General features: G+C 40.3%; 1 protein-coding gene and 2 long non-coding RNA genes across 4 annotated transcripts; all 3 read right to left on the bottom strand.

Annotated features, from left to right (window-relative positions):
* Positions 1-40,042: 40,042 nt before the first annotated feature.
* On the bottom strand, positions 40,043-103,930 carry LOC130143596 (uncharacterized). The gene is made up of 7 exons (XR_008819780.1): positions 103,382-103,930; positions 87,964-88,116; positions 84,297-84,447; positions 80,891-80,944; positions 78,006-78,078; positions 77,373-77,479; positions 40,043-42,837 (listed from the first exon to the last, which is right to left on the bottom strand). It is a non-coding gene; the product is annotated as an uncharacterized LOC130143596 (long non-coding RNA).
* Positions 103,931-107,957: 4,027 nt separating this feature from the next.
* Positions 107,958-114,893, bottom strand: LOC130148707 (uncharacterized). Its single transcript, XR_008821628.1, has 3 exons — positions 114,265-114,893; positions 112,634-112,706; positions 107,958-110,565 (listed from the first exon to the last, which is right to left on the bottom strand). It is a non-coding gene; the product is annotated as an uncharacterized LOC130148707 (long non-coding RNA).
* Positions 114,894-123,324: 8,431 nt separating this feature from the next.
* TMEM192 (transmembrane protein 192) lies at positions 123,325-141,047 on the bottom strand. 2 transcript variants are annotated; one of them, XM_056337578.1, is made up of 6 exons: positions 140,897-141,047; positions 138,188-138,334; positions 133,840-134,104; positions 131,701-131,835; positions 127,276-127,378; positions 123,325-124,941 (listed from the first exon to the last, which is right to left on the bottom strand). In XM_056337578.1, exons 1-6 carry the CDS (start codon positions 140,936-140,938, stop codon positions 124,818-124,820), a joined length of 816 nt encoding a protein of 271 aa, XP_056193553.1. In that variant the 5' UTR covers positions 140,939-141,047; the 3' UTR covers positions 123,325-124,817. The 2 variants fall into 2 exon arrangements, with proteins under 2 accessions (XP_056193553.1, XP_056193546.1); XM_056337571.1 differs by lacking the exon at positions 140,897-141,047 and adding an exon at positions 140,666-140,813.
* Positions 141,048-144,179: the final 3,132 nt, after the last annotated feature.

Here is a 144,179-nt window from a genome sequence, read left to right as displayed (position 1 = left end):
AAAAAGGATACTGTGACAAGTATCTAATTTTTATCAAGTACTCATACCACAATTAAGACCGAGGAACTAAAGCCTGCAAAATCTTTATTCATCTACACTTTCGAACATTACGTCAAAACATTCACATTCTAGAATCTCTTTTGGCGTGGTTTTAGAGCAAGCTACTATAGATCTGCAGGCTACGCTGATCCACGAACTTCAGTGGAAACTTAGACTGTATATTTTGGAATAAAAGCATCCACATAAGTGCTCAGAGCTACAGTCCTTCAGATTCTATGCTTACACCAGTACTTTTAAAACTTTTTTAATAACCTATTTGCAATGTCCTTTGCAAGTTTCAATGTACAAACTGCATTGCTTTGGAAGCTGGTATTTGCTTCCTCAACAAGAGGTTGAGTCAGATGCTGGGAACAATCTCAAGGTCCTAGATACTTGCTTCAGGATATTGAGATTGAAATCAAACTTTGTTGAAGAAAATATCTTCTTCCCCAACATGAACATCAGTTTTTCCGTGCTTCATTTAAAGAACTTCTCTTTGATACTACAGGCGTAGTAACAAGTTGCTTTACTTCACAAATATTACAGTGTATTCAGGCACTTCCAAAGAACCTATGAAAACTGCAGGCAATTCTGCAGAAAAAGGAAGTACAGTAATCAGCATATCTGGGTTACAATAATTATGCTACTAATCTTATTTTAACATTTATTCAGAGTATATCCAGGCAAGATGCAGAAAGGGAATTTACCAGACATCCCAAACTCCACCAAATGGCATGGTAAACTTGGCACGAGTTGTTACAGTTTCTTCAGAAGTCATGAGCAAGAGACAAAGATTAAGAATCTGACAGAACTGCTTGAGTTTCATGTGAGGCTGGAAGCTTGCACAGTGTTCTAAGATGCCATTCAACTGCAGGGAATTATTTTTCTTCCTGCACCACAGGATGAAGATGTTGCCACACAAAGGCAATTAGCAACAAGTTACAGTTATTAAAATAAACTGCCAAGTGAAAGAATTTCAGATTTCTCTCTTATTCTCCTAAGAGTCTTCTCCTTTTATAAACAAACATTCATAATTATTTACACAAGTTTAAGATTTGTTTTGCAGGAATATTTAAGCCCTTCTGCCACCATATTCTTGAAAGGAAAGATTTCCAGAGTTTTTCACTCTTTAAAATCAAGCTCTAAAAGTTATCAAGTAATCCTAGCTCTGAAATAGTCTACATATTTCAAATGAGGATCCAAGTGGAAAAAAGCCTGTTTCGTCAGCGTTATGAAATCTTTAGAGAGGAAAGTGCATAGATTATTTCTCTGGAGAGCCTCTTCCCACGTTTTGATATGTGCACCTAGTATATATCACCAAATTCACAGCAAAATCTTACTGATGATTGAAAGAAATTTTTAGACAAATAAGAGACATGATTTCTACACTTTAGGAGATTAATAAAAATGGGATTATATAATTTCAGTATCAATATTGTGCAATAAATTTTACCAATTCAGAAAATGCAGTACTATCTGAATCTTATAAAATCACCTTCAGTATCATTATGTCTTAGTCTGTAATCTTTCTGTGAAATGTCTTTACCAAATCATAAACAGAAAATAGCAGCTGTGTTATGTCATGAAAACAGCGAGTCATTGCTCCATAGGAAGTAATGTTTGAAGTTAGACCTTAAAAAGACCCTGCTTCTGAACATCACATTAACACTGGTTCAGTAAGTTTATTTTTCAGCAGTAACTTTTATATGCTTCCCTCGCTTCATTTTAGTATACCCTTTAGATGACCCAGAACCACATCTTTGTAACTGGAATATACACCAGTGAATCATTTCTGAGAGCACAGCTTTTGCTCAACTAACAATGACAATTGCCAAAACTGCTCTAACAAATCAGGAAACTCAGAAAAATGCAATTACTTTTATCATCAGTTACTGATTAATTGTAGTACAGCCTTAAGTAGAATTTGGATTAATGAACAGTAACATTCTGCTACCATAGAAAGGGATGTAAATAGTGAAAATACAAGCTCTAAACAACATCTAAGAAAATGCAATTGTCATTTGAATCTTATGCCATCCTGTGCTTTGAGATAAAACTGGATCATGTGTTCCTTTAATGGAAAAATAGACCTGTATTTTGGTTTCTGGCTGAATTTGACCTTTTGAAATAATCATGGTCACTAGAGCTAGAAACAGGAGATAGGGTGTACTGCTGTTTGTCTTGGCATACAATTTTCAGAGATGACATTGGTATTCCTTCTTCACGTGGTTAAGATTTAAAAAATTATCAGGCTGGGCAGCAGGAGGGAGTTTTTCTCACTGGATATATTTGTAGGAATTGTACATGTGAAGGGGCAAAGGGAGGGTTTGCTCATGGCTTCAGTGGGAGATGTTCCACTTCCTATGATGCACCTGCCTCAGCCACTAACCAGGAGAGGCTTTTGATTCAGCCAGTAGTTATCAAAATAGACAGCTGAAAATGGACTTTGAATACACTTAGCGTACTCTCCCATGGGTAGTTTTGCATGACATATTTGCTAAACCCAAAATGATCAGCTGTACCTTTGTATACACAAGAAAGAGCAAGATATAGCACAGATAATTATGTTCAACAAACACAGCGAGTTGTTACTTACACCAGCTGCACAGAGGCTGTTCCGATCTAGCCCATCTCTGCTACCAAGCTCAGCCGTACACCCCGCGATCTCATCTCGTATGCCTGTCCCAAGCCTGTTTTGATCACAGCGTGTGATCCAATTAAGATGAATAATCACGTTACACTTTGTAACTGCAGAATCCTTTGGATTTGAATAAAAGGGTGTTATAGATGAAGATGATCACTGTGCTCTTAACCATTATTTTTTTCCTCATAGAAAACATTTTAAGACAAAGAGACCTGTAATATACATAACATGGAAAATTGCTTTACAATTAATAACTGAAGTTATCTGTGTACCTCTGCCTCACAAAGGCTAGAGAATTTGTCCTCGCAAATACCTATGAGGTGAGCCAGTATTCAACATCTTTGTTTTACAGATAAAAAGCTTAAGCACAAAGTCCAGACAATTTAACATGAACGCTTGCACTTATCTTGATGGTCTTAAAACAAACCCTAGATTCAAAAGCAGTGCTCAGGCACATGGATAATGTATGAAATAGAAAAAAAAAAGAAAAAGAAAAAAACCAAAAAACTTACCTACCTCTCCTGAATCCCAAGCCAAAAAAGGAACCATCAAGCTACCTTTTCCAGTTCCCGTGTTCCCATTGTATTCGGTACCACGCTACCATGACAGCTACTAACAATAATTGTTATTTGCATTGTGTGGCAAATGTGAAATATCTATTTTATACGTTGAGCATGCAAAGTACAGAGAAGTGGCAGCTTCATTGAAAGAATAAATTCAGAAACTCAGAATGTTTTGTAAGCCCTAAAATAATGCCAGGTGTGTTACAATAAGCAGGCAACAGTCCTGCACAGACAGGTCACTTTTCTGTTACAAACAGCACAACTCTGAACTGAATGTAACTTATTAACCCCAATTCAAAATACATTTACACCACAATACAGGCAAACTGAAACACCCAGCAGTTTTATACTTAAACAAACGGTACTATACCCAGTGGGCAAAGCTAAGAAAAAGCTTTGCCTTATGTATTTGTTTTTTGTACAGGAAATCACTGTCTTTGTTCCTAAGAAATATTTTTTCCCATGTCAATGATCTAGAAAACATGGATTATTATCATGTGATACTGGAAAATGTATTTTTATTTATAATGCATTAGATATGGTGATTGATTTCAGGGTCATTATTAATCTCAAGCAAAAAATAATTATGATTCATATTCCATGTAACCACTCCAAGCAGTGGAAAAGGCAGGCTCTGTCAAGTGTAGTTACATTTTCCTGTCAACCTCTTGGATGTACAGACACATACTGATTTACCGGGTATAGAGACAGAAGGTTTTCCCAGTGCTAACACCAGAACTGAAAGGATGGGAGGAACAGAGTGCGGGAATACTCACACCTACACGCAAAGCATATAGTGCTCCTTGATCCAAGGGTGGATACAATGCAGATGAATATATGTAAACTTCCAAAGCAGAATCTCTGACAGCACGAGGGTGTCAAGAACCAGGCAGAAGGGACATGCTACGCAGCCTTTCACTGCAGTGAAACATCACTAGAAACGGACAATTTCAGGATGTCCACATTATGCATATTTATTTAAAGGTCAGGTTGGAGAGGGCTCTGAGCAACCCAATCTAGCTGAAGATGTCCCTGCTCATTGCAGGGGCACTGGACTAGATGACCTTTGGAGGTCCCTTGCAACCCAAACCATTCCATGATTCTACTGCATGTAGAATGCAGTAATGTGTGTTTTTAAAATATTTATTCTACTTACTAGCATATCTCACAGGGAGTAATTCAATGTCCTTAGTTACTGCCACTGAAAGAAATTAGTGTAATTTTAACCCTCCATAGCCTAAAATGATGTCAGTTAAACTTATCCTACTTCTACATTTCTGTATTTTAGTGATAATAAGCTCTGAATCAGACCTTTCCCTCCCTTATTTTTGCCCCTCAATGTCTATCTCCAGTTTCCTGGGCTGCCTAGTCTATTCACAAGAGTTGCAAAATGCTGAAAAATGATCCTGTAAAATACCCAGACCTGACAAAGGTCAGGAATACACTCAGACACACAGCTGGCTGGCTAAGTTACAATTCTTTTTTCTTTTTTTTTTTTTTAATTTTGGATATTTTCCTGCTACCAGCAATGCTCAGAGAACTGAGCTAGATGGTAAAAGACACAGATGCTTTGTGTCTCTCATATTTCATAAGCAAGTAGAAGGTTGTGGATGGAGAGCATGTAAGTGATGTAATGTGAACTCGTTGCAGTGTTTGCAGTTCAGAAGACATTAGGCTAGTTTTCACTTCTCCCTTGATAACTTCAGTGTAAGGACTTAAAGGGCCAGTAGACACGGCTTACTGCACAATTTTTGCAGCTTGCATTGCAGGTGCCTTACTTATATAGCTATGAAGACTGGGAGAATCACTGAAGGAATTAATTGGCAGTAAATATTTTTTTTTTTCTCCTCCCAGAAGAGAGGCAAGGGAAGAATGGAAATCACAGCTCTCTCTCAATAAAAATGTTTTTTATTAAGTAGCTGAATACAGGTTATTATTGACATCTAATTGGTTAAAAATATTTTTATTATTAGTGTTTATGTCCTGGACCTGCCACGTATTTGCCTGCCCAGAGGCAGCCTTTATCACTAGCTAACAGACTAACCTCACCAATTTACCTGCCTGTGTCAGTGAGGGAGGGGTGCAGATAACAGCTCTGCACCATGTCTGCACCTGAGCCTGGAGGAAGTGTGAATAATAGATAATATTTGAGAATTCAGGTACTTATCCTCTTCCTGTGGAGTGACCAGAGAAAGCCCAGCAGCACCGATAGTGATGCTGATGGGAGAGAGCATCACAGCTTTGAAGTGGTGTGGCCTGCACTGCTCCACTGGCAGCTGTCAGAGCAGATTTGCTGCTTTTGTGCAAAGAATTTCTCTCCCCCTCTTGCCCCGCCATGGGAGGCATTCAAAGAGCAGACAGTTCTGTCAGGGGATTTTCCTCCCACTGCTGAAAACTACATACTGTAGCAGCACAAAAGCATGTTTAGTGTTTGCTAATGACTAACCTTGAATTCTTTCTAATAAATCAACAGTAATATATACAATATTAAGAAAAATATTCAGTGCATGCAGTCTGGAAACGCAGGGAAATATCAGATAATGACTATAAGAAGAACAAAATAAAAAAAGAAAACCTAAAACCAGTTCTGAAATTCATCCAATATCGGTTTGAGTTGTTAAGGTGAACTAAGGAAAAAAAAAAGTTTTTTTTTCCAGGAAGGCAGATATGAGCTCTTAATATTTGCTTTGAGCTGACACCAGCATGAAAAACTGAAAAGCATATGTGATCACATGTGCACATGCACATACAGACACCCAGAGAAATAAGGAAACATCTGAACATAACTGCATGGGCAGGCTCAGCTTGCAGACAACGCTACAGCTCTCTGTATCCTTCTGATGATGCAAGGCTGGTTTGTATTCTGGTATCAGCGTCAAGATACAGACCTTAATTTGATACTATTTTAAAGGTAGAGTAAGCTTTTTAAGACTGTATCAAGTAACACTGATGCCCTTTCTCTTTCCCATCCTTTCTCCATCAACAGAAAAATATTCAGTCTTCTGTTTTAGGGAAAGTCTGCAAAAAGGGAAGAAAATCACAGGTATTTGTTGTTATTATAATACATTCCTCAATAGGTTTAGGATTTGACAGGGATGTGTCTAAGCGAAAGGAACAAGTTTAGAAACAGACTTTACAACTTTTACTAGCCTCTATCTTCAAGTATTTGTCTTCCAGTCAATTTGACTTGACTTGAAACTGTAAGTTTCCGTACGTCATTATTTGGCAGGGGCAAAACACTCCTGCAGCTGGCTTCTGCACTTCATTCTTTTTGTTAATGCATTTTCACAACAAGGAGTATATCATAGTACATACGATTCATACACAGAACACTCTTCGACGTTACTAGTTCTGGATGTATATCAAAGTCATTATATACTTTTTAGAGTTACTCCAATAAATAAGGAAAAGTTGTACTACCATATAACTGTCGGTCCTCCTTTAAATTGATTTTGGCTTTATTCGTGTTTTGATCTAACTTTTTAAAATTCCAGGCCAAGAGTGATGTGACATCTGTTGAAATCAATTCATAACCGCGAAACCAAAACCAATAACCATGCAGTGTTATTTCAGATCTTTCATGAGACAGGCAAGCTACAGAAGAGATGCAATAATAAAAACCTAACTGTTTCCTTAAAGAACACTTCTTAACATCTCTTTCAGCCTCCCACAAATGCCTCCCCGTTAAGTTGTTTTCGAAGCACAGATTGAAGGTCGAGAGCTTGTAAGGCGCATACCTAAGCCACAACTCTGGGCATCAGCAGCAGCTAGTCAGTGGCACATTAGGCCTCCAGAGAAGCTAATTCACTTTGCAGTGCTTGTGCTTTGAAAAATACAGTAAATTAATTCATACAAACCACGGTGCCTTTGTGACTGAGAATACTTGTAGTAGCTAAGCTACCTTTTTTACAGATAAATGATATATTATCTACGGTACCCTGCCGGTTGCCAGAGCTTGAAGCTCTTTCAGAACAAGATCCACCCTGATTCAGGAACACACCCTTGTTTCAGAAGGAAATTTTCCAATAAAATCCATGAAAGTTCTAGTGCATAAATGAACGCTTTCTCAAAGATGTCAAGTTAAGAACCCTTAAACACCTGGTCTCCTCGGTTATGGCCACAGAACAGCCAGCCAGCCACCCGCTCATCACACCACTGGCAGCACCACCGTGGATAGGGTTCCAGACCAAGTGAGATTTTTTAGGATCAAAAATACTACTCTTAGCTTCACTGGAAACTCCATAATGAGGGACCCCCTGACTCCTGAGGAAAGAGACCAGTGAAAAGCCCCACGAAATATGTAGCCTATCTGATGGATTTAAGGCAACACGTGTATGAAGCACAGTGATTCCTTGGCTTTGTTGGGAACAAGTGGAGCACAAAGAAGAGCACAGAGGATATTGCATCAGCACAGCCGGAAGGAGACTCAGAGAACTGTAACTGAAAGGCAAACCAGGAGTGCAGAGCAAAGATTGTAAAGGCCTGAAAAATATATACCTCCCTCCTCTGGTTTTAAATTACCTTGAAATTTTCCTTTCATGTGACTTTTCCTTTCCTCTTGGAACTTGATATTCAAACCTTGCAAGTAAATAAGGAAAGCAGCAGTTTTAAAGATTCACACAGTTTCTTTGATAAAGAGCAAGTTGTCAGAATTATGCATAGAAGCCCTAAGGCAGAAAGGAAAGAGCTTTCAATCACAGTGGTAAATAAAGTCCTTGACACTGTCTGACTACAGGGTCCAGCTAGCAAATTCAAGATCTAAGTTCTTCACTGTGACAGAAAAATCAAGGAAGACGTACATAATTATTTTTTACAAAACCAAACAGACAAAAGCTTCAAACCTGCTGGGGTTTTACTCCATGTAAAATATTTTATTCAGCATAGCTTCACCAATGTATTAGCAGGCTTTATATCAATTCAAAATGTTTCATTCACAATCAATCAAAAATAAAAACATGTTAGGTTAGAAAAGAATCCGTAAACAATTTTGATGTTAAGAAGATGTGACTTGCATTACCACCATACAGGCTGAAGTACATTGCATCTTCCTGCAACAAAGCTTCAAAGTGAAGGCAGGGTAATTGTAGCTACCATGGTCACAGCAGTTATTACTGTCCCAGGTTTGAAGCAGATGGTCAAAGGGCCACCTCCATGCCCGCGTGCTCTGCTGCCAGCCCTGGGGGACATCCCTGCTGCCACGCCAGTACCCAGGTGTGACACGGGGAGGGTGGATCTGTGCTGTTACCACACGCAGAGCCATGGGCCCTGCATGGCTGTGCTTTTTTAATGGCACAAAGCTTTCTATGCTGGTTATAATTTAGGTGGTATGGAACTGATCCCACAGTCTGGTATTTGGTCTGTAAAGTACTGGGGGCAGGAATTCCATACATCTGTCAGTAACTCCTATGTGGGAGTCTTCTATGCTATTACAATATAAATATTCACTAAAGTAGTTGTTTGTCCACTTCTGCCACATGCCAATACCCAATATCATTCAGATATTTTTTTTTAATTTAAGGTATTTCTACATGTTCCATGGTAAATTCAAGGAGAGTCCTGAGGAATCCCTATTTAGTATGCACATGAGTATTTACAAACAGATTAGTTTGTTTATAACTTAAATCCAATTTCAAGTTTGCTTTTTGTTGGTGTGGACTATTTCTAACAGATTTTGGTTAGTGAATGAACACAAGCAGCAGAAGCTTTCTGCATGCCTCCCTGCCCATTTTCCTCTCCTATATGTCATGACTGGATTTTACAAACAATGTCACTGTCACACAGAACACATAAGGAAAAGTCAAAGTAAGTGATTTAACATTACCTACCCACCACAGCCATCTTTAGCCTTAGAAATCCTGCTTTCCAAAATGAAGGGTGACCTTTTATTTCTGCTGACAACCGAGATCTTACATTTCCAAACCACTCCATGCAGCTACCACCTGAATACGTGAGTGGGGAATCCACCCTTCTGAAGGCAAAACTTCTACTGAAGTGAAATAAAAACGCAACTGAGATATACTTATATCTCAGAGATATAAGTACAGAAAAGAGATCTGAAGCTAAATATCTTTGTTGCATATTTACCTCAGATGCAAGATAATGAACTCCTGAAAGTTCCAGTCTTTTAGCTATAACTTAGAGGGGTTTCAACCATTAAATTGTTTTCTATTGCTTTCCATTTCCTGATTGCAGTAGAAATGCTTTAAAAAGTATTAGGAAAATAAAAATAAAACAGAAGCTAGGGATTTCAAACAGTGGTTGTTCTTTGACTCATAACAGGGAATAACTGCAAGCAAGATTTTCAGGCAGCCTAAGCATAAGACACTGTATTTCATTTGTTTTTTCAAGCAATGAAGTGATTAAATATTCTTGTTAAATGTAAATTACTTTTGGATGATAAAGATAATTATGTGTTGAAGTTGTAATGATTCTTTGACCCTAAGAGAATAAAAGATATGAAAAATGTCTCATAAAAATACAATCCTCCCTCAAGGATTTGACTTATTGTCTTTGCAGTGAAATGTGGATGCTGTTCAGTAGACTGCAATTTTTGTTTCTATCAATGGGAAATGTCAGCGTTAAATAAAATATAGAAGGGTTTTTTTCTGATTATTTCCTGCACAAAACAGAAAATACTAGAAAGATAATGCCAAAGAATCAGATTATCAGAAGTAATAAATTCAGACAATTTCTGTCCCCTCCTTCGCACTACATAAATTTACAATACTAGGGGGAAAAAAAAAACCAACCTTCCTTTCCGTGCATCCACCTCAGAGCTCCTTGTTTAATGACAGCTCCTGTATCCAGGATCAAGGCAGTTTTTATTCAGGTTGGTTGCATGTGTCAAGACTAATGTCATTTTCTTTTCCTATGGAAGGGCATCATAAGGACGAGTAAGGACTTCACATTACATGAGGCTCACATCATGGAAGTTCTGGGCCATGCTGAATGGTGACTGCCAATAAGGGACATCTTGACACAGTGTCACAGCTCACAGAGAAGTGGGCTGAGTAACTTGCAAGTTGAATACCTTTTTTGATTGCTTGACAGGTCTGAATGCAACTTCAATTAGTAACAGGGTCTGGCTGAACAAATACCCGAATGTGCATCGGCGGGAAAATTATCAAATAAGGTTAAATCTAGGTTTACCAGTTTAAGAATGTATTTTAACATAAAAAAATAAGAATGTCTTTATATTTATTTGTTGACTTTAAAATACTAGAAGCTTAATTTTAAACAACAACATTAAATCTTCATCTCTTTAACAAATGCATACAAATGTCTTGCATATATTCATTCAGCACTCAGTGCTTTTAGAGCTACCGGTCCAGTGCAAAGGTGTTGCCATGACTACTGCTCCAGAGAAGGTCCACTGGATCACCCATTACAGGAAACTTTATTGCTTTTCCAATGCTACAAGCCTACAGGTTGGGAAATTCCCACCCCCACCCCCCACCCCCCCACCCCCACCCCCACCGCTATTTCTTCTTTCCTCCCACTGCCCCCTCCACCGCAGCAGCCTTCCCGTGTAAGTGAATGTCAGTGCACACATGTGTCTGGGGAACTACACCTGTGCTTTCATCAGCTCTTCAGCTGCAACCATATCACGTTCATTGTTAACAAAACAGAGAAGGTAGGATTAAGACGACAGTTCTCCAGCACTGTTTTCGTGTTGCCATCGCCTGGGGACGTGCCTCAGAAAAGACCTGCTGCCTAGGGCAGGGCAAAAAGGTAAGCCAAGGTGTCTTACCTGATCCTGGGTCATTAAAGAACCATTTTGCACAGAAATCCACACAGCTGCCAAATCCACCGACCAATTTACATCAAAATTCACCAGGACTAGAGGGCTCACTGACTGGGATTTCCCATAAACTTCATAAAACTTGGTAGCTAAATCGAATGCTCTCAGTGCTTCACCTACCTCCAGTAGCTGAAATCCTCCAGTTAAACACCCACAGATTTTTTCAGGTTTGAGCACTTGTTATTTTCTACAAAAAAAAAAAAAAAAAAAAAAAAAGCATAGATATTCCTAACAGGTTCTCACAGTATCTCTTCCAAATACTTTGGAATTTTTGCTTTTAAATTAAGGCTACAGACTTGTTTCTTTCTATCATACAGTCATCAAGAAGCAATGTGACTTTTCAATACAGCAAATCTTATAAGTCATAATGACTTGAAAGGGATCATAAATAAACAGGAAAGAAAAACATTTAATTAACTTGAAGTCAACGTGGTGCTTTGGTGAACTATGGGGATTAGGAGTAGAAGAGTTGAAAAATGCCGTGTTTTTAGTGTTACAGTGTTACGAAAATATTTCAAAGAACGACCTCCCACAAATGTCCCACAGTATACTTGTCCTCCTGAATGACCATCTTCTTCACAGTTTTCAACTATATTGTCCAGGAATCTTAGTGATTAGTATCCCACACTGTCTTTTATAACAAATATAACAACTTTTACTGAACGAACCCCATACCGAGGCTCAAGAATATGCAAAAGCATTCTCCTCTAACAGTTTCCAAACCCCAGCTTTTAGCAATGACTTTAAGTCTTCTTTGAGTTGTTAATTATCATGCAGCTCTGGATGAAGCTTTGCATGCATTCAGAAAGTTTTATGAGTAAAAATGTAGGGATTTTGGAAGCCTTGCATTTTCCTTTCCATTGTCATAACAACAGCATCTCTGAAATATTTTCATTTATTAGTCATCTTATCTGAGACTCCCTGAAAATATTTCTCCAGTGCTGTTCTAAACTGGCTTTAATCAGAAGAATATAGTATTTTTGGTGAAGTTCTTTTGCCTCAGATGGGAACATGTGTGGTCTGCAGTTTCTTAAACAATAGACTGAATTCCCACCAGCCTTGTTGACACTTTAAGATCACTAATGCAAAAACACTGTTCTGGAAAAACCTTTACTAATTATATATTCTCAAAAAAACTAGTATTGATGAAGTTGCAAGCGTCAAACCCTTTCCCAGTCAATGTTAACATCATTGTTAACATACCAACTACAGTATTTGCCAGGACTGACAGTGATTTAAAAGTATTCTGTTCTGTTAAATCCTGAAAGAGACGACAGGGATGGGAGAAAATTTTGGTTGTGCAACCTGGGGGAGTTTCATTACTTCATATCCCTGAAGCCTTGCACACTTTTCAAATTCATATTTCTGTTCATCAAAATGGAGGACACAACTGTAGGATAATCATTTCTGCCTCGGACTGCCTGAAAAGGTTGGCCACTGACTAACAGTGTTTAGGTTTTTAATAGTTTTTTAATAGCTTCCAGAGTATAATCGTGATCTGTTTACCAGCTGTCACAGGACAGAGCTGTTGTTCTAAATGGCTGGGGGACTTCAGCAGAAATTCCAGAAATGTGGCCTTTTGTTTTTGCCAGACTCACTCGTAAGCCCCAAACAGCATCACATTCTGATTTTCCGATTGCTCAGGAGCATCGGACCATCCATGAGAAATACCACAGGTGGAGCTGCTCAATAAATGAAACACTGGATGCCCTAACAGCATCTGTATTCCTGGTTTCATGTTAATCAAAGCATAACCAGGCACTGGCAAGGGTGTAGCTGTTTTCTTGGAATTCACATTTGAGAGAATTAAAAAAAAAAACCAAACAAACCAAAAACAACACCCCCACCCCCCAAAAAAAGAAACAAAAAAACCCCAAAAAGACCAAAAAAAAAAAGGAAAGAGAAAAAATTATGAGATAGACCAAAAAAAAAATATTGTGGAGACTAAATCCTTTGCTGTCCTGTTTCCTTGAGTACTCTACTGCCATGCCATAACACACAGTAAAAATCTCATAAAACATAAGTGCTAGACAGCAATCCATGGAGCACTGGCATCTACATACTGGATAACAAGTCTTTTGCCAGCAGATCTTTCTGATCATCACATGAAGCACTGGCAAAAGGAATCATATATGCCATAGCAATGTGTATATACATATGTCACCAGATACTCTAGCTCTGAAACTTTCTAGTGCAGGCACAGCATTAGGAAAATATTTTTAACCCAGCACTTAAAGTCCTGTGGGGGGTAACGAGAAAGGTTTAAGCAATTCTGTAACTTGTTCCATTGACTAAAATGCAAAACAAATGCCAAAGGATACATTTCTCTGAATAGCATAATGTAAACCTGTCATTATACACATATAAATATTAAAATGAAGTCTGCTAAATCAATAAGCATACATTGCTTCTTAACCACTCTCTGAAAAACAAATGCAGGTCCAAGTGAAAGAGAAACAGAAATGGAGCCTATAGTCACCTTATATTTTATTAACAATCCAGTCAACTTTATCATTCAAGACATGATAATAGCTGGTCTTCCTGGCATATTGCAGTCTTCTAGGAAAGAAGTAAACATCAACATTTCTGGCAATTACACTAAGCAGCTACTGACTAATCATGTTTTGCATCAAAGTGGTTTTGTTGAAGGGTAAGTGGGTGCTCTGAGATTGTCAAAAAATTGGTTGAAACTGGTGGAACTGTAACAAACAAGAAAAAAATACATATCCCACGCACCCATCATTCCTACACAATGTATGACGTGTTATCCTTTGCTTTTGGTAGGAGCCCAGTCAGAATATCTGAGTAAAGTGCTTCCTATAAATTCACACATCATGGAAAGTTAAATTGCTACAAATTCCCCCTTTATATGTGTAAAATATGTATGCTGGAATCAGTAAAGAATGAATAGGGGAATTCTGAATGCACGTAGCTTTGAATACTTCCAGGACTATTGTTCTATCTTCTGTCCATACCTGCAAGAAAATTCATGTACACATCGATTGTTTCAGCTAAGAACACCGTGGAAAAAATTTCTTTGTGATGTGCATGTGTTATAAAGTGCCTATACAGTGTCCATTCATTCTCTGAATCATCAAAACTGCTTCCTGATGCAACAGATAATTCTGAGTACTGTATGCATGATCCTATCTGGATAATTCCACTATTACATCTAAGTAACAATGTAGACATGATATACGGCCATACGTGGTCACACAAAGATGCAAAATTTACTGGGGGAAGTCCCATGTTATCGTAGCTCACGGGTACTTCAGCTAGTTTTTTCTACCATCTAGAAACACACAAGAGCACAGAACGGCATTTTGACTAGCCCTTTAGTCATTCCACCATGCACAAAAAATCAGTTTCCATTGCAGAGAAGGGACAGGCACGCCAAAGTCTTCCTCAGCCATTTAATGTAAAGGAGAGCGTGGGCACGCTGTGGGTAGTACAGTATGGCCAGAAGCCAGTATGTAACTGTTAGCTGGCCAGCTTATCATGCAGGCAGGTATGGGCACCCAAGTCTTTGCAGGCGAGCTGAAATGAGCCGTAAATCAAGTTTCCATGCCTCAGTCCTACAGCCTCTCCTCACAGATCAAAACAAAGACACACGGGCTTTACTAGGTTGCTCAGGATTTCAGTTGCCCAAAACAAAGCAAATTTAAAGGTTAATGTGAAACCTGAACTCTTGTCTTCTTGACATTTCTGTTAAGTGAAAAAAAAAAAAATATCCAATACTACACATTTATGGTCACTTTCAGGAAGTGTACCGGGTCTGCCCTTTGCAACTCCGGCAGCACAGCAGTGCTGATTCAACAGGAACATAAAATGCAAACTTTATTTCTGCGAAACCAATGAAATTGGTTGAATTTTTTTCCTTGACAGGAGCCCAAATGTTAACCTATTTAACACTTTGCTCACAGAGTTAAGAGAAATCTTTTACTTTGTGATAAGTGTCTCTTTTTTCCTGCCAGAACAAAATGTTCAAATGAAAACATTCTTAATAGCTTAGCAGAACTTTTGATGACAGAAGGTCCATGATAGCTAAACCTAGATTGAAAACCTGCTACATTGCAGGGGGTTTGCAACTTTAATTCTGAAGCAAATACAAAGGCTTGGGTGGTTTCACTTCGTTACAGTAAATCTATTTTAAAGGAATTTAGAATAGAAACTGTTTTAAAGATGCTTCTCACTTTTCAGAAGACCAGTCAGATTTCATACTTTCCATCAAATCTGTCACACTGTGAGGTGAATTGTAGGTACCGCGCTGGGTTGCTTTAGTCATATCACGTTATGGCTCGTTGTGATATGACAACACATGACAAATGAAGCTAACAGCACTTGACATGCCAGATCACCTCCATCCTGTTGCGTTTCAGAGATTTTATTTTAGTTCTTACTCCTGCACAGTACATAGGATCATGATTCAATCCTAGGCTCGCAGGATGGAAGGGACCTCAGAAGCTCCCTAGTCCAACCTCCTGTTCAAGAGATGGTGAACTATGGGGTCAGACAAGGTTGCTCAGGACTTTATGCAGTCAGGTCTTGAAAACTTCCCAGGACAGAGACTGCACAACCTCTGTGGGCAACCCGTTCCAGTGCTTGACTGTTCACCACATGGAAAAAGGGTTTCTGCATATCCAGCCTGAACCTTGCACTTCAGCTTCAGCTCTTGCCTCCCATATTCCCGCCATGCACCACTGTGAAGAGCCTGGCTCCATCTTCTTGATCACCTCCTTGTAGGTACTGAGCAGCTGCTATGAGGTGTTCCCCTCTTCCCAAAATCTCCTCCAGGCTGAACAAAACAGATTGCCTCAACCCCTCCTCACTGCAATCACCCTGGGTAAGCTCAGGCTCTCCCCTGCTAGCATCGGCGATTCCCACATGGACGCAGAGCAGCATTAAGTCTAAGGGCTCCACAAGCCCTGTGGTCTCTCAGCAGAGCCCTAGATGTGACCCCTGGCCAGCAAAAGACCTCTCAAGATGGTGTGGCTGGGCCTGCAGAGGCCCTTACACCCCCTGCCAGCCCAGATCTCCCCCCAGCAACCACCTGCAGCTTCCCTGCGGTGTCAGTGTGTGGTTCAGACCTGGGTGGCCCCAATGCCCCCCAGACCTGCCAATTTCCCCCAGTAGGTAGCCACTCTCAAGGGCCACCAAGCCTACCCTGCAGTCACAGATCAGTGGGTGGACAAGCAAGTGCCCCTTTGCCACCAGAAATCACACAACTCCAGCCTTCCCCATAACGGGACCCTCCACGCGCCCCCACAGCCTCTTACTGACCCTCCCCCTATGCGGCCAGCCTCTCCCCTCCACAGGGCCTCCATGAGCATCCCCAGCTCTTCTGATGGCTGCTCCTCCCCTGGGCAGCACCATGGGCAGGCTGTCCACCTCCTGCACCCACCGCTGCCCCATGATGGCAGCGGGAAGTCTCGATTGAACTGGTGCTGTGTTTCAGCCTGGAGGTTTTAAAACTGCTTTTCATTATCTAAAAGGTTGTAAAAATAAAGTGCAGAATGAAGCATCACCTGCAGAAGTGATAAACGGTGGTCAGCAAGGAAGACCATCAATCACCTGGAGGAGCAACAGAAATAATACACTGCATGCTAGACGTAAATAATTGAAAATGTTGTAAATCACTGAAACTTTTTGAGGTGTTTTTGTATGTGTTTTTTTTTAACTGTTACTAGTAAACCTTAACCTCAAAACGTATAAAACACATGAGAGAAGGAAAAGCATAACTCACAATGGAAAAAAAATACTCAGAAGAATTAAAACTTTGGTCAGTATAAAATTAAGTTGCTCTGAGCTTGCGGCACATTTCTCAGTAGTCTTATAGATGGTCAGTCAATAATGCTGGAGAAATACCTAGAAAACTCAGATTATTTTTCTGAAAATGAAAAGCACTTGTTCTATCCCCATAGGTCTCTGATACATTTGTAGCTTTGGGCACTTAACAAATTTAAGTCATACTAATTATATGACTCTCCAGAGACTTGGTTTTTTCCATCAATTACAAGGGAGCATAAAGAAACATGTGTTTGTATTTTAAGAAATGGTTTCACTGAGCAAGATAAAGACCTGGTTTAAATGGGACAAGGAAGGAAATGTAATGTCACTGTGGATGAGTATTACATCCTGAAGGACATCTTGAGAAAGTTAAAAATTGACAGTAAGTAAAATAAACATACTAAAATGACAGTTGTCAGTAATGCAAATAAGAATTCTTCCTTTGCTTAGGTGAAAGAGAGGCTAGCGGGCAAAATGGTGTCAGGAAGAAGAAACTCTGAAGCTAATGTTTTGGCTCGTCCATCACTTTTCCCACATGATCCTAGGCCTTCCGTGAATTTTAGAAAGTGAGGGAAAACTAATACTATCAGTACTGTCAGTAAGATACTTTAGGTGCAAGGAGGAAGGGTTTCAAAGCACAGACCCTTGGCAGGATAATGTTTTAACAACATAGATAGGTGACTCGTTTTGTCAGGAAGAACAAAGCCCTCAAAATGACTATTTTTACTATGTCCCTTCTAAAGCATACAGCAAGTTGTAAAGTAACTCGGCGGCCTGCAAAGTCCACATCGTTTTATGAAACTAAAATATTAGTTGTTGCAAGGCACTTAAAATCTTCTCACAGTTATAATAGTGTTATAATGTTAATAATTTAAATTCATGACTTCCCTTTCTTGCCATTGCATCTGCACCAGATTTCCCCCTAAATACATATTTTAGAGAAGTGAGGATTGTTTTAAACCTAACGTACCACTTACAGATTTTGTTTCCCCTCCTGAGCTTCCCTTCGACTCACACTTGTACTTTTATTGACATAAACAATTTGGAAAAACATTTTTCCTTTACAAATACAGAATTAAATACTGGTGCTATTAAAGCCAACGCTGACAATACTGCAGATAACAACAAAGTAATTAACTTATCATTATTTCTGTTCAATTCAATAGAAGTTCCAGCTTATATCAGTGACACTAGAATTGAAGTTGTGACTCAAAGTCCTATAGTGCTGCTTAGAAAACAGGTTAGGGTTCTGTGGACTTCATTTTCAGTTCTGGAAGAATGAAAGTACGGTCATGCGATTAACACTGAATATGTTAGTCTCCTATAAAATGTTTCCTTCCTGAATTTTTTTAAAATTAATATTGTACTTTTGTTTTACAAAGGAATCAGCGGCTGCCTCTACCTTAGCAAGTAATGTAGGCTGAGTGGAAGAGACCAATAAAGCTGAGCAGCTGAGGTCTATACCCTGCACACCAGAGCTCTTTTATTTTGGACATCATGCAGTGAATTGCACACCCAGTTGTAGCTGGGGTGCTTTGTATGGGCTCCGAGGTCACATCTTCCAGTTTAATTTTATCCCGGAGCAGTTCATTGCATGCGGTCCAAGACTGTGGCAAGATGCCAGCCCAGGCGCGGTACAGGGGAATGAGCCAGGGATGTTTCCTGAGCACACTCCTGAGCCAAGCCCGGGCATTAATACCAAACTTCCCAGGTGTGCCCTCATTATCTTTATTTCAGTGGCAAGTGATTAACTAATTTCATTACACTGCTTGTAAGTAATTTGGACCTAGGGGAGGTAAAAGACTCCTAGCATCAACATAGAGTAATAATAGTAAACAGTGTTATTGCTTTTCAGGGTACTTGTAGAACAGAATGGATTTTATAGATCTGAGGTATTTGAATTTTCTCTCCCATGATGGTATCAAGGGTTGTCGATATATTATTTATAGGAAAGAAAAAAACCCACACAACCAGTTACTAGAATAAAGAAAGCCTTCATCTTTTTTTAGTTGCTTATTTACCATCTTAATTTTCTTAGTTTTTTATTAATATTAACAGTGCATTTATGCACCTGGAAAATGCACATTCTTTAGATATTTAAGTTCCTACTACACCGGAAAAAACCACAAATATATGTATAGTTTCATTAGTCTTACACTGACATCCTGTTTTGCCATTTTTTATGTTAACAGACATACATGCAGGAGGAGACAGAGAAAATACATGCTATCAATAAAACAGATACTCAAAGGGAGTTTTGCATTGTATCCCAAAGTGATATACGATTGTGAATACTATTGAAGAGTGAAAGAAAAATAACTAGTTAAGCTTCTAGTTTGCAAAGTACATATTTGAAAAATTAAGAATTGGTTAAATGGAGATTAAAAAATCTCAATAAACAGATAGTGAAAGATATTGGAATAATTAAAAAAAAAGACAGATTAAAAAAAGAAGAGTATGTCATGGAAGTGGAAAGAAAAAAGAAAGTAACTATAAAACGAGCTAAACTGGACTATGTGAAAGAAGCTGAAAGAAAGTTTTTGGTTTAGTAAATCTAGTAAAAAAGGAATAAGAAAAAAAGAACTGGGGCATCTTTTTCAGTAAAGACAGCCTGGAGCCTGAAGCTAATTGAGATTTATGACTTGAATCTAAATGAACAATTTGCATCAGTTTTAGATAAGGATTATGGCATCCAATATGGTATCAAAGGTGCAAAGGCAAATAATTTAAGAATATTGAAAATTAAATTACACCAACAGTAAGATCAAAATACAGAGGATTTTAAGTCTCCTGACTACATCACATAATCTCCACCCCAGGACTCTAAAAGAACCTAGTATAATTTAAAATCACATATTAAGGTTATTAATAAATCTATCAAATCATGAACTAAGCACAGAGTTAATGAACAGCAAGCACAGTAATAATAGCTGAAAAAAGGGGATGTGATCCAGGCAGCTGTATGTCTCATTATGTGACCTTAGTAACAGGCAAGTCTCAGGTACCTTATGTGCAGAAATATTAATTATAGATGTGGAAGTAAATAGAAAAAAGGATTAAATATTACATCATTTTTTCATTGCCATATTATGACAGATTAATTAGGTGTCTGTCTTTGATAAACTTCTAAACCAAGGAAGTGCACACCTATTCTAACTTTCTTAGGTACTTGTTGTGATAGATATCACGTGGGAATTATTAGCTGCTTATAGGAAGGTGGAATTGCGAGAAGGGGCAGGTGGCACAGAGGTGACAGCTTGCTAACGGTGTTCACACAGCCTGTGCCTCGCTGCAGAGCCCTCTCAAAACCAGCACCGCTGGGGGCTGTCCCTTTTCCTTTGGTGACCCCAGGCACGTGGCCATCACTGGGCTGTACCTGGCTGCCCTGGCCAGACCTGCTGGTCCCAGCTGGGTACTGAGGCACTGTGGCACTGGGGGGAAGCCACCATCTCTGCTGGCTTCGTCACTGCGCGTGGTCCCCCCTCACCTGGCCTTGCAGCGCAGCAGAGCCCTGACCTCCCGCTTCGATCCCCAGCCTTCGTCTGGCTCGGGAGCTCTGTGACCTTCTGAGCGCTGCAGCCAAACCCAACAGCAGAAGTAAATTCACCAGCATTTTTTTCCCTGCCTGTGAGCACCCACTAGAGTAATCCATTACCCATGCTGCTCCCTCTAGCATTTGCAATAGAAAATCATCACAAACACAGCTGAAAGCAGTCATTTATGCAGGCTAGGCTGTTTGCCAACTAAGTATTTTAAAAGTATTTTTGCTTTGGTGTGTGTTACAACACTTAAAAAAAAAAAAAAAAGGAGGTGAAACCTTAAACAGATATATTATGAAAAATATTAAGTTGCAGGATTCAGTGACCCAAAGATTGAGCTTTGAATTTTAGAGATCTCCCTGGGAATTGAAATAAGGACTTAATATTAAAAAATGCACAAAATAAATAAAAGCATCAACAAATCACATGAATAGAGTTATGCTTTAATCTCAGCACTCTGGTAACTGTATGTTTTCTAAGTGCACTTACATATTTGATCTGTATCTGGATAAAATAAACAGGTTTGGTTTCCAGACCTATGTTGCTTCATGAATTATCAAAATCTGTTGGCTTTTAAATAATAGCAATATTCTATTAAACAGCATACCGTGACTGTAAGGATTAGATAAATTTCACGGGTGAATTTCAGTCACTATAGGTGCAGATAAAATTTGAATTTATTACTGTATCAGGAGAAGATCCCAAAGATAACCAATTAATGCAACCTGAATCATGCTGGTATCACACGCTTGATGAGATATTGGTCTAGAACTGAAGTGTACTTATAAAGCTGAAATATTTTCCACATTCATTAAATTAACAGGAAACTGACCACTGATGATATAAAACCTAATGTCTCTATAAAAGATAACAAATTTACATCTGCTAGTTTTATTCTTTTCCTCCATGCTGTAACTGCACTGATATAAAGCTGGGGTTAAAGAAATGCAAGAGTAACCACACTCTGAAATAGCAGGAGTTTTGTAGAGGTCATGGATGTAGTAGGCTGATGTGATCACTGACAATGAATTTGCAGAAAAGGCAATAGGGTGAAGAATGCATATGAAGGGAGGAAAGTATTAACGATCAAAAAGAGTTAATTGTAAGTAAAGACACAGGACCATTTCTTCTGGTTTCTGTTATAAAATTAAGACAAACATCACCGGTACTTCAGGTTGCTTTGAGAAAGACTATTCATTGCCTCAGCCACCTGGAGCCTCTTTCAGGACACAGTACAATACGCCATTTGAAATGCAATTTCAGTATGAAAAACCTACTTATGTTTTGAATATAAGATGTTTAAAAGGCCAGGTACGAATTTTTTTCCAGGGAAAATTTCACATCAAACAATTTTTCAAGCAACAGCTTACTTGTAAAGGTCTATCTTTGACTTTCTCTCACTATAACATATGTTGGAGAAGTGTATGTGGAGTGTAGCTTAGCAAATATGCAAAAAAATGTAAAAGCTTAATCATCTAAATTTGTATATGCTTTTTCTTGAAATATGTCTGAAATTCAAACGGTCGCCTTTCTTATCAACCATATTTATAAAAATGAATTCTGGAGAGTTCTGTAGCCTACCTACTATCATTCTAGTCCCCAGATCATTCAGCTGAAAAGAAGCAGAGATTATTTCCTAGGCTGCAGTATTTGGTGAGTAGCAACTACCTCAGAGAAATTGCATTTTGTTGATGTATTGTAGCAATACTTCATCAGGACAAAACTATTCAAGCATCATTCTGAAGACAGCTGTTCCATATGGCCTTTTTCGTACTGCTGTGTAACATTCTCATTTTTTCATAAGAGGTAGATGGAAAAATACAGAAAGCACATTTGTCTAGTTGCAAAAGTATCATTTCTTCAAGACCTTTTTGGCATTTTTTTTCTTTTAGTATTTTCAATAAAATTGTGCTTTCTATGAAAAAATATGTATTGTAATATTGAGGTCAAGCGGGCACTGGAAAAGGCATAAAAATTAACATGGTGCCAAACAACTGAGTGATGCCTGGGGACTATGTGCAGAGGGAAAACATAGAAAAGTTGTGGAATAAGTTGTACACAATTGTAGAGTCATTTAGCTTAGAACAGACCTTTAAGATCATTGAATCCAACTGTAAACCTGACACTGCCAAGGCTACTGCTAAACCATGTCCCTCGGCATCATGTCTACACGCCTTTTAAATACCTCCAGGGCTGATAGCAGTTCTATGTTAGTCATTAAAACGACTGGTAGGGCTAAGAATTTTCTGGTCAATGACTTTTCTCTGATTTTCTTTAGTTTATGCTAAGTAACTGCTACACAAGACCATCAGCTCCTAAGCAAGAGAAGTATATTATCTTTGAAAAGGCAAAAGGAGAAATTGTAAAAGATACAGAAATATTTTTTTCTTCTTGATGCCCCTCACCTTATCAAATAAGACAGTTTAATCAAAAAAATCACCGTTCTTATTCAAGTCACTTAAGTGTATTAACCACCTCATCTTAACACCAATACAAGCTATATGTTATACATTTTTATCAACAATTAGCCCCAGGTATCCTTCCCTTTCAAAATTCCTTATTTCAGTAGCCTTTATTGAGGCAGGAAAAGGGCAGGAATAGGTACAGCTATGAACAATAATTTTATTTGCTACATATTATAGAGCACAACAGGAATAATCAATTTTTTCCTAGAAACTAACCTTGTTGCTGCAAAATAGCATTATCAAAACTGTGACTACCAAAGGCACGACCCTGGCAATATCTTAAGGCATTGTGGTCCTGTCTGTTTTCAGACCCTCTGGCAAAAGGGCACAACCCTAAAAGGTTAAGAAAAAAAGTCCGCAAGATTTTTTTATCTCATCTTTTGGAGTAATCTATTCATCAAATATCTTGCTATTAGCAGTCAGTCTCCAAAAGTGCTTTATATCTGCTAAAAACATGTACTATTTATGGGATCCTGCAGCCACTGGCTAAACAAAATATTAGAGCCTTGTGAGGAAAATATATTTTCCAGATCACTGTTCCTGAGGATTTCCAAAAATTTATCGCTCAAGTCAGGAAAAAATACACTGTCTAAGCCTCCTGCACAAATATAAACTGCTATAGATAGGGCATATATATATAGTAAGTGTACTCTGCTATTCTTTCAGTAAAGATACAGCGCTTTTCACCTTAATAAATCTTCTTGGGTAGCAACAAGATATAACAGATAGAGTTATTCTGCCAGACATAAAAATGGTGTGAGGACTGAAAATCTATGCATTCCATAATTTATGATCTGCTGCCTAGCAGCAGCCTGGATGCTTCAAGAAGGTATTTCTGTCTCAAGGTGCTTTGTAACTTTAGAAAGATTCCTTGAACTTCATAAAAAGTTTGAGTGTCTGCCCCTCAGAGAGCTGTGTTTTCTTCAGGGTATTTGCATGTTCTCATCCTTAGGATTTTCCTTCTGTTGTTTAACAGTTATTTAGCATAAGATTTATAGAAAACTGCTCATACATGATTTTTTTGCTGGGATTTCATAGCAAACGGAGGAAGAAAATAAGCCCTGGGTATGTTATTTAAATTGGCTGCTTTTTCTTTTTTTTTTTTTTGTCTTGGTGATTTTTTCAAAGCTTGCGTGGGATCTTGTGAGATATGGGGAAAAACTGCAAAGCAACATAATGATTCATTATGGAAAGCAGAAGAGAGTTCACCCTGCATAGATGAAGAAAACAGTAGACCTGAGTTTTCAACAAGTACTTCACACACGTATTTTCTAGTAAGTGTTTCTTAAACCAGCTATCCTAATTCTTCACCACTCTATAAACTAAAATGGTGCTCCCAGGATATCTAGGTTTTAGTAATTGCTGTGTTCAAGGAGAATATAGCAATGACATTTTACATTTACTGAGGTGCCTGTAATAACTGCAACATTCCTGAAATGATCACCTGACAATAAGTCAGGAAAAAATGAAAACAGCTCTGTCTCCTATCTCAAGCAGAACAGAAGGGTAGGAGGAAGTCATTAAGTTCAAAATGATCGCCTTTAAAGCTGCGTGTTATCTAGTATATAGCAGAAGGCACTTGAAAATACCAGGACAGTATTTCAAAAGGAGATAAAAACGTGAAGTGATGAGTTTTTACTGACAAGGAGCTGGCCAAAGTCATGACCTTCTTCCATAGGAAGCATAGGAACTCTTACAGACACACACCCGTGTAAAATGAGAACTTGTGCGTAAGGCTGCCCTTCTGTGCAAAGCAAATATCAACCCACATAACCCCATATTGTATTTTTTCTTCAGGTTCATTCCTCCCAGGATGCACATCCATACATGCGTACATATATTCACACACATAAAAGGCATTTCTGAACTCACAAGAAACTGTCCTTATGGTTTTAAATCTTTACCCTGAACCTCAGGGTGTTTTGCATCTTTGCAACAGATGAAAGGAGAAAGAGATGTAGTTCTCCATTTCAAAGCACAAGATATCAGCAGAGAAAGCAGAGGAACATTTTGTGACAGTTTAATTTTGCTGCATGAGTGTGAAAATGGTGTGAGAAAGAACTGACTCATGTATTTTTTGCAAAACCCCATCTTGCAAAAATTAAAACAATGAGACAAACTTACAGAACTGATTACAAAAGTACTGTTATGGAGCTTAGATGGACTGGGGCCAAAAAGGGAACTTAAAGGAGGGTGGGGGGGTGGGGGGGTGGGAAGAACCTCTGCACTCTGCAACATGCTCTCTGTCTCAGGCCATGTGGGATTGCACACCTACACAAAATGGGTTGCACACCTACACAAGAGAAGGCAGTTTGTGATCAAGACTAGGCTTGGGAAATAAAATGCTAATTCCAGAAAATAAATATTTTCTGTACAATTTCATCTAAATTTAGTTGCACTTCTTTTGTTAGTTCATGACCTACCCTCACACTAAACAAACCAAAGGTGTTTTGGCACATCCTTATAAAAGATTTTATCTCTGCTCTCCCTGATCTTCCATAGGTAGCTGGACCCTGAGCTAGTGAGAAGCTGCATGCCCACTACTTTAATTCCTCTGAAATCACATTCTTATAGGTCTTGAGAAAAAGAGTACAAAGGCAAAACAAGTTTTCTAAAATCTCAAAAATGTTTTGTGTATCTGAAAATTCTCTCTTAGTACACCTCTGAAGAGAGCTGGGGCAAGTTCCTGTGCCATTCCCGCTATAATGGAAAGTTTAAATGTAAGAGAAAATTAATTCATGGTTGCATACATTTTGCACAGTGAATATCACACCTTTTTGTAAATAAAATGAACAAGCCCAAAAGTGTGTTTTAGAATAAGAAGTGTTGACCAAAATTGTCTTACTAAAACTGACAGTATCTGTCGCTGTTCAGGGGAGTTATAATTTCAAAATTTTGTCTCTTTATTTCATTCCAGGTTAGATCCTTTGGCTTGATTATACTTTTGGCATAGTAGGTGGGTTGACTCTTAAGAAATCTATATGGGATGCTTATAATACTGTACGGTTACTTTGTGCATTTCTGCCTCTGTAAATTGATGCTGAAGAGTATATAGAAAAAGACAAGGGATTCAGAGCAATTTGAACCAGATCCATCTGGACCTTGGTCCGCTGGGACACACGGCATTCCCAAGGTTCTGTATCTAAGTTATATATCCCCTGGGATGTACAACTTTCCTAAGATTCTGCATGTCTACTGTATGATGTTTGGAAATCCCTACAGCTGAAATGGGCACCGGGGAAAGAGACTGTCTCCATCAAAGGACAACATATTGGAAATCTGTCCTGCCATTTCACCCAGCGTTCGCTTTACTATGAAATTTAAGAGAAATCAGCAGCCCGGACATTGTTTCTGTACCTCTTCACATCCTGATCATCTTTTTCTTACGGGTGCAGTGCGGTAGAAGAGTAAGGGTCGCAGGCTGCATGGTGGGGAGGGAAGGAAAGGCAGCGCGGGGTGTGCAGCTCACGCCGGCGAGTGGGTGAGTGGGCAAGTGGGTGCGCAGCTCAGCTGGGCACGCCAGCCCGGACTGCTTGCCTGGGCACCTCGTCCTGCTGCACAGGTCTAACGAGCCAGGGTGTCCGGCACGCTTGGCACGGGCAGACACAAAGATCCCTTCCCATGTATGTGTTTAGCAGTAGTCACAGTTTGAAAGTGGATATTATAATTTTCCACAACCTGTTTAACAGCAGTTTCCTATCACTCCATGTGGATAAAGGACATAGGAAAGAAGAAAATTAGGACCACGTAATAAAACTTTGAGTATACGCTCCAAGAACGCAGCAACTTTTTAGTCTCTTCAAATACATAAAATGAGTCAGAATGCCTAGATTACCATGGGGTTTTTTTTAAATAGAGGGAAAGAAAATGTTGTTACAAAAATACTTAACAAACTACTGCAATGTACTTAAAATTCTATGAATGCTGAGTTTTAATGCACACAAAGAATGCCTGCAATCAGTTGGATACAGGTCTAATCAATTCCAAAACATTAATGATTTTTTTCCTCTTCATTCTCAGCTACAAATTCCTCTGCATATTCTTATAAACTGTGTGAAACAAGGCTGTGCAGGGTCTCTTGTGCACAACACACTTCAAACTTTGTGTTAATCAGAAGATTTGCATCGGTTGTGAGCCTTTGTTCTCAGCACTTTCAGCTGCATTAAAGTGAAAAATGATGTATGTATAGTTTCTGACACTGATAATGTTTTACAGTTATCATACATCAAAATACACGCCAGCCACAATTGTGTATAAGAACTACTGAATTATTTTCTAGATAAGGTAGAGCGACAGCTAGTATAAATAACTCATTATTTACATATCTGTCCAACATTGTGATTTTGATTTAGCAAGTTAAAATTCCATTACAGATAGGGCTTTTTCCCCCCACCATGCAGTACTCTAGTATTTTACCAGAACAATGGATTTCACACTTCAAAGGAATTAGTAGCAAAAGCTGCATACACTGAAATAGAAATGACGATTTAAATGGAGTGGATCAGGTCTGCAACAACACTGTGCTGCTAAAAAATGCCCTATATCTCAGTGACATTTTCTACTGAAGAATGGAGATACAGGGGAAAAAAGGAGAACAAGCACTGTAGTTAATGATAAAGAACTGCAGGGCACAGGGAATAAAAACATAAAGGGTTGGTAAAGAGATAAAGGAGGTACATGGAAGAGACAGAAGCTTGATGAAAAAGTTAGACAAGCAATAAGGACCCCATACAAAACAGAGAATGAAAAACCAGAGTGAGGAAGACAGCATAAAGATAGCTCAAAGAAAGGGAAATGAGAAAAGTGAGAGGAAGTGGAAAAGAGCAATTGGTAAATTAGCGGGGCAGCAGGAGGTTGTGGTGTCAGGAAGGCTTGGAAGATTGGGGTAAAAAAGAAACAAGGAGGAACGAGAGGAGTAAGCAGGGGAAACAGGCTGTGAGTGTGAAGGAGGAGCAAGAACCAAGATGGGTACAACAGGCAGGATAGATACACAGGGACTGCAGAGGGGTCATAGATGCCCAAGTGAGAAGTCAAGGGGAAACAAAGAGAGAAAGAAGAAAAGGAGTGTGGAGTGGACCACTAAAAAAAGACAGTGGTAACAGATAAGTCAGGACGGCCCTCAGCTTGATTTCAGATTTTGCTTTAGACTTCTGCACCTTCTCTTTTGCTTGCTTTTTTTCTTTTATGTTGTTTCCTTTTCCCAGTCTAGCAATCATAGATGCAGACTAAACCAATGTGTTTATATCTAGATGGATATAAGGTACTTCACATGACAGCTAACAGGAGGGCTACTTCTAGAAAACACAGAGAAAGAAATCGCCCACTGTGCAACAGTGTGCCAAGATCTAGATATTTCAAGTTTTGTAAGAACAGACTGATCTCCGCACTCAAGAGGAAAGAAAAAGAGTCAAGGCAGATTCTGCTCTGCTTTCGTTCATCACCCTGTTAATATCTCCTGAAGCTGTTCAGGTGATGCATTCAGCATTTAAACCAAACTCACCTTCTGTGAATTTTACATGACCAAAATTCACCACCTCAAATCCGCACATTCAGAGTCTGCGTGTGTCACATTGGAGGCTACTTGGGAAAATTACAGTCAAAAGGAATAACACACCTCCAAATGAATGACCACATCTTCATCTATTAAATGTGCTCAAAGAATGAAAATACTGCATTCCCTATGGTGGAATTCTGGGCTGTCAAAACAATTAGTTAGAATCATACAGGTTAAACCATAAGTTTATTAAATTCTCAATATAGCTAATGTGTTCTCTTTATTTTAATTAAGATTTTGTCCCTGAAATTTACTTAATTAATGTTGTACTGTTGTAATAACTCATCTCCTTTGATTTGTATTCTGAGATATGCCTGCTGCAGTTATAATTCCTAATTGCTCTGGCATTATAGTTTACATTTTAGGATGCTAACCTATGGTGTTTTCAGCATGATACAATCCATTTAACACATTGTAATAGTTTGTAAGTGGTCTTTTATTACTCATTAACTAAGGAGTTTAATGTGAAAATGAGCTACATGCTGACACAAGGGCAGCCCACTCCGGGCACCCTTTCGGACAGTCTTGTCTTCCCCACACCGCTTCACTCCACAACACCCCCTCCCTCTCTGCAGGCTCCATATTTGCCAGCCATGCTGAAGACCAACATGTTATAAATGACAACAATTAAAACAATTTTATTTTGGGTTCAATCAATTTAGGTTGAGAAACAATAAGCAAAAACAGCACTGGGTGCACGGAGAACTTAATTAGTTCCACCACACACACACCTGAGTCCTAAAAGCAGCGTCTTTTATCCCCGGATCTTGACCAATCTTCTCTCGCCGGATGTCCGTCCCGCTCTTTCCCCATTGGGCCGTTAGGGTACGCCTTCTCCTCCTATTGGCTCTCCTGTGGCGCGCTTTTTCAGATCTCAAGGACTTTGTCTCCTTCATGGGCCTTCCCTAGCATGGTTTCATGGTTTCGCTTTCCTTATCTCCTTTTCCAAGCAGCGATTGCCTCAGGGGAAGGGGAAGCCATCACATTGTCTTAAAGGAGAACCACTCGTGCCCACTCACCACAACTGCGATACAGGTCCCAGATTTACACAGGGTACAACGATTATTTTTGACATGAATCATGACTGCGTTTATCACAATCCCCCTTTTGTTTTTGTTTACCTTATTGATTCATGTCTTAGTTTCCAATGCTCAAATCAAACAGGGACAAGTAACAACCCCCCAAATTATTAATCAAGTAAAACATTGAATTAAACAGGGATAAGTAACAACTCCCCAAATATTCCCAAGAGTATAACACTCACTTCGGTAACTCAATTACATACAACAATTGGTAAGATTAAATACCCTCTGTTATATTTTTAACTAGTTTTACAATCACATTTTTAGCAACTGTGGGAACTTCATATTTGACTCCCATTTTCATCTCATGATAAAACAAGCTAGATAAAAAACATCATTTGTTATCTTCTCCTTTCTTTATCTATCCCTCTGTTTTCTTAATATAAAGTTGGAAGTATAAAGGGTGTCCACACCTTCCCACAGGGTTCCAATCAGGACCCTTATCAAGACAGGTCCTGTCAGGATCATAATGCTCAGCGGTCACTGCCCCAGGGGTTGCAGCCCTCGGCAGACCTTGTCAGCTGCAGCACCGATTCCCTCTGGTCTTGCCCTCTCCAGTTTTATCAAGGTGTGCGACTCCCAACATAACAAACACCAACAGAGGTCCTGGAAAATTAGGGAAAAGCAGGTTCAATCAGCTACTAAAGATAACATCGGTTCTCTTGTACTTTAAATTTTTGTAAATTCAATTACCCTTTTACGGAAGTCAATATAAATTTCCCCTGCCGTTACATCAAGTTCTTTTAAATTCAATCTTTACATTTTTAATAATACGAACCCTGAAACGTTCCCCTGTTGCTCCTACTACCAAAGCTGTATCTCTACTTGCTCGACATCCCAAAGGGATGTGCCAAACTGTAGACCGTTCAGCTCTGGTATCAACAAAAAAACCATTACTTTCTCCTCTTGGGGACCAATCTTTAAATTTATCAAGGGCTCAGATGTTGTTTTTGTCCCCAAAATGTAGAGCCCTGATACCCCTATTCATCTTCATTAAACATCTATTTGTCCTTCATTCGTCTCCTCCAGTCCTTTTTGAAATGTCGCCTCTGCTCATAATGATCACATTCGGGCATTTTCCCCGGGAAATCCTCCATTTGTTGAGTTTCCCGGACTGCTGCTACAAACATTCTTGCTTTCTCTTTTTGTTTTTCCTCATTCCTCCGTACATACACTTTCTGAACTTCCTTCAACAGTTCTTGTAATCCTCGTTCCTGCCAACTGTCCAACTTTTCCAGTTTCTTTCTTATATCCCTCCAACTTTTCCAGTTTCTTTCTTATATCCCTCCATGTTCCTGGATTTCTAGAAATGCTTCTCCAGCTGGAGAGGCTGGGTCTAGCCCCAAATACATTTGTAAATTTTTCCTCAGTTTCTCTAACCAATCCACAGGAGACTCGTCCTTTTCCTGTTGTTCACTAAAAACCTTATTAATATTCTGCCCCCTTGGGACTGCCTCCTTGATTCCTTGGATAATCGACTCTCTCAAATCTGACATATTTTGTCTATCACGGGCATTTTGGTTACTCCAGTTTGGGTTCTGGTTAGGCCATTTCTGTTCTCCAGGAGGGCCTTGTTGATACCTTCTTTCCCACATCTGTATCCCTGCCTGTCTAATCATAGGCCTTTCTTCAGTTGTAAATAATATTCCTAAAATAGATTGCATTTCTTCCCAGGTATAGGTATTAGGACCTAGGAACTGGTCTAATCGTTCAGACTCCCAAAGGATCATCTAATAGACAACCCATTTCTCTTTTAAAAGATCTCACATCTCCTGTATTCAAAGGTACCGATACAAATCCAATTCCTCCTGTATCTCCTCCCATTGGTACCTCTTGGAGGGGAGCCAGAGCCACTGCTCCTTCTTTTTTTATAAATTTCATCTCTCTCTTTCTGTACTGTTTTACTCCTTGTGTGACTAGAAGGAGAGAGTAGGGAAGTTGAAGGAACGGGGTCAGGAGGCAGTGGGGGAGCCAACGAAATGGGGTTGGGAGGCAATGGGGGATGTATCCTCCCCTGACAGCCTTCCGCATCTTGCCTTAAATAAGGCAGGGGTAAATTGTCTAATGGCTCCCATGATGACGTGGTTGTTTTAGTTTCAATCTCCCATGCCTCCCTTTCCCTCTTTTCTCTCAAAGGAAATAATGAAACCAATCTTCCTGTCTCCAACCCTCTCCACAGTGCAGCATATTCACTTCCTTCCTGACTAAAGGGCTCTTTATTATTCACATATAAATTTAATGTCTCACACATCCAATCATCAAAACATCCAAATATTGGCCAATATACATAATCGGATTGAATTTCCTCTCTCGTCCACACATTCATACAGTAATGGACCATTTTTGTTTTAGTTTTTCCCTCTCGAGTTGGCCAGTGGCCCCAATGCCTGAGCATTATTCCTAAAGCACTATTCAGGGGAATAGTTTGTGGGTATTCCTTTTCTTCCTTTGTTTCCTCTTCAAATCTTGACTCCTGTTGGCCCATTGTATTAGGAATTTTGCGGCAATTCCTATAGCCTTTAGCAACCAAAAAGTGTCTTGCAGGGGTTCTGTCTCAAATCTGACACCCCCCCCCCCCCCCCCGATATCCGGGAATATTACACCCTTGGTTACTGATACCAATGTCTACAGGGGGTTTTGGACCTATCACCCACCCGTGAATCCTAGGACTTTTACAGTGGTTTCCTATCACCCTTAGTTACCGGTAAGAGTGTCCTGCAGGGGGCTGAACACTTCACCCACCCACATACCCTATCGGAGTCGAGATCCCACCCACGAATCCTACAGGAACCGCTTTGGTCCTTCACCAGCCAAGTCCCTCGCAGGAGTTTGGAACCACGGTTAGAAGACCTCCATACTCGCTTCGGAATTCAAATCCTGGCTCCAAACCTAGATTCAGTTTCCAGAATTAGATTCCATCTCAATCACACTCTTACACACAAGTAACCGATACCCACCTAACCGAATGGCTTCCCTTATACTCATGACTCCGTCGTCTTCGTTCAGATCTTCATGCACCAGAATTACAGGTCCTTTATACTGCAGTTTTCCCCTAGGAGCTCCAGTCCCTTTTGGTTATTGTTTCTCTTTTGTTTGTCGATCTCCAGAGACTGACCTAGACTGCTACTCTCGAGCCACAGTCTGTGGGGCGCCCCTCGAAAAGTCACAGTTCAGGAAAGCACAGCGAGATCATGTCAGGAAGGCCCATGAAGGAGACAAAGTCCTTGAGATCTGAAAAAGCGCGCCACAGGAGAGCCAATAGGAGGAGAAGGCGTACCCTAACGGCCCAATGGGGAAAGAGCGGGACGGACATCCGGCGAGAGGAGATTGGTCAAGATCCGGGGGTAAAAGACGCTGCTTTTAGGACTCAGGTGTGTGTGTGGTGGAACTAATTGAGTTCTCTGCACACCCAGTGCTGTTTTTGCTTATTGTTTCTCAACCTAAATTGATTGAACCCAAAATAAATTTGTTTTAATTGTTATCGTTTATAAAAAACAGACACTTACTGTCGTTACCTCCCTAGCTGGGGTGCCAGGCTCCGCTCGGCCTTCCTTGGCCTGGCCTCTGGCTGTGTGTGTGCGGGCAAAGCGCTGCAGCGGGCCCCGCTGAACTTCATGGATGAGGCGCCAGCTGCTGCAGCCGCCACGCAGGTCGTAGGGAGGGAGCCGGCCTGACAGCCAGCGGTCTGTGCGTCTCCCAGGAAGGAGCTCCTCGGGGAATCAAAGCTTTGTTACTGTAAAAGGATTTTTACATATTTTGATGGCAATTTATTACAAAATATATTAAATATAGCAGGTAGGTGCAGCAAATGAAGAGACCAGACGTAGCTTGATGCAAACAAGATGTTGATTTATTAGTGATTCTTTTACATTTATATACGTTTCTACCTTCTACATGTTACACACTGATTGGTTAAATCTTAAGCATGAACTACACAGATTGGTTATCTTCTAAAACACATAATTTAAACAATTAGGTACTGATTAGTCTATTTTATTTTAGCAACAATCTCTATTCTGAGATTAGGGGGGTTTTTTCCTACTTGACTTTCGTGAATAACAAAGTTCCTTATCAGCACTATCCATTCCCTTATCTTGCTGTTTGCTCCTCTTTGTCCCTCTGGTTGTCATCTCAACCTCTATAGCTCAAGAGGCTGCTGTTAACTTGTTCCTTTGTTCCCAGGGCTTACACCCTACAAGTCCTAACAGGTCTCCATTCATCAGGCTAACAGTTCTGGAGTCTTGTCCTTGGGGCCTTGCCCTACAGGTAGGCGTGTGTTACATGTGACAAGAATCTTCTATCCTGGTTTATAGTTAACATGGTGAAAGCATAGAGCTGCTTTAAATTTAGGGCTGAAGTCTTTTATAGTTCAATACAGTAAAAAACGCTGGACAGGCACTCTTCAGCTTAGATGTGGTTTTGATTAATGTCTATACAAAGGAGAGCTAATAAACCCCCAACTATATGATAAAATAATATTATCAGAAGAAACTTAGCACTCAGAAGTGAGGACAATCCAGAAATAAATTTGCCAGCGTAACCCTGATTTGTACACTTCAAGTGTCAAAATTTCTATAAAGGCTTTAATTCAACCAACACATTGAGGTGTTCCCACATAGCTCCTGGTCCAGTAAGTACCATTCTTGACTTTTGTGGACCATGATGTGCCCAGAGACAAAACTACTCACATGAATTAAACATTCTCTCATTTCTAGGTGTTGGTAAAGAGCCTCTTATACAGCACGAGCCAATAGACCAAATGAAGACTAGGAATTAAATACTACGGATGTTCCAGATATTTGGTTTGCATCAGTAAACGTGAATCTGTCAGAAAACTCACTCTAAAAGTCTGCTTCACAGATTCTTAACTGGTTATTTATCAGAAAAATATTTTCTGAGTGACAGCTACACACATTGAACTTGGTCTCTCAGGAGATCTACATTGAGCTCTAGTCTAAATTCAGGTTTTAAATAGGCAAAAATATGTAAGTAAAATAATAATTTTAACCATGTACCATCTCCATCCAGATATTCTTTTTTACTTATAACCTTTCCCAAGTTACATGTCAATATAATACCAGACAAACTTTGTCTCAGAAATTACAATGTGTATCCAGTATATTTAACATTTATTGCAATGACAAAGGGCAATTAATTTTTCCAAGCAACCCACAGACTTCTCAAAAAAATTACTTTTTCTACCATGTGAATTTTTGGGAACATTTGTTTTCCTACTCTTCCATTTTAAAAACATGTATTTTGTTGCAAGTATTAAATATACACGCATAAACATTCACCTCAGACTGAGCAAAAATGAACCCAGTTCATTCAGAATGCTAGTTAAAGAGAAGTAATTACTCAGAATTCAGCTGCTTGTCATGGTGCAGAGACCTGCAAAATCCCACCTACATAAGTCTCTGTATAAATCATTTTTGGAATAATTTAAAAGCTCTGCTATTTTAGCAGACCTTCTGGGACAGTATCGCTCATGGCTCAAACTTTGCGTTTTGGGTAAGTTTCTGGCAGCTTTGTGTAAGGAAAATTTTAACTGATCCTTTACTGCCTTTGCTGGTTGTGGCTTTTGCATGGTAAGGATTATTTCACAAGAAACAATATATATAAAAATCACTTTATTATTTGCATTATCTAGGTGATTTCAAGGCAACCTATGGACCACACATATCACTATTCAGTCATTCATAAGCTTTTGATAATTAAAAATAGTAAAATACAAGGCTGAATTTGTCCAGAATAATTCTTACTTTACAGCTGATGCATCTCTCTCCTTTTCAGGCTCAGAAATATGCTGCTACAGTGATTATCCCCAGCTGCCTAAGGAAAGGAAGCAGGATGCAAAGCCAGGCAGCAGCACCATTAGCTAGCCCGTCTGCTGCCCTGCAGGTGACTTGTGTCAGAAAGATCCACCAAAGCATTAACACGAGCACATCTTCCCCAGATGTACCCACCAAAAGCCTTCCACTTTAAAGCACTAAAGTTTTCTAGATGAAAAAACCCAAAAGCATGACTCTTAAGCAAGATCTCTTTTAAAGTGGACTACGTGCTTGCTTAGAAAACAGTTTACAGTGAACACTTGCAGCTGTCTCTGCTCCTTCCCTCAGGTAGCCTAGCAGAGGGTAATGGCCAGCATTGTTCAGAATGTTCAAGAATAACATAAAGGTGTTCTTTGGTATTCTATTGTTCTGCGTCCATCAAAATGAAGTAAGATTTGTTCTGTCTTAGGGGCCATAGTCAGCCTGGAGCAGGGTTGGCACAAGTACATGCAAACGATTGCAAGGCTGGAGGATCAGGAGATGGAGCAGGGCACGTATTTCTAAAGGTTACACCTGGACCTTTGAATGAGAAAATGCGGTGGACTTTTTTTCAGGGCTGTGTCTCAGCCCAATGAGGAACATGATTAGGACTTTGAATGAATAATTGTCATGACTTTTTCTATAATATGGTTCAAATTCAAACTAGTGTTATCAGTGTCTCTGTTCAGCCAGCTCTGTGAATCCAGAGGTTAAACTCCAGAATTTTAATCTAAGGTTAGTCATTGCTGGGTTTCTGGATCATCTTTTTAAACTGTTTCCTATGCAAGCTGTCAAAAAGGAGATCCACAGTGATCCCCTCTGCATCAATTGTGTAAAACTGTCTGACCTGCTTCAAGATGCCTAATCAGGGTCTTAAAAGACCTTCTGGCGTAGACTTTGAGATGGATTAAAAAAAAAAAAAAAAAGATAGACTTACACAAAGTTCAAAACAGGAACTCAATCTTGAAAAGAATGTGCAGCAGCTGAGAAAAATAGCCGAGTCCCACTATTGATTAGTCAAATAAGTACATTTAAATTGTAACAGAATGGCTAATCCTGATTAAGACAATGTACATGTTAGCATTTTTATTTAACTCTCTTTCATGCTTATTATGTTCCTAAAGATCAATAAATAACCCTCTATTTTGAAAACACTATCCAGAATCCCTGCCATTTCAAAGTAATAACAACTCCCTGAAGAAAGCCCACAGTAGGGACCAATCCAGGTTTTATCTGCTGAATTAATGCCATACAAAAGTCACCGTATCCTGTAGCTTGATCCGTCCAGTATGGACAATCAACCATTTCTGTTTCAATAGACTGGATTTGGAAAGGATGCCACAGAACGGCAAGAGGAGGAGTTCTAATTTCACTACAGAAATTTTATCCCTGAATATTGTTTCATGGGCAATATAAAAAAACTGAAGCTACTAAATGAACATTTTGTCCAGTTACTTTATATTTTATCTCTTAATTGATGCATGCACACCATATCCAATAATTTAACTTAATACTTGGTCTGTAAAACATTCTTATGATCTATTGATGGGACTGGCTGTGGTATTAGTAATTAATAACCAACTTCCGTAAGCAAATTACCCTTATAAAGGAACTGGTTTTGCATGCTGTATTTCATCTCTGCATGTGATGGATATATGCAAAACAAAACAATGGAGTTTCAAAATCCTGGAAGGTTAAAGAAATTTACACTTCTCTTCTGCAATCCCCCAAAAGGTTCTAATTGTACTGCAAAACAATTAAACTTTGGAGACTTCATTCTCTAAGAGATGCTTCCTTTACTTTTCACCATCTTATTTTAGCAAGATATTAATCCTCTCTTTTGGTGAAAGCCACCACATTGATATTCCTTGCAGTTTTGCAATGCATTAGGAATTTTCATTTTCTCTGGATATTTTTCACCACAATATCAGGAGCCTTCAGATGTGCTGCAGTTCTTAAGGAGCTTGTGGAAGTCACAGACCAGCATAGTTACAGAACACTGGCTAAGAGACAATGCCACCATCCACAGCATCACTCCCAAGATGCCTGTGGCTGCTTGTTTAATTCAGTGGTGGTCTCCCCACCTCTCACAGGACTGTGCGACAGCCTCCTGCCCTGCTCTGGTATTCTGCACTCAGAAGACAAGACCACCATTTCTTTTTAGAGTAGCAGTAGCAGAATCTACTGCAAATTACAAGCTGCGAGCGCTATTACACTGACACGACCATGTAGAGTTTAATTCTTTCCAACTCTGCAGGTTATATATCATCGTGTTACTCTGTTCATACTTTTTGTAAGAACAGTTTTGTTCAGAAAAGCTCTATGGGATTTGGGGGAATCTTTATGCCCTATAAATGTAAGATGGTACTAATATGTTTTTTAAAGCCACATGCAGGGCTTACTCTTGATCCCATTGAAGTCAATGGGATTTTGCCATACTTTGATGGGACTAAAATGGGGCTCATAGTGAGCAGAGAAAAATGATTTTGAATGTCTAAGGGTTATTTTAAATTTAAACTCTGATATCCCATGGCAAAGAACCATTTTAACTACAATGAAGTCTGTGGACATCAATCACATCCTGAAACACTGAACTCTTGATAGATCTGCCTTTAGGAAGCCTGTCTTGCAAAGGGCAAGGTAAATACAGAAGGTCATTCATTTGGATAACGGGGGGGTAGGGTCAGGAATCTGAAGCTTCTGTGTCAGCCTCAGAGCTCAGAGCACACACCAGATCTTTGAATAATCATGTTGGTTGAAATTAAAAAAGATACCCAGAGACGTACTCTTCAGATACCTAACTGATACGGACTTCTCAAGGCATTGTGTGGATCTAGGTCTTCAATCCAATTCAAGTACTAAAGAACGAGGTATGCAGGACAGCATTTAATAGATCAGTAACATAAACTCTGCCCTAGTGCCATTGCCTGTCCTGGATAAGGAAGACATGGCTTGCTGAATCAGAAATATCTTCTTCCCACACACACGCTTTCTGTCTCCTCTTTGTTAGCAAAGTTGACAAGTGTTGAGGGAGTGGGCTCTCGCCTACTTTTTCTGCAACAAATGAAGTGATCCAGTGTACATTTTCTTTTTACAGAGGCAGTTATGAATTATAACCAGACCCAGCCTTTCTATCCAGTAAATAAGAGAAGGAGCCCTGAGGAAGAGGTACATAATTATAACTGAAAATGGAAAGGAAAGTAACATTAATACTGAGTTCTGCATCTCATAGTTTTCCAACGTTTCATTTTGCAGTCTTGATGTGTTCTTTAAATGAAGTTTGCCTACAATCATCTATCTTACAAAACACTATACTGAAAGTTCAGATTCCTTCGTGTACTATATTGGCACCTATATGTTTCACTACTAGATCTGCTACTTTTAAGACCACTGCAGAGATCTTTTCTACTTGATCGGATAGAACAACTAACAACAGTAGTAAAGTTCAACGTTCTTACAGTAGTATGCTGTTTATTGTAAACCAGTCATAAAAAGGAGATGGGAAACTACTTTTCCATACGGTAAAAATACTCTTTTGGAGCAGAGAAATGATGACTATGGAAATTCAGGTTACATTCAGGTTTTGGATGTGAACATCGAATGCAGTAATGAGCTTTTCTGCTCCTTCTAACCCAGAATCTGACCTTTCTGAACATCGTTCCCTTTGCTGGTTTATTATTTCAGTCTCACTACCTCTCTCATTTCCATCTCTGAATCACCACATTTAGTTTTCCTAGTCCTGCTTTCTAACCATCTCATGCAGTAGAACAGCTTTTCCCTTCCCAGCCCTGGCTGTTTACAGCTACCGTGCACTAAATCATTAAAATACTGTATTTTTTGTCAATTTGAGCCTTCTTTTCTGTGCTGGGTCTGGCTGGGGCAGAGTTGATTTTCTTCCCAGTAGCTGGTGTGGGGCTGCGCTCTGGATTTGTGCTGGAAGCAGTGCTGGTGACACTGGGATGTTCCCTTGCTGCTGAGCAGCGCTGGCACAGAGCCGAGGGCTCTTCTGCCTCTCACCCCCCAGCGAGCAGGCTGGGGGGCACAGGGAGCTGGGGGGGCACAGCCGGGACAGCTGGACACAGCTGGCACAAGGGGTGTTCCAGAACATGTGGTGTCACGCTCAGGATATAAAGCTGGGGAAGGAGGAGGAAGGGGGGCATATTTAGAGTGATGGCATTTCTCTTCCCAAGTAACCATCACACGTGAAAGCTCGGCTGTCCTGGGGGTGGCTGCGCACCTGCCCGTGGGACATGGTGAATGAATTCCCTGCTTTGCTTTGCTTGCATGCATGGCTTGTGCTTTACCTATTAATCAGTCTTTATCTCAGCCCATGAGTTTTCTAACTTCTATTCTTCTGATTGTCTCACCCATCCCCCTGGGGGGTGTGAGTGAGTGACTGGGATTAAACCAGACACTTTCTCACTTGCTTTTGTCTCTTGTTCGCTTCTGTCTTTTCTTCCTTGTGGCAGGATGCTAAGAGGACCTTTTCTTTAGCAAATCTTAAGGAGAGGAGTAAAAGCAGAGAAGATGCCTCCTTCGTCTCAGTTGGGGTGCTAAATAAGATGACATGCCACAGTAATTGTGCTAAACAACTCCGACAGGGCTCCTGCTCGACACCCATGCTCTGGAACAAGACCTTGTTCACTATGGACAAAGGTTCATGTAACATTAAATATATCTTTAAAGAATATGCTTAAAAGAAGATTAGTTTTAGACTAAAATTTTATTTTAAAAAAATAATTAAAAGGGAGACAGTAAGTTGCAGAATAACCTCTTAAATACCAGGCTTATGAAGTACACCAGAACAGTCGTTTTACAAATTCATGCGAAGAAATGACCTTTTACCAAAGACATGGACAGGGAGACGGAGTTAGATGGATTTAAATGCAAGCAAGTCCTCAAATCCATTCTCTACTTAAATCCTTTTGAAAGAAAGGAGCCATAACCAAACAGAAATTAAAAGACTGGCTAAACAATTTAATTTCCAATTCACTCCGACCTCTATGTTTCAGATATACATTTCACTATTTACTAGTAAAAGTATTACCTGCAGGGAGACTCTACCTATCATCACTCAAAAATAACGGAAACATTCCAGATCAAGTCTGAAATTAGAAATTGTATATTTAAGGAATGTTGTGCCTATTTTTAAGACAAGAAATACCTGTTTTGTCATTATTTCCACAGGGTGCACATGTTTGCCTCTATTGTAATTCAAGTTTATAAAATAACTTCAACAGCCCACATCTAAGGATCAGAGCAGAACCTGGATAATGCAAAAAACCAAACCATATGACACTGGTCTATTAAGTATCAAGATTTTGTTTGTTTCTTACCTGAAGAACTCCTACAGAAAACAACATGGTCTTCTCACACTCCAGGTGCTATGTACTGTGTTTGTATATGTCATGGCAAAGGTAACCCTAAATGTGATTTTGTAGTTTTTTTCCCACTTCCTGCTAATCCCATGACAGGTGTACTTAATGAGGCCAAATTTCACAGTCTAACTAATTGCATTCTCTCTAGAAAGAGAAGCAGGACTGCAGATCCAGCACCATGGCCCCTCAGAATGAACAGAAAGTTTCAGCCTGAAAACATATCTCCCAGTCACATTTTCTGGAATGCTGTGGTAACGCCAATAATTGATCTGGATTAAGCCTGGTTATACCAAGCGTTGAACAAAAATGGCTGTGCTACCACAGCTTTCACACTGCTGTGGCAAAGGACCGGGTCACCTGTGGCTGTGACCATCCACACATCAGAGAAACTGCTTGACAGCACTGATCAGGAGAAGAAAAGAAAGAGAAGGGGAAAAAAACCCAACCTCAAAAGAGCAAAAAAGAGTTGCAATGTGGTTTTCACTTGCTCTTGAAGCAATGTAGCCAGGTGCCCTTATTGGTAACAGCTGTAAAGGGATAGCTTGTCCTTACTTTGGAAAATGCAAGGAATTCAGTTGTGCTGTGTGAGTGAAGGTGTTGAATGTTTTCTGTGAAGGAATGACAAACATGTCACAAGGTCCAAAGGAACTCATGCTTGCAGAAATGAAATGTTTAAAAATGCTAAAAATAGATTTTGCAGGTTGTGTTCTGAACCTGAAAAAATGTGAGAGAATCTGAAAAGGAGATGCAGATTTTGGAAGTTGAATTCTTATATAGTGAGCAATTAAGTTGCATTTATAATGATTCAAAATTAAATTAATTTTTTTGATACATAGGTTGATTCAGCAGAGGGTGGGAAGAAAATGAGGCAAGAAACAGTGACAGTCTGAAAAGTTACAATGTCAGTCAACAAACATTTGTACTAAAGTCTATGGATCCATTGGGAGAGTCATTGTGACAGATGTGTTTTGAAGATTTTCCCCTCACATGCGAAAATGTAGTTCCTTGGTTTTGTAAAATACAGATGGATATAGATTTTAATAGATATTTTAATGAACTTCCAACTCCTTGAAAAAAAAGTTCTGTAAGAATGGATACCACCCTCTGCATCAAACTTGGAGTTTTGGGGGGAATTTTTTTCTTGTTTTCTATTTTTTCTTTTCTGTATATTCACATGACTTCACATTTATATCTATTTATCACACATTATTTCCTCACTCTTCCAAACAACCTGAGTAAAACAAAGAGCCTGTCAAAGGCAGCTACAACATGGAATTTTTCTTCTGACTGCATCTTCCTTCCCTATAAACAGGCAGAAATAGTCATTTGTCACAGAAAAATAGGAGAATCCATCTTTATCCACAAGAACAGAAGAAATTTGACCACAGATTCTCTTGAGAAATCAGAAAGTTGCTTAACTTTCATGGACTTATTTCCTTACTGCCGTTGGCTCAGATAAAAATTGAAATATGGTAAAACTATACTGTCCATTTTTGTAGTCACATTCTTTCATCTTTTCTTCCACACTGCAGCCTTTTGTATTAGCTTGAAGCTATCTAGCAAAGTAAAGCTCTTTCCTTTATTGGCCTTCTACATACTTTTGCAATATAAACAACAGAGTGAAAAAATATGTGGTGTTTCATTCTTACACAGAGACTTTCCTTTCAAGGCATTTTTTTCTTCTTTCTCTCTACTCTGATAGTTAAAAAGATACCAATTTGCATCTGATTAACCAATCTGATCTGTTTCCCTTTTACTGATACATCATCATTTCCAGCCCTGCTACACACAAGCACAGTAAGAAAAATATCAGCCAAGCAAGGTTCTGTTGACAACACAGCACCATTTATTCTAAGCATTTTATTAACCTATGAAATATTTTATGTCATATTTTAGAGTCAGGAGAAGAATCCGGCAATGTAGAGATGTTCTAGTTTCCCCAGCTTTCTGATCATTTCAATATTATCATTTTTTTCCCCAGCTGGGCCAGCAAGGGTTTTGAATTATTGAAATCCCCCTTGAAACAAAATTTTCAGTGCGTGGTGACTTGAGGCCATTTTCTGTCTCTGAGAGGGGATACAGCCACTAGGTACCAGACATCGATGTCCTGATCTTCCCTGGTGGGTTCATAGGCAGATTCTCCGCAGTTTTTTGTTGCTGAGCTGGTACAATGTTCTTGAAGAAAAAATTATGTTAGTTAAATAGTATTCTGTACTTTCACCTAACAGTCTCATTTTCATTAATCTAATGTTGATGTCAGAGGATATCTCCCTCTTCACAGGGATGTAAAAAAACTTATTGCATTGACCCAGAGAATAGTAGGCATTCTTTACTGAAAGAATGTAAAAAATAAGTTTTTTTATTAATCTGCAATACATCTGAATTTGCTGTGAAAAATATGTAGTTATAAAAGCTGAAATTAAAGTACTGGGGCATAGTACACTGAATGTGTTATATTTGCCTATTTGCAGAAAATAGACAAATTTAGGAGCCTTGCTAAGGATTCCAACCTAGTGAAAACAAGGTGTTGTAACTGCGCTTGGATTGCACAGTAGGGAATCAGCTCTTCCTCAAAGGCAGAGGAGCAGGTCTGTACCCCCGGGATACCCCATGTCCTCTTCTTGTGACTTTCTCACTGTAGAAGCCAATTTGAATGACTGATACCGAATGGGGGGATCTGTAGGAAAGGCGGTGAAAGCAGGTAGCACAATACAAGTTCTAACATTCTGCTTGCCAAGTCAGAATAAACTAGAAAGTTTTCCAAAACAAAGTTCAGAAGAAAGAAATTCTTAGAATGATTGCTTTTGTTTAATACCCAAAATACTAACGTTTATTTAAGAGAAATCAAACAGTTCTATTGAAATTAAAATATATTATCAAAAAAAGTTTCAAATTGTAAAAACTAGGAAATTGCAATTTCTTTAGTTTTGCTCCTTTGAAATCTTTTTCAAAATCCATGTTTTCTTGAAATATTTTGACCTAAAGTGGCATTTCCCATTAGAAAGCTAATAAAATTAAATATTTTTCATACAAAGTACCTTCTAGCATTAGAATGAGCTTGCATTGAGAAAGAACAGTATCAAAGAGAAAACCCTTCCAATAAAACATTAAAATGCATATTTTTTCATTAAACGTATTTTCGGTGTGCTACAAAAAAGGTCTTCTGCTACCTTCACTTAGTGCCTATTGGAACTGAGTGATTGTTTAAAACACTGGAGCTTAGAGCTTGAGTTCCTCCTATAGTTTTACTGTTCATTTCCTCTCAGCAAGAGATAACAAATTCAGAATAATCTTCAGTAAAGCTTTTGCTGGAATACAATGAAGAAAGTTTGGTAGAAATATAGCTGTATCGTGTTTACAAAAGCCTTCGTTGATTAAAATAATAGCACTTCATTGATTAAAATAATAGCACATTTTTAAATAGTGCACTACTACACTCCGCATTCACGTCTCGAAGGTCTGTGACCTTAGGAAAACAAACCAAATAAATTGTCCAGGGTTATTGCTAAATTGTGGCGCTAACGCAGGTCATCATTTCTTTTACACACTCCTGTAAAACTTGTTTCTCTTGTGCTTGGCAATTCTGGCAAGTTCTGCCCACATATTTTTAAATCCTATAGGATGACACAAGACGACTGTAGGTAAGATGACTTATACTGTGAGTTGGTAACGGATAATTGAGATTAATCTTCTTTATCCTTTACTATTTGTCAAATGACCCTGTAGTAACACGCTGTGCACCTACTGTTTAAGCCAGAAAACACGATGCAGCCAAAGTGCGCCCGACCCCCCAGCAGGGCCTGGAGCATCACCCCTCCCAGGCACAGCGCTGCCACTGGTGTCACTGGTGTCCCCTTACGTGTCACCCCTCCCAGGCACAGCGCATGGCGTGCTGGGACGGAGGTGTGCTGCCACTGGGTGTCACTGGTGTCCCACTTACACGGCGGACGTAACGAAAAGGGATCTCGGAACATGAGACCCTCTTCCACGTGCACCGAGACACCATCGATCAAATCCAGCCCCAGGAGACACGTAACGGGTAAAGAGGCATCACTTGGCCAGTTTAGCCCCGAAAGATCCAGCTCAGCTGGAGGATGACTTACAGGTTTATGCTGCAGCTGGGGGGGGATCTCCCTTTGGTGGATACCGCTGGCGTGTAGCAGCATGTCGCGATGGGGGCTGCCCCCCGGCTCGCTTTGCTGAGCACCGCTGGCGTTTAGCAGCATGTCGCGATGGGAGCTGCTGAGGTGCTGCAGCCCCCAGCTCCCAAAGCCCCGCTGATAGCTGGCAGCTGCCTGTGTGACCCTGAGTCTTGGATGCTATGGCAAGGATCATCCAAAAATAGCTGTAGTATTACATGTGGAGTAAACCCGGGGCTGGTAGAGCCAAAATAAATATTTTAAATAAATAATTCCCTCCGTAAATGCATCAGAGGAGACTGTAGCAGTCCTATTTTATGGTCTCTGACCAGTTTCTGATTTTTCTTGATATTTATATAACTTCTATGCAGAAAAAGAATGTGATGTCTTTAGGGGAAAGTTCTCACATCTTCATTATCTTACAAACGAGAAATGACAATCTGAGGCAGACAAAGCAGTATGAGATTCTGTCTTCATTTCAAATTCAAACTTCTGTTTTGTTCAATTTCCTCTTTCTATTACTGCTTTCCTCAGAGATGTTTTACAGTTTTTACCCCTATCTTGCAAATTAACCATTCAAGGCAAAAGAGTATTACTAACACATAAGTCATGGCACACCGTACTGACCCCTTAGCACCACTCTCACCCAGGACCTGGGCAGAAGTCCAGCTGTGCTCCAAGCCTGTGTGAGGTTGTGTCCCAGCTGAAGCACCACTATGCCAAGTTGAACCAACACAAAGCCCTGAAAACCATCGCTAACCCTAATAGAGTATTTTCACCTCTCAGGACCAGGTGCTTGGGTAGCTTAGGTCATGTGTGCCTGGACATATGTACAATGCAATCTAAAACTCTTCTGTTACAATATATGTATTTACCTATCCTCAGATATCTCAGACTCAGCACCCTACACAACTGTTTTGCCTAGCACTTCAACCTTGACAGGTGCCTAGGTTACGTATTTTTTTCCTGCATCCCAAGACATATAGTGGTGGTATCTATATGGAACAACAGCAACATATTCACTGCTCCTTTAATCTAACTTCAGATTTTATAAACTGGCCTACCACTAGCAATTTGGGAGTTACTGTGGACATATATGTCCTCACAAGCAAAGGACCTCTATTTATGAGCAGTGACTTTCCAAAAGGTATTTTCCACTGCCTGAAACCTGTTTCAGCAACCAAGACAGAGAGGGTAAATCAGATACTATTTATTGTAGAATCTCCTAGCATTGCTGCTTGGCTTTATTATAATCTATTGTTGGGCTGGTAAATGCACTGGTAGCTGCTGATATTCTCAACCAGTGGTTTTATCTGCTTCCATGGTAACAATGAGCATCCATATGCATTTAGAGTTAGAAATATGCCCAGAGTTGAGCTGTTACGTGCTAGGATCATTATTTCAACTCTTTAGAGGCAGACAGGAAAAGTAAATCAAGGAAAATAAATAGTACAAGGCAGGCTTTCAAGTATTTTTCCTTCTGAAAGGTTTTTCATGCTTTTTATTTTTTTGGTGTGTTTTAACAGAAACAGCAAAGCAGTCTGTCTTAGGAGGACAGTCGTACATACCCCCTCTCCCTTATGTTAGGTAGAAAGAGAATCTAGCAATGGAAGTTTCTCTCTTACCAGACCCTCTTTTTTTACTTTTATGAAAGGAATTTGGGCTATATTCTATATTTGCCTCTCAGAAGTTCTTTGTTGTCTTACTGAAAAGCATTTTTTCCTCTATGATTTGACTGTTAAGGAAGAGTTGTTCAACTCCCTTGCAATTGCCTAAAGAGCTATATTTGTCAGTGCTTCCTTGCACACCTAAGACAGTGACCAAGAGGTTTTCTCAATTAAGGAATATAATACTTTGATCATTCATTTGAAAATAGCTTGCCCAATCTGCTTACTTTCTTTCCAGGTAAGCACAGCAAATGGAATAACTGAAGTTGCAGTTTCCTAAATGTCTTATCCAAATCCCACATCAGTATCTCCAGAGGACATCTTGGTATACAATAATTCAGTTTATTTCTGTGCCATAGCCTATGTATTAACAGGGCTACTCAGCAAGACAATCCAACAAAGATTACACACAGTTTGGAGACACTTCTGGTATGTGCAGCAGAGAAGAAAGGGCATCTGTGACAAGAGCTGAGCCTGGGATACTCCTGAAGGGGAAAAGGCTTAACTGCAAGATGGAGAAGACTCACTAATGAGAATCAGGGTAAAGAAGCTTTTTGTAGGACCTAAAGAGCTGTGTAAGAGTTGTGCAGCTCACAAAGCCACTGAAACGCTGCTGGACTGTAGAACAAGGCCGAGTAGAAGTACTGACTTGCAAGGGCTCCATAGGCTGAGGGAGATTTATCCTCAGCCATTTTTATTTAATGTCTTACACAATAAAAGTGTGTAAGTTTTTCCCCTATTACTTATTATTAGAACAATGCTTTAAAAACTGGAAGTATTTGAGCATCTCACTGAAAGGAAAAGTGAGTGTTCCAAATTGCCACCAGTCATGATCTGGGGAGACACAAATGAAAGAAATTATGTTCAGTTCTTTCGTGTGCTTTTTTTCTAACAAGTAAGCCTCACTATACATGTATCTCTGGTCCACTAGTAGCTGGTGAGTAGTCAGATGTTTACACTTTTGGTTTGGGTTTTGGTGGGTTTTTTAAGAGCAAATAAACACATAATTTAAAGGCTCATATTTTAATGCCAGAGGAAACTATCAAGATCATCTCTTGAGGTTCTATCTACCCAGGCGTGTAAGAATAACCTGGCCGTGTGCACCCAGATACCTAAGATCCAATAGTGTAATACACGTTTATCATTGGAAATTAGTGTTGCAACTTAGGTACCATTTCTTAAGACTCTAATTTTTATAAGCATCTCTAAACATAAGTAAAAATTGTACAGTAAACCCCATTTTTAGTTCCCATTTTTCAAGAGACAACTTAAAAGGACTTTTCCATGGGATTATCACATACTGACCTGGAACGGCAGCCATACTCTTTATTGTGATGAAAATTGTCCTCTTTGCTACATTTGGAATATTCATTGAAAATATTCCTTTTTTTCATGAAAAATGGTGACGTGAAGAAATGCAAATTTAGTTTTCCATTCACGAAGTTCAGAGATTCAACCACAACTACTAAAATCCCATTTTTGTCTGTTTTAATCACTCAGGGCAGTGGAGGTACAGAAACATGGACGTGAATGGTATTGCAGTGGCACAGACCATAAAACCATATAGAACTAGCTGTTCACACAGTTTAAGAGATTGAAATATATCTCCTATGCCCAACACAGTTATACTACCTCAATTAAACTCATCATTGTGTCAGAGAAGTCTTGTGTAATGGAAAAAAGGTAGATAACTTGAAATACCTATATTAGTAAAAACAAGAACAAGTTTAAGAACAGTAAAAACTTGATTTAATCTCCAAGTTACTAGCTATCATAGGCAACAAAATGATAGGCTTTGGAAGCATAGCCTTCTGATTTACATAGGAATATTGAGACACTCTTCAGGTTTTTTTATTGGGGTTGGTGTGTTCACAAAACTGCAGACAGTTTTCCAAAAATAAAAGTGTATTTTACACGGTCCAACCACATGTATATATTTTTAAGAGTTTTAATCTGCAGCTTTTGGTGCACATCCAATTTACTTCCTCATTTAGGGTAGATACATATAATGGAATTCCCAGATGAAATCAAAAGGAAGATCTGGCCCACAGTCTATCTAATTTCTACCTTTGCCTGACCTCTTTAAGCCTGAGCAATCCATCGTATTTAAAATTTTAATTAAGTCTTTACCCAAACAAAAATTAAATTTTCCAAAGGGATGCTTTCCACAGTATGACTTTGAACTAGCTTACAAAAAGATAGCGGAATTGATCCTAGCCTACAAAAAGGATCTCCCACTTGATCTTCCCAGAAGTGATTCTTTTGGAAAATAATTTTGTCCACCATAGTACTTGTTTGAGAACACAAACAAGAAGCAAGTTTGCAAGAGACATATCTGCTGGATCTGAATTTGATAAAAAGAACATTTTATCCAGTATGACAGTGGCTAGCGAATGAATTACCCTCCCTGCCTTCAGAAAACAGAAACCTGAAAGAAAAATGGTTTGTTTAACTATAAATATGATAGTTAGATAGACCTTTCCATCCTTCGGCTACCATTAATCTTTGTGGTTTATTTCTGTGACGTTCCTTTTTTTGATCATGGCCCTTCAGCTGAACATCTGTATTATATTTCTGTGTTCTCCCACACATGCAAAACTCCTCCACAGAGGCACAGATATAATGGAAATATTTTATATTTCTTCTTTAGGAACCTCACCACTTTTCCTTCATTTTTTGTGCACATAGTATGGTTTCATTACTCCAGCAATTGCAGCAAATTACAAATTTGTATCCTTCATGGAAAATATTGATAATTTTTAAGAACATAATATAGTCCTCTTTTCCTTTAAATACTACCATGCTATGTGGATGTAAAGAGTTAACTCACATGATAAGCAGACAGCTTAGGCAGCCTAGAAGTTATCCACTCAACCTATTCATTACCAGGTTGCTCAACTGCCTGTTTTTCCAGTGGAGCCGCGTCAGTGGCGTAGATGGTGTGAGCTTTCCTAATCAATTTCTGTGCTAAATCAGTATAAAAGGCTTCTTCAACAGGAAGGCCAGGCAGGCCATAAAAAAAGTGTTAAACAGAGGTAAGGAAATCTATTTATAACACTTAGTTTAAGGCACTTTTTTATTTTTCCCCCTTTTGCTACAGATACTATTCCAATTGACCACCATAAGCATCTACTGGAAATACTGCAACAGCCACAGAGGCTTCAGGACTGACATGCACACCTGAAACGGCTTAAGCTCCCCACGCCTCCAAAGAGCAGGTCTGAGTGCCTGATTCTTGGGCAGTGAAAAACCTAAGGATCACTGGCATTCTAACCCCGTGGTCTGGGACAAAGCTGAAGGATGGGGCCAGAGGAGAGCCACAGCGTGCTTTGGAAAAGATCCCACTGCAGACCCCAGGGACTGAGGCAGAAGGCCTCTCCTGCGCAGTTCAGGCCAAGGCAAACAGCTCTCCACGCCCGCTGTATGGCTGGGATTGTGAGCTCATCTTGGGGATACAGGGTCAGTGTCTCTCATACTTATTCTTTCTGAATTCTTTAATCATAAACTTCCAGCAACGAGAGGAAAGCCCTATCCCAGTCCTGTTTCCAAGCAGGACTTTGAGTTAAACTTACTTAGGACAGCTGAGACCTACCTCTTGGACGAGCGCAGCACCCACCCCTGCTTTTTATTTACTTGGTTTCAGCATAACTCCTTCAACATGTCAGAGATAAAAAACATTTGGAGAAAAAATTGTTTTAAGTGAAGGTATTTGTAATTCTTTTTATTTTCAATTCAACTAATTGTAGTCTTTAGCCTTTCTGGACAAAAAATGGTCATTTCAGAAATACAAAAGTAAATCCATCATGGCATCTAAATAGGAGTTAACTGCATCAACTCCCATAAACAGTGAAAGAAATTGTATCACTAAATCTCCTTACCTCAGAATGAACATTTAACACTAGCCAAAGCTCTCAATTTGCTTGTGTGAAAGTGTGAAAAGAAAAATGAAATTGCTATGTTATTAATATTTTAAAACTAAATTCTCTACTGTATATACAAAGGAAGAGTCCCATGATTTATTTAAATGTATAGGTATAACATACAATATATTAACACCATAACAGGTTCCTCATACAGAGATTAAATATATCATAATGTCTCCTTGGGACTTGCTGTAATGCATCAGTGTTGGACCGTGTCAGTGTGCTCAATTACTGATGCCTTTTTGCACCAGCATTTTGGTCCATTCAAAAGCATCAAGGCAATTTTGAGGTGTGTATAGTGAGCAAATAATTTCCTCAGACACCATAAATGAGACATAAGAAAACAGAGAAAAAAAAACAGAGCTAGAGTAGAACATTTTCTTTTCTCTCTTTTTTCACTTTTACCCTGACAGTACTTAAAATATTAAAAAATAAAAAGCACCATTCTTACATCACATCTGTAGAAGGTAACTGAACTGTCATATTTCCCAGCACATGCTGTTTGTCACACTATGCTTTGAGACTTCTCTTATAAACCTAGCAGAATAATTTTGACTGACAAAAATACTATTTGCCATACAGCATCTATTGTTACTGGACCAGCTGAACTAGATCCCAGCTAATCTGTAAAACTAAATTATCAAACCAGAGCAGCTCTCCACAGTGACTTGAGCTAGATACAGTTTTATAGGCCATTACTAATCCCTGACTGAACCAAACCTCACACAATTTTTTTTTTCACATATATACATATAAAAGGCAAAATTAGCGTGTTCTAATAAAGATATGAAAATCTATTTAAGTCTGCCTCTGGTGGGGATTTTTCACAATAAATGTAAAACTTCACAAGAAATATTCTATAATATTAGCTACGTGGCTAAGACACATGAAGTAAATTGTCTTTTAGTTTTTGTGCCAATTTGAATATTTTAGCTTTGGTTAGAAACAGAATGAAATACTCTAATTCTGTCAAAAGCAAATATCCCTGAATTAGGAGGTCACATGGAAGTGCTAGATAACACCAGGGTCTCAGGAAGCTCTGCAGATAGCTGATTCTATGGAAAAGCAAAGCATGGCATAACTTGATTCAACCATTGATGAGAAAAGGTGCTGATTTACATCAGTAATGATCATAGAATTTGGCCTTGAAGCAGAGTGCACAGGGGACCACATCCCTACCCAAACTTCCAGCACCTGTGGCAACAGTTACTGATGAGTAAAATTCTGTCTGTTGATTCATGTGTGACTGTCACTGGACATCAGTGCAGGTATGTATCTGAGTGCAAAGTTATTTGTCTATTTTTTCCTACTCTGAAGTGGCTAATTTTCACTGGAAAAAATCATAGACAAGTTTTGGCATTACCATTGGTCTGAAGTGTGTACATTTTCTTTTTAAATATTAAAGCATCTCACAACTTGATTCTATCTTCTGTTTCAATTGAAAACTGGATGACGTACTGAAATGCTGGAGAAATAAAGGAGTGATTGCAGCAATATCTGATGTTCTTCTGTCTGTAAGTGATAAAATGCCCAGACTGAATGATTCCTTAGGCAGTGTGAACGAAGGAGTTAGTTCACCATGTTCTTTCATGCAATCCTGGTTTTGTCCCTCTTTTAAGAGTCAGCAAATTTAACTCTGTCTTTATGATGAATATGCATTATATATCCACTTCAATACATTCACAGAAGATCAACAAGAAAAAGCAGGGGAAGAGGTCTTTTTTAAAAAAAATAAATCACTCGGGTGTGAAAAATTATCTTTGCTAGATAACACCAGTAACTTTCTCCTCCTATTTTTTTTTTCTCTAAAAACACAGATGGAAATATTTTCCTTGCAGTTGTCACCCTTTCTTGTTTCAGATAGCAACAGTAATTTTCTTAGCTTGACTTAACTGGAGAGAAATCCAATGTTGCAGAACATTGCAGAACTAAAACCTCCCACAGCTCTATTTCGTTCCCCTCTATACATTTCAGACCATCCCTGTCTCCCGTGTGCCCAGCAGCACTGCCAGCTGGCCTCCAAGCAATAAAGACTTCGAGGGTGCTGCACTAATTGCTTTTCCCCCCACTTTACCCTTTCCTTGCTGCTTCCTCCGTCCTGCCACACGCTGGATGCCAAGCCCAGCCACCAGCGCAGCCACCCACATGCATCTGCAAAAGGAGCTCCCAAACATTCCCAAAGTCTCTGCTCTCAGCAAAATTGACGGGCATAGAGATGCTAGGCGAAGACTCAGAGGACTGGGGCTCAGGTTTTGGCTTGTCCTAAATCAATTCTATAATTTTGGTTATCACTTGAAGACCATTCTGCTCTGCTGCAAAACAGAGCCGATTCAACTGCAGCTGAGCTCAGGCTCTGCTAACATGGTAACCATAGCTCATAAACCTGCCTGGAGACCAGAGTTCATAACCAAATCTGAAAGCAGATGCTTTCCTTACGATTTTGAATTTCCACAAATATTTTGCACTTACTGGTAGGGATTCTTACATTTCTGTAGATTTATATGGATGGTGAAGCTCATCAGATCACTGACAATGTGAAGTTTCTCATTGTCAGCCTGCCTGTTCCCTAGATAACTCACAGGCAGACGAGACAGGTGCAGTTCACGAAATAAAGAGGTGAAGTTTGACAGTCTTCACAGATCACAACACACCAGAAAAAGGAAAGAATGGTTTCTTGAAGGGAATGAGACTATGATTTCCCAGAATGACAGCTTTACTTGCATTCCTCTCATTAATAGCAGGAACATCACAGTAACAAGTAGAAAAAAAAAAGATAATCTAAAAATCACAATTCAAACCTACTCAAATGCTCAACCTAGGCTTTTTCCTACACAACATTTTTTCCTAATTTCTAGGATTTTTCCTACACAAAAAGTCAGGCCATATATAACCTGTCTCAGAAGGTCCTTTTCAAGCATGAGACCACTTCTCAAGAGAAATGCAGGTTCTGTGCATATGCAGTGAAAGTGGTTGGCACAGCTCTGCAAAACCGGCCCCAGCTGCAGAATGTGGTGTTGGCAGGAGCTGCCTCTTCTGGTAACGGATTGAATTCAGATTCATTCGGCGGTATTAAACCGAATGGTTAGTTATGAGGACAAATGCTTCACTCAGGGGTTAGGCAATGCCCAGGGGATTGTGCCCTGGACGTTGGGGATGTGTATGTCGGTCCTAACTGTTAAAAAAACCCAACAGGGGACCTGGCATTTAGGAAGAAAAATACATGCGACAGCATATGACTGTTCACATAAACATGGATTTTTTACAGGTGTTGTAAGAACAGACCTGAACCTAAAAAGTCAGGACGTTATAAAGTAAAATATCCTGCTATCAAGGCTGTAGTAATTTTTATATCAAAATATATATGCATTTTTGTATTGGGTATATAGGATCTTCTCAGTGGGATACAAAAGCAAGCAGCCACCTCCAAATAAATTTGCCATCTGAGATTCAGCAGTAGCATAAAAGCTGGTCCCAGATCTGGAGTCCCAGCTATTTCAGTCAAACTTCTCAAGGCTGCAAAGTTTCAGCCCAGGAAGGTCTCAGACAAGCATTTTGGTCACAACAGACCACATGCAATATAAGGAGGCAAGGAAGGGAACCAGCAGAATACCCAAATAATTGGATGCTGCTTCTGTTTTGACTTCACTGATTTCAATGTGCACATCGATCTCAGTAGGTTTGTGGGGAGCAGGAAAGCCCAGGCTGACAGGCCGTCCCAAACTGCTTAAAGACAAATACAATATCCTTATGTTAAATCACCATAGACCAATTTTTGAGTATACAAGAGGGAACTTTTTAAACATTCAGTTGGGGGAAATGCAATTACTTCCTTTTGAGATACAAAAATACATATAAACACACAAGAATGAGTTACACCAGTAATTACAGTTTTCTTTAGCATTCTGAGAAAATTATGAAGTGTACATTTATGTCAACTATTACTTTACCACTGCTCCCAGGATAATGGCAATAAATGGAGTAGATAATCCTGCGTGTGAAATCGTAGATTTATTTTGTAATGTATTTTTAAGCACCCAGAGAAGCAGATAAATCATAATGCCCCCTTTATATTCATTTATCAGCAAGATACCACCATTAAAATAATCAAGAATGGCACCTAGAGAGTCCAGATGGTACTAGGTGTAAAATGAGTTTCCAAAATATCTCCTTCAAGCTTCCACAGAACCGGAGTAGTTGTAGATAAGATATCACAGTGCTGACAGGTATGACAATGTTTTATAAAAAGAGGGATTCAGCTGAAGAACTATATGTGGCACTGTAAGATCAAATCAGCAAGCATATCCTGCTATTAGTTATCAAGACCAAATCACCACCAGAAATTCTCATTAGATAAATAATTTTAATGTAAGTCACACAAATAGAGCTTTGTTCACACTTGACATACTTAACTGAATTGAAAACTAAATTTTAGTCCTTTTCACAGATTGTCAGTGGAAGTATACAAGGATATTCAAAAGGCCAGCTTAGCACTTTAGCCCGACACCCAGTTAGCTGTAACAGAGGAACTGAGATTGGGGGGCTGGCAGACCCCATGCCACCCAGACCCTGCATACAGCGTGGCTGGATCTGCAGATCTGCCGCAGGGATCGCGCTGGGGTTGCGGGCTGTGGCTGCAGGAAGCAGCCAGGTTCCCTCCACTGCCTTTTGCTGATGTGGGAGGATTCACTACTGGCCAATTCCAGCTACTTTACATCTTCTCCACACCACTGAGATAAACAGATCAGTCAAACTGAACACTAAAAATAGTAGTCAGCAGACGTCCTTTACCACTACTTCAAAAGAAAATTCACCTTTTTGGCTTTTTTTCTACCCAATCTCTTTAGTGATACAATAAGCATTAAAGGTGATATAAATCTACCTACTAACTCCCACATTGGTTCTGTGTACTAGGAACACATCATTTGCATTGCATATGGATATGCCTGTAAGTATGAAAATGTATCTGTAAATGTGCATTCCAAGCGGTTAAATACTTGCAGTTTTCCTTGCTGTGAAGTGTTCTCAGTTTCAAAGCTTTTGTGAGAAAAATCAGATTCTACACAACTGTGAGAAAACAGAGAAGGGAAAAAAGGAACCCAAGTGCAACTTGCTGTCAGCAAGCCCTAACTTCATTCTAGCTGTGGCTTTAAACAGGAAACCTCTGTCTAGGCGAGATGTGCCCCACCAATAAATAAATAGGCCATGGAAAAATAAACATAGCCTTCCTAGGCATGCTAGTAGGTAAGCAGTCACCTGATCTGGCAAAGCAAAGATAGCATCTATTGATAATACAGACTATACAAAGCCAGCCAAAACCACTACTGTTGAGGTTTTGGGAATGAGTCCCACTGCCTGACCCAGTTCTCTCTGGGGCACTGTGTCACCATGAGATTTTTCACAGCCCAGGACAGTGCTCTGGGCAGTGCCAATGTTGCCACCAGTGCACCGTTGTGGTAGTGATCAGCATCTGTTGTTCTTCAACCTTCAGCAACCCCACAGCAGAAGGGTCCCCTGCGAGACCAGGCAAGGCAGGCATTTCCTCCTGTACCTCCTTAATTTCCTCCACCTCCAAGGCAGCTGTACTGAAAGCCAGATTTCTGTAGGATCAGGAGTAAGATCAGCTCTTCTGCTTTGTCTGGGAAAATGCCCACCAGAGGCTAGAGCCATTTGTGATTGGTTTTCCTTCCAATTCACATACCAACGCCTCTAGGGTTGAGGCAGGCTCTCCATCACACTTCCTCATGTCCTCTCCATAGTCCCACAAATAAAGCCACAGTTAAAGAGGAATTAGCACTGACACGGAATGGAAGATGAGGTAGTTCCCTTCTACGTCTTCCAATATCTCACAGATAGGATCTGTATATTTTCTGATGTGTCCTCAGTTGTACATATACACATATTAAAACAAAGCAAAAACCAGTCAGGGCCTTGAAAGAAATTCAGAAAGATTTCTTTACGCAATTACAAAGTTTTGGTTTTAGTCTGTAGTTAATATAGTCCAAGAGATTCTATGTACTACCATAAAGCTTACCAATTTTTGCCCAAGGAGCAACCTAGAATCACTTATCCAATACAAATATTCTGAAGATAAATGTGTAACAACGCATCTACAGAGAAAATCAGCAAACAAACCCCCTGTCCAGACTCTGCTGTGCACAAAGTTCACCTCTGAACAGGGGAGAGAATGAACAACAGCTATTACTCATGGGACTTAACGGAAAGCACATGGCTAACGTAGGGTGAGAGGGGTGGTACGTAAACCCAAAGAAAAGTTGGACCAAAGAGATATACACTGTAGAGAGGATACTTCAGCAATGCTAAACATCACAGTTGGAAAATTACTGGGTTTCAGTTGTCATGTCCTAGATCCCACAGTTTACACATAGCTTGTTACAAATAATCTAGTTCCTGGTGGACAGGTTGACTGAATCACTAGGACTCTCTGCTGAAGTGCAGACATCCAGGAACTCAGACAAACGGTGTTGTGGTGGGTTAAACGCAGCTGGCAACCCAGCCCCATACAGCTACTCGCTCACTCCCCCCCCAGTGAGGTGGGGAGAGGATCAGGAGAGTAAAAGTTAGAAAACTCGTCAGCTGAGGTAAAGACAGTTTAGTAGGTAAAGCAAAAGCTGCGCATGCGAGCAAAGCAAGGCAAGGCATTCATTCACATGTCCCACGGGCAGGCAGGTGCTCAGCCACCCCCTGGACAACTGGGCTGCATCACTGGAGCAGTGGCTTGGGAAGACAAACACCGTCACTCAGTGTGTGTGTGTGTGTCCATCCTTCTTCTTCCCCCCAGTTTATATACACAGCACGATGTTGTATGGTATGGAATATCCCTTTGACTAGTTCGGGTCACCGGCCCTGGCTGTGTCCCCTCCCAGTGTCCTGTGCCCCCCCAGCCCCCTCGCTGGCAGGGCCTGAGGAACTGAGAAGTCCTTGGCTTAGTGCAAACATCACCCAGCAACAACTAAAACCGTGTGCTATCAACATCTCAGTCCACATCCAAAGCACAGCACTGCACCAGCTACTAATGAGAAAATTAACTCCATCCCAGCTGAAACCAGGACATATGGGTAGAAAGGTGTTATAACAGTTGCTAAAAGGGAAACAAGAAAGAGGGGTTTTAAATATTTTTAACTACTTTTTTTTTTTTAAGCTTAGATTCTGAATGAAAACAAAATATCATATACATTTTAATTAGTTGATATTTGATGATCTTTCTTTCCTGATATATCATTCACATTTTGTAAAGTTACCTTTTTGATTTAATGAAATATGTATATATCCTTATTGCTAGTGTCACTAAAAATGTTGGGAAAATTCTGACCGTTTAAGCTCTGTTAAGTTTGGAAAGTGGAGTCTCACTTTAAGAGATCTCTTCTGCCTGCTATTTAATTCATACTGCTTCAAAGGCAAGAACATTCGGTATACTTTTTTGCAAATATCACTCCATACAAATTCAATCTAACTCTAAAATGTGCTAGTGGAAACAGCACACAAAGTAACGATCAAGCTGGTCACTTAAAGGATATACTATTACAATATTGCAATTTGATTATAACAGAGGACAAATCAGCCCTTGTATTCCCCCTGCATCAGACACTTGTAGCGGAGAGCTCGGCAGGCCGTTTCTCCTGGCGCAGCCCCAGCCAGATCCCGCGAGCTGCGATGGCAGCCCCTTTAGCCACAGCTTTGCATGGAGGCCTTGGGATGATGGGCACGGGGCTGGGCTGGGCTCTCCTGCCCCTGGGAGCGGGGTGCCCCAAACTGGTCCAATCTCTGCCACTTTCCACATACTCTGGCAATTTCCAGGAGCAGAGTTTCCCTCCCGTTTAAAGGGCTGAGCTTGAAACGGGAGGAGAGTATACTCTTCAGAGTAACTTTGGGGTTTGTTTGCCAGCTCTGCTCTTGCCTTGCACTGAGCGCAGAATCTTGCCGCTATGATTTACTTGCGGATCTCAGCTGTATTTCCTGAGCATGGGGATATTTTATGGTTGTTCTGCCCACAAGTTCATTCAAATTTTAATGCAGTATGCGACTGTCATTAGGATACAAAGAATTCCATTTTGACAAGGCTTTTGTTTCAAACAGCTTAAGACCCAACAGTTTTGAGTTTATATTTGTTAAGGGGAAGCTTTGCTCCCACTCCAGAAGTTTTGCTAGTCCTTCACATTTCACAGTGGACATGCCTTTCCTTTGTCATTGACTATGTATCAATTATTTATCATTATAGTCTTGCACAAAAAATGCCTTTAAGCATTATGAAAGAAATTATGAAGATGTGCTCAGCATTCGATGGATAGCTGAATGTCACATAAGCCAGAACAAAAATCATCAAGTTTTACATTGGACTCATCCGCATTCTGACCTGTAAGGATGTCAATTTCATATTAAAAAATATTCAAAACTGTTTTTTTAGGTTAGCAGAGTTAGATTCAATGTTACAAACAATATTGTACTCCACCGCTGCTAAGGTACAAAGTCATTGATATGTCACAGAAATAAGTATGGCAGGATCTTTCCCCTTTTAATCCATGTTAGTTGCTTAGGCAGGTAAAAACATGGAACAATGCGTGGACGGCAAAGCTAAAGACATACAGGTGTATTTAATATTAAAGACATTAGATAAAACATCCAGAGAACAAACAAAAAACCAAGAACAACAGAAAACCCTAAACAAGGCTGGCTAAGAAAAGTGCAAGCCACTGGCGACACCTACGAGCAGAAAGCACCTCCGAGCTGGACCCAGCCTAGCTGCACACATAGCTAAGGAAATGTCAGACTTAGGGAAACTGGCATTTTTTTTTCTAACAACATTATAGCAATGAAAGAGCCTTTTTTATTTGTTTGTTTCACAAGAGCTATTTTATGTGCTTAACTCACTAACACTGTTTGCTCATTTCTTTACTGAGATAACGAAGAAGGATGTACACTCTAAGCTGAGTATTCCTCACACATTAAACATAGGAGCAGCAAAGCCCGGGGAGAAAGTTTGAGTTAGTCTCCATAATATCCATTTTTTTATATAATTGTTAATAAAGCTAAACCCTATGAAGGGAGAAAAAGTCTTACTTTATAATGAACTAGTTATTTTTCTGTATACCACAATAAAGTTTTACCTTCTTAAATTTTTCACAGCTAATATACCTGGTTTATGTCCTACCTTGATAAGCTTAGAACACAAGTTAAGGAAACAAAATGAACAGATTCAGCAAACAAGAGTCTAGAGCATACCCACCATGAACTTAGGATGTACTGACATAACTAGGAAATTACAGATATGTAGGTCCAAAGGCTGCTCTTATCCTCTCTGATATATACGTGTCATTTATTCTTCTGGCAACTTTTTTCTACTAGTACTTCTCTGACTGTTCCTTCCCCAACCCCTCTCTTACCTTTTCCTATGCATCTAGTTCAGTTTTTCCTGATTTAGTTCACTCTTGAACTAATGACTGAAGATCTATCTGTGCTGCATACATAGCCAAGCAGATTTAAAGAAATTAACTCCTTCATTAGGGATACCCAGCCCACTACAGCACGTCTCAGCAGGTTGTAATTCACTGCAGAAGCTGCTCATCAGATCCTCAGCATTTTGAAGTTAGCAAATGATGTTAATTTACAACAGCTGTTGTCACAGTATAGGAGTCAGCTTTTCAATATTTAGACAATTGAAAGAGCTGCCAAGAAACAAAACTGAATGACAATTAAAGCAGCAAAGGGTAGAAAAGCAGTAACAACTAACAGATCATTTAATGCTTTTAATGGTGGTGCTTCAAAAACCATTTTAGTGGAGTTTTCCTCAGATCCATTCCCTGCAGCATATGAGCCCTTTTTAAAATATGTAGTTTGACTCTTATTGCTGGTTTTTTTCAATTACAAAAACTGAAGGACTTGTTTATAGCAAACAAAATACAGTAGCTTTATGAATAGTATTACTCTTATGAATACAGTATTTGTTACTTTAAAGCAAATAAGGCCACATTTGCATGATAAATCTGCTTCAAGAAATGGCAATGTGGCATAATTTTATGTGACGGATGTAAAAAAAATGAAAACAACTAGAAATTTAATTGAGACCAGTTAAATATGTCCCACTGCATTAAGACAAATAACTGAAGTTGATATCATACACAGCTCATGCTTGCTTAGCTGGCCTCTGTAAAGTAGCTACTTCGTGTTATCAGTACCAGGAACAGTCACTGACTAAAGCTGTAGATGTTGCACTTCCATAAGTCACTCTTCGACTGTTGCACTTTATTTGGTTTAGTCCACCATTTTTTATCAGATCAAATAGTTTCTATCAATTACAAAGCTGGATTTTAATTAAAGTAGAAAATTATTAAAGTTTGGATATTGCCTCTCCTCATTTTCTGACACCTTTTGGGCCTGAGTGTACCATCTACATGGTCAAGTCAACAGTTCAGTTTCAGCAGTGACCACAGCAGCTATGGCAGCAGTGTCAGCATGTGGGGAGGTGCCTCTGCAAAACCAGTAAGAACATACCATTGCAAAATACAAGCACTATCATGAGGGATATTTCCACTTCACCAACAGCGGTATTTCCAGTGTCAGGAACAGGTGTGCAGGTATGTAGAATATATTTGCTTTATATTTTCTAGCTGTCCCATATTAATTTTTTTCCTACAATTTTACTTTATCATATAAGCAATATAGACCAGAAAAAAAGTGCATAGATTAAAAAAAATAATAATAATTAAAACTTCAAATTATGGATTTTATTCTGTCCCACTCCCACTGAGTTCTTATTCTAATCTATGTTCTGTCCTTGTCTAATCTCTTAAATTAAAAGCTCTGCTTGGAGAAATGCTGGATTTTCCTTTTCTTTTCAGTCTCACATGTTTCTTTCATCTTTTCTAAGGCCATAATAGATACATCAGTCCTGTCAGTTAATTCTTTATTTTCTCAGTCATCCCACACAAGTCAACCAACATTTGTGGAGGAGCTTGCTACAGTTAGTGAAATCCAAGCCACCAGTGTAATGGATCAGCTTTCTGAAGATCCCAGTGGGGCCGGAATTTCATATAGAAAATAAAAATCTGAAGAATCTGGCCATTGAACTACTTTTCATACACATTTCTTTGAAAAAGTTAGACAAAGAAACCTTACGCAACCATGGAACAGCAGCTCTGATGCTGACTCTATTTCCGCCACCTGGTAAATGGATAAATCATAAGACATCATTTGGTTTTGGCTACAACTGAACATTCTGTAAGTCTGATCTGGTTTTAGAGTGGTTCTATGGGTATACTTCAGTGCAAACCTTTTAACACCCTTTCCAAAATCATCTTGACCTTCCTTTCCTTTTTTCAAGTTAATCTGATTCCAAAGCTAACAGAACACATTATAAAGATCTGGGGTTTCATCAGTCTTCAGTAAAATGTCAGCAGCTGTATCTCAAGTGGGGTAATTTTACTATTTTATTATTATATTTTAATAGCATACCTGTGAACACATAGTGATGGTGAAACTAGTCCAATTTCTCTATAAGGATATCAAACTTCATTTTTATTTTGTCACCACCAGCATCTCTTCCCACATCTGCACATTCTTCTTTTCCTAACTTCTAGCCTGCTCAACACAATCTGCTTTCATCGATGGAGAACGATATCAGAAACATAGCAAGTAACCCATGTTTTGAAAGGTTATTCATATTCAACAGGCAAGTTTTGCTTTAAACACCTTCCCAACATTTTGGAGCCAGAAGGCTTAACTCTTTCCTGCACAGTAGCACCACCACTTTTGCTTTGAAGATTCCCTATGATATGATGATGCTGAATAAGGTGTTTACTTTTGAGCCTATTCTTAATCTTTCTGTTTAACTGCTACTCCTTCCCGAGGCTTTTAACAGCATTTCTGTTTGCCATGGCAAAACAAGGTAACAGGCATGGTTAGGAAACCCTAATGAACTTGTTCCCTGGCTCTTATAGATTGGCTTAGGCACTTATAGATTTATATAAAATAACTTCATGTTTTATTTGCCACAAAAATGAAGGCTTAGTAAGCAATTCTTTTAATACAGGAAATTTTGACGAGTCAAACAAGAATGTGTTAGCCTTGCATATTGGTACCTGGATCAAAAGAAACTTAAACATATGGAATTGATTCGCTCACGACATCCAGCACTCAATCCAAGTTTGTTTGGTGGCTTTGCTTTTGTTTTAGGTACTCAGTAGCGGAGGTGTCATTTTTTCAGCCACAGTACAGATACATTGGAGGGGCTAACACCTGTTTTCTTTAGCCTCGTAGATATATGAACAGAACTTGTGTCTGTTTGTAAATTATTCCTAAAGTATTAATAAGACCTCAATATGGGGCACGTTCTATCTTTAACAAATATTTATTGAATACTTTCTCTGTTGGTGACAGACATAGGACATAGGCAGAGGGTTCTGGTCTTCCACTGAACACGTCTCCATTGAACCAGTCATCAAGCAGAACGATGTGGTGTTTCCTTAGCGTATAACGGACAGTGTACAAATAGATGAACACTGAAATTTAATAATTTATTATAAAGTTATGTGATTTTTAATAGTAAGTCAAATGATAACTTTATTCTGATAGCTGCATATTTTTTCTAATAACAGTGTTGATCTAATTCAGACTTAAGTGTTTCTATATATATATTCAGAATTAACACTTTAAAAATGTTTTTTACTGTGTATCTCTCCTTTGCCTCTCTTTACCGGTAGTTATAGCTCAGCACCAGTACCTGGCTCTGCTCGCAGTACGGCAGCAGGTAACCGGCACTGCCGGCAGCGAGGGGAACTGGGATGCACCAGGCAGCTGAGCTGACCCCCTGGCTGCTTTCAGCAGAACTCTGCAAATTGAAACGCATCATCAACCCTCAGTTCTTTTACTTACAGCTGTTTAGATTAATTTTTTCTAGTGTTGGCTAATGTCTAAGGCTTTATGACTGATATTTAACTACTTAATGATGTATAGGTAAAGATATCGATTACATAAATGACTACACTACACATACATGCACAACAATATAAAATGTATCAGTTTTATTTAATTACTTTCCTTCAAGAAATTGCAGGCTACTATATCAAAAATTGTCATCAACTGTAGCATACTTTCAGAAATCAGGCCTCTTCTTCAATAGCACAATTTATCAGTTAAGAAGAGCATGAAAGATTCATCAGCTTTATTTACATACGGGATAATGGAAGAATCTGACTATATAGAAAAAAAACGTCAGTTTTGAATTTACGCCTAAATTCAGGCAGATATATAAATATTGTCTGTTGCAAAGAAAAAGCATGCATAAATACAGTCAATAATAGATTTTACAATAGATACACAGCTGTAAGTTTACCTCTGACTGGAATAGGTGATGCTTTCATTTATTGAATAAAATGGGGTAATTAATCCATCATATAAAAAGGGAAGTTGTGATACATGTAATTATGTTTTCACTCTTACAAATCATAAAGAGAGATTTATAATAGCTACTAATGAACTGTTTGTTGCAAAAATGATCCAGCAGAAGATTCACTGGATGTGACAGAGATCAAATTATATCCACATTCTCCTGTTTTATTCAGGTGTTATTGACATTGGGTTTCATAAGCATCACTCCTTTGCCTGGAAATACTCCTGCTTAGATCACTATACACAAGACCAGAAGTAGAAATGTCAAAATATTTAAACAATAGAATAGTCAGAATATTAAAAAATTATAGTTTAGAAATGCCCTTTAATTAACATGTGGCTAATACAATCAGAGGTCACTGATGCTTTAGTTTGTATAAATGGTATTTGTGTTTTTCAGACCAAGACTTTACAGCAAACAAAATCCTCACAAAGTGATCAGAAAGATCCTGCAAAAGGACCGTTTTGCATAGAAGTTGCAGCTATACAGGTTTGGCTCTTGCTGATATAGCCACATCATCCTAATAATTATTGCTCATATCAGTATGGATCTGAATTTCAAAATTCCTGCTGATACATTTACTGACCTGGGTTTCTCTTTCTTATAGGAGTTAGTCTTGTTTACAATCATGTTAATATTTTACTAGGGCTTAAAATTCAACATGATTTACAACGTGCAATCTTTATACTGTCCCAATGGCATTGCTACAGCTTCTGTTGCTTCAGTTTGCTTGCATCGCAGTGTCCTGTAGGCAGGTACAAGAGGGAAACCTCACCCAGCTGTGCCTTCTCGTTTCACTTTCACCACTCTCTAGTCTGATGTGGACTGTACCTGCCACGAGCAAGGCAGCAACTGAAAAGCATCAGGGAACCACATCACATTAGATCCTTCCAGCAGTGTGTGATTAACTCAGTCCAGATACCAAAATCATTTTATACAACTGGGATGATTTTGAAGAAACCCCAGTGGCGTATACACACAAATTCCTGGCAATCAGTAAGTGCCGGCTTCCCTTTATTAACTGCAAGCTCTTTACATTTCTTTATATGCTTTTGATTTTTTACAACTTCTCTGTAGGAATGTATTGGACTCCTTGCTTTTAAGATTTCATGGAGACTGCTTTCTAGAGCTAAATCCTGTGGGCAACCGAACACTACATTTCCATTGACTTCAGAATCCCTACAGTATTGATTGGGATTTGATTTGTAATTTGGTTGTAATGTTGGGGCTTTCTCTCGTACATTTTAAACTTTCCACTACATAGAAAATGCTTTTTATATACTAGGAGTTTTACTGTTAAGAAAATCTATGCTTTCCTACAGATTTTGCAGATACTTTTTAAGAAGGATGTATTTACTATTATTTCAGAGTCAAAAATGCTCCTGTTATTAAATGCATTGTACATAAATACATATAAAATAAATATAGGATACAGATGGATATAGATGTCCAGTTAAGCACAGCTTTACTTTAATAACTGCTGTAAATGTCCCCTAGAGCAACTGTACGTTAGTATGCCCTCAGGAAAAAGGGCTTGAACTTGCATTCTTGTATGAGCCAGCAGTATTGTTTCCTTACCTGCTGAAGTTACTTAACCAGTTTGACCAGGATCTAGTATCTCTGACTAAGACTTACCGCCTCCATTGACAGCAGTCCCTTTCCTCAGCCAGCAGAGTAAACCTTGACACTCTTTCCTAGGCGAAGCAGTGACAGTTCATGGAGCTGCCCTTCACAAACCTTGAAGTAGCTTTCATCTTGCTGGCTTTTGTCATTTTCTCCTTGTTTACCCTGGCTTCTATCTACAGTGACCCCCATGACAACAAAGAAGGTAATAATTTAAAATAAATACAGTACTTTACAGGTTTTACTAACTAATATTCTAATTGTAGGTTTTCTGATAGTGTTGCTGGTAGACTTACAGTACCCGATGCTAGCTTTACAATACCATACAAAGGGCGGAGGGCAATCAGTTAAGGCATCAACACAAGTAACAAGCATAGCTATTGCCTCAGGTGTGACAGCAAGATCTTTTATGGCTGGATCTGCGCCCTGGGACCCAGCCACACCACGCTGTAAGGAGCCTCCCAGTCAGTAAGTGGCTGTTCTCCGTACGGGAGGCTTTTCTCCTAGCAGCAGCTCTGCTTCATGGTCTGGGGACTTAAAAGATGCTTAGGCTGGCAAAACTGAGGATGTTCTTGTAATCAAGGTAAATGTTTTTTTTTATTAGGCTGAGGTCAAGTCTTTTAAAGGAGTTGGCTTTTGAGGTTCCCTTTTAAAAGAGTGAAAATGCCATTAAAAGCATGGGGGGTGTCTTTCTCCTGTTCAAAAGGGTTTGAAATCTGGAAAAAAAAAAACCCACAAAACAAAACCCATTCCCTGCTAGTTCTAAAAGGAGATTTAGCATAGCCTTACACCATCAGCAGAGAACTCCGGAGTTAGAGGCAGGCGTAGCGCTGAGAGTCACCCTCATGCCACCTGATCCCCTGCTGGCAGGAGCCTCATGGGGCCGCTGGAGTGGAGCAGGGAGCTCCGGCCATCCCCACCAACAAAGCAGTTCCTCTTTTCTTCCCGGCCTCCCACGGGATCACCCGAGCCCCAGCAAGCTTCCTTAAACTGGAGAAGGGGAAAGGAAAAGAGGGAAGGAGGAAGTGACTGCAATAACCTCCCGAGGCGCCCAGCACCAGAGCTGTTGCTTTCTGCCATATCCAACAGTAACTAACCCTGGGTTAACTTGACTTCTGTCTAAAAAAAAATCTACTGCATGGGCATGTTGCTGAGCAACCCTAATGGAGTGCTCTTAAAATATGTGTCGTCTTGTAAAACTTTGGGCTGCGCAATAATTTTTGAAATAACAACGATCCGCGTGAAAGGCAAATAAGTGCTACAGCATTTGCCGCTTGCATGCCAATTAGGTTTCTTTCTTGTTCCTCTGCTCCCTTGGATTTTACATCATTTCTTCAGAGAAGGGGAAAGTGTTAGAAAACAATACACATTTCTGTGGATAAAGTGTGGTTGCCATGAGAACTGACCTCATTCAGACAGCGTGGACACAAGCTGTTTTTCCTGGGAGAAGCCCATTGTACCGACACGGCAAGAATAGCAACTCCGTGCACTCCAAGGGGGGAAGCATGTGCCACCAGGCGCATGGTCCTCACGGCAACAAACATGTTTTGCGCAGGCATGGATATGAAGACAAGACACTATTTCACCTGTCTATAAGTGTGTCTTACAAGATTAAAAAGGGAAGTTAATGGAATTGTATTGATTTTAAACTTAAGCCTGCAAGTGTGCAAAGACAAGGTCAGCTCTCCTTCCTTGCCCTCGGCTTCCACAGTAACTTACAACAGAGATGTAGCATTAGTTCTGACGGCATCTCCTTAGCAGCAAAACTGCAATAGAACTTTTCCCTTGTCCTGTTTTTATCACCACAGCCATGCTTTCACATTGCAAAGGGAAAGCTAAATCTTCTGCCAAGCACTATATGAGAGCAGAACCCTGACAGAGCTCATAGGTGCCAAATGTCTCGTAGACCTTGGTGTACTCAGCAGGCCTAGTTCTCATGTTCCAGGTCACAACTATGTTTAAAGTATCTTGTATGCAACAACGTTAGACAGAACTGCCATGAAAGCAAAACACACTATGCTAGTAAAATAAAATAAAGCCTGCTGCCTAAGATACAGTGGCAACAGGAGAATGAAAACCACATATCCATAACATCCTCATTGTGCTAATGTTAATGAGTGTCATGTTAGAAACACATGTCTTGATTCAAAGCTAACTGAAACAGATGTTTGGGTAAGGAGATGTTCTTCATAGGACGTTTAGCACGCTCATCCTTTCATACAGCGGTACAGCGCTGGGCCAATATCTTCTGCTAACAGCTGAAAGCGGTGTCCTTTGATTTCCATATATCATGTTATCTGAACAGAAAAGGAGGGCTATGAGGTGATTCTTATTTATGCTTCAGTTTTTAGGTGGAGATCATTGTACTTTTGTGTTCTTGTTCTATTTGTCTCCTGTGGCCAGGAAGCTTGCACATTGTTTGCTTTTCCCACAATGTAGAACACAGTGTGTATTTTTCACTTATTTAGCTTAAGGAAAATGAGAAATAAAAATATTATGCTGTATTTCTCAAGCTTCTAAAGCAATTTTTGAGGGAAATTGTCCTAAAAAAACAATCTTACCTCATATTACAGTATTTTATAATGGTATTGTATAGCAGCGCCTATAGCGTGAAGCAGCAGTTCCTGTGCCAGTTCAAAAGCCAATGCTCAGATCTGCCACTGCAATGGAGGAAAGGGACTGGGAGGGAGGAGTGTGCACGGTAAATTGTGGCAAACTAGAAATACCAAATAATGTAGTTAGGAAGTGAGGGGAAGTATGCTTTACCTTCCATTCAAAGACAGATATTTCCTCCCTCAGAGAAACGAGGGCTTGTTCTTTAAGATTACCCTGCATTTGAGAAAATGCAATAATCCGTGCAAACGTGAACATCTTCTTTCAAAAGTCTGTTTCAAACTGAAGAAAAAAAGCAGATTGTTTGGAACTGTTCAGGGAAAAAAAAAATTAAAAAGGAAATCTGAGAGCATTAATTCATTAATTGAGGCCCCAGTAAAACAAATTCCCAATAACATGGCAACTGAGATACTTGAAGAAGGGCACTGAACAAGTACAGGATAGAATTATGTCTTTGCATTAAAGATGGACACTACTGAAAAATGCAGAAGTGCCTCACCAGATGTGTCATAAGAAAATTTCTATAGTCAAAGCCTGTTCTGCACTTGTTTTGTTGTCAAAAGATTTTAATTCCCAAATCGTAAACCTAAGGATCATGAAACTTAATTCAGAAAATTAAATTTAAAATAAAGCATGTATCATTATACTATGCATAATAGTAGCTTCTGGAAGTACTACAGGAGCCTACAGAAAACCTCGGTGTGAGATCAAGAATATACTCTTTGCATATGTTACATATGTTGCATATGAATCCTTTTTGCTGGCATTACATATTGTTCTTCACAGTCTGAGGTCTGCAGCCCAGCACCTGGCACAGCTCGGGGTACAGGACCCAGTCAGAGCAAAAGCTGAGGAACACAGATCGCCTGGGGACCTGTAGTGGGAGGTTAGTCTGAAGGAGGCTGCAGCATGTTTCCAGCTGCCTTTTTAGAAGGGGCTAAACCCACTGTCACAACTTACACGGAGCATAATTTCCATGCCCCAGTGCCACTGTTGCTCTTCTGGATAACGAATAAGAGCGAGGAAGCAGTCTTCTGGTTTCTATTCTTTCTTGCGTGTAGCAAGTAAGCCTTGACTTTAATTCCTTTAGTTACTTGACCTGTATCCCTCCCAACAACCAGACCACAGCCCCTTGAAGCAAAGTGCAATGCACTTTACAGAGTTTTGTTTTAAGAAATATAAAAGATACAGATTTATTGTGAAAAGGTAAAAGGGACCAAGACGTTAATAGCTTGTGATGCATTTGCTGCCAAAGACAGTCATTCGAGGCACAGTCTCAAGTAGAGTTCATGCAATAAATCTTCCACTGGAGGGAGATATCTAGTCACCGTGAGCCACTGTCTGTGCTACTTGCAGAATTATTATCTTGCAAAGACCAGAAACAGCACATGAACTCCTGGAAGCCTTGCTCTCAGCAGTGTCTGTTAGTATTGAAATCTCAAGTCTGAACATTAAAATGCCTGTCTTGCTATTCATATCTCCATAGCGTGACAAGCTATTCCAAACACAGGTGCATGCAAGGGAGTCCTTCTATTTACTTAGCAGATTTTTGCCTCAGGGAAATTTGATTTCATATGCACTAATTGAATTTCAGTTGAATAAATTTACTCTTTTGCTCCACTTACACAGCATAATCCAAAAGGCAAGACAGCAAGGAAGTTACTAGCAAGAAATACTCCTTGCCCCATAGATTTTGTTTCTCCTTACCTATAAATACACTTTTTTTCCCTCAGAAAGAAAAACAGCTATACAAAAAGAGGAAAAAAAGGAAGGATTGCCTATACTAAACCACTGTTTTTAAAAGTTACTTATACTAAAATAATGTAAATTCTTCAAGATGCCTTTTTTCATACCGGCACCCTGATTCCTTCTCCCTCCTCACTGGTACAAAGTCCATCACGCTGCCACTAACACCGAAATCTGGGGAAGGATTCTGTCTGTATTCGTTAAAAGTGAGTTGTGGGATTCATGTGATAAAAGCAGTATTTCAAAAAGCTCTAATTACTTTAAGATAAAAAACATCCTTCTGTGAAAGTGGAGGTGACACACCGACTGTGTTAAACACCATATTCGAGTTTTTCAATGGCTTGTTCCAGCCTGATGGCTCCGAACACCCTCAGCTCAACACCCAGCTCCCCTGTGCAGGGGAGGTGGTGGCTGGGGGTTACTCGGTGAGAAACAGGGGTTACAAGCACAGCTCTGAACTTCGGCTCCTCTCTGGTCTTAGCACTTACTCTCTGCTCGGGCACATGAAGGACTGAGCCGTTGTGAGCATGCAGATGGAAGAGGAGCAACTCTTTTTTTTCCTACCATAGCCAGTCAACCAGGATTCAGGAGGTATGGGTCAGCTTAAAACCATTCCCAAACCTGGGAGGGTTTGCATGAAAAGCTCCCCTTTCCAGGAGGGTCCGTAAGGCCAGATCACGGGACAGGCTCCAGTGGCTGCTGCCAGGGGTTTGCCACCATGCAGGAGAGGTGCAAGCTCCCCTCCTGAAAGGCAGGACAAGTAGGAGGTAGCCTGGCTATCTAATCACACAAGAAAAACACCTCGGGCTGGGGAATTTTAATCTGATCTCTGCTTTGGAGACTGCTTAGATACCTTGAAAAAAATTTACCTGGTCCTAAGATAATATGCATAAACATATACATAAAATGTAGAAAGTGTACAAACACTAAAACATACAAGTACTTCTGATGTCCTTCCTGAGGGAGGTGAGTTACCATCTAACTTTCCCTCCTGGGATGGGAAATCATAGGGCATAGCCCTTGCAGAGACCAGGCATCACCCACTGGCACGTCTTAGTGCCAGCTAGCAGCATACATTTCTGGAGCCTTCCTCTCCCAGAGGGGTGACTTCCCTTTCTAATATTTAACAAATGCAGCTTTGAGACAGGCAGAGGTTGCTCATGAACAAATACCTCAATCAAACACTTCTTACAACTCTTCATTAGGAGCATATTCTGGGAGGTAGCATGAGCTCTTGATCTACACTTCTCCGGAAAGGTAGAAGAGGCATGGGGAATGCTATGCCCCCTTAACAGATACTAAACAAAGCAGTGTGTCAGGCAGAGCTGTCCTGCAGGGCAGACTCTAAAATCAGAGCAGAGATGGTTCAGTCTACATCTTATGAGCACTCTGTACAGCCAGAGCTGAAATAAAATGCATTGGAAGCCAGGGTGGCCACGCTAGCTATTAGTACAAGTGACTAACTGAACTATGCAGTGTGCTGGAAGATACACAGATTCTGCCTAGCTCCTGTGGGCAGTGACAAGAAATGAGATGCATTTGAATTTGCTTTACCCCTTACATCATAAGCAACACCAGAGGGTACTGAATTATGCCAGCAGTACACCCAGTTTCATTATATATGCCTGGCTAATGGCATTTCAGTGTGCTCACATGGGGTGCGGAGACTTACAATGGGATTTGTGTTGACAAAAAAAAAAAAAACCTACAAAAAAACCACAACCCCCAAACCCAAAGAGGAACATGAGACTGAAACTGTGTATTTTTAATCTTTTTTGATCCCTAATGTTTAAAAATAGTGTCCATAAAGGTTGTGGTTGTCTGGGCTGATCACTTTGAAGACTCACTACAAACTTCTGTAATGATGTAAGTACTGATATATGGGGCAATGATAAGTGTAACTGGTAAGTGCACTTAAGAACTTGCTATTCTCTGAAATGTTTAAGATACTTTTAATATTATAATATATTGTATATTATGGAAGTTCAATATTTCCATGATTTCTCTAAATAAATTTTCTTTTGATTACAAACTGCTGGGAAGCCTTGTGAGGCCATGGAATGGAACACTTCAGGCACACAAGTCTGCAGGCAAAACCCCTTCTGTTTCTCTTACAAAAATAAAGGGTCAAACAAGCTCAATGGTCGGACATTTACAAAGAACAGATTAGTTCTAGAAAAATTACATCAGCTAGAACTTCCAAAATCCAGCCAAAGGGAACAACAAATGCTGTACATCAGTTGCTACTTTACAGAAGAGAAGGGTAAGGGCCAAGTCCTGAGCATTGCAAGAAAGAAAGAGTAACACTGTTTCATACTAGTCAATAAATCCGATTACATTGGAGAAGGACACACTGAGGAGAAGGAAAAATGTGATCATGTAATACAAATCTTCTTAAGCAATTACTAGGAATTCCTAAATAATTTTTAAATAAAAAGCTTTGCATTACATGATAAAGTTTTCCACACATTTCCATCCCAGCTCATCAATTCTCACCTGTATGTTACCTACAAAGTAAAAATTCAGGAAAAAAGAGATTTGACTATGCACTTGTTCTTATTAGGGAAAATCAAAGCATGTAACAGCTTTAGAGCTGCAGAAGGAAACCTGAGGAATTGTTTTACCTGTCCTTAGTCACAAAGGGACCCTTTTCACCATCTTGTAGTGACGATAGTTAAGTGACCTGCGTTCATCTGATAGTTTAGTATCAGTTTCTTTCCATGAGGAGGGGCAATAACATAATTCATATGCTTGATGCATTCTGCTCTAGAGGTCAATATTTTCAACCTCTAAACCAGCAAAATAGTCAGAATTAGGAGTTTTGGGTTGTTTTGGGGTGAATCAAAACAAGAACCCCATGGGGTGGCATAATTTAAAATGTCAAAGACTGTGAGATTATACAGTCACATAAAAATTCTTTTCTCTGCTGCTTAACTGTTCTCAGGTCTTATTAAAAACTGTGTCACTGCTTAGAATAACGTAATTAGTATTTTGTAGGCTTTGCTATGATCATCACCTTTCTTTAACACCTATGTTTCTTCTGTCTTTAGTGTCTTTAGTGTTTGATTTTGCCCTGTGTGAAAGCTCTCTAAAATACTTTAAGTATATCCCTAATAACAGGCCAAAACTTTATTTGTACTATAAAATATTCAGAAGTATCCTACTTACTTAAGTAGTGACATGGCAGTAAAATTTTGGTTGACTTGATAAAAAAGAACTTGGAATTTTGGAATTTATGTTCCTTGTTTTAAAATTAACCATAAATCTGATCTCCTTACCACTCTGATAATATAGCAATAAAATAAAGGTATTTTTCAATAACTGCTTTAAACCCTGCAATAATATCCTTATGAAACTTATAATAGAAGTTACACTACCTTATGGACACAGAATACAGGAATATTACTTGGGTTTCACAATAGAGATTTTAATAATGGTTTTTAAATGGAATAAAATTACCTAGACATGTAAGACTCCCCAGTATGTGGCATATGTCCCTTTTATGGCTGGGACTACTTAGAAATGAGGTTTACTGAGATCAATGGTAAAAATTCACTTGGGCTTCAGAATCAGGATCCATTCAGAACCATTTTTATGACTGACCATGGTCACAGCATGTCTCATCTAATAGTATCAGAGCACCAGATAAGTGGTCATGACATCTTAGATACTTGAGAGAATGGAGGCACATTCCACCTTTCCTTTATTTCTGGCTTTGTAAGTGAAAGTGTCCTTATTACTTTCCTTCTGTTGCAGTTTGAAGAATGCCAGGCATCCATTTTACAATACCGTAAGTCCAGAGACAGCTTTTGTTAACCTGAAAGTCCCTTTCACAAATCAGTAAGAAAACTATATATGATTCAGGCTCAAAAGAACAACTTTTAATCCTAAAGCCAAAATAGAAAATGAGTATTTAAGACTAGTATTACACCTAATGGAAAAGTAATGCAAAAAGAGGACATTTTCAAAAATTAAGCACCATAAGCATTCAATCGTTTGAAGCTACTGGAAGTGGGAGACCATAGTATAATTATATTCCTAATTTCATGATTTAAAATAAAGCATTTAAAAATCATAGGTAATTAGACCTGATAATGTGAGAGGATTTTTATATTTAATATTATTCTCTATACAATATATATTTGCACACATATGTATTTTTCTTAAGACTTATGGAGGTTTTGGGGTGAGTATTGTTTTTAGTAGCTTGGGTGAGTATAGCTTGTAATATACTACTAAAACCAGACTATGCCTGCATAATGAAAACATAAGGCTTTTCTACACTTTGTTTGAAAAAAAAAAAGCTGTATGAGACCACCCATGGTGCAGCTGTTTAGTAACAGTAGAGCCTACGCTGGACTGATATGCATGGAAATGCACAGCCATCTGTATGGCAACACAGACATGGCCCTAGAGGTGAAAATTTGCAGGTAATTGCTGAAAAATTAAACAAAAGAATGCATTTAATCTGAAATAATTATAGTGGTTCCTTTGGCTGAATGTAATCTATATGCAATTTTAGTTGCTAGGAGTGTGAAAGTCTTTAAAGGTATAAAGGCCAGAAGAGGAAGAGATGGATGATGGTGAAAAGAAAGAAGACTAGAATATTTTTAGGATCATATCCGAGGGAAGACGTGGTTCCCCTAACTTTTTGGCACCTGAATCCAGACTTGAACACACCAGTTGCTGTGAACAGGGCTGGGCAGACCAAAAGAAGTCGTTCCAAAATGGCTAATAAAACCCTGAATTCACGAGAACAGAATGCTTTGGGGGAAGACTGACTCTATACATGTCTGTTTCTTTGACTCTTTCACTAAGAGTTTATATGTATTTGCTAATGACTGCTGTCAGAGAGGATACAAGGCAAGATGTAGCTATTAAGCTGATCCAGTATGTCCCAGACCCCGTATGGTGAGCAGGAATCCACCTACATCAGGTCAAATACAACGCTCCCCATAGCATGGAGTCCCAAATCCCACTATGTGCTGGTCAGTAGGATCCATCAGGGCTGCACAGGAGACACAATCTGCCTTCTTAATGCAGGGCTCAATGCTTCCCCAGTGGTACAAAGTCGCCAGAGTAACATAAACGAGCTCTTCGTTTCAGCAGACTTGCTTGTCCACCACCTTCCTCTGGTCAAGTGCACAAACCACACCAGAAGCCTATTGAATGTTAATTCTTTTCTGCACACTTGCAACAGGACAGACCGTTCTTTCAGCTTAGGTTGTACCTTGCAGTTAGCACTTTCTGTGGTGTATTTAGGCTCCCTTGAGGAAGGCTCTGAAATGAAGTTTTCCACTTCCTACATGAATGGTCTTAGCTGCTACATGTTCGTAATGGAAGTACTAGCTGTGCTCCTGTTTCACTGGAGGACCTATGCCAAATTTCTGGAGGATTGCTTGAGGCTGCTACAGCAACCTGGTCTAGTGGAAGGTGTCCCTGCCCATGACGGGCAGGTTGGAACTAGATGGTCTTTAAGGTCCCTTCCAACCCAAACCATTCCATGATTCTATGACAGGGCAGAAAGTGAAAGAGGTATGTTGCAGCACTGTCAAAACTAGCCGGCTGCAACAAGGCTTTTACCATCCCACACCAGGTTAACCTCAATAAGTACTTGTCATGCCTTGCTCCGGCACAGCCACCAATCCCCCACATCTTTAGAACGCATTGTAATGTTAAAGTTGAATTATTATTGTATGGCAAATAATAAGATTGAGCACCTTATTTCAGGGCATTATAGACTCTGCAGTCAGTAAGTATACATTTTGAGGTATGTGATATGTCACCTCTCAACAAAGGCCTGTGTTGCAGCAGAGGTACACCACCAGGAAGGAAAAGACTCCCAGAACAACACCGGAGAGAATGAAAATAGGTGCTTGGGTGATTATATCATTTGGCTGGCAGGAGGAAAACCCCATAGTGACCAGCGCTTTTCCTCCTGCTCCCCATTCACTTAGTGTAAGGACCAGGGAGATGCTTCCACTCATAAGCATCCTCTGTCACTGCTCTGTCAAACGCAGACTGAATTCAGGCCTTCCAACTAAAAAAGGGTATGAGGAGACCATGTAATGCCTTGTGCTGATCAGAATGAAATGGAGGTATTCAAAGACAGTCATAACAAAATCAAACACAAGATTCAAGGGGTCTAGGTCATTAGGAGCAAGACAGTTTTCTTGTCTTACTTTTTTTCTGAGAAAACTTATGGAGAAACCTAATAGGCCTAGCCCTCCCACACATAAAAACATTACCAGAGTGCTTCCCTGTCACCCCTTTGCCTCCCAACATACAGGCTTTACAGTTTACTAACTCCCTTTTGTGGCAAAACTGAGGGGAAATAAGCCACCTTTGAAAAGCACTACAGAGGAGGATAAAAAACAAAGAAAAACCAGTCCTGTGCTTTCAGACTGATGTGGGAGTTAGATCTGAACATTAAGACTTTCACAGGGATCCCTAAAGAATTAGTATATATTATTTTAGGACTAAACTCAATCCATATTGGATTAATAGGATTGCTTTTGAATTGTTCAGTAACACTTGTGGATTGGATGACTTTCTTATTAAACACAGGGCACAACAGTTTTCCTCTCCCTGGGAGGTAAATGTTACTGAGCTACATAGATAGCAGAGTAAGTGCCAGAGAGGTTAAGGATTCCTTCCCAGATTAAAAACCTAACAGTTTGGGTTGGAAGAAGGCAATAAATAAATTACTCTACCAGCTCCTGTTCTCTGTCTACTAATTTTATTTTCCCCTTTGTAATACGATATTCTTGCACCCCGTCTGTGTGAGTGGTGTTTAGAAAGGGCTTTTTGAGGACTATGTTTTGTGAGTAGGATAGAGGCTTCCCAGTTCTCTCAGTGTGGGAGAATTCATATTTGAAAGACTAATAGGAAGAAAAGGGCTCTCTATTCTCTGGCATCTCTCTTGGCTTTGTCCCACAGAAAATTATTAAGACAATGCAAAGCTACATGCATGAGCAAATATTCAGACTTGTTTTGTAGCTAGAAACATTTGAAATGCGAGTGTCTGAATTAGTTCATACCTCTGCTTGGCTCTCTTGTTCCCTTCTGTTCCCTCGAACTCTCCCTCTACCCCTGCCTCCAGAGCCCAGGCAGCTCTCACCAGGCCGGTACTTAACAGCACCTGTGAAGCGCAGAGGCAGTTGCAGAAGCAGGAGAAGTGACCTTAGGTAGGCTTTTGCACGACCTGGTTGGAATCTTGGAAACATACCTCAAAATAATATTTGTTTTCTTTAGTTTCCGGTATTCTTCACTATATAGACTTGAATTCCATATACGTTTTGTTTGCGGCTGATGGAATGGGAAGAAAGGGTGGGGGTAGATTTCTGTGAAAACATCACAAACTGTGCTCAAACTGGTGTATAACAGAGAAGATAAGTTTTTGGTGCATTGATTCAAAAAAAAATCTCCCTTTCTCTAGATATTTTCACTACTAAATAAGACTGATACCTAGGGTTAAATAGAAAACTTGTTTATAAAACATGTTTTTAATATGTCAGGTCTTTTAAATCAATACATTTCCACATCGTGACTGGATTTCATGCAACTTCCACTTAAATACAATGTGGAATCTACTAACCTTTAAGTTGAAGACATCCATATTCCCTCTTCCACGGCAACAGATGCTCCTGACTTCCAGAAACCTTCTCAAGAAGCCTTTCCAACCCAAGGGAAGCTAACAGATTTCTAAAAAAGATCCCAAACCAAATAATAATAATAAAAAAAACCCAAAACCAGCATTTTTTTCCCAAAAAACTTTCAGAGATTGTTAATGGGATTTCCATAGAAGATAATCCAATGGGTCATGAGGCGCAGGAGAAAGTGAAATACTAGCACTCAGTGAGGCAGAAATAGAAGTACAAATGCAAAATAGGGCAAAGTTAAGGTAAAAAACATAGCTGCTTTTCAGTGTCCTCTTCATATCAAAAAAAGATTTATAAAAAATGGTGAAGTAATTAATAACAAAGACATTAGAAATTAATAGTGATTAGACAGTCCCAAGCACCCCCCTCCTATTTTACATTTCTATAACTCTGTGTCACCTCCTCCCCCTAGAAACACTCTACATTGCTTATTCCTCTATGCATGACTTTAGGCTCGTGTATCTGAAACGGGTTTTGAAAACTTCTTTCACTGAGACGCAAACCAGCAGCACTTTCCTTGCATGTGGGACAGGGTAAGAACACCCACACAAACAGGTGGGATGGCTCACCTGCAGCTTGTTACGCTCTCCTAAACTGGCCGTGTTTGATACAGGCCACAGCCCACATGAGTCAAACGAGAATCTGGAACCCAAACAGAAAGAACAAATCAAAAAAAGGTGTGTTACCAAGGTAAGAGCAACAACCTGAGCCCAGTAACAATTCAAATGTAGAAGATCATTAAAGGAGAGGTTAGGCAAATATTTAAAGTATTGGATAACTGTATTTTGGGAGGCTGTAAAAACAAAAGTGCATACGTTAAAGGCAAGAACACAGATGCCTAAGGACTTCAGGACCACTCAATTATGAAGAAAGTATGGAGGAGTAGATGGAGGTGAGGGAATAACAGAAAAGAAAAGAAAGAAAACCAAATTAGACTTCACAACAGCTAAAGGCACCAGCATTCTTCGCAGGGAATGTAATATTTTTTCTAGCTGCAAATTTATGCAACAGGTCAAATATATGTTGGCCTCATTTTCTTTGATGGCAGATTGTATAGATCAGATACCAGAGCCTAAGTATGTTCAGCTTATGCAAAGACTGCAGTTTGAAAAGCAGCTAGCGGTGGTCCAAGAGAAAGGAACTGGAAGTGGAGCAACTCCCTAATGATGAATTTCAGGGTTTGGATGCTATCAAAGCAGAAACTGTATTATATTTTATATAGCTAATAAAGGTCAAACATCTGAAAATATGGACTAGGATGCATATGAAACTGTGACATGAAGTAAATTAGTAGACATTCCCAGAGGAAAAGAAAAATGGAAGCCAAAGAAGTAAATTAACACTGGAGATTGAAGAAGTGAGAGCTCTGCATAAAAATGGTTTATGACTATATTTGAAAACGTCTCACTTCCTTCTGTTATTAAAGAAAAATGTAAAGAGTCCACAAGAGGCTGAAGTTAAAATATTGCAGTGTAAAAATAAGGCCAGTGAGCTCCTTACCTACAGATAAAATGCAGGTAAAAAAGTCAATTTTCAGACAGTAAAAATGCAAAAGTGTGATGAGACTAAAGACCAGAGATGCTGTCAAATAACCCATCAGTTTCCATCTCTGTTTTATGCTCTCAGACATATGGATACTATAGAGAAAACTGCAGAATTATAGATTTATGCATTTAGCATGCCATGGCTAAATCGGGATCAGGGAGATCCTGACTTAGAATAAATAATGGAAAGATGGAGGCTGTAAAAGAATGACATTAATGCTGATGTGCAAAGCCCAGAATGAAATCGTGAGTTTATACTATAGAGTGGCAGCAGATTTTTTTGAGAGAATAGGAAGACTCTCTTAATAACAGTGAAAAGGTGTATTGAAACGTGGTAAGATAGGCTGTTTTAATTTTGTTACGCATATTGTGGTTTTTTTAGATTACAACTAAAAGAATTAAACCACTGCTCAGATAATAAACCTTGAACAGAGTAATACTGTGCTAACATCCATAGGTCATATAGATAGCTATATTCAAGTGCACCTATCAATTAGTAAATTGACCTTTCTCAGTTCATCTATGACATTTCTTCCTATTTTACAAAACAGGATATATTTTAAAAGAAACATCAATGCTGACAAGATTTTGAGAAATGAGTATCAGACAATTCTGATAGGAATATCTCATGATGGTGGCATTCTGAAGGAAAACAAATTCATTAACAAAAATGGAATACATTTAAAAAACATTTGAAAACAATAAATACACTTACAGATATTTAATGTTTGTTATAATTCTAGGCAGCTATCTGTCTGTTGTTAAGGCAAAATGGATTTAGAAGGTTTTTTTTCAAAACTTTATGGTCTGCATGTATAAACAATTCAACAGATTTAAAACTAGTAACATGAGAGGTGTTGCAACTGTTCCACATGCTTGCAGTTTATTGATTATTTTATTTTGGCACAGTATATTAGGCATATAAAATTAAAGAATTTTTGAATACTTACGACAACATTAACAGCCAAGACAAGACAACCTTATGGAATCTTGGACTTTGATTTTATAAATTCAGAAACTGTGTTCAGATTTACAGCTCTTATTCCTCTTGATTTCAGAACATTCCTTACTACCAATTAAACACTAATTAATGTTTAACAACACAGCATTATTTATCTACTTATATAGAACAGTACCTAACGGTACTCAAACCACACTGAAAACCAATCAAGTTCTAATCTTTCATAGTAATTAAAGATTATTCCTGCTGTTACCATGACATGAGGTTTTAGTTAAGCTTTGGAATTAAAGTTGCCAAATAAATTTCAAGTTCTGAAATTTTTTTTAATATTTTAAATCTAGTAGGGAAAACAGCTAGTTCTATGCCCCTATAAATACATTTACTTTTAAAAAGAGAGGTGTTATTTGGCACTGGTCTGCAAGCATTAATATCTTTTCTTGGGACACCAAAGAACCACGACACAAATTTCAGTCACAAACAGCCTGAGATAAAGGATGGAACGTTCTTTACTTATTCCATATCCTTTCCACTGCCCACGGAGCTAGTGTTCTGCTTTTGGCTAACATTTAATTCTAATAAAGAAAAAGAACTTGGGAAACACACAGATGGCCACATACTATAAGTGATGTGGTTGTCTTACATGGGTGGTATGTAAAACAGTGCGTCCTCACTCCCTCATATCAAGCCTGAAATCAGAAGGTGCTTGGTGCTTGATGAGGCCTTTACATTTTCTATCTTTAGTGTATGTAAGGGTTGACCTCCAAAAATTAGTCTTGTCAAGTAGGAAAATTTTTTCTAACATAATTGCTCAACATCTAAAATGCCTTTCGTTAACGATGGCTCTATTCTCCCCAGAGGAAAGCTCCACACAGGAAGAGTACAAGAAAAGCAGAAAATACAGCAAGAAAAAGACACGTTCAAGTATGACTGAAGTGGTTTAAAATATTACCCAGGTCCACTCCTGGCAATACTTCTGAAGGAGGCGGCTCCGGAAAGTGGTCACCTGAAGACAGGGAGAAAACGGATGCAAGAAAGGAAGGACTTGATCATCCATCAGATGGAATCCAGACATGACAATTAGAGTTAATGAACCACGACCCATGAAGCAGCTTCAGAACCTTTTTACAGCCCCACTTCATGGCCTTAATAAAAGCACCAGGGCTTATTTCACAGAGCACATCTGCTCTAAATTCCAAAAGGAGAAACTCTAAATTCAGAAGTCACGTTTGGTTTCTGTTGCGACGGAGGGAAGACACAGTTGCTCAATATGAGTGATCAGCAGACTTCGTTTATTGTCCCTTACAGTCACCTTTTATGCCTTGTTATAATTAGCTCATACATATTACAAAAGTTAAGCTCATTATTGGTTAGTTGCCTAAATACCAAGCCCGCCCCTTGTTTCTCTTCTGTAGTTATCTGTTCCCACCTGCAACATTCTTTTCCCACCAAAATCTTCCTGTTACTGTGTAACAAGGACAGCCAAAGACAGTGTATTTTGCTTTACTTCAGATAAGCTGAGAGCGATGTGCATTTTTGTCCAGCCAGCTGGACTATGTCTATGTGACCCTTTTCAGCTAGCCAGTTATCCACAGGTTTCTTCCCCACTTTTCAGTGATATATAAGTATATTTAACAGTAGTGTATTTACTTTTCTGTCTCTTCAGTCAACAGAACATCAGCATTGGAAGATAATTTTTTAACAATGAGACTATATTCTTTTAGTAGTAATTTAATTTACATCAACGTTAATAAGCTGCTGAAGCTGACTGAAAAGTACCAGGCAAATATTTTTTTTAATTTCTCCAGTATAATGGCATCTATATTCAAGCACTGCTTTTGACTTCAGATATTTAGAAAGTTTATAGCATGCTTTACAAAACTTAGGTCGACTTTCCACTTTTGAAATGTGCCTCACTGAGCCGTGACACTGAAGTCCTCCATTTCTTCACAGAGCAGGTACAGCTAACGAAGCAGTGCCTGTCCCCCAAAGCCCACAATACCTGCTGAACTTCTTCGCCTGAGGCTGGAATCGATGCTTTGTGCCTCGTGGACACAAAGCATTTCTGCAGTTTTCCAGGTTTTGGATCCTACCCCTTTCCTTCGGTCTCAAGTACCAGTACTACACCTTTCTTTTGTCTTCAAGTAGAACGAAGCACGGGGAAGGACAAAGTGGCTCAGACTAATTGTCAGAAGACTCCTGTTGCGTATTAGGAGATGACTGCGAGAGCTCTGGGCTGGGCTACAAAGGTATAACATACAGGGAAGAAGTCCTTTTGTTCTTCACCGCAGTGGCAAGAGTGAAAATACCAGGAAATAGACATTGTTGTACCACAAAGCTTCAGATGGTACTTGTCAAGCAGCCTAATTACAATGCATTATTTTCGGATTGTCAGTGTTTTTCAGGAAAGTAAAGAGAATGTCTTATTAAAACGTTCTGCCAAGGATGCAAGCCCATCAGTTTGCAGTGCTCTCCCTACCTATGGCAGGGACCTTGCTGCATGCTAACTCCCCTGCCTTCTCCAGTGACAATGCCACTCTGGTTTCTCTTCACTCATAACAACATTTCCTGATGTTTCCTGACTCCACTACTTGTCCTCCCACAGCCACAGCACGGATCATGCATGAGAGACAAAAAGGCAGATCCCTGGCAATCCCAATCTATTTAATCTTTAAGAAATTTAATACACTCTCACTTTCTTAGACCGTATGTTTAGATGAAACTGTTACCTCTCCAAGTTTATATTAACCATTACTTTAAAAAATAATCAAGGTGCTTATTAATCCATGACCAAATCAATGCTAGAGCCATTTGTTGAAAGATAATATCATATTTTATCAAGACATTTTACGTCAGATCAAGGTCTGATATGTATACAGTACTAGCACAAAAATGGTCTTCCCAAAACAGACCAATTCACTGTGAAAACTGATACCTAAATTACAATTGGTTTTTGGTAATGGGGGCCAATTCCAGAAACATCTGTCCAGTTTAGGCTTTGTCAAAGCCTCCTCCAGTAAAATACATTATTCCGCTCTCTTTATAAATAAGCAGAATATATCAACACCTTCAGGTGACATTCTGCTTTGCTTGCAGGAGCTCAGCGGGAGCTGGTGCCTCCGGCAGGAGACATTCCCACAGTCTGGTTCAGAAACCCGCAGAGGCAAGTCAGTGCAGAGCAGGGCAAGAGCTCGGAGGCAGTCCCATGGCCAGCCGCACCCCAGCTCCCTCTTCTCACCCAGTTAAAAAGTGACTGGTCACATCCTGCTGCTGGGGAAGACAAAGGTGTCTCAGCAGTCGGTACGTCTTTAACTCTGTTAAGAAGAAATCCATCATCCAGAAGGACAAGTCCAGCTCGGTCTTGCACACAGAAGCTCTGTGGTACGTGCAGGACCTTAGCGGGAGTAATTGCCTCTCAAGGGAAGGGGCTCGTAGGACTTTGTAATGTAAAATCTTTCCATATCTTAATTAAGAGATTAAATAATGAAACACTTCATTTTATTCTAGTAAGTTTTTTTAATGTAAAAAAGTCTTACACTGTTTTAAATGGCTTTGTAATAAAAATCCCTGTAACCTGCCTCTGCCAGTGCACATGCTATTGTTAGGACAAGTTCAGGTTTATCCTTTTGTTTTGTTTTGGTTCTTGTATTAACTTTCCAAGAGCTCACTGAATGTTACTGGTATTGAAAACTTGATCAAACTAGTAAAAAAAAAAAAAAAAAAAGAAGCTTAAAAATGAGCAATATTTTAAAATCAGCAAAATATAGAGTGGTTGCTGAAAATACTTTCTGCCTTGCTTACACATCAAATTATTTTTTACAATATGTGTTCAGAGAACACATATAACGTAGTGAATAAACAAGCCACAGACCAGGTGAATGATGTTTTAAAGGTCCACTATTTTATTAATTTATTTCAACCCACTAGTACTTCAGGAAAGAAAGAACATATAACGGGTGAATAATTGTTTTCATCTTCAGGTGTCATATAAACATATTTAGCAGAAGATCTCTATGGAAACAGTTTCCTAAGAGAAAACACTACTAGGCATTTGTGGTTTCATGAGCTGTTTACAAGTTGTTGTGAGACGAATACAGCTAACAAGGAGTCATATTCTAGCACTTTTTATTTAAAAGCAACCATAAATTGAATTTCTTTCTAAACTGAGTTTCACTGGGTTTTAATTATTTTTTTAATTATTGTTTTGAAGACATTTAACCTACAAAGCAGTTATTTTTGCTAAAAAGAAACCACTGTTCCTCATCCAATGTTCTCATCCAAAACAGCCCATATTTATAGGGAGGTACACCCAGGAAAAAAAATATTCAGTGTTGACACAAAGATAAGAGAGCACTTACCAACTCAGGGTCCTTGCTTGGAAAATCCAGATCAAGCATACCCGTTCAATCCTTCTTGTGAGTTACAATCCAAGTTTTTGCATCCATTTAGTCTCATTTGCATCCTAATTAGTCTCAGCCTAATTAAGGCAGGTTGCTTTATTCCATGTATCTGGTTAAATATAAACAGAACTAAGGTGAACTTTCCAATCCTTTAACTAATGGAAGATATATGGAACCAAGCTTCCAGCACAGCGTGTTAAAATATGTCATGTGTACTAATTAAATTACAGAATTTAAAAAAAAAAATTAAAAAAAAATCTATGTGCACACCCTCAATTCGTGTTTTCTGTGGCCTATGTTCTACTTTGCAGGCTGAGGCATAGCTTTAAGAAGATTTATAATCCCAGTTTCACAGCAGAGATCTTACCAGGACTGGACACCAGGTAATGCTGGTGCAGGCAGCAAACCGCTGCCCTGCAGTGAATAGGGGTATATGTGTGGAAGTGCTGTGTTCTCTTCTCATGAAGTTGCAAACAGAGGCTGCCATCAGGTAGGGGTGAATTTCAACTTCATTTTGAAGGCTCTCAACACAAAACTAACATTAAATACTGCAAAGAAATTTCTCTCCACACGCAGAGATCCTCTGAACAGATCACTGTACACTCTGGATCTTAGTTATGAATCTGACTGCAAACACGTTTAAGCTGAACTGTGAAGAAACTACTCTGAAATAAGAATATCCACACAGGAACCGTATTACTTTAAAAATGTTTCATGGGAAATCAACTTAACTTGCTTGTACAGGCAAAGACTGTGTCCTTCACAGGCATGTTGGCAGATACCACTGCAAGGAGGTAAAATCACTTCTTACATTGTTGCCCAGTCACAACAAAAACTAATCCTAATGATTTGTAGTTATAAAAAGCAGTGGAATATTAAAGGTATCATACAAGCCTCACCTAAGTGCTGACCTAAGCATGAAGAGGCAGGAAGCAAGCATGCACACACAGCAACGAGAAAGACCTTTCACTAGGGATATACAGTTGTACTTCACCAAATTAAAATTCTGTGCTGTCTTCCATTATGATCCACAATTCAGAGCTATTGTTCTACTTATGCTTTGTTATTGCGTCTGAAACAGTGTGGCCAGCGGGGCAAGGGCAGTGACCGTCCCCCTGCGCTCGGCACTGGTGAGGCCGCACCTCAGGTACCGAGTTCAGGTTTGGGCCCCTCGCTGCAAGAGGGACAGGGAGGTGCTGGAGCGTGTCCAGGGACGGGCAGCGAGGCTGGTGGGGGGTCTGGAGCACAAGTCTTGTCAGGGGCGGCTGAGGGAACCGGGGTGTTCAGCCTGGAGAAAAGGAGGCTCGGGGGGGCCTCATTGCTGCCTACAGCTGCCTGAGAGGGGGTTGTAGGCACGTGGGGGTCGGTCTCTCCTCCCAGGTAACAAGTGACAGGACAGGAAGAAAAGGCCTTTGTTGCATCAGGGGAGGTTTACATTGGATATTAGGAAAAATGTCTTCACTGAAAGGGTGATAAGCATTGGAACAGGCTGCCAAGGGAACTGGTGGCATTTAAAAAACGTGTAGATGTGGTGCTTTGCAACATGGTTTAGTGGTGGGCTTGGCAGTGCTAGGTTAACAGCTAGGCTTGATCTTAAAGATCTTTTCCAACCTGAACAGTTCCATGATTATGTTCTGCAAGAGGACAATGTGTCATCTTCCACCCTGAACAGCTGGAAACCTTGCAGGTAATTTCTGCACTTCTTGGGCATCCTCCTTCTCCTGCCATACTAACACCATTACTTCTATCACATATGGTAAAGTTTTCCAGCTGTAGAGAACCCAAGTAAAGATGCTGGCATTAGATGGGTCTTTCCTGTAACATAAATCTGGTTCTGTTGAAGGCAGAAAGATTTTTACAGTTGATTTCAGTTAGGGGACAACTTAAACTTAAGAGCCCGTTCCTGCTTGTTGTGTAAGTTAGGGGAAAGGAGCTGTAATTTTTGGAGTGACTTGTTCAGCCCAATGGCCACATCCTCAGGGCTGAAGTTAATTCATTTTTCATTAAAAATTCTCATAAGAGTGACTCCATAGGGGAAGCAATCTTTCCCAGTACAGGCATCATACAGGTGAAATAATTATTTTTGTATTCTGAGACTTAATGGCTATTGCTCCTTAGTACCACTCACAAAATGTGCTATTTCTATACTGACTGATAGATGCAGTTCCTGCTGCTGTTCTCTTTATTAAGCTTCAGAAAGTTATTAACAGTAGGAAGCAGAAAAGAAAGAACACCATTAGATAAGAAAGTTCATGTTAAAAAGTGATGGAAAGTACTTCACCAAAAGTGTGGATCTAAGCCACAAACATTAATGTGGTAATAAAAAATAGTAAGAAAGAAAACAAATGTGTGTGAACAATTATTTTACATGAAATCGCATAAAGAATTAATCATACCAGATTACCATTGCAGCAGCATAGAATTTGTATACAGTAGGCTAACAGTTGAAATCTGTAATTATTACGTATACGTACACCTGAATATATGTTTTACTATAACAGACAGTACTTAATAAATCTTCCCAAAATTCTTGCAGCTATAATTTCTGTTTTATTTTTTACGGAAATATTTTTATATTTTCAGCCAACATTTTCAGGTTTTGATTCTCAGTACCGAGCCATTTAGTAATATCTCTGACTCTCAATAGCAGTATGAAAATTTATACTAGCTGGTGATCCAGTCATCAACTTCCAGACAAACACAATACCTTTAATTTATTCTTCTTCAGAATATTATATCATACACACATATATATTTCAAATTATTTTGCTGAAGGAGAGAAGCTCCTATCCATCATAATCAAAGCAGCTATAACATGAAAAATGACTGCTTCACAGCACAAATATTATTTCTGCTTTCTAATACTCATGCAGATTTTTAGTTTCATGATTTATTTGCACCACAGTGAAATATCCAACTTAGTTCAAAGCTAATGATATGTAAAGTACTAACCTTGACAGCTGAACAAGATGTTTATATTAAAAAAATGAGGAATGAGTAAAGGAAGAAAGGGCAGAGGTGCTGACAGACACATCCATGATTCCTAGGAAAACATACTTGAAGGCGGCACATCACAGCACTTCTACGCAACCAGGGTCTTACAGCCCAAGCCACACCTGACCAGCTGTTCTGCACTAACTCTCTACACGGGCACTCTTGTACTAGAAGAGGAGTGACTTTTACATCTGAAGCTTAACTCACTTTCAAAGAAGACTAAAAACAATAGCCTGGCTCAAGGTAAGTTGCTACCTTTCGCATACTATTTTCTTGCACTAGAAAATTCTTAGTCACCTAACTCCATCCCTTTCCAAAACAGACTACTGGTGACCGTCTCCTCTTTCACTTGAAAGCGGTTCAGCAGCCTAGTCCCCTGTGGGTACTGATGTACCCATGTCGTATGATTTGATATTTGACCAAGTCTTACATTCATCTTAGTATTTTCTGAACAATTAGCAAACAAGGAAAACAAACAGGAAGATCCTGTTTGGAAAACCCTCACTTTGAAGGCATGACAAAAGCTACCTCACTGCAGCCATTGCAACCAAATGACTCGTTCTATGACTGGAGAGCAGAGCAGCACACAGTATTCATAGGGGAGCCCTTTGATCCCGAGAGTATCATTTACCTGTGTTACGGGTCATTTAATTATTTGTCTTCTCAGCCAATATCCTTTGATGTAACAAATTCAGGATGCTAGTGCTCTGGCATATGGAGAAGTAATTAATTCCAGCAATAACATCTTCAAAGATGACATTGCAATAGAACACAGAAGAAAAAGCTGCAAAAAAAGGAAGAGGTTAGACATAAATAGTATACCTGTAATTCAGTTCAGAACCAAACTCTGTATGTTAGTCTGAGTTATTTGGAAGAGTTAGCTATGCAGTATAGCCTTTTTCTTTGTTTTCTATGACACATGTAAAGCTTGTTTTTATTAAAATATAATTGACAGGTGTAAATTCATGGGACTATATGTTTACAAATTCTAAAGAAAGTTCATATTAAAGTGCTAAAAGTAGCATTCACTTGTTTTTTTAAATGAAAGAATTTAGGACGTATTCTCATTCCTTTCCTATTAACCCTCAAAGTACAGTGACATTGAAGCTATGCAACACACATGTCATTATCTTGAACTTCATAAACTGTACAATTTTTTAAGGTTCATCAAGGCAGACCAATCATAAAATGGGTATTCTGTAAAAATAAAAAAGTATACACCCTTTCTGGGCTTTTCTTGTCCCTTTCTATAATGTATCTAGGCTCCTTCTTGTTTTCTATGTTTCTCTCAGGTTCACTCTTGAGGTGCCCAAGACTCTGAGGAAATATTCCCACTTTTATCCTTAAATCCCAAGAACCAGACTGAAAAAATTCAGACTCAGAAGACTGTGGTTACACCTGCGTAAGCAAGTAGCACAGCCCCACTAGAGAAGGCTCGTAGAGCAAACCAGCCAGTGCCGAGAACACAACATCCACCACGTGTGTTTCAGGTGCATTTACTCAGACTAGTTGACACCAGCTTCTGTGGACTGAATGCACAGTAATAGTTGGACTTCATCTGTTGTACTATCTTCGATTCATAATTAGTTCAAAAATAATCCAGTTTGCCATTTCTGATACTGCTTCATCACATGACATGAAGTAAAGCACGGTAAATGGGAATGATTGGGGTATTCGCTTTAAAAGACCACTCCTGATATAAACCCCAAGCTCAGCAGGCAGCTGGACAGTCTATGATTTCATGAATGTACATAGTGTAGCTGCACAAAAACTTGAAGTTTAATAAGCTTACCTGCTTTGTTAGAATTCAGGCAAAGTACTCGGCCCTAAAATTTGACATTTTACTCTGTTTCACATACTCTGACTCTAAAGAATTGAGTTCAAATTAGGCCTGGTATAAGTCATGCTGAAAGATTAAAAGGTCTGTTTGCATATTCCTTTTGGGCTGTTACTGTGAATTTAGTCTTTAAGATTACTCTTTGATGTATCTTTTCTATTTGTTTTTTAATCTATCCGTTACCTTCTTCATAGGAGCGCTCTACAAAGAAGTAATATATCAGATCCAAAGGTATGATCTCTTCAGCTGGGTGAAACAGATGAACTTGATAAGAAAAGCATGCAAAACCTGACATTTTTTTCTGGGTGGCAGGGTTTGTTGGCAAGAAATTGTCTTTATTTCTACCCATGTTTGCTCATTTCTATAATGAGATGATGACTGTAGTAAAGGCCATAATACCACAAAAAAGCATAGAAAGTTTTGAACTGTACATCAAATAAATGTCCTTATCATATTCGTAATTTTATCTGTTTTATTACATGTACCATTTAACTCTTCATTAATGTGAAAACTGCATAAAATGTTAGCAATTTACACTTGGATGCAAGCCCAAAGTAATAACTGAAATTATAATTGATGAAAACACAGTTCAACTGTTGGCTGTATGCCTCCGCGTATTTTTTTCTCAAGCAAAAGATTATTTGGAGTGAAATACTATGTCTTCAGAACACTATAATGCTCCAGAAGAGCTGCACATCCACTGGTGAGAGGGGAGTAAAGAAATGCTTAGAGAGATGGAAGATGTTCACCTGCTCTGCTTTCCTCAGATACCCTGGGGAAGCAGGGAAGCAATGGGTACATAGCGCACAGCTCCCATGGGACTCTGCCAGCCCGTCACAGCAGCACCTGCCTGAGCCCCATCCACAGGCTGATGTAATGAGCAGCCACTCAGGATGGCATAGCCATCATGAAACCTCCTCATCAACCTGCCCTGCTCTCGACAGATGGAGGAGGTCACAGCCTTGGGAGGAGTTATTTGCAGATTTTCCCTCTCTGTTCTTAATTTCATTTTTTATTTTGAAGGGAATCCGAGTGGTGTTATTTACAGCCCTGTTAAGTAAGAGTAGCAGAACTGAAGTACAATAACAGTTATAAATTTTATGACGTTATTGCTCCAGGCCTAAAGAGATGAAAATACAGTGTTAATGAAACAGTATTGTGGTGTCTGCTTTCAAGTTATGGCAAGGAACGTGAAGGTAAGAAAAACATATTTACAAAGGTATTAAAGGTCTATGATATGGATAGGTGCTTTTGGGTACCCAGTAATTCTCTTCCTGCCACCTCCTACTCTTCCTCTTTCTCTTCTTCCTCATTCTCATCCCCTTCCACCTCTTATTCCTCCTCCTCCTCCTCTCCTTAACACCCAGTTAATCAACAAGAATGGCACTAAAAGTGCACATACCACATATAATAAGCACAATAGCAGAAAAAACCCAGAAAGCCTTGTATTGCAACTGCAACAATTGCAGGCTTCGTTTGGAAATGCTGCAGGCATATTCATCATCAACTGACAGATTCATTGAGCTTTTAGAAAACAGGCTAAAAATTAGCACAAAGACATAGTTATACAGGGGACAGGACAGTGATCTTAGGTCTCCACTTGTTTTGCAGTAGCTGGAAGGAGAAGAAAAGATGAGACCAGCTATTATGAAGTAGGGCAAACCAGTCATTTTTGTCATCTTTTGTGCCTTGTTATTGAAGACTAGGAACAAGTGGAAAAGGCAATTTTCAGATGCAGCATTCCTTGGTTGATATTAAGACGATTACTGAAGAAAGATCACATATGAATGCACATTTTAATGTCAATAGTCAACACAAAAAACCGTTGAAACACCTTCTCAACCAAGCTTGATTAATGGCTAAAATCTGAGCAAACAAATGTTCTGAATAGACAACCATTTCATTTGATGTGCAATCACTGCCCCTTACTGGGGAATGACCCTGCAAATTTATTGCCTTTATAAGGCTTCAGTAAACATTTTATATTATTAACCATTACTCCTAGTCATAAGTTTTACAACTGTATAAACCAAGAAAATAAAAATACTATTGTTTTAAAGAAACAAAATCGTGACTTTCTTCTGCAAAGAGGAAGCAATCAACAAGGATGTATTATTTAAGATTTTCATTATTTCCAGAGCTGATATGAAAGACCAGTGTTTTTAAGTATGTTATGTATTTAATGCAAAATGTTTATTTTACTTTACCAAAATATTTATGAAATTGTACATAATTTTCTCATCCTTTAATTACCGCTCCATCCCTGCAAATGTATTTTTTAGAACCCTGTAGTAAGAAGTATGGATTACCTTGCCATTCTTTTAATTATTGTATGCAAGTTTTATCATTTTGAGACCATTTTTCTGCTTAAACATGGTATTTGAAACAAAGCTTTCTCTACAGCAAATATATGTTTTTTCGATGCTACATGTTTTTACCATGCTAGAAAGCATCAAGCACTTCTTAAAATTACTCATTACCACTTGTTTCAGAATATCGCTGTTAGCATCCTAAAGTGCTGAACCAATTACACCTGCATATGCAGAAATCCCTTTTAAGACCTGAAGCCTTCAGTCAGATACATTTGTAGCCGTAGTTTTCACAGCTAACTATCTCAAACCCGGTCATAGCACCTAGGAGCATCTATGAATCACCAACTTTCTGCAAGAATTAATTCCATAGGCATTGCAGCACAAGCAAGCTATCAGGCTGTAACAAGGCTTTTACTGTCAGTCAGATTCTGCTGTCCAGCTGTTTCTCCTTCCTCCAAAGGTCAGACCACCCCACACCCCCTCCATCCAACCCCCTCTCCCACCACCCTCAGGGCTATTTAACCACTTAGCAGGAACGAGCTACAGCTGCACATTGTCCATATCAACCAACCCACACCTCTGAGGCAAGGCCACAGCTGCACGTTATCAATGCTGATAGGATGCCTACACATCAGGAAAATGTTTTCCTATTTTTACATCATCTTTTTCTGTTTTCTGCCCCTGCCTCCGAAGAGCGTTCAGACTTTTTACATCCTTGAGTTTACATTAATTGTATAGCTTAAATGATAGTAACACTGCCTCTCTCGTTTAGAATCCAAACTGAAAGTGAAAGAGTGCAGATAATTTTTTTTTTGGTTGGTTGGTTTTTTTACACAAAAATACAACAACCAAACGTGAGCTGTAGAGTGGTTATAACTACTGTATTATTAAAATATTTCAAATTGTTACAAATTATATCTGTTTCATTTATGGGTTAGAAGAAAATGTCTTGACATTTAAGTAACTGGCTTTCATCCAGAATTTATTTGATTTTAAATCATCTTTGAGTTTAAACACTTTTTGGTTATAGATTTAAAAGCAAAAAGTCAAGGACTGACCTAACTTCAAAACAAAAACTTCAGAAGTTGGCTCTTCCTGAACATTCTTTAAACTCCCCTCCTACCTGACAGTTACAACACTGCTCACCTTTGAATGATAACACATGAGCTTAAAGAATGAACACCAAATGAAGTAAAAATATCTGCACAGCCACATGCCAAAACTGGCACAAACGTGGAGGTTTGATTTACTTCTTTCAGGACCCTGTAGCTGTCAGTGGAGGTGGCATAAGCTGCTGTCCCTGTAGCTGCTGTGGCCTTGGCATGTTCAAACTGAGTTTGGAAAATGGTAAGAAAAAAAGGGCATGGCTAGGAAAACAGAGTCTCGAAGGAGGATGAGAGTTGGAGACAAAATGAGGTAGAGAGGAATTACAGAACTAAAAGGCAAATATAAAAAGAATTATGGACAGAGGGATTAGGGAAGGAAAAAATACAGGATTAAGAGAAAGCAGAAAAGCAAGCAAGAAAGAGGGTTTGGACACAATGTTTTTTTACTCAACTGTTTATCCTTTTTATCAGTAGTTACTCATGATCTTGTAGTAAAGAAGGAGTCATTATATTGAAGCTCTTTTAATCATTTAGTACATGAACTACCTCTCTTCATTGCATCACTTAAATGACTCTGAGGTGTTTAAGACTTCCTTTTCTTTCCAACTTGGCTCTTTGCCTCTCTAGGTTCTTAGACTTTTTTTTTTTTTTTTTAAGTCTTCAATGAATGCTTTTGTACTACCATTCTTGGCTAAATAGTTTCTCATAAACACATGCAACAGGAAAATTTTATGCTTCTTTGGTTTGCTTTTCATAAGTTTTAACCAGGCATAACACTTCCTTGACAGTGGTGCCACTATTACTGCCACCATCAGCACTGAAGAAAGCACAACTGGCAAGCAAAATAGCCTTCTTTTTTGTCATATGAACAAAAACAAGCTCAGCAAGTCCAAGAACACAAACTCAGCAACACTAAAAAAGATAAAAGAAATTCTAACAGAGAAAAAAATCACTATCAAAAACTGAGAAAGAAGGAGATATGATATCCCACTTGGTTAAAAGGCAACTGATGTTCCTGCATGCTCAGGAAACCCCAATGTAGATGTTAGCATCCATCGCTGCTCTTTCATAGCACAGTAAGCTCAGTGCTTGAAGAACATACAACATGACCTCATTCTTTAGAGCTCATCAAATTCTCTACTTTTTTTCCCCCGCCCCCTGTTTTTAGCAAAAAAAAAAAACAAAAAAAAACCTGTCTACAGGTGATTTAGGTATCTCCTTTCATCAAAGTATCAATTTCTTTATCTTTTGCATTCATAACATGGATTCATACTACACTTCTCTTCTTCCTCTCAAATATCTTCCACAGACTTTGAGTGGTAGAAGACATAAAAAGTGCAGTGGGAATAAGAATGGCATTTCTCAACTAGTTTTCTTACAGTATGTGTCTTTATCGATGTCCTTTTATTGGGAAAGAAGTTGTCCATGCCTCCTGTTGTGAGCAATTCATATTCATGTGTTGTTTGCTTTTAAAGTATTTCTTTTGTTCAGGTGGATATCTAAAAAGCAGTATTATTTCAGGGCATTTTGGTGACAGGTGGCCCCACTGCTGAAAGTGTTGGTGTGTATTTGCTTAGCTGAACTGGCTGTAGATGACAGTTACACCGAATAGCCCCCTCTTCCCTCAGAAAGCGGTGAAGGCTCATGCAACCTGCCATACAACTTTTTGAATTTAGGCTCCTCTCTCACTGCTTCTCATACCATTACCAACTAGGAAGGTGACCACCAGAAAGGTGCATGGACCTTAATGGGTTTTCCCCAAGAACCTGTGTCACTTGTTTGACGAGATCATACAATGCCTCCTCAGCTTTTCCAGTTAATGGAATTAGGACTGGTCAAAACCATGCAAAGGAGGCCAGACCAGTACCTGCAGATTCACACTGGAAGTTCTCATACAGCAAAGCTGTTAAGCAAGTGTTTAAATGGATCCCTCTTCAGCAACCAGCCCTTGAATATATGCCTTAAAGCCTTACGGAGCAATGATGGCTCACTGAAATGAGCTGGACAGTTCCCTAGTGACAATGACAATATTGCACCTGTATTGAAATTGTGGTGGTTTCCAGCAGTCTTAGATTCTGAGTGGTTAACTTTTTTGGCTGAAATTTTCTTCCCACATTTAGACTCTTTTTGATATATCCTTATCTTTCATCTGCTACTGTTCTTTTGCCCGAATGGCTTGCCTGTATGGAACATTAAAAAAAAAAAAACCAACAACAAACCAATCCCCCAAAAAAGTTCAGTGGGTTGCAAAATAAAGAAAATGCAATTATATAAAAATTATATAAAAAATTGTAATACAATGGCTGTTACCAAAAACTGATGTAGGTTGCCTACAGTGACAAAACAAGTTCAGTGCTTGAGTGAGATACCTTTGAAAATGTATAAATTTTACTTTTAGCCAAGTTCTGACTTCCCTTTGCTAAGAACAGAAAGTTGTTTTAAACAATGTCCAGTTTCAACAATTCAGTTCAACTGGGCATTGATTTGTGAACCTAATGAGATTTTAAGGGTTGCTTTTAAGACATCAAACCAAATTTTTGAGTATGTTGAACTGTAACTTCTAATTTTAGCAGATCAAGAATTTCCAAATAAAGACATTGTCTTCATATATATTGACAAAGTATATATATAAGCCTTGCTCACGGGAATTATTAACAATATAATAAAGAGGTATCTAAGACAGAATTGCAGTGCTCCATAAAAAAAGGAAACAAAAAAATTAGCATGTTTTGCCTCAAGTGTCTTCAGTAACCTGGGTGATTAGAATGTAGTAACTCATGACCAAGCAGTAACAAAAAAATGGGTCAAACTAGAATTCTGCCCTTGATCCTCTAGCTTATTCTGGTGTGCATAGCCTTGGAATTGTAGTTTCACAGATTAGAATGACTATATTCTCTCTACAGTTGACTTTTTTTTATGGCTGGGGACCTCTAACCGGCTGCCTGTGATAAGCCAGCCTCTCCAACACCTTCCGTAGCCCGCTGGGGTGCTGCTCACCTTGCCACCACGGAGAGGGTCAGTGCTTATCAGTTGTCTCCAGCATAACTGGGTGCTACAAGATGACCCTACAGCTCAGTCCTGCCAAAGTCCTTCCCCTTCCCAAAGGATCCTAATACAGTTCATCTACTGTTTCTGTCCTTTGTTTTTCAGCATTCCCAACATCTTTTGTTTGCAAACCGCAAGCTGAAAAAATGAGCTTTCTGTGTTAAAGACCACCACTGCTGGACTGTAACTGGTTATGCCCAGCTATTCCAGAGCACATGGGCACAGCTTATTTTGAAATGCCAGTTCCACTTCTGTTCTGCCCTTCAGGGACGTTCCAAAGCTTAACAGCTTAGGAACGAAGATGTTAAGAGGTCTCTGAACCACCATTTCAAGATGCTAATACACTCAGGAAGACATTGCAGCATCATTCAACTCGCAGCACACTAAAGTTCAGAGATGGCCTAAAGCTGTGTGTTTAAACATTTTTCATCTCCTTAAAATATTCTAATCATTATACTCATGTATAATGTATTTCAGACTGACATTAGAAATGCTTTTCTTTCATGTGTCACTGATAAGTATTTCTTTGACTCCTCAAGCACATGGGAAAAAGTTCAGAACTACTTGATTCAAGAAATTCAGACTGTATATCCATTCCTGTGATGGCAAGCTTCTGTCCTGCTTTTGTACTGACCAGATTCAAGTACCTCTATATTAATCTGTGTTCTCCAATACATATCAGTTGTGCAGAGTAGCATCCAGAACATTTCAGGCACATCTCCAGTGACATAAAATATAGAAGAGACAGAATGCAGTAATATATATATATATTTTCTAGTTTGGGTAACCTGAAGTCCAGACAACTGTAAAGACAATTCGTTCTCACAAAAATTTTTTTTCTTATCTGCCAGCCACCATAAAAAAAAATATGTTTAGACTGAAAAAGAAAATCTAAAATTTAAAATATCCACTCAATCACACATAGAACAGCTCATGACACAGCTACAAATTCCTACCCTTCTTGAAAAATAGTTTTGGAGAAAGCATTTCACCTGTTGGTAATGGGCAATGATTACAGGGCTGTTTTACATAGGAGTTTTTCCCATAATTTTTAATATCTCAGGTACTTAGAAACCATCTTGCAAGAGCTGTTTGGAAAGCTGTTCAGCAGATGCTGCTAAAATTTACCAATGCCTAAATTTTACTGCTGTATTTTATTTTGATTGACAGTGTAGCTTTTTATCAGTATCGCTCCACTACAGACAAAGAAACAGTGACATCAATAGAAAATACCTTCCTAGTGATAAAGCGCAGCCACATTCGAAGGCTCGCAATGCTCTTCAGCATGATGTTCTGGAGGAGACAGGGCAAACTGGCAGCAGCTGGGAAAGGGTTGCAGGGTAGGATGTGATCTCTGCAGCTACAAGCACGTTTGCCCTGTGCTGTGGAACACCCCGCAGAAGCACCCAACCCCGATCTGATAAAGCAAGCTCCTGAACTACAAGTCGCGGGAGCATGTTGGCACGGGTGTGTGCAGGGTTTATTACCCTGAAAGCAGAGCCTGTATAACCCATGCTCTGCTGCGTTCAGGGTGCTGCCCTGTGTTGCGCGGAGGAAAAAAGGAGAGCCAGCACCAGCTGTTACAGCACCGTCAGGGAGCTGTTTAGAAAGGGGCCGGGGGGGGGGGGGGCGGGACTGAAAAAAGAGGGAAAAAATGAGACAGAAGAGAGTGCCTTGTGTAAAAAACCAGTAAAACAAGAGACACAAATTAGAGATACTATCTGTTCGAGAGAGGATGCAGTGATCTGGAAGCCAGGGAGATTTGACCACCCTTACCTCTTTTCCTGAGGACGCTTCAAGCCTGTTGTAAGTAGCCCCCAATGAACTGCATTGTCCAGGTTTTGGCTGGGATATCGTTCATTTTTTTTTCCTAGCGGCTGGTACGGTGCTGTCTTTTGGATTCAGGATGAGAATGACGTTGGTGACACACTGCTGATTTAGTTGTTGCTGAGCGGGGCTTACTCTAAATCAAGGGCTTCAGTTCCCCGTGCCCTGCCGGGGAGGGGGTGCACAAGAAGCAGGGAGGGAGCAGAGCCAGGGCAGACCCCAGCCAGCCAGAGGGCTATCTGTAGCCATCACCGGGGGTGGCTGGGGGCTGCCAGTCGCTGCTTGGGGAGTGGCTGGGCATGGGTCAGCAGGTGCTGAGCGTTTGCATTGTGCGTCACCTGTCTTCCTTGGGGTTTATTGCTCTTTTTTTTTTGTCATCTCGCTTTTCATTACTACTATATATTAATATTTTTATTATTACTATTTTTTTTTCAATTATTAAATGGTTCCTATCTAAACCCATGGGGTTTACCTTTTTTCCTGACTCTCCTGCCCCTCCCCCCATGGGATGGGCAGAGTGGGTGAGCAGCCGCGTGGCAGGCATTGCCAGCTGTGGCTAAACCAGGTCAACCTGGGCAGCCAGACACATGTGCCTTGGCCGCATCCAGCCACACTAGTCCTGGCAGCTGCCTCTCTGTAATCTCATTTACTTGTAGATAAGCAATGCATCTAATTAGAAAAGTTAGGAGCCATATTACAATACACAGTAATAAAATATTAAGCTGAGAAGTACTAAGCTGCTAATATCATCAGGAAGTTTGACCTCGCTATGAGTTCTTGTTCTGAATGAGGTTTCATTACAGTATAAAAATCTCCTCACCTGTCTTTGCTAGGGCTTCTGTAATTGCTACACCAGAGTAAACATGCCCCTGATGGTCACTGAATGTATTCAGGCACTGTGTTTTTTAAATATACATAAAACTAATGATAACCACTTTCCATCTTTTTGCTTCTGTTTGTTTTAGAAAATGCCAAACAAACTGTTTGAGCTTTCAGAGTTATAACTCATGCTATTTGAAACAAACTGTCATTTGCAAAACACAACGATCTAGTTTTACTGCATTTTTTCATACAAAACTGATTGAGAAGGTAGAGAATCAACAGAATAAACAGACTGCTGGTCACTGCCTTTTAAACTACTGATATGAGTTCACTGTCTGTCTCTTCCCTCTACTGTTTCTTACATTGATATTAGAAAAAGATTAGGATTTTGGAAAGGATGATACCTTTTATTAGGCTGATAGTTCTAAGTGGGAGAAACAGACAAGCTTTAGGACAGGTTTGAAACAGAAGCCACAGGTTGAGTACAATTTCCTTTAAGCTTATATTAATTATATTAATAAATTATGCGATCCAAGGGAATAAAAAAAAAAGTTGGAAAACTTAGAACAAAAAGGAGTATTAGTAAGTGGAGAGTTTAAGACCTTTAGTTCTTGTGGGACAGAGGCTAAAATGCAAAACTGTTAGGTGATGGTAAAACATATGGGGGAAATGCAAAGTACTATAAAAACTATAAAAGTACTATAAAAACAATGCCTCTGCTGCATTCCTGATACACAACACTTTGGTTTCTATCTCAGCCCTGAAGCAGCTCTTGTGCACCTCAGAAGTCATCAGTTTTTCTCAAAGAATGGATTGATCTCATGAGAGATCCTTTTCCCTGTAAATTGTGCCCTGGATCACCCCCAGCCACGACAGCGATGTGGTTGTGCCGTGGCTTGTGGTGGGTTTCAGCTGTTTCTGGTGCACAGAGCACCAGGTGGTGCCCCCCCCCCCCAGGCTGCCTGGCTGCTCTGCTGCCACTGTAACTAACAGTGGTCCATCACCTCCCCCCCACTGCCTAGGGGGCTTCCAGACCCAGCATAAAAAAAAAAAAATCCCTGGTGAGCAGGGACTAGATGAGCCAGTGCTGTTAGGAGGTACAGTTGTTACAAAATCTGTTACATCTTCCAAAAAACCCCAAATTTCTGAGTTTGTATAGCCAAGGGCCAGCAAAACAAAGCCTAAACAAGTGCAAAATACATGGAGGTGCATAAATAAGTAGCCATAAGGTGTTATGAGAAAACATTAAATCATCCATTATTGTTATAAAAAGGAGCAGTGACAATTTACAGCAGGATCTAAACAAATTAAGTCAGCACAGCTCCTATGCATAAACAAGGATCACAGCAAATTAACATTCTCCGGTTGTGTGTGAGCAATTAAAACAAACTGAAGAAGTACTGTAGCAAACTTATTTTCAAAAAGTGATTGAGAAAAAGAAATCAAAGGCCTCCTTTTTTTCAATAAATCTTAATGAGAATTAGAACTTAACTACTTAATTAGGTTTGGGGTGTTTTTTCCTTAATAAAAGACTTGCTGCTTTTATGTGTTTTGTGTGTTAGATGATCTGCTTTAATGTTTTTATTTCTTCTTAACTTTCCATTTACACAGGAATATCAAATTTTCACTTAGGTTTACTTTTTTGGGTGTAGCTCACCTCTGGCAGCTTTTTGATGATTCAGAAAAGAGTATTGGAAAGGTCTTTTGCTATGTTTGTTAACGGGTAGATGTTCAGAGGGCAATTTAACATACTAATGTTAAATCTCTCTTAACAAAAAATAAATGTACACGTTTTGAATTGAAAATAGTTGTGTTTGATTAACCGAGGTACTCTCCTCAGTATGCAACACTGGGATCCCCCACTTTTGTCAAAGATAATTCTAGGCAGAGGAGTGACTGTGGAATGCCAAAACAAGTGGATACCTCAGTTCTTTCAGTTCTTCACAAAAATAGAGCAAAAAACCACATTTTTATTTGGACAGCCTTTGTCTCCATACAGGAAGACTGTTAGACTGATCTAAGCAAAATAAAAATTCAAAGACTATAGCTAGTTTGGGGAAGAATAGTTCCAAAGTAGTAGGAATTGAACCTACTCTTTACCTTTACACAAACCTAAAAATATACAAAGAAATGTAAATGTTTCCAAAAAACTCTTACATGTTTTTAGAAGGGATATAATTGTCTAATATTTTTTATATTGATAATTGTCTATAACTACTATAACAGCTATAAACACAGTCAAGGCCTTTCAAAGCCTACTCTGTTAAAAACAGTAGGGTTTTGTTTATAATTACCCTACCAAGCTTTTTCTCCGTATTTCTTTTCTATGAAACACCACTTCTTTTTAATACCAGAAAACACAGGTGTCAGCTTGCACTGACTTTGAAAATGAAGATGTTTGCTATACAGGCAATTAATCTATTAATGCTAAACCATGCTATTTTACCAAAGGGTGGTTAGAAGGAGAGAATATCACTGTCTCTCAGCATCAAAAAATCCATTCTGAAAGGGACATTCTTCATCTTGTTTCTAAGACACATAGTCCCATAAAGCCAAGATTTATAAGGCTGTATAAATTATGTATAGAAGTCAATGAGACAAAAGCAGTCTGTCAGCATTGGGGTGTGCTTTCCATTGCTTAACAGAAAAGAAAGGAGCATGCAGTTTTCAAAGGGTCTCCTTTAATCACCTGGAAACACCTACAGGATAAACTGAAAGCAGAAGCAAAGTTATGAAGCTGCCTGAATATATCCCTTCAGGCAGGGCGGCAGGCGGGGGGTGTCAAGAAACGAATTAGAGCTTTGCTGTGAAAATCTGCAATCTGTAACAAACTGGATCTTAGATGTCAAGTTGATGGGCGAAAAACCACGTCATCTTGCAGAAGATTCTTTTTAATCTTACAAGTATAAAATAGACCGTGCATTTATTGTTAAAAATCACAATCTCCTAAGGATTCTACACGTTCCTTCAGTTAAAGGGACAGCCAATGAGTACATGATCTGTCTCACATTTGATTCATTTTCTGCTTTTGCTGGCCTTTCTATATGAACAAGGGAGCTACAAACAACCAAAACATATGAAAACTATCATAAAAACCCTGATCAAATTATTACAAGGATTTAGCTTCATCTTATCCTTGAGGTCTGCACTACACCATGGCTGGTACTGTGTGTGGGATTATACTTACATATTGAAATAAAAGTTGCTGGGATTTTTCTTTTAAATTATTTTGTTGGGAAAAAAGCATTTTTAAGTGGACAGAAATTTTCTTAAGTTTGGATTAAAACAAAATAAAACACTTTCTGCATCTTCATCAACAGATAAAATCTTAGTTTTAACAAATTCTATGACAAAAGGACCCTACCCTGAAGACAGGGGCTTTTTTTTTTCTTTATGAAAGATCAACAAAAAACCCAAACTCAAAACCCAACACAAAACCAAAACACATTCCCAGAATAATTCCAGAGCAAGATGTTTGACTTCAGGTTTAGGTTTTGTATACCTAATAATACCATTAGTGTATCATTATGATAAAGCTGATAATATTACTAAATATGGGTCTGACATCAGTGAAGGGAAGGTCCCTTCTGAGTAGCAATTATATTTTCTGTAAGTGGAATCCTGAACAAACTGAAAGTCAGGCTACTTTTCTTTTTTCAGCCTCATTGAGTTGAGATCAATCTTTTCTGTCTTCACTCAAATAAAATATCCAGTGGTGTGTACGGATGCTAAACACAGGCTGGCTCCACCTGCCTCTTTCCAAGCTAATCCCTCTGTGAGATACCAGAAGTGGAAGAAATTTTGGGGAGTCAAATGCAAAGAATGGTCAGTTGATAAGACTATCTTTCAGGGGCAGTAAAGTAAAGACAGGATTTCCTGTTTGATAACAGAAGAGATAATGAACATCTGAATAAACTGATAACATTTCAAAAAAAATTCACGAAGATACTTTTCCTTTTCTGTGTTTTATACCAGTATTTCTTAGTGGTCTCTACCACTCGCTAGGAGACACACCTCATACAAATGTCCAAATAACTCACATTTTTAGTTCTGCTCGTTTGCCTAATAATAAAAATTTGTTCAGCAGTTTTCCAGTGCAAACTGCAAAGACTTTGAGATCTTCTCCCTTACTTAGAATTAAATACTTCAGAAGATATGTTTCCTATAAATTACCTTGTTAAAGAAAGTACTTTTCTTTCATGCATTTCTACTTACCATGCCATTCCAGTTAGCGGCCAATGCAATGTAGTTAATCCATCAATCCAAATTATATCAAAACGAAGAGGGAGAATCTGATGGGAATATAAACTGTTCCCTCTGAAATACTGGGCTGAATAGCTGGCTTTCAATTAAGCCTGACATCATAAGAAACATGCCTATTAGCCTAAAATCATTACTTTCATGGTTCTGCATGCATCGTCGGCTATAATGAGAATTTCTAGGCAAGGATAAAACACGCGTACATCGAATATATTTATGATTTCATGAGTGGCAATCAGATAGAAAACAACACTTTTCATAGAGGAAATCAGTTGCTGCTCACATACATTAATAAGCTGCAACTTAGCATACTGGATAAAGATGTTTTTCAAGCTTTCACCTCGTCATACTGAAATTTTCCCAACAAATACATATTTTTTCCACAACACCTTGTCCCAGCAAAGTATTTGTTCCTGTACATAATTTTAAGCAGACGAGCAGGCTTAGTGAAGCTGATGGATCTACTTACTGGCTTAAATATACAAATACACTCCAGCACACCAGTGGATCTGTGCCTACAAGCTGCCAAGGATGCTTAGTACCTACAGAATTCACTGAGACACACAGGAATTGTACCTCTGGGGACCTCTCCCTATGTTACGACCTCATTTATAGGTTCTGATCAGTTGCCAAACATTTACTTAGCTGATAGCACACTACTAGTTAATGTGTAACAACTACAACAAACCCTGAAAATAATGTATTTCAACCAGCTAGCTGTAAATCAGTATGTTCTATTTAAAATCTCTATAAAAATTCTAGATAAAAAGCGTAGTCACCGTTCTACAAATATGAGACTATAAATCATTTAAGCTTAATTTAGAGTGTAATAAACCTCACCTTTCTATTTGGGTTCTTCTCAGCTCTTCCTAGATAAACCAAAGAAAAAAAAAATCTTTTTGCAATATAAATATGAACAATTCAATTATTACTGATACACACTGAGAGAATTATACAGTATTCTCTTTATTAATAAAACGTTAAAGCTAAGTTTGTTGTTGTTCAGATTCAAATAAAAGATGCTGGTTTTGGCTGGGGCAAAGTTGATTTTCATCCCAGTAGCTGGTGTGGGGCTGCGCTCTGGATTTGTGCTGGAAGCAGTGCTGGTGACACTGGGATGTTCCCTTGCTGCTGAGCAGCGCTGGCACAGAGCCGAGGGCTCTTCTGCCTCTCACCCCCCAGCGAGCAGGCTGGGGGGCACAGGGAGCTGGGGGGGCACAGCCGGGACAGCTGGACACAGCTGGCACAAGGGGTGTTCCAGAACATGTGGTGTCACGCTCAGGATATAAAGCTGGGGAAGGAGGAGGTGTGTGTGGGACACACTCAGAGTGACGGCGTTTCTCTTCCCAAGCCACTGCTCCAGTGACACAGCCCGGCTGTCCTGGGGGTGGCTGAGCACCTGCCTGCCCGTGGGACGTGTGAATGAATGCCTTGCCTTGCTTCGCTTCTGCACACAGCTTTTGCTTTACCTGTTAAACTGTCTTTACCTCAACCCATGAGTTTTCACACGCTTCTGATTCTCCCCCCCCATCCCACCAGGAAGGAATGAGCGAGCAGCTGGGTGGTGCTTAGTTGCCGGCTGGGTTTAAACCATGACAAAAGTCCTAGTAAATACACATTAATCCTTTGAAAAACAGGACAAGGAATAGACAGCTTTTTGGTGCCTTCCAAAGACGACTGCACTCAATTTCTGTTTGAATTCTGAAACAGTTTTCATATGCCTACTACTATAAGTATTTAAAGTCATGAAACCCTGCTGTTGGTATGGAGAAACATATATTTCTCCATACATCATTATCATACAAGAATAGGTTATGGTCTATGTATTCTGCTACATGCCAGTGATGAACAGTAGATGAAAAGAATAAAAGCTGTAGCTGCTGACCTGCAAGTAGAATGCACTTACATTAATACATGATTATAGATAGCCCTCATATAATTTATTTAACTCTCTACGTATGCAGCATTTAATGTTGGTTAATCAGGATTAAATTAGTACCTATCCAGTGATGGCCTTAAATCAGTTAGCTCAGGAAGACGACCCCTGTCACCATGGCAGCATGGCGCTAAGAACAGGTTGTAAACACATCAGAGGACATGAGTAAGTACTCAGGAGCTATTTCACTATGACACCGCTGTGGTCAGCTGAACTAGCACACATAAACCTGGTACGGGTAGTGTTATCACTGCAGTGATAACACAGTCTTGTGAAGAACACTTCTGAACTCATTCTATAAATTCATTCTTCATTGGAATTTTCAGTGGAAATACCATCCACAAGTTGCCCAAGCCACAGTCTGCAGGACTCAGTCTGCCAGGACAAACTGTGGAGCTTGTGCCCTGCTCCCGTTCCTCAGGTCACACATCACTTCCCACATCTTGTGAAAACGACACAACCGCAATACAACAGATGGGAAACCAAAGGTCTCCTCAGGAAAGACAGCAGAAGCAAGATGCTGCTGGCACAAAACCAAGTCATCCAGTTAGTATCCTCCATCCTGACCCTTTCTGAGAGTGAAGACAACTAGCAACAGGCTGCAAGGAATGCCAGGACAGTGGTGGCCCACATCTCTGGCCACCTGCTCTCAAAGCAGCTTGGAAGCCAAGAGGCACTTGCCTACGTCACGGGTAGTGCAGCACATGCAGAGAAGCCCAGTGCCTCCACGAGTCCATCCAGGAGGACATGGACTGGCAGACCTGAACCTCTGCAGACACACGACAGTGGAGTGCTGAGACCTCCCCAGGCTTTCAACGTTGGTCATTGCCAAAATCTACTGTAGACAAGGAGCAAGTCTGTGAGTGCCATCTGTACCCAAAAACACGAGACAGGTGTGTAAACACTTTGGGTTTCTTTCTTTCATTGTAAAAGCTGTAAAAGGGAAACAAAAATACTGCAAATAATTGCAGTCACATTGAATCCAAGCTCAAAGTTCTTGAAAAGACAGCTTTGCAAAGACGATGTTGTGTGATTCCATATTCAGTGGACCTTTGCTACAGTGTCCCTGTAGCAGTGGGACAACACAAGGGGGGTGGAGGGGGGGAAGGGTTACTAAGCCCCTGTGAGATACCTGGAGACTCACACAGCGCAGAAATGGCAAAACTACTGGCAGCTGCCTCTGCCACTTCACTGCCCACCCAACCTCCTTGACAGAAACAAGCCTGGACTCCTGTATCCCATTAATCCCTGTCTGTTGTCACGACAGCGTCCCAGAGGCTTTTAAAGCCAGGTTAACCTAAATCCAAGTAACACAGGGGCTAAAGCAGCCCAGCAGCTCTGGCAGCCAGCACACTGCACAGCTACCTCATGCCTGCTGTATTTGAGTGGGCTACGGACCGGCCAGGGGAAGCTGTCAGTATTTCATTTGCTCACTGTGTAAATGAAAGACTGTGTTTTACTATCTATCAGCACCACAGTATAACACCTGAGCTGTGACATTCATGTTGGGATTTTTCCATCCTCCATGTATCGTGCTGGAAAAATATCAAGCCAATTTATTCAGCTACAAAGGTACAAATCACTTTGTCACCAAGTATATCCTGTAAGCCCACTGCTAGCTATCCACTGCTTACCTTAGCGGCTCATCAAAAGAAAAGGAAAAAACCCAAAACACAACAACAACAACAACAAAACAACAAAAAGAACCCTCAAAAAGTACCTTTAGAATGCATACATATTCACAATAGCATCCAAATGTGAAAACCAGTTTTCAAAAGCACACCAGAAATCAACCCTCAGTGTAATATACTTCTGCAATTACTTTCAATTTTTCAACATACAGCTCTTCTTGAAAAATTGAAACAATGCATAGCCATTTTCATGAGCATTAGAAACAACATTTCAATCATGTTTATTTTCTGTGAGAAAACATTACCTGTATAATCATGGAAAACAAATGAGGTTATTGTCTTATGCAATCTATCCCAACTGAGCAATGCAACTTGAATTTGTGTGGTATCAGTCCATAAAGCTAAAATCAATTAAAACTCCTTAAAATTACATAGTTAAGAAATTTGAGATCAGTCATTGACCCTGTACACATATTTATTTTGTATCAGCTTGAAGGACAAAAGCCTAAATTGGTCAACTAACATCTTTTCTAGGATATATTCGCCCCACTACACTCTTACAGCTCTCTATATATACAATCTGAAATCTAATGCAAGTGGTACTAGCTATACCATTACTCAAGTACAGAGTATGCACATTAGTAACACTGGTCCAAAAATTGTGAGGACTCTTGTTTCAGTTTTAAAAGTTTTGTTCTCGACCTCATGTGATGCATGAAAGTTCACTGTATGTGTAAATTTTTGCAAGATCAGGTTATAATTTTGGAGTAAATTATATTACAATGTGTTATTGTGAGTGTGTAACTGCACACCAATTTCTCATATTAACAAAAAGCAAATTGCTACTGGCCAGAAGATGGGATTTCTTACCCTGTAGGTAAGTATGCTTTCAGTATAAAGAAATACGCCAGTTTATGATTGGCACACACAACCACATGGAAACAATTATTACCTAAAATAAGAACTCCAGAGAGAACCAAATTTTGCAGATCTGATACATTACCATCTTCGTATCTGTATCAATAATAACTTTAACTTTGTGTTTTTAAAGGATTCAAACACTGCAATCAGGAGTAAGTTGAAAGGAGCAAGGACCACATCTCGTTTTGCAAAACAGACTTTATAAAACAGCACACATCAAAGGGAAAGTTCCTCAGGGTCTCTGGTAACAGGGATTTTTATTATTATTTTTTAGACATTTGCAAATTGAAAATATTTACTAGCCTCAACAGCAAATAAAAACACTGCCAAATTCAACTGAGAGTTGCTGTGATGCAAGACGCCTCATGAACTGCACTTACTGACATTAGTTAAGTTATGCATGTAACCTGATGTACCCTCACTTCCACGAAGCATCTGTTTTGCCTGAGGGGGATGGTTCTAGCTGCTGTTCTGTTTCCTGTATCCATCGATGTTTGAGCACCGTATCCAATACAGAACTCTGATGAGCCTAGAGTCTCAAGATCTTCTTTGAGGGCTTAATGCAAGGATCCTTCTGGTGAATACTGAGAGCAACTCGATTTAATTGAGCATTGCTTTTTACCTTTTATTCACATTAGAGATTATTTTTATATATATATATATTGCAGAAGCAAAACCAGTGCAAATTATCGTCACCTTTCGGAACTAGCAAAATAAACCCCAAAACATTGATGAACTGCTGCATAGCTGCTTCAGCTTCTACAGGATATTCTTTTGCTGTACCGTGTACCTAATGTCAGGCATTGCAAAAATTCCCACTACATCATCCCTGCTAATTTAGACTTCCGTCTTTCCACTGACATATATAATCTTTTTCCATTAAAAAAAAAAAAAAAAAAAAAAAAGACTGGACCTTATTTGGTATAGCTATAGGTGTCATACAGCCGGTAATCACCTTATGGGATCAGAAGGGGGTGACAGGTTACAGTGCTCTGCCTTGTAGTAGGCTTTTTTCCTCAAAATTTCCCACCTTTCCTATCGGTGCAGCTTCAACAGTGGGAGGAATGGTAAGATCATTAGTACACGAGATGCATGGCAAGCATTGATCAGAGCAGACATCTAGTAAGTGCAGCAGTTAAAGCACTGATGGCTTCTTCTGAGCAATCTCTTCCATGGGGTGGACTTTGTTGCCACTGCACAGTAACAGAATTACCCAGTGTATGTAATTACAGAAAGATGTTGGCATAGGCAGGTCTCACAAGTCTGTGACGTAAAATCTTGTCCCTTGGAAAATCTGTTATTAGTTAGAAGTACACCGTATCTAGAACAGCTAATACAATACCTGAGGCTAGTTATCACGTAGGTCCTGTTACTCTGACCAGGAGCAAGTACTGCAGAACTTTTCAATAAACAAAACTATGTAATATGCAACCGGAAAACATTGGCTGTTCCCACGCAGCAGTCAAGGGACAAACAATGTAGGAATTCAATGAGAAATTCACCATTTTCCTAAATAAAAGCTTGACTTTCTTGCCTTTGTTCTCTTCCGTGTGTTGATATCTTTTATTTGAATGTAAGCTTTCAATTGCTGCTTTTCAACTTGCCTGAAGATCAGAAAAGTGAAAAAATATCACACACACCTTCTCTGCTTTTGCATCTCTCCCCAGTTGTGTCAGCAACAGAAGGGCTGACCTTCCTGACCACAGCAGATAAATAATTCAGACAGGAAACACACAAAAAGGCAGTCCCACAGCCCAGCCAGGGATGAAGAGCGAGGCAGCGCTGCAATCTTTTTCATGGGAGGCGAAGTTCAAAGGACTGAACTAAAAAGGTCCAAAGCCTCCAAGGAAAACCCACATATAAAGTGCACATTCCGTCTTGTTGCAAGTTGGTGACCCAGCTTGAAGAGGGTTAATATTAATGGTGACTACTCCTTGGAATACTAAAACACACTAGATCCCTCATGGGAACCTAAGCTTGCGCTTTCTACAAAGCTGCTTCACATGACACCATATCCCTAATAACAAACTGCAAGCAGCACTGAAAAAAATCTACTGAAACTACAACCTAAATTTACTACCCAAAGTCAGAAGTACAAATATGCAAAGAGCTGGAGGGTCCTTTGAAATTATCTCTCTCCAACCTCCGCATAAATTTGCCAAGGACATTTTAGTCTTAGCACCTCCTGCATTAAAATCTTGCTGTGGCTAGTGGCTGCCCAGAGTCAGAACAGAAGATCAGTTAATGCAGAAAATGACTCCAACCCATTAAACCTTTGCATCTGAAAAACTTAATGAATTTGTACAACTAAATGGATAGACTTACGTAAAATCAATGATTTTCCAACCGCCTGTGAAGCTCAAAAAATATGTGTGTTTCTTTACTGAACTATCCCTAACAAACAGTTGCACATATATTAAATGCTGTAGCAAGCACCTCTCCTTCTTAAATGTGTATCTTAGAAGCTGTAGCAGAAAGGTAACCTAGTTTTCTTTATTTACATGATCACTTATGAGAGTTTTCATTCTAACATGAAAAATACACTTTTTAAAGACTTTCCCTGGTGAAATCTAGGGCATGTATAGAGGCGGCTACATATCTGAAAGTTAATGGCAAATTAAAATTAATTATAGAACCTCGTGCTTTGCAAGCATTGCATTTTTTTCCTTGAACATCATTAATTCAAGGCAACATAAATGTCTCTTCCAATTAAAAAAGCTCTGAAATTATGACTGGTGCCAGAGAAGAATCTGACCCCGAATGGGCTGCCTGAAACGGAACATGTGGTCGCGCTGACGGTGATCACAGGCACCGCTGCTCCAGAGCCCGCCTTTGTTTTCCTGTTACAAAAAATGTGTGTGTGTATATATATACTGCTTATATGAATCTCAGAATCAAATTTACTTGTTAGGGATGGAAAACGACTGAAAAATAAGTGCACCTTCAAGCCTATATAAAAGTGTTTTCCTTAAGTAAAAAGGAAAATCCGTCAGTGCAGTTCTGTAGGTAACTGATGAAATCATTTGCCTAGGAGGGACTTTGTGATTTCTCAGGTGCAGAGCTGGTATTACTTTCATTGTATTAAATGAAACCAACCCTACAGATTGTAGGGTTACAGAACTAAGACAGACTGAAGTCTATCAGAGAATGTGTATCCTTTTTATTATTATTACCATAATAATTATGACTTGTATTGCTGTAAGACGATGGAGATACTGCCATGGACGCAGTAAACTTTCTTCCCAGTTTAAAATCAAAGAAAATGTACTTTCTAAGTTGTGCATCTCTGCAATGCACACGGAAAACCCCCCAAAAAGATTTTTTAAAAAAAAAAAAAAAAGTCAAAATTATACAAGGTTCAGCCTAGTCTGAGCTGCCCACATTTCTTTTCCTGGAGCAATCTGGCTCCAGGGTCAGGTCACTGGTGACATTCCTCCTGCCTGATGAGCACCGTTTTCTTCCGGAGCACCCTCACCCCCAGGCAGGAAAGGCAGCTGAGCACAAACAGGCAGGGAAGAGGCGGTTGGGTTTTTTCTCTAGAAAAAGCCTAAAATGCAAAAGAGGAGGAACGGGGTTTAGTTTCTGAGTAGGGTTTTGTTTCTAAGCACAGACTAAAATCATGACAGATAGGCCAACATTTCCCCCTGAAATCGTAATTTCAAGTTAATGAGTTTTGTCTAGAAAAAGTAGTCTGCATGATTATAGTCAAAGATGAAGGCAAACATTATATTTGGCTTCTGATGATGTACCCTGGGCTGAAGAAAAATTATCCTTTATATTTGTGGCTGGCACATAGACCCAATACAACTGTGAGATGATCCCAGTGAAATTTGTGGTGAAAAAAACACATCACAGATGCCTAAACATCTTTAAATTTATCCCTTTCAGAGTTTCTTTGCCAACTTTTTCCCCTCAAGCAGCGACTCGCATAATCTTTTTGCATTTTTTCTTTCATTTGTGGCACAGCTCATAGACCATCTTGCAATGCAATAGAAAAGGAACTAAGAAAAGCCTGGATCTTTTCCTAATGACATTTGCCATGAGACTTGATAATTTGCTTCACCAAACACTTTTGAAGTAAACATTTTTATCCCTGATCTTATCTGGTTAGCGAAATAACTCCTCCGGATCAGCCGGATAGATGAATTTGGGGAACACAAAGTTGGCAAACTTGATTAGAAACTTGGATATTGTATTTTATCTGACACTTCTAAGTCAAAATAAACAAGAATTTTCCCTGTTCCTCTCTGCTGAGCATTTGGCATGTCTTCTCATACCACAGTAGAGATCCACAATGATCAATGTATTTTTATGGATTTCCATGAGGGGAAGAGATATTACCCAAGGGAGTATATGGGATACAGAGACTGAAACCAGTATTGCCATATAAAACAAAATTTGGGGGGGGTTGCCATATAAAAAAATATATTTGTTTTATATGCATTATAAAACAAATAAAACAATTCATGTACTTGAGAAGCTTTCTTTAAATTTTTATACTGATGGCATTTGGAAGCCATTCTCAAAGATTACCAATAAATACTGGAGCTTATTGTTATGCACGAGCCTTTAAAGGAAAGGTACCATTCCATTTCTGACTAGCAGCCCAATAGGGAATGCTAATTAACCCCTCACTCCTTACTGGAAAGTGCCCAATTATCTTTCTCTCCTGTTATCATGCAGCTCTGCTTATTCTACTTCTTATTACTATGAATTTTACTGCTCTTACCCATTATTTTATCTTTTGTGCTTCCAAACCTTGCTCTCTCAATTTAAAGTATAGATTTTATATTTTTCTGACATTACCTCACTTTTCCCAGTTTCTCAATCTTATTCTTAAAAATGGCACAATGATTTCAAATTCTTTTTCCCCAAATAAATAGACTATAACAGTAACTCTGTACTGGAAATATCACCCAGAACAGTTTATGTCTAGTGAAGTGATACAGTACTGAACATCACTTATTGAAATGTGTCAAGCAAAAGACAACGCCACATGTGTTACTTACAGTTCATGTTTGATATCCAGGAAAGCCAGTCCTAAATTTTCCCTGTTGTAACTTTTTAATTATTTCTGCAATATGCTAAGTATTTTTTTAACTTTCTGGAAATAAACTGATAATCTATTTTGATCCTATCAAGGAAACAGACTGTCTGCCAGAAAAATAGCAATGATACAGGTAATAAATGCTGAAATCATCATCTCGTTATCATGTTCCTTTCAGATTATAAGAGAGAGGGAAAGCTTTTGATTCAAAAAACTAATTCTTCTAGCTCATAAAGCATTATCCACATACCTCCAGCTTTCCTATGTACTTTACATTCCCTTTCCTCTTCAGCCGATTAAAAAAGACCCCCACAACCATCACAAACCCCACCAGCAGACACTGTGAAGAAGGCAGAACTACCACATCACTGCATCCTACCTAGTTTTTCTTTGCCTAATTTCAACTAGTGGAATGCCACATGAAAGTAAAGACCTGAAGTAAACTTGCTTACAAAAGAACTATAAATTCTAGAGTGGGACTGTAATACATTTTAGTAATTTATTCAGTGGATAAGTATCGAATTATTACTGTAGCTTACATGAAAATTACAAGATACCTGTGATGCTCTGTTAGAGTGACTTGGACTGTATCAGTCAAACAAACTTTTGTAAACTTTTCGCACAAAGTACCTGTGGAAAGAACAGCTCATAGTAAGCTAAGGTTAAAAAAAAAACAAACAACAAACCCAGCGTTTAAATGTTGTATCTTACTCATTTCCCTTAAAATCTAATGTCCGTTCAGAATGTCTGTGACCACCACAGAGAGGGGCAGAGGTAGCCCCAGGGACTGGCACAGCCCATGCACTCTTTCAGCCCTTTTAGCTATTTACAGAGTCCCTATCACTCTGAAGGCTGTACTACTTTTCACCTCAAGGTTATGAGTCTGAACCCTACACAAGCTCACTGCTGAGCCAAAGTCATCATGGTTTGCAGGGCTGTATGAAGGAGGTGGCCAGCACCTTCTCCTTCATGGTGAACATCAAGTGATCCAGTGAAGCCCCAGCCAGAGCGAGATTTAGGGTATCGCAGACATAACCCCGATTCTGTCACAAACTTGCTGCGTGACCTGGCCACACCACTTCTCTCCTTCTCCATCACCTTTCTATTTAACATGATACCCTTTTCGGACAGTTCCGTCACGGGTACCATGGGACCCTGATTTCAGCTGAGCTAGTCAGTAGCCATCAGCACGAACCAGAAGCCTAGTTGGGAGGCCAGAGGTGGTACAGAGAAAACATAACGACCCCCAAGCTGCTGCTGACCACAGACCACTGTGATCAACAGCCGAGGAGTGCCTGGCCTGCCCTTTTCCCTGCGCTGTCCAAGACATCTTCCCCAGCAGTCCTGACATCATTTTGAAGTGCAGTTCAGAAACTGTTTCCACCGTGTATTCCAGCTGCATGTCTCTTAATTCATACAGGCATACCTCACCTAGACAAATTAAGTAACCCAGTAATGACATGTAATTTCTGAGGAGGGACTAGCATGCACTGAGTTAAATAGGCTTTTAAAGAAAATGGGAAATCCCAGAATAGGGGGAAAAATACAGGAGCATTTGAATCTTTTTTAAAAAAAAGAATCCACGTTTTAGGGAATGAGGCAAAGAAAACGTTTAGAAAACATTCGATAATACTTATCTATTAATACTACTAGTATTTAATCTATACAGATTTAATCTATGTACTCTTTCCTGTGTATCTCAAAACACAAACTTTTTCAAAGTAGGGACCAATTTTCATTTTCCAAATCGCTAGCTGCTTCCACCGCAGGAAAGCAGCGGGCTAAAACCAAGAAAAGCTCCAGCCGCACCGTAACCGCTGCGGTAATCCCTGGGTTTCAGAGCCGCCGCCGCCAGCACACGGGGCCGGGTTTGCCCGCCCCCCCCCCGGGGCTCGGCGCCGCCACAGTCGCACCGGCCGCCGCAGCGGGGTCTGTCCCCGCGGGGTCCGCCCGCGCCCGGCACGATCGCAACGCGGCTGCGGGTGGGTTACGCCGGCGCTGATGTCCCAGCCACAGCGGCTTCCCCGAAACGGCACTGCCACTGCGTGCCCGGCACATCGGGCAGCTCTGCCACGTTACCGACATGGTAAAAATAAAAAAAAAGTAATAATAAAAAAAAAAAAACCCAACGACAAACAACAACAACAAACCCCTAGCGAATTAATTCCAGAATATTCTGATCCCGTACCAACACTTGCCGGTACAAAAGGCACCCATTAGCCTTAAGTGGTACCAGTTTCTCTTTGAATAGCCACCGCTTGGCAGCCGGTCCGGGGAGCGCTCGCCGGGAGTACCCAGCCGCCCCCTCCCCCCGGGCGGGCGGGGGGCGCTTCCTGCCCCTGCCGGGGCTCCTGCGTGGGGCCGGCACGGCGAGGCGAGGCTTGAGCGGTTGCAAATGGGGGAGGGAACGCGGGGGGTTGTTCCTTTCCCCCCCCCCCTGCCCGGGTTGAATTTAAAGTGAAGTCGCTGCATTGTTCCAGAGGCTCCGTGCCCCCATGCATTGACGGGAGCCGCGGTTAGCGGGGAGTTCTCATTCCTGCGTTGTTTGCTTATGGAAAATAAGGGGGAGTGACACTGGAAAAAAAAAAAAAAAAAAAAAAGGAGGAAAGGGAGTCGGGGAGAGAGGGAGGCAGTGCTCGCAAGTGCAAGCCGGGACCCTTGCCCCGGCCCGACCATTCCCCGGATTCCCCGGGCTGGCACGGCCGCAGGCCGTCGCGGGTCTGTGAGCGGGGCCGTGCTGCCCCCCGCCGCGCCCGCCAGCCACCCCGTGCATTTCCTCGCCTGTACACGGACCCCGCCCGCGGAGACCCCCGCACGCCCGGCCGCGGACATGAGGCTCCGACTGCTCCTCTGCATCGCGTTCCTGCTGCTGGCGAGCCTGCTCCCCGCCGACGGACAGCGGCCAGGTGAGCGCTGCCCCGGGGCCGGGGCGCTGCCCCCGGGCTGCTCCTCCGCTCCGCACCCACCGCGCGGCCCCTGCCCCCGGCCCAGGCCGGCCCCCCGCCGCGCACGCCTGCGCTGCGGTTCATCGCCGCGGCGGGAGGCGGCGGCACCGGTGCCCTCGGGGCCCCGGGAGGGCTGGGGCCGGCCGGGGCTCCGGGGAGGCGGCGCTGGCAAAGCTGCTGCCGAGAAGCACCGCCGGCGCGGGAGGAGGCACCGGCAGCCCCCGGGCAGGCGGGACCGGGACCGGGACCGCTCGCCCCCGCGCCGCGGCCAGCGGCCCCCCCTCACGCCTTGCCCCCTCTCTCCGCAGCCAGCGTGGCCCTGCGCAGGAAGCCCCACCGGCACGGCTGCTCCCACCGGCGCTGCGTGCCGCTGCACTCCCGGGTGCCCTTCCCCTGAGCCGCCAGGTAACCGCGCGGGACGGGCGGGGCCCCGAGCGGGCGCCCCCCAGCGCACCGGGTCCCCCCGCCGCCCCCGCGCTCACGCCCTGGCGGGGGCGAGCGGAGAAACCCTGATCCCGCTGGGGTGGACGGGCGGCCGCGCTGCCCCGGCGGCCTTGGGGCCGTGGCCCAGCTGCGGGGCGGCGTGAGGCTGCGCAGCGCGGCAGCTGCGGGGGGTGCCCCGGTGGCACGGGGCGCGGCCCTCCAGCTGAGTGCAGGGCAGCGGCGCCCCCCCCCCCCCCCCCAGCGGTAGCATTCACCCACTTCAAAGGGGGCTGCAATTCTTAATCATTGTCAGCGAAAGACTTTGAGCTCCTCGGATGAAAGGCTATACAAGTGCAAAACATTAATGCTTTACAGCTGATGAGGGGGCATATACATTCAAATACGGAGTGCCTGCAGAAGCACACAGGTAGCACATGCAAATAGGGCAAGCATCAAAAGGACACCGAGGCGCTCTTGCAATTTAAGGATGTGTAAAACACGCAGTCAGTAGTTTTGCATCTTCTTAAACTCATGAAGTATTAAAATAATGTTGTAGCCCCAGGCATGACAGGACCGTAAATAAATGATGGCAGGACCTGCAATCTTGGGGACCCAAGATGTTTCCATTTACTAAGCGGTTGACGGTGAAAAGTCAAACTTTTAACAACCCTGTGCCAAGAATCTTGCCAGTGCATAAGCCGCCTTGGTGGAAAGAGCCTGCACGCTCCCGAAGTGGCCCTGCAAAGCCAGGCACCGTTGGCTACAGCACTGGGCTAGGGACGCGTGGGGTGTGCGGAGGGGAGGGTAAACTGGCACATTTGCGAGGCTGCAAAGATTCCTCGTCTGCAGTGCCATCTCTGATGGGCTGCACACTGAGCGGCAGAACTGACCTGCAAGTAGAAAGAGGGACATGCCAGAAGGATGCTTTACTGCTGAATGCCATGTCTCCTCAATTTGGTCAATTCAACAAGAGACAGACTGAATGAGATTTCCTCATCAGTCTAAGCATAAACCTAAAAAGATAAGCAATCAGATCAATTCATTCAGCATGCAGAGACTGAATGACAGGGACAGTGGAATTTAGGGCCAGAGATTTCTTGAATGATTCTGAATGGCTTCCTTCAGTTCCTCAGGAAAGTAAATTTAACTCCGCTCTTCCTGCAGTTCAGCATCCATAACCTGGAGACGGTCTGTGCAGAAAGTGTCTACTTTTTCTCTAATGTGCTCTGAAACAGTATATAACGCATTTTGCTTGAGACTGCAGTAGCTGCACAATACACGTGCACTTAACGTAGAATTTTTTTCCCTACAGAATATGAAGATTGAAGGTATTTTCGCTGTTACCCCCCTTTTCTGTGGGGAGCCAGTTTATCGCAACACATCAATGACAAAGCAAAACAGTATACTTATTAATTCATAATACATTTTGTAGACATTTAGTTAAAGATAATTCCACTTTCTAAAGCTGTAGAGAAACCCATAAAGCTTGACTGGGGAGTAAGGGGTGACAGGCATCTGAACTCTTAACTCCAGCCATCGTTGTGGGTGCTCAGCTCCTTTATCTTAAGTAGGATTTACCATCTACGGTTACATTCCCTTCCAGTTTTAGTCGTAATTCAGCAAATATTTACATGCCTGGGTAACTTGACTCACATGAGTAACCTTACTGATCTCAATGGAGTTGTACATATGGATAAAGCTATTTACAGATGCAAACAGGATGGACCCTTAAGCCTGAATTTCAACAGGTGGTTGGAAACCGGGATAAGCATAGCAGCCCCTTTTTCACAACAACATCTGAAAAGATGAGAGGATTGAACTTGATTTTCATCAGTTACATAGGCAAAACATGGGACAAATTAAAAAAAAAGGAAGAAAATCTTGTATTGGAAGAAGCCTTCTTGCGTTCTGCTTTTTGATTTTTTTTTCTTAACCTTTTTAAGCTGAAATTTCCAAATTAAGAAACATTACCCCAAATTTCAACCACGTATTTCATAAATAATAATTTTGTATGAGACATTAGACTACTAAATCTCTCATTAATGGCTATTTCTCTCCTTTTTTCCTCCCCAGCAAGTTCATAATGGGCTTTTCAGTGTTTTAAAGAAGCAACAATTAAACCAATAGAGAATTTAGCCAGAAGTCCCGATCGACAACAGCCGACCTGATAGAGCCACCACAGCCTATCTGTCGCATTCCGCAAGACCTGAAACAACGGCCACTGGCTCACACCCTAGGAAGTGGGGAGGAGAGGGGGAAACAGAGGGTGGTGACGGGAGGATGTACCTGGTTGAAACATTCTATATAAATTCTTGGGCTGTCATAACAAGTGAAAGTTAAAAACCAAGTATCAGGTACCCAAGACGGATTTCCAGTGGCATTAAGAAGTATCTGTCCAAGGGGATTCTTAATGGTCTGTTACTGTTCAGACTGACAGTACCTGCATGTGCTGTTGACATTTCAGGCTGTTTAGGGTGAAATAATGTCAGACTTCAGCACAGAACCGTGAAAGTCCATTTTTTGTTTATACTTTTATATTTCAATAATATAGACATATCTGTTGTAACACCTAACATTACATCTTTATGGAATTACTTTAATAATTGCGTAGAATATATTACTGTAATAGTACCAGAGTCAGAACCACACTAGTGCTCCTACTGGCTTCACATATAGTATGCATAGTAAGAGTTTACAATGTAGGAAAGCAAAGCAGAGTATTATCCCTCCTTCTGTGGATAAAGAATTGAAGCACACAGAGATAAGAGATTAGCCAAGGGTCATGCAAAACTGATAACTCAGATCTCTCAAGTCAGGCCTTAAGGTCAAGCCCATCCTCCTGTTTAATGAGCTGTTACTGCAAAGCCTATCATTTATTTTCTTAAACTGGGCTGCCAAACCAGACAGCTAAAATATACTTGAAAATTCAGTACTACAGAACTATTTGCTTAATAGCAGTTTTCCTAAAATACCGACTACAGTATTATAAATAGAGCACAAAAATAGACCATTGAAAAGAAACCTTTGTTTGGTCAACCTCAGCGTTGCACAGTACTCTATTCCTGTAATTTAAATGAATGGGATATTTGTAACTCCACTACAATGAATGAGAACTTCAAACAGAAAGCAGGCTGTTCTTTCCAGCAGTGGAGGTCAAGAATACGTTGAGCTTTTATTTTACTTTTTTTTTTTTTTTGAAAATACACGTTTCACATCTCCTTTTTGTATCAGCAGAAATTACAAACCTACATATAAAGGGAAAACACGGCAGTCCTTTCATTAGCAGAACTAAAACAAACCTGAAAATAAGTCATACCCAGATTTTTCAGTTGTTGCACTAGACTTGAAATGTCAATATTTTTTGTAAATAAAAAAGATGAGCAAAGATCAGCAGTGTCATGGCTTAAATCCAGTATTAGAATTTTGTCTTGCAACACATAGTTTCTAGTAAGTGAAAAAACAGCAATCGGGGAAAACCGGATAGCTGAAACTTTCTAATCAGTGTCTGTATGTAATCCTTTATCTCTAAGAACTTGAAACCTTAATCAGATTCATACTGGCAGAGCTTAACAGGACTTTCAAACTTCTCTGTATAGAAAAAGAATTAGAATTTAACATCACACCCTGTTATGGAGTTTTGGCAAATCATCATGCAAAGATTTGTTAAACTTGCCTATACCAAGAAACAGCCCTGCAGGTAAACCTTTGGAGTTTTGAAAAAAATGCAGTTTTCCAAAATTGGGGGCATACTACCACTAATTTAATTTTTTAATTTATTTAACTTAGCTTTCATAGATATCCATGGCTATCTCTGTTTAGAAGTACAGGTAAAGAGTATGGGAAAGCAAGAAAGGTGAAGAGTAACTATTTAACAGTTCTGTCTTATATAAATGAGTATATGGGCTTAATGTGACACTGGCTATTTGGTATAACCATAATTATTCAGTTAACTTTGATAAAATCTTAAGAAAAACATAATGTCTCTATCAGAGAGCTATATATGCATGTTACTTTACAGATGTAAAAAATAAATAAACCAACATTTACCAAAGCACCCTAGATGAAGCCCGTTGTCAGCCTACAAAATTATTGTAAATGTCTGTTCTTTCTAGACATGCTGGTACCATAAAATCTTTGAAAAAGACATTGAGTGTGATCTTTGATAGATAAGTTTATCAACTAGCTGGTTGATTGTATATTTTGTAAAAAGACAGTATGCATTTCAAGTAACATCTCATTTTAAATAAACTTTGCACACTTCAAAATTTATGTTCTTCAGCTGTCAAAGGCAATGCATCTAAAGAATATGGACAATTTATCTAGTTTTCCCATGGATGCATATGGAATCCGTGTGTGAAAACTCTTCTAACTCAATTGGTGACACAAATAAATAGTAGTTATTCATGGAAACATTCTTTTCACATTTTCTGAAAGTATGAAATTCTGGTAAAAGCCATATTGAAAGAACTTAGCTTAAAACTACTGGTTGGTGTAATCACAGCATGCTGTAATGTGACGTCATGATACCATGCTAGGATTACAGCAGAAGCCAAGCTATGCGCTGTCTTCCTGCCTAGAGTAAGTACGATTTTTAATTATCTGAGAGGGTTAAATCTTGAAATCGGGATGTTCTCACAAATTAAAAGGGCCTTATTTCAGGCAAAAAAAAAAAAAATGAGCTCAGAAAGTGGTCTGAAGCATAGCAGAAGCTAAAAAGTGCAGTAACTTCTCCCATTAAAGGTGGGATACTGTAAATAAATTTCTAAGTGCTAGATGTCTTGCACAGTGGAATTAGAGAACCAAGTGATGCTACTACAGCACAGTATGTTGTGACATTAAACTTCAGTGGGAGCAGGGCTCCAAAGGACCTTGTTTCCACCTGATCTGGACTTGGCTTTGACTTCCTTGAAACTGCCTGTTTTCATTTGATTTGTGCAACAACGAGGTTAATCTGGTAAAACCAGTTTTGCATGATAATGGTGTGATTACATATATAAACATGAAGCGTTTGGACACAGTGCTACAACAGCTGAACTGACTGAACTCCCCGTGTGCATGTATGAGCACAGGTTTAAAGGGAGTTTGTACAAATACAAATTGCTGTGTATTGAAAGTCAGAACTGATGTTTGCACGGATGCAATCTAACAATCAAGACTTGATCCCAAAGTAGATAGATTCAGACTTCAAACTCAAAGTAGATAGATTCAGACTTCAAACTCAAAAAATGTGAGTTTATAAAACTTAGAGGTAACTCCTTGTCTTGTAAATAGTTGTTAAGTGGGAAAATTTTAAATTTTATTTGAAATTCAGTTTCATTAGGTCTTGTGTTAGCTATTTTAGAATGGAATACAAAATGATGTAACAGCAGGTCAACAGGAAATAGAGGTAAATGTAAGGCAGTGGTGAGAAACAGCAGATTAGTGTGTTCCCAAAGGGTAATAAACAATTCACCTCTTCCCTTTCCAGTATGGAAAAAAGGAAATTATAGAAGAATAAAGACTGGAAATATTTCCCTTACGCCACATACAGATGCTATAAATATCAGTGTCCGTACACATAGCCAGATTTAGCTAAGGGTCACATAAGATTTGTATCAACATCGATCAGGGGAAGCATTAGTATGCTAAGTTTCAAATGTTTGACTCCCATGGACAAGTAACGATTAGCATACTGATCTCTCACTACTGGATGGCCTTTATCTTTCTTGCTAGTGAACAGCTGCAAATAGTTGTGCAAAGCAGGAAACACTCCAGCAGTGCAACCTGTCTTTAGTTAGCAATAATGCCTAAAAGCCTAACTCATTCCAACATCAAGGATGCTTTTTCATGTCTGGAGTTACCCCAAGGTTAGACTGTTGTCTGCCCAAGTGCCTTTGGTCCTTGAAACAACTTTTTTTTAGATGAAGAACGACCTTCAGTGGGGCACACCTGCTTAACCGCATTTCCATGTAGAACCTTAAAAGATTTTCAACAGGATTTTCACACTTTCCAATCTGATTTCCTTTGTGAGGTGAAATACTGAAGTGTTTATATAGAATTTCCACTACGAGCTATTCAGAAAGACAAAACACAAGTACTGATTTTTTTCCCCCTTATATATAGTGTGCATTCACAAGAGATCATCATAATGTCTTTTCTCTGATGTGTACAAATGTTTAGCACATTTCAGCATTTGATCTAGAAATTATTAAAAACCTCACAATGTGACTTTTTTTGGTCAATGCTGAATCTTTTATATTTCTTAGGGGGCCTGAAATACTTCTTTTCCAAAACTTGAAAAACACACATTGTTTTTCTCCAGAAACAAAAAGCTATTGGGGTACAAACAAAAAAGTTACTAAAAAATAAAAAAGATAGCATACATTTTTATTTTTTTTAAATGTACATTTGCAACATACATTAAGAAACAGTTCTTTTCCATTTTCTTGCTGCCTGGTTACAACCCACTAGATCTCACCAAGTTAAGACCATGTACCTGCAAATACCTGGGCATTTCAGCAGCTGTAATTACACAGAGCACCACTAATTTCTTCAGCTGTTCAGAATCACACGGGTTCACCTACATGCAGGTTTGCCACACCATGCCCGAGGCCGTGCCGGCAGGGAGCAAAGCGCTGCTGCTCCAAACCCCCACATCCACAGGGCCATGGGCTGGCGCTTTTTCCTGAAGTGTGGACCCAATGCTTTACTGCTTAGTGAGCGTGTGATTTCGCAGCGGGATCCAGCCTGCAATGAGGTGCTGGTGCTGCAGAACAGCCCAGGCCACAGCACTGGTGACAGCCCAACCTGAGGCTGCACCAGCCACTGCCACAGCCAGCGCCCAGCCTTGGCTGGCAGCGGTGCCTCCACACGCACCATGCGGCACAGCCAGCAGAATTAGGCCTCAGCCTCCAGGCTGAGGGCTGTGGCCCATCAGACACAGCATGGCCACCGCTGAGCTTTCTCTCACTTGCACAACAGCAGCCCCTGACCCTGGTCACACTGCTGCCCAGGCAGTGCCCGAGCAGGCCTACAGCACCAGCACACCACACCATGAGCACACCATGCCATGCCACACGTGTCCCAGTGTGCCCCGGCAGGGGACCACCTCGCTGGTGGCAGGGGGTTCCCCACAGTCACCCCCTCTCTGAGCAGGGCAAAGGCTGTTCCAGTGCCAGCAGGCACAAAGGTGCCGGCAAAGGGCTCGGGGCTGGCACTGAGCAGGGCAGTGGGCCTCGCCGTGCTGCTGTGGCTCCTGCTCCACAGTTCATTGCAGCCCTTCCATGGCCGGACATTAGAAATCATTTGGGAGGAGTAGTGAAGAGGGCTAGCTCCTCCTTGGAGCCTGTACATGTGTGAAAAATCATTTTCCTTCCCCCTCTCCCCCCAAGAAAGCTTAAAGATATCAAGGAAACAAAATACAGTGGGTGGCTGTTGCAAGTCGTTGATAATTTGTGTGCTTTGGCAGAGCTATGCCTTGCAAAGGGCAGGGGACGTGCCTGTTCACACATGGCAAGCTGCACTTTGCTTTCTAGCTGCCGTGTTTCATGGAAAGCAATACTGCTGGTTAATGCACGTTCCACCTTCAGCAGTCATGGAGAGGAGGAAGGGTGTATGAGCCTCAAAATAAGTTGTTCTGCTACACTGTGCAGCCTGTTCCAAACAGGAGTGCCAGAGAAAGCCTGAAGTGCTGTGGAAAAAACATTATCCAGGAAGGAGAATAAAACTAAGCTTAAAGCTTCAGAACAAGTGCACAGCTATCCTTGTCACAGTAGGTTTTGGTACTTAAAACTAACCAAAAAAAATCCTGTCCTTCAAGAACTTCAGCTAACTGAAAATCTGCACAGATTGCTTCTTGGAACTATCATTACTAGCTGTACATGTGCTTAGAAATGACAGAATTGACACTTTTCCTTACTTTCATTTATTGTGCATGAACATCATAGTCACATTTTACTGCTTTTCATAGAAATTATATAAATTTATATACACAGTCACATCAAAACTTGATTTCTAAAACCAAAAACTGTTGTATTCCTTACATGTATACTATAAAATCCTGGCTGCATTTTCAAGAATGAGTTAAGAACAGTCTAGTGTTGAATAGCAGCAAAACCTCTAATACTTGTTTTCCTTTAAATGAGAAGACCCCCGTGTTTGTTTCACACTAAACAGTTTAGTTATTTTTAAAGTTGTGCCCTAGGACTAAAGTAGGATGGATTAATTTTCTTATATTCAACTACAAGACCACTCCTCATGACAGCCTTCATCCTGGTTTTGAAAGCGATTACCCTGTACCCACAGAGGTATTGGCTTCTAAAATAATTTTTGGTCTACATTGATAGATGAAGTAGTACCCAGAACAGAAAGGGTTTTTTTTCACCAGCCATCCCAATAAATCCATGAAATGGAACCAAAAATTGTAGTTCCTTTGTCTTCTGCTGCTTTTCACCTCCCCACATACAACACTTCATCTTTCAAATCATGATGCTGACATTGTTTGAAGAGTCAAAGTAAAGAGCAGGGATGCAAGAAACATGCATCTTTAACAGGATCTTGAAACACATTCAAGACAAGTTAGTTATTAGGTCAATGAACAAGCTTACTCTTAAGTACTTTTGTATTGTTAGTTGAGTCAGAGTAGAAGTCTTGTTGATTAGCTGAACCAGACTCCTAGTAATGGGAAAGTCATCAGCCCTGAAGATCCCTCTTAGAGGTTTTAAAGCCAAAATTCTGAACAACTGCTTATACTCCTTATTGTGACATTGTTTTGTACCACACCCTTATATGTGAGATTTGCTGTTCTAGGGCACCTGATGTTGTTTTAATACTAAATCAGATGCCAGGTTTTCCCACTAGCACAGGGAAAGTTTCATTCCTTTTCTTGACAAAGGAGAAAAGGAGACAGATTTAGAAAGCACATAGCTACTTTGTATAGGACTACTGAAGTACACCACCTCTAACAATAGAAGTTGTGGGACTCAGTGACAGAACACATCTAATCTCAGCTTCAGCACTGGAAACTGAAAAGACCTTCTCTGCAAAGTCAGATTTTTCTAGAGAACAAATCTGTACTTGAGAAACAAATTACTTCAGTAGTTTGAAGCTTAAAGGTTGCTATTATTTTGTACTGCTGTAACAACTGAACAGAAGTTAAACCATTACCTCAGGTCCAACTTTAACCTATTAGGAATTAAAAATCCTTGAAGGTCCAAAACTTTTTTCCAGAACTGATGATCTGAAGAAAGCCAGGATCCAGTTGTAATAGGTTTATAGTGCATGCAGAGCTCATCCTTCCAGTTTAACTTCTGTTTCAAAATGTGAAAGATCGATGACTCTGGGTATTGTGTTACCTCGTGTTCCCTCCAGAGTTCCAGCAGTATTCCAAATGCTGTTAAGTTTTGATTTGCTGAGATGTTAGTGCCAATAGCCGCTTGCTGAGCAGTGCATTGTGTCGCTGAAGATACTCTATTACATCTCCTTGCTTCTCAACTATCTCTTCCAAACTTGAATTTTCCCTTAAAAGTGAAATATGGGTTTCAATAAGTAACAGCAGCTTTCTAACAAAAGAAAAGCCAGAGCTAATTAACAAACACGTAAACAAGTTGCTTCGTTCAGTTTTGCTCTCCAACTTTTGAGGGAGGAGGCAATCTACACCGCCTTTATATTTAACCTCCATTTTGCATGAAAGGGCAGGAAAAGAAGTTTGGCTAAACTTCATACGATGTATACATAATGGAGTTACATATTTCCTGCTAGATAGTTACAGAAAAGTTGTGGTAGTATGAGAGTTCTTACTGTTTAAGAAAAGTTAGTGAGCTAGAGAACATGCTAGAATTAACTATGAAATCTGTGGCACCTTTCCCACAGTGGAATTAGGAAGCTTATTTTAAGCAGACATAGTACCTTTATTTAGCTATTGAGATCATAAGCTGTTTAAGACAGCCATTTCTCGATTAACCTGCAGTAGCATACATGATACACTACTATAGACCGTGATATTATCTGCCACAATACTGTAACAGTATCAGCACCAAACAGTTGTGTTATTTCAGATCTAGAACCTCACGTACAGCTAAAATGTCTCCAGCTTTCAGACATCCTGCATTTTAACTAGGATAGTAACATTGCAACATTAAGTAAAGCCAAGTTAATTGAGAACGATCTGTAGAAGTATACAATTTTGGCAAATCTGTAATTAGGAACTTTTAAGACTACAACAAGAACAAGTACCAATGCCTGAAGATATGCCAGTCTTCCCTTAGACATTATTACTTCCTAGCTGACTGGGAATTTGCCCTCTTAGTACACATGTGAGCATCTTGGAGCTTATAAAGTTATTCCTCAGCCTTGCAGCGTTTTGTGGAGGAATGCTCTTTTCATAGTTCTTATAAAGTGCTGAGGATAGCTAGACTGGAAAAAAGCTTAGGTCCAGTTAAAAGCTTACTGTAGTTAAACTGGAAAAAAAAAGAAAAGTTTTGTAGATAGAAAGCTTGCAACCTTAACCAATAGTCTGGACTACCAACTGAAAGCAACTGAAGAGGATCAGTAGCTTAGGTTGTAGAGATCGTAATATTAAAAAAACATTCTTATAACCAGGGTCAACTGAAGGGCTGACAGGATTCACTTTTCAATAGACCTTAACTCTCAAGGGAAAGAGAGCTGGAGTTGTATAGAGCTGAATTGGAGCTGTATAGAGCTGCAATCAGTTCTCACAGGAAGTTTGCACTCTTTAATCAAAAATAACCAGTCTTTTCCTCAGCTGGTCATTGTTGCAGACTCATTCCCTGGGCATTTGAGAATTTCTCAGGGGAGAAGCTGAATAAGGAAGGAATAACCTCCACCATGCATTTACCATGGTGTTTATATCAAGATGGAAGTCAGACATTGTATCAGAATTCAGGACAACTCTAAATCCTTCCTGTATCCTGGACATCTACTTCCAAATTCCATAAAAGCATGTGCATGCTGCATTTGTGCCACCAGGGGAAGTGCCAAAGTATTAGTCATCTCTGCACTTCACTCTTTACTAAGGCACACGTACAGAAGCAAGTCATACTGTATTAGAAACTTTCTAAATAAATTCTTATATGGAAATCATGTTAATTTTGACAGTTGTTAAATCATACCAGACTCACTTCATCAACTGGAAGATATTCAAGCAGTCAGGAAGTACACAAAGGACAAATAAGCAGTAAGTCTCAGCACTTGTGAAGTTTAACATTGGATAGCTTCTGTCTTACTGAGAACTTCCTTACCTCAAGTACCTCACCCACCTCCTTCCCAAACTGGAAATGTATTTCAAATCCCTTACTAGACTCTCATGTTCAACTGCTGGAAAAAGCTAAAAAGTCTTCTTTGTCAACTGCCCACAATCAACAGGGCAGTTCACAATATATATACAAAAAACAATATACTTCCTTCCCTGAAAGAACTGTTTGAAGAAGCTAGGCTTCTGTAGGTATGCTGTAAGTAACAGTGTAAGACACCAGTACTTTTTCTGCCAACTCCCGTATAGCATCAATTAACTCAGACTAAGCACAATTATTTGTATGACAGATTCATGCAACCAGCCATGAATGGTCATTTCTGTCCTCATGTTTGAGGACTTCTGTATCATAATAGGTTGCCATTACCATGCAGAAAGTACAAGAATATGCGGTTTCTCATCTGTGCACATAAAATGGCAGCCTTAAGTATAGTTTCCTTCAGAACTATTATTCCCACCTCCACTTTGGTTGACAGATTTAAGATTATATGCAACTCTACAGAAGGTAACACAATTACATTAGTTAGCATTACTTATAGACCATGGCTGAACACAGCACAAGATACAAAAAAAAAAATCTTACCTGAACCCAACTTCTGAGGTAATGTGACTAGGGTAGGCATACGTCTTCTCTTCCTCAATTATGTCAGGCCTCGGCCTCGCACGATTGAAGTTGCTTATTTTCACTGCAACAAAGTTTTATAAATTAGTTGGAAAGCAACCAAAAAAAAGAGCTTAATCACCAGGCTCCAAGTTAAAAACAAAGAATCTGTAATAGATTATTGTAACATTGCCCTAGGATAGGAGATGGAAAGACAGTAAGGGAATCTGAAGAGTGGGGATGAAGGAAGGAAAAAGCAAAAATCTATCTCTGCTTGTGTCTGGAATAGCTTTGATTATAAGTTAGTGGTGGTTTGGCGGGGGGTGGGAGGGGTGGGGTGTGTGTGTTCTGTTTGATTGTTTGGGGACTCCCCACTCCTCAGCCCTGATGCTTAAAAGACCACAGTGAAGTGAAGACCTGAACATACTGCTTAACATCTGAAAAGTTAAATCTGTGACCCTGATTAAGAAGCTGATACCTTAGTTGCCTTTGAGAAGGTACTGACATTCAAGTCCCCAAATTCAGGCCATAAATTAAGCAACATGCCATAAAAAGTTGTAAAAAGTTTTGATACTGGTTTCTAGGTCAGAACTATCTTAAGCTCTTTGAGAAATGCAATTTTAACTAGACTACCTGCAATGAGGCAGCAGCTTGTCTGCCGCCTCTAAAACTAGGGCAGACTTGCTACAGAAAGCCATTAAGCATTCAAACCAGAGTGGCTCTGATCAGCTTCACATTGTAAACCTTGCAATATTGGCTATCAACACCAGAAGTCATTACTGAACACCTGTGAATAGAGTTTAAGACTAAATTTAACAGATGTGAAATAAGGATGAGAAAAACTGTAGGCACCCCCTGTGTTATTTCTGGAAGGAAGCTGAAAATATTTGAAACCATTCAACATCAGATCCCGATTCAGGGAGTGTACTGAGAGATCTGGAGTATGCATTCAGGACTCTGCAGTTAGGGGTGCTGGTGAAGCAATACATCTAACGCCACCGAAAGCATTAAAGTACAGCTCTGTGAGAAATCTACACTACCCAACAAAAGACTGTCCTTACAAGTCAGCAATATGATGGGGTTTATTACAGGCCACCCTGCTAAAACAATGCTAAGACCCTCCAGATGTTAACTACAAGTTAGGCTCAAAGGTTAGTTATTTCTATGATGGTATTCCTCTACAAATAAAGACATGAAGGAGCGAATGTAGAATTCCCAACATGAATTGTTTGTGGGAATCTTAGTTTTTTATTCAAGTGATATTAAAAGTACTTAAGAAAGTCATTAAGTACATATATTCAGTAAACTTTTTAAAACTTGACATGCTATCAATAACTTTGAATAGTAAGCTGACATTTAGAGCTGTCTGTATCATACTTCATTCCATGCACATTTACCTCATTCGAACAATTTGTTTTGATCAAGTCTGTTACAGGTCAATCATAGTAACTCCTTGTAGATTTCTGAATCCCTGCCCCTGCATCCTACAGCTATATGTACATAGGCTAGTGAATGGAGAATTTTAAGGCAGGCTGTAGTACTTCACAGGACACTGGGTATCAGAGTAGCTCCGACACACAAGAAGAAATATCTGGAATTACAGTCACGTATTCCATGCCACCACTGCTGTTTGTGAGGCAGTAGTGTTTAAATGACAGTCAGGTACATGAACCTTCTACAGATAAGCATTCAAGAAATAATTAACTATTAGAATAAGGCATAAGTCCAACATGGAGAAACAATGTATGCCTGGCGCTACCTTCCCTCTAAAAGTTCAAATAATGCACTAACACAAGAAAGGGATTGATTTGTTAGTGTAAAGTGACCGTAATCTCCCCATTCTTACCCAGGTACATTAGCTGATACTATCTTAGCAGTAAGTGGTATCTGCTAAGTACTTGCCCTGGAGAGGGGCACTCTAAACCCAAGCAGAGCACTGCCCTGGTAACGATTCTACTAAAGAAGCTTCATGTCTCCATCCTGTCACATACTCTGTCTAGTTTGAGGGGGGGGGGGGGGGGGGGGGGGCGGGGGGAAGGGTCACTATTGATACAGATTTTCAGGCTGTTTTCAAAACTGGCCAAATACATTTGTTTTGCTTCAGCAGAGTTTTAGTTTAATGCCTGAAATATTAGAAGACCTAAAACCCCACAAGCACACACAGGAGACAGATATGCATGCAGTTTTAGCTTACCTTAGCATGTATTGGGATAGAAAACAAGGAAATAAGTTACACTACCCACTGGAAGAGGCAACCTAGGGTAAGCGGAGGTCTTCCTCATCTTGACACAAATATTAGGTTACATAAAAATTAACTCTGGTTTTGCACACCAAGCTTTAGCAAACGAATCCTAGACTGCTGTTTCAGGGCTGCTGAGGAAGCAAGGCAGCTGTTGCCAAATGGGACTGCCCTAGTCCTTTCCAGCAATGCAGCACTGCCCCTCCTTCACCTCCACCCCAGTACTCACTGGACCTTTCTTCAAGCCTCCTTCAGCTGGGAAGCAAAACATTGCACCCCACAGCTTGCTGGTATAAGTGGGTTAATGGAGTTGACAGACACAGAAATTGGCACAGTACAAGCTAGGAAACAAGACCCTTTTGGTGACAAACAGAAAGTTTGACAGCTCTTGGGGAAGTCCAGACTCAGACCTTACTACTATGAAGGTCAGACTCCTTGCAGTTGCTTATGCTTTTCTGCCAGGGTAAGAGACACACAAAGTAACTCTTTGAGCTCCAGGATGCCTCAGGGTAAGAATTCCTGACGTTCTATTGAAGGAAGTTTTGGTATTTATCTCTTATTTCCAAGTTTCGCAGGAAAGTAAGCATACACAGGAAAGAAGGGATGATCTCCAGCATTCCTGGAATAGTTCTCTAGGACTTGTGTCCCCTCATCACTGCCTTTATTCCTCCAGAGGACAGTCAGTCTAGTTGAGCCATACTGGTCCATTCAAGGAAAGCCTGACAAGCCTACAGCATCTGGGGCTCTGCACAGTTTAAAGAGGAGGATGTAGTTTAGAGCTGGGAACTTATTTTTTGTTGCATTTTGATTTCAATGTTGTTGCAAGTAAGTCAAAAGAGATTTTATTTCCTAGACAATCAAGCTATTTGGCAGTATTTCTGTGTGTCATTATGTTACTAATAACATGCCAATGTTTTCTTCTCCAAAATATCCTACCTTAATTATGAAATCCCCAGGGAAGGCAGATTACACAAATACTGACCGCTACAGAGATGGCATTTACTTTAAGTTTTAAATTTCATGCAGTCCTGAAGGAGGTATTTCTACTCTCCTTCCTCCTGTTTGATTAGAAGTCAAGAGCAAAACTACGTTTTGCCTATTGTTTTTGTCATGCCCCAAGAAACCAGTGCTACTGACGCTGCTTAGCCAAGTTGTCACCTCCTTGTTTGTAGCTGTAAATAATAAGAAAGTTTATACTTCTGCTTCCTAGCTGTTGCTATCTAATTCAAGAGCAGGAACTAGATGTCTGTTTAAACAGACACAGACTTCACAGTAAATATCTCTAGCTTTCTTCAGGCAACAAAAATAATTGCATTTAGTCTCTTATACCTTTTCAGTGGTTTTGTGGGGTTTTTTAACCCAGGTATTTTCATTTGAGTTAATGCAAGCCATAACCCCAAATAGTTTTTAAGATAAGATCAGAGCAAACTATTTGGTTTAAGCATTTATTCATCAACACTTTAGATAAACCTCTTTCCACTAAACTGTTACAGAACTATCAAGTATTGATGAGTTACACCAAACCTAAAAGCAGATAACCTTACAAGCCAACAGTGACAGTACAAAGCAACATCTCACAGTTTTATGCCACAGTAACGTATTTTAGTATTAGCACAGATTCCAAAAGCCATAGTGATTTTTTAAAAAAAACATTCATGAGAGGGAATCTTCCTTTTGAGTAACAATGAGGAACTGAAGCTTTTGGGGTGGGACCAGGGAAAGAGGAAGGGTCTAGAGAGTAAGGCACAAGCACAGTATCAACTACTCAAGTCCCACATGCAAATCCCAGAAGCAGTTCTGATTAAGCCAGCTAGCTCTTACCACCTCACAGCTTGTGATGTGTGCATTTAAGACCACACTGCTAAACAGACAAGCCTGTTCACAGGACACTTTCTGCAACAATTATGCATTTATTGACATTTCACTGGATCAACTGCTTTGAGGCAACACAGAGCTTTCATTCAGCAGCACCTGGAAACCAAATCAAACCTGACAACCTTCCCATTTGTTTTGGATTTGCTTTAGTTCTGCAAGCACAGAATCATTCTGTATTTTATAGCTGCAGTTAAATGTCTTGGAGTACCCCAAGTGAGCTACTGTGAGGGCAAACAAAACAGCTGAGTAGCAGCTACGGTCTCTCACTCAAGAAAGCAAAAATTGCCTCTTACCTGTGTAAATCACTAAGCATGTCAGGGAGCTAATCAGCTCCAGGCCCAGGACTCCCAGGATAAGATACAGGTACGCTTTACTGTGATCAGGAAAAGAATGCTGCATTGACAGAATTAAAAGCAGGGCTGCATTACCTAGAAAACAAATGTCATCTTTCACAGGTGTAACAATTTCATTAGCTGTTGAAAATAATTTAGTACTCTGTCATCCCTAGTATCTGCATTAAGCTGCAACAATTCAGTAATGCTTTTCCATTTCATAGAAATCACACCATACTTTCCTCTTTGGTTAATTTCCTTAATTCAGGTGTGCAAGCTTACAACTGCTGGCAGTAAAATCGGATTTCAGCATTTGACTGTAATGGTAGAGAATTATGAGTTTTCTGACTTAAGAGTGGAAAAAGCACACTAGAAATACCTAATACATTCATGTGGGCTTCAACAGTTTCTAACCTTGTTGCTGCTACCCATCCTGAAAACTGCTTGAGGACATACGTTTCTTTCTATTCTTAAGAGGTCACACCAAGTCAAATCAAAATGACATGGTGTTTTCCTTCAAGTGGTGGATTTGAGTGTGTTTAAGTGAGGCTAATAGAGCAAAAATGCAAGCACGTTTCTTTCACAGGGAGATACTGCACAGGCTTCCAGTTGCCTAGTTGTTATTTTAATACTTGCAAGTTACTGAAAGTTCAACTGAAATAAGCACAATGAGCCATGGACAGCAAGTGTTAGTTACAGACGTAACAAATGTTCTTAACACCCTCTTCTGCAATACAGACTGTGAAATGTCCTCTCCTTTTGGCTAGAAATCCTGTAACCAGTATCTGGATAAAGCACTAGGTATTAGTACCATTAATGCAGCTAGGGAACTGTACGGTTCTCTTTCATACTGCATTAGGCAACTGAATGGTCAGGATGGAAGTGGTATCAGCAGTAATTTGCACAGTAGGGAGTTTGCAGTAATGGAGCTAACCACGTTCTGAACTACAGATGATCTACATCAAAAGTCTACAGCATGCAACTAATTGCACCTGAGCATTTGCACATGCCCAGAGTTTGTCTGGTAGTGATGAAGTGGGGTCCATCGACAACTGAGAAGAGGGCTAAGTACTCCAGATTACACTGCAACAGGCATAAACAGTCCTTTTACTCTTACAAAACATCCCCAAGCCTGCTGCAGCCTGACTTTGTCACTGCACTGAAAACACATCTTTACCTTCAGGGCTCTACCTAGTGGCCAGAACCTGAAGTTTTGCACATTCATCAAGCTGACCAGATCCTTCAGTGACAGAGTGGAAAGCAAGCTAAAACGTTATATGAAGCAGGACCATCTAACTGGTAATTCTAGTTTGAAAAAAAAATAAATATACTCCAGTCATTCAGAAGACTTACAAAAGGGAAGTGGGATTATAAGAGGCAAAAATACTATAAAAGCCAGCACTGTTCCCTTTTCCATTGCTATTTGTGTGAAAAATCCCCTCAAGTTAGAATCTACTTCAACAAATCTAAAATCTGTCTCTTAGAAAAGCTACACCAGCTAACTGTGCCAACATTTCTTTCAGCTTCATCAGCCAGTGATGTAACTTTAGGATACAAAGAGCTAACCCACTCCCATACACCACCTTCTGTCTGCAGAAAAAGGCAGTCAAAGTTGAATGTCTCACAGCCCCACTGAATATCGGACAATTGCTTATTTTACTGATTTCAGACAGCTGTTGAGCAACAGGCAGTTTATCTGTTTCTACATGAATTGCTGAGCTTGAAAAGGAGGAGCAGCACACTTCTTGGAAGGACTAGCAGTCTTGCCACATATCCAACTAGACAAGTGAGTATGCAAAGTGGGATCACCAGCAGCCAAACATAGACCTTGCTGGCTGAACACTATATACAAATGACTGCTTTACTCAGCCTCACATTTGTCTGCGTTTTTGCACTGCAAAGAGTTCTTTACAACATGCATTTGTCAGGCCAGAAAAGGTCAGTCAGGGGTCCATCTGACTAAAGTATCATTCATAAATGCTCATAGGTGGGTTTTCAACAGTTCATATAATATAGTTTTATATATAACTGTTTGGTCTTATTGTGTCATAGGGTAAAGCTTTAGAATAAAAAAAACGTAAGAAGACAAATTCACTTCACCTGTGGAGTGTATCAGCAGCGGAAGCCTTTTTAGATGTCTTGTTGAACGATATATTGAAAAGTAACCTCTACTTCTTACTTTACTGTGGTGGTGCTGGATGTATCGTTCAAAAAAAACATGCAGAATCCACAGAATTACTTTTGCAGTGATTATGACAGTCTGTACTTTAAGTGGGTGAGTATAGTTTCCAGGGCACTTATCCTGATTTGGATTGGGGTAGGAACAAAACATAGCTGCTAGAAATGCTAGAACAACAAAAGCAACCTGCAAGAGAAAGAAAGAAAAAAAACTCTTAAAGTCAACACTTAACTATAAGAAACAGGCTTATGTCATTTACTCATTATGCATTACTTCCTGAGTTTATTTTACTAGAGTTGAGATAATGCATAAAATGTTAGACACTTACTATAACACTGCATGTCATTCTGGGAACATTCTGGGACTGAAATGCCAAAGTAGTAAGATTGTCTTCCAGTAAGGCAACCAGTCTCCAGAAGAAGAAAGCTGAGAATCACTAATCTTCCCAGAACTTCCTCTAAATCAATTTTGCTTTTTCTCAAGTCTCCCTCTCATAGTGAATTTATTTTACTTCTGGACCCTCTTTACTATGTCTTCTTACTTTAAAGGGAGCTTTATTTATACCCCTTCAAAAAAAACCCAACATATTTTTCGATTCATTCAGTTACACTTGTTACTGCTCTGCAGGACAGCCTCATATCTTACTGGTACAGTCCACATTTCTATAAAATGACATTTCATAAGTGACAATCAACCTTTTACTATATCCATTGAAGATAATCTCCAGATTATGACATCTGAAAAAAAGTAAAACATAGTAATTTAAGAAGTGAATTATTAACACTGGGTAGGCATCTTTGCCAGTTGGTGATCATTCTTTAGTATATTTACTAATCAGATTTTTTCATTTTGCTCAGAACTTATGTAAGAATGACCAGACTATAGTTAGACTAGTGCCATTATGCCATAACTTTTCCTGTCTTCTTGACTTTTCTCCAAGTTTACAGCATTGGCTGTGAGCATCAGCAACCTTTTGGCCAACCAGAAGAAAACGCCTTGGGTGGATATTACCTGCAGTACATGTACACACACAGGGCCTTCTTAACCTTTAGGAAATGCTTTTGTCATAGACAATACCCTACTGTCTTCATTCAGCAAATATGAAAATACAACACTTTCTCATCCTGGTTCAGTCTACAGAATAGGAACATTTTAAAGCAGAAGTGAAGACAAAAACCAACTCCCACCAACACAAAAGTAAGTTGAGAGCTTCTGTATACAACAACCACCATAAATTTGCCTCAAGTCTGCAGAAGTCTAATACCTCTAATATATTTAGCTTAAAGAAAAGAACTGTCCAATGTTCTGCACCTCACAGCTACTAGAAACAATACATCAGAACCAAAGATGGAGGAAACTGTCTAATTTTTGTTTACTAGCTTTGTTACCATACTTAATTCTATGGATATGTAAGAGCCTACCAACCCCTCCCACACTCCCTTGAACTTGTACTTTTATCATTTCTCAAGCAACTTTCTTCACAGAGATTAACCTTTCAGAACCACTTCATTACTCTTGATACAACCTGCCTTTAGCTTGCTCTGGTTGTGAGTACAGTTAGGTAACTGGGGAGGGAGGAAGAAAGGGGAACAATTTTCATACAATTATCAATACCTAAAAGAGACATCATAGGTGACAGACAGGGTAGAAGATGGGAGAAGAAAAAAAAAAGCGTGTCCTATATGATCCATAAGACCATTACTTCAAATGCAAATTAAATTCCAAATTATCTTGAGATGGGTTAAGTAGCTAAATTAATAAGTTAAATAAGAAGGCGGTTTATCAACAACACATTTGTTTAATCTATTATTTTACCACCTTCTTTTCTTAAAGCTAAGAAAAATCTAGCTAACCCAGATTTTACTTGGTCCATTTACAGTTTGGTTTGCCATTTTAAGTTAGTAACACATCCAGCTCTGCTCCCTCCAGGTGTTAGGAATATATTTCAGTACAGAAAATGGCTATATTAAAATGGTGCAAGCAGAAATGACCTAGCATTGCAGTCCTACTGATCTACTACAGCAGCACATACAAGAGGAAACAGGTATCTGGCATTAAAAGTGGCATTTATTAAAGATGTTTTGCTTACATTTTAGGGTAGTCCAACAACAGGTGCTTCAGCCCAGTACAGGGCATTTTTACATATCAAAACCACTATTCTTTATAAGAGTAACTTGAGTTCAATGTTATGTACATGCATGCTGAGAGGCAGTTAAGGAAATACGGAGTTAATATAAAGGAATTCTTTCTAGCCTGTACACTTTACACTGCTCTGCAGTTCTGCTATGAGCCAGAAGCCTGCACAGAAGCAAGGCTTGGCGAAAGGAAAGCCACTCAAACTCAGCCCCACCACACTCCAGCATATCCTGCCCACACAGTCCAGAACTGTACGTAACTACACAGCTCCACCAAAGCAGCCATTTGCTACCTAACTCCATTTCTTGGCACAGGATGGCGGAGAAGAAATGCTCAAAGTTACATACTTACTACTTTGGAGATGCATTACAACTCAATACTGTGATGACTTAACTTCTACAGGATGCTTGCCCCTTGGGCAGGTTGTGCATCAGAAGCTAACCTGGTGTCTCCATGTTCCACAAGGTTCGTGCGTGTTTGCAGGAGCAGAGGGGAAGGAGACCCAGTAAGCTTGTTTCCCCCATTCATCTTTTCAGCGAGATGGACAGCAGCATTTCATTTGCTAACTAGAGTGCTCTATTTCACCAACAGAAAAGGGTACTTTTCAGTTTTGCTCCAGGGACCAACCAGCCACTGCAGCAGGTTCAGCAACAGTAGCAAGACCTTACCTGGAAAAGCATGTGTCAATAGAGGCCTCAGAACTTTCCTCTCTCTTCATCTCCCCACACTTCCTTCCATTTGCAGGAGAGGGGAAGTGGTGGGGACAGAAGAGGCAGAGCAGCTTCCTAGGATCTGGGCGACTAGCATTTGCCTACATCAGGTATGGCAGTAGACAGCAAGGTCTCAAGGCTTGGCAGAAAAAACATTTACTGCTCTACTACCAACAGCTGTGTCTACCTTTGTAACACAGACTTCAAGTGCCATCCTAACGGGATAGCACTGGGGTTCTTCCAGCAGGGGAAGGCAAGAAGGCTGGATGCAGTTTCCATTGGGAATTTTGGTAGTTTATTCAGCAGAACAGCAGGAATCTTTCCTAAGTCTATTTGACAGACATTTCTTGATATTACCAAGAGGCCCACAAAACATTTACTTCTAAATCTAGAAGGCTAGAACACTTTGTTTTAACAGCTTTATGCAGCTGCCCAAGAGACCTTAGAGGTTGGGATGTGCTTTTGAAGTTCTGGCAGAGAGTATGTTTTGCAGAGCACTGGCTACCACATCTTTGCTTGCAATCAAATGAAGCTCTAAAATAGCTAACACCACATACATCCATGTCTTGTGCATGCTCTGGCTTTATATATACTATCTTCAGGTCAGCATTAATGGCATTATAGAATTGTTTAGGTTGTAACAGACCCTTAAGGTCATCAAGTCCCACCATTTACCCAACACTACGATGTCCACTAAACTGTCCCTAAGCACCATGCAAGTACTATTTCAGTTAGATCTTAGGACCAGAGCTCTTCACCCTTCGTGTTTTGTTTCCACATGCTCACAAGCAACAAGCCTCTTCAGCTTATCAAGGATAAACTCACTATTACACAGAATCTCTCTACTTCTGTCTACCAGCCTCAGGAAGGGCTTCATACTGTTCGGTACAAGGTCTGTCCATAGTCTCTGCTTTTCACTCTTAACCCCCAGAAGTCAGAGCAGGAAGTAACATTTTGATTCCTTTAATCTCTTCATCCACTGCCACGCAAAACCACTGAAGCAAGTCCAACTTTACTCGTTTAGTTACAATAAGAAATATCTTAAGTCTTCCCTCTGAAATAAAATTCAGTCTCCAAAAGGCATGACATGAAAATTATCTTAGCCTTCTATAACCAGTATAAGCACTTCTGCAGCAGTAACATTGTTCTAAAAGTACATTTCCACAGCATACAAGGAACTGCTGTTTAAAAGGCTTTCCTTCTTAACATGATGCTTTGTAGCATGTTAGCACTCACAATCAGAATGAGAAAACAGCAAGTATCATGTAGCATACACATGACCAGAATTCATTGGTAAATAGGACTTCACTGGTTTGGAAGAACAGTGTGTGCAAGTCTCGGGAGAATTGTGTCCACATGAACAGCAGGAATTCAGAACAGAGACAGCAAGTTTTCATAAGGAAATCATGCTTCTTAAACTTACATGTATTAGCAACAGAAAATTGGCAAGTAGAACCACTGGGATGGCATGAAATCTTGGCCTCAGCTGGGAATGCAATGTATGGGATGAGATAAGCGGTGCATCCAGTAGAGGATCATCTTCCAAACTCTGCGTTATTTCCAAGGAACCCTGGAACAGAAGAGGAGGGCAAAAATGAGTAACAGGTAAGCTCTAAAAGTAAAGCACAAAGTTATAGCAATTTCCTGTTACCAAATCAAGCTTTGGGGAGATAGAGACCCCTAGGTGAGTATCTTGAGAGCAGCTCTTAGATTTTAGGTAAATGCTTATCGCACCTTTATGTAAGAACTCGGTCCCTGAGGAATCCAACACAAATCTACCTCCCAGTATCACACTGAGTCTTAAGGAACTTTAGTCTTTAAAGCGTATGACAAATATTTGAGCATCAATCCTGACAGATGCCACAGCTATTAATAAGTTTATGTGAAAAGGCAGAAAAAGTGACAAAGCCTCTCTCATACTTCATACAGGTACTTCAAAAATCCTTGTTATTCTTATTTCTGTACAACTACACAGAGGCAAACACAAAGCTGCAGCATACCAATAACAGTTTTCAGTAATTCAGCCACTGACCCGTCAAAACACCAGCAGCAGTAATTCAAACAGAACCCAGGCAAGAAAGAAACAGCATTTCACAGAGGGAAGAGGATGCTGCCAAGTGCCGGGCAAAACATTCCCTGCTTTCATGATAAAGCATGCAGCCCTTACTTGTGACTTGGTGCCAAGTATTGGGGCTTTGACTTCACAGTCAGCTCAGATGTTTTGGCTACTTAAGTTGAAAAGTACCTTTTACTTACAAAACAAAAAAAAGTAGTAAAACTAAGTATGGGTGGAAAGAAAAACTTTTCCTTCTGGACAAAGAACCTGCCCCAGTGCTACACATCTCTGTACCTTCCAGGCCAGGACACAGTCATTCCACACATCTTAAGCTGAACATACACAACCACTAAAAATGCTCAAACTGCTCAAGTTTTCCTCTTAGCATTGTTATGTTATGACTTCCTTGTGCAAGAGATAAAGAAACCCAAGATTACCAGTCAAGCTGGCTGCTCTTCTCCTGAGCGATACCAACCACAGCTCAGGACATCAGGACAAGAGCAGAACCCCCCCTGCCCCCCAACTGTTCATTCAGAGACATGCCAAAGTTCACTGTGCTATTTACTGCTCTTAAACAGAGGGCTTCTGCTGGTGATGACAGAAAGCAGCATAAGCCTCAAGACAAATGAGGCATGTAATTTTTCTAGACATCAGCACAAGAAGAGAGAGATAAGTTTTGGAATTAGACCTATGTTTGTATTTCATATTAACCATGACAATGCAGACTGTAGGTTAAATAACACTGGGGAGTCAAACAGCCAGCTACAGTGAAGGAACTAGTCATCAAGGGTTATTTCAGTCAGCAACCAGATTTATTTTAGTACTGTTAATACCACACTTGGCCTACCACAAGAGCATGAACAGGGCTCCCTCACCTATTGGATTTTACCCTCTAATTAGCCTAGTCTTTACCTGTAAGCAACCCTTGCTGAAATACCTACCTGGTAAGATGACCTTTTACTACAGACCTAAACATTTATGATTGTCACCAATGTGAAATCCAGAAGCAAGAGTACAGACATGCCCTCTGTCCCGCATCATCCATTTTCAGGGGCCAGGTATAATTTTAAAGCTCCGAAAGCAAGCGTACAGGACTGGCACTCCAGCAGCCAAGACACCTTACCTCATTCTTCCCTATCGCAGAATTAATAGTTAACAGCTCACACCTCCCACAAGGGCAGGGATCCTCCTCAGGGCTGTATCCCTTGTCTCGTGAGAACAGATGAGCTCTGCTGCTGCAACACCAGGACAGATCAGCACTCCTTCGCAGACAGAGCTTTACTAGGATGTGTTTCACCATTTCACCTACTGCAAGACCAGCTACAAACCATCTGCACACCCTGAAATACAGTCACCATTAGGAAGCACTGGGCAGCATAACCACCCCACACAGCTGTTATTACAGGCAACGTGGGGAGGAGAGGAATTAAAGCAAGAGAGATGATGATGCCATCCGGTCAATGTGACATTACAAAAATCTAGTAAGTGTCCTCATTAGATGAAACACAGGTTTCATTCAATTAAGATGAAACAAAGCCACAGCTGTCAAAACCCTGAACAGAACACCTCAAGCAGATGGGCCATCTGTCAGGCGCCGATGCTACCACAAGCACAAGTCACGGCTTCAGCCTCGGGGCTCCCCGATGCGCTCCCAGCATGTGACCGGCCCCGGCCCCGCCAGCCCCGGGGCAGCGCCCCAGCCCCGGGAACGCGCCGTGGCCGCGGCAGCGTGTCAACCCGCAGGATCCGCCCGCGGAAAGCGGCGCACAAGAACCAAACCAGCCACACGAGCCACCTCGCCTACACTGACCACCGCGGTGAGGCGTAGCCCCCCGTCCGCGTTACCCGGGGGAGCTCAGGCACCACCGGGGGCCGGCCCGGTGGCCTCCCCGCTTCGGAAACGGCCATTTAGGAGGCGGCCCGGCCGGCCGCTCCCCCCGAGAGAGCCAGAGGCGGCGGGGAAAAGCGGAAGGCGGAGAGGAAGCGGAAGGCGCGGCGAGGCGCTCCGCCAGCGGCGCCCACCGCGAACGGCAGCCCGGCCGCTCGCCCCGGCCCGCAGCACAGGCCCGCACTCACGTTGTCCAAGTCCTGCCGCCGCCTCCCCGCCACCAGCGCCATCTCGCCTTCCCGCCCCCGCTGCCCCGGCTGTATTTAATCGGCGCCCCCGCCGCGGCCCGGCCGCCGCAGGCCCCGCCCCGCCATCAGCGCGCCCGGCCGCCATTGGGCCCGAGCCGCGACGCAGCGCAGGCCCTGGGGCGGGGCCCGGCCGGGCGGTGGGCGGGGCCGCCCTGGAGGTGCCGCAGGCCTGGGGGGGCCGCGCCCGCCGGCGGGGCTGGGACACGGCCCCCTGCTCGCCCCGCCCCGCCGCGTGTCCCGCCCAGAGAGCGAGGGCCTCCCGCCTCGGGGAGCGGGGCGCCGCGCCGGGGCCCCTCAGCCGGGAGCCGGGGCCCAGATTAGCGACAGGGGAAGAGGAAGCAGCCTGAAGTTGTGCCAGGGGAGGCTTACATTGGATATTAGGAAGAATTTCTTCACCGAAAGGGTGGTCAGGCCTTGGCACAGGCTGCCCAGGGAGGTGGTGGAGTCACCATCCCTGGAGGTGTTTAGAAAACGGGTAGATGCCGTGCTGAGGGACATGGTTTAGCAGTGGGCTTGGGCGGTCCTGGGTCAGTGGTTGGACTTGATGATCTCAATGATCTTTTCTAGCCTAAATGATTCTTTGATCCCGTAATTCGTGCCCTCCTCCTGCCCAGGTGCTGCATCTCCCATGGCCATGCTGGGCCAGGCTGGCTCGGCAGCTGGGGGCTCAGATTAGGCAGGTGTTATGGCAGACGGGCGGGCGGTTAAGGCGAGCGGTTATGGCGGGCGGGCAGTTATGGCGGGCGGGCAGTTATGGTGGGCGGGTGGTTATGGCAGGTGGGTGGTTATGGCTGGGCGGGTGGTTATGGCAGGTGGGTGGTTATGGCTGGGCGGTTATAGCGGGCGGTTATGGCAGGCAGGCGGTTATGGCTGGGCGGCTATGGCGGGCAGGCAGTTGTGGCAGGTGGTTATGGCGGGCGGTTATGGCAGGCGGCTGGTTATGGTGGGCAGGTGGGCGTTGCTGCGGCAGCTCAGGCAGCATTGCAGGAGGGAGAGGTAAAGCAGCAGCAGGTGCCTAGCAGGAGTGTGAGGACAAGGGCAGCACAGTGTTGCCTTCTTGCTGTGCGGAGTATTCTCCCATCTCCCAACAGTCTGTGTTGAAGGGACTTCTTGAGAAAGGGATGGAGTCTGTGCATTTAATTATTATTTCCAGTGCATTATTTTCCATGAATGGGCATGGTTGCCTCTTCAGACCACGGAAAGTTGTAGTGTGCACAAGACAATAAGTTGTCAAAGATATTTCTGACCCAGTTGTGTATTTTGTGAAGAAACATGTTTTCTTTAAGACCTGTCCACAGTTAATTTAATTTTATGACCTTTTGTTCTCACACTGAGGTGGACTATGGAACTCGCAGCGTCCATGCTACCCATATGTTGGATCTCTGTCTTACTACTCCTTGACACCCTTTTGTATGTGGAAGACTCCTCAACCACTTAGCTACTCTTTGGCCATCTTTGTTAGCTTCTCTGCCCTTTTCCAGCTAGGTCTGTTCTGAAACAGGAGGGACGAGAATGACACAGCTTTCAAGCATCTCAGTAGTATGAGGTTACAAAGGCTGTTACTATGTTGTGTGCTTTTTTCACCTGCTGTTTCTTAACCTTGTTTGCTCTGACCATCCCTGAGCTTTGAGCTGATTTTGGTGGGGACACTGCAGAGGATCGAACTTCTAACAGGGGCTTGAAAGACAGCAAGATTGTATCATCTCCAGGTTGGAATTGTTCTTTATGTACTACTTAAGAGAAGCCAGGACTTTTCACCCTGAACAGCTGCCATGGCCCTGCCTCTCTTGAAAGAGCACAGAAGCGCCAAGAGGTGAAAGCTGCTTTTGAGGTATAGGCATCTTCAGGCTGTCCCAAGTTTTTAATCTCTGTTTCTGTGCCTTCACTTGGGTTCCTTTTTGTAGAAAAAAAAAAAAAACACCCAAACAAAAAAACCCACCCCCAAAACAACAGAAACCTCCCACACAGAGCATTTACATTCATCATTTGCATTCATTTCTTCTTGCTTTACATAGATACACATATTTAACAAAATGGGCAACTACCTTAAATGAAAAACAAGCCTTAAACTTGCTGGGTTCTGTAGGACTAAGTCCAGCTCTTGTGTTAAGAATCTGCTCAGTTCCAGTTTCTCAGCCCCAATGTTCTTTTTTCCTCTTATTGTGCTTCCTCTTTTTTCCTTTCTCACAAGAACAGAAATCCTACTGATCAGCAGCCAGAGGACAAAAGTTTTCTGTGACAGTGAAGTGAGGCCAAATTCACTGGTTGCTGTTTGAGTAATTTGCTTTACTTTTGTGAGGTGTCCTGCCATGGCAAGTAGTTATCTTAGCAGGTGTGGCCTACATCTACACAGATCTAATAGCCATCGAAGACAAAGGTGGTTCAATAGATCAGTTTGAAATTTGACTGTGGAATTTTTATGAGGGTGCTGTGCAACTGCCAGAATTTCCTATTTCTTTGCGTAACTATCTAACCCACCTGCCTAATGCCTTTGAGGTTTTGCTCAGCTTGCAAAACACTGAGTTTTTACGTGTTGTTTGTTTTGCAAGGAACAACAATGTTTCTGTTCTGATTAACATGTCTGTTCTGGAATAACCAGAGAAGCCAGTACGTAGTGTGTTGTACTTAGTCCCACAGCCATGAAGCTTATAAAGGTGCCAGTTATGACACCAATGACAATAGCTAGAATATTTTTTTAAATACATTTATTTTGATTAAAATACTTTATAGCAGTTGGCTTTTTAAAATAATTAAAATAATATTAAACTTATTTAAGAAACAAGTAAAAAAACAAACTCAAAAAAAGAAGTGTTTTACAAAAAGTGTCACATTGTCTGGCGTTGCTTAGCTGCTGTTGCTTTCATTTACGACCAAATAAAACGCTGAACTGCACGTTTATTCCTCCTTTCCCCACATTTTGCTTGCTTGCTTGCTTACATGCATGCTTAGGAATGCACACACGTTTTTGTCCTTTAATCCAGGGGTTTGGGATTTTGCATTTGGGAAGGGTGATATTTGAGGGGAAACAGTAGGGGAAAAAGAAATACAATTTTAAAAAGAATATATTTAGAACAGTGGTTCAAAGAGTTAGGAACCAAGAAGCCTAAAATCACAGATTTGATTCATTACTTGGATACACAAGCTCAACTACCTAGCTTTTTTATTAGCATAATAATTTCAGTTCTGGAAGTACTCCTCCTGTTGCCAGTCTCTGTAAAATACT

This window comes from Falco biarmicus, chromosome 1 (assembly GCF_023638135.1).
Source record: "Falco biarmicus isolate bFalBia1 chromosome 1, bFalBia1.pri, whole genome shotgun sequence".
Lineage (NCBI taxonomy): Eukaryota > Metazoa > Chordata > Aves > Falconiformes > Falconidae > Falco > Falco biarmicus.
The sequence above is the reverse complement of the archived record's forward strand: the minus strand, read 5'-3'. Positions and strand labels throughout refer to the sequence as shown.

Excerpts from the sequence above, each read along its gene's own strand:
- TMEM192 (XM_056337571.1), bottom strand. The coding sequence starts at position 140,728 with ATGGCCGTTTCCGAAGCGGGGAGGCCACCGGGCCGGCCCCCGGTGGTG. Across the intron at positions 138,335-140,665 it reads TGGTGCCTGAGCTCCCCCGG|GGTTCCTTGGAAATAACGCA; the intron begins GTAACGCGGACG and ends CTTCTGTTCCAG. Across the intron at positions 124,942-127,275 it reads ACCTCAGAAGTTGGGTTCAG|GGAAAATTCAAGTTTGGAAG; the intron begins GTAAGATTTTTT and ends TTCACTTTTAAG.